The 144179-nt window shown below is 39.6% G+C and overlaps 16 protein-coding genes and 2 pseudogenes across 16 annotated transcripts in view; 17 read left to right on the forward strand and 1 right to left on the reverse strand.

Annotated features, from left to right (window-relative positions):
• The window catches only part of LOC124999472 (adhesion G-protein coupled receptor F1-like), a 10949-nt gene extending 6452 nt beyond the window's left edge, over nt 1-4497 (reverse strand). Inside the window, exons 1-3 of the mRNA XM_047574387.1 lie at nt 4484-4497; nt 3392-4047; nt 2933-3325 (exon numbers count right to left, since the gene is read on the reverse strand). Of these exons, the coding sequence (XP_047430343.1) occupies nt 2933-3325; nt 3392-4047; nt 4484-4497 (1063 nt within the window). The remainder of the gene's footprint in view (nt 1-2932; nt 3326-3391; nt 4048-4483) is intronic.
• A 10963-nt stretch (nt 4498-15460) lies between these two features.
• LOC124999473 lies at nt 15461-16647 on the forward strand (annotated as a pseudogene).
• A 2940-nt stretch (nt 16648-19587) lies between these two features.
• Nucleotides 19588-20598, forward strand: LOC124999475 (trace amine-associated receptor 1-like). Its single transcript, XM_047574388.1, has one exon. The coding sequence runs from the start codon at nt 19588-19590 to the stop codon at nt 20596-20598; it is 1011 nt and encodes a 336-aa protein (XP_047430344.1).
• Nucleotides 20599-24596: 3998 nt separating this feature from the next.
• Nucleotides 24597-25586, forward strand: LOC124999246 (trace amine-associated receptor 1-like). The gene has a single exon (XM_047574063.1). It carries the CDS (start codon nt 24597-24599, stop codon nt 25584-25586), a length of 990 nt encoding a protein of 329 aa, XP_047430019.1.
• A 10640-nt stretch (nt 25587-36226) lies between these two features.
• On the forward strand, nt 36227-37216 carry LOC124999238 (trace amine-associated receptor 1-like). Its single transcript, XM_047574054.1, has one exon. The coding sequence runs from the start codon at nt 36227-36229 to the stop codon at nt 37214-37216; it is 990 nt and encodes a 329-aa protein (XP_047430010.1).
• Nucleotides 37217-42758: 5542 nt separating this feature from the next.
• On the forward strand, nt 42759-43745 carry LOC124999257 (trace amine-associated receptor 1-like). Its single transcript, XM_047574073.1, has one exon. The coding sequence runs from the start codon at nt 42759-42761 to the stop codon at nt 43743-43745; it is 987 nt and encodes a 328-aa protein (XP_047430029.1).
• A 5107-nt stretch (nt 43746-48852) lies between these two features.
• Nucleotides 48853-49897, forward strand: LOC124999237 (trace amine-associated receptor 1-like). The gene has a single exon (XM_047574053.1). The coding sequence runs from the start codon at nt 48854-48856 to the stop codon at nt 49895-49897; it is 1044 nt and encodes a 347-aa protein (XP_047430009.1). The 5' UTR covers nt 48853.
• A 1790-nt stretch (nt 49898-51687) lies between these two features.
• Nucleotides 51688-52629, forward strand: LOC124999476 (trace amine-associated receptor 1-like). The gene is made up of 2 exons (XM_047574389.1): nt 51688-51970; nt 52043-52629. Exons 1-2 carry the CDS (start codon nt 51688-51690, stop codon nt 52627-52629), a joined length of 870 nt encoding a protein of 289 aa, XP_047430345.1.
• A 5793-nt stretch (nt 52630-58422) lies between these two features.
• Nucleotides 58423-59400, forward strand: LOC124999256 (trace amine-associated receptor 1-like). The gene has a single exon (XM_047574072.1). The coding sequence runs from the start codon at nt 58423-58425 to the stop codon at nt 59398-59400; it is 978 nt and encodes a 325-aa protein (XP_047430028.1).
• Nucleotides 59401-65306: 5906 nt separating this feature from the next.
• On the forward strand, nt 65307-66311 carry LOC124999236 (trace amine-associated receptor 1-like). The gene has a single exon (XM_047574052.1). It carries the CDS (start codon nt 65316-65318, stop codon nt 66309-66311), a length of 996 nt encoding a protein of 331 aa, XP_047430008.1. The 5' UTR covers nt 65307-65315.
• Nucleotides 66312-75269: 8958 nt separating this feature from the next.
• Nucleotides 75270-76265, forward strand: LOC124999239 (trace amine-associated receptor 1-like). The gene has a single exon (XM_047574055.1). It carries the CDS (start codon nt 75270-75272, stop codon nt 76263-76265), a length of 996 nt encoding a protein of 331 aa, XP_047430011.1.
• A 3458-nt stretch (nt 76266-79723) lies between these two features.
• LOC124999258 (trace amine-associated receptor 1-like) lies at nt 79724-80728 on the forward strand. The gene has a single exon (XM_047574074.1). The coding sequence runs from the start codon at nt 79724-79726 to the stop codon at nt 80726-80728; it is 1005 nt and encodes a 334-aa protein (XP_047430030.1).
• Nucleotides 80729-87414: 6686 nt separating this feature from the next.
• On the forward strand, nt 87415-88419 carry LOC124999477 (trace amine-associated receptor 1-like). The gene is made up of 2 exons (XM_047574390.1): nt 87415-87745; nt 87818-88419. The coding sequence occupies exons 1-2, from the start codon at nt 87415-87417 to the stop codon at nt 88417-88419; spliced, it is 933 nt and encodes a 310-aa protein (XP_047430346.1).
• A 2948-nt stretch (nt 88420-91367) lies between these two features.
• On the forward strand, nt 91368-93289 carry LOC124999229 (trace amine-associated receptor 1-like). Its single transcript, XM_047574046.1, has one exon. The coding sequence runs from the start codon at nt 91513-91515 to the stop codon at nt 92440-92442; it is 930 nt and encodes a 309-aa protein (XP_047430002.1). The 5' UTR covers nt 91368-91512; the 3' UTR covers nt 92443-93289.
• Nucleotides 93290-94914: 1625 nt separating this feature from the next.
• LOC124999478 (trace amine-associated receptor 1-like) lies at nt 94915-100493 on the forward strand. Its single transcript, XM_047574392.1, has 3 exons — nt 94915-95012; nt 99287-99313; nt 99406-100493. The coding sequence occupies exons 1-3, from the start codon at nt 94915-94917 to the stop codon at nt 100226-100228; spliced, it is 948 nt and encodes a 315-aa protein (XP_047430348.1). The 3' UTR covers nt 100229-100493.
• A 3589-nt stretch (nt 100494-104082) lies between these two features.
• LOC124999479 lies at nt 104083-105909 on the forward strand (annotated as a pseudogene).
• Nucleotides 105910-122027: 16118 nt separating this feature from the next.
• On the forward strand, nt 122028-122960 carry LOC124999480 (trace amine-associated receptor 1-like). The gene has a single exon (XM_047574393.1). The coding sequence runs from the start codon at nt 122028-122030 to the stop codon at nt 122958-122960; it is 933 nt and encodes a 310-aa protein (XP_047430349.1).
• A 6247-nt stretch (nt 122961-129207) lies between these two features.
• LOC124999481 (trace amine-associated receptor 1-like) lies at nt 129208-130140 on the forward strand. The gene has a single exon (XM_047574394.1). It carries the CDS (start codon nt 129208-129210, stop codon nt 130138-130140), a length of 933 nt encoding a protein of 310 aa, XP_047430350.1.
• Nucleotides 130141-144179: the final 14039 nt, after the last annotated feature.

Below are 144179 nucleotides of genomic sequence, written 5' to 3' on the forward strand. Positions count from 1 at the left end.
TCATTGTTACAATCACTTAATGAGAGAGCATTTTAGTTTACCAACAGTTTACTTGCTCATACTTACTCATGCTGTCATCATTTCTCTACCATGGTTAGATACTTTTGCATTGGTAAGGATTAAAAATAGATGCTGTGATAATGTTTTGTTTTAGAAGTTAAATACTGTAAGCAGGTCAACAAGAATTTTACATTTAACCAAGTCAAATATCACTATTCACCACATTCAATTTATATCTTACCACTGTCAGTCCTGAAAAATCTTGACACAGTTAATGTTGCTGATCCATTCTGTCTCAAAAATCTGTGGTCACTATCTTCAAGTATGAGATTGCCATCACGTGTCCACTCAGCAGTCCATTCTGTCCCAAAATTAATCCCCGCTGGTGGAGGGCCGCACGTTACAGTCAAACTATTTTCAAAGAATATTTCTGTTGGAGCAAACGTCAAGGACGCTGTACCTGGATGGAAAAAGAACGCCAGACAATTACCATAAAACCATCCAACACAAACACACATGAAAATAATCATGAATGTATGCCTGCCTTACTGTCAAATATCACAGAGTAATTTCCAGTCAACTCTGTAAATAATCCAGATTTAAGTGCTGCAATTTCTGGTTCTTGAAAGGATGTAGCACTGACAGCAAAGGTAGCAATGGTGCTTCCGCTTCTGTAATACACAATTGAATACCAATAAAAATCCAAAAAAGCAGTGACAATGTCAGTAAATTATGACCACATTACATCTGACCTGGAACCATGATGCTGATCTCTATTTGTTACATAAAAAAGTGTTTAGACCAGTGTTTTGGTGGTTGTGTTGGAGACTTTATTGAGTACAACTGAGTGAGAACACAATATCAAGTAAGTCAGGTTTGGGTCAAAGTACACAAAAGCCTGATACTAACAGGGGTGCCATAAAAGATTCATATGTTAAAATTCTACTACTCTGCAGATGTAATCTTAATCTTAATCTTAATCTGAAATTACGTGACACTAAACAGCAAATATCTAGAAAAAAGCAATGGTTTTACCACCAGTCATTGCTGAATTATAAACCAGGGGCCACAGTAAGACAAACAGATTTTAATCCTGAGAGGTGAATGAATGAATGAATGAATGAATGAATGAATGAATGAATGAACTATATTTAATGGGAATTTCCCCAGCAAAAATGCAAATGTCATTAAAGGAACTTTCATCAAGTCATTAAGATAAATGAACGTATGGACTAAATGTCTGTGAAGGTTTTGAGTCATGCAAGTGATCCAGGTTTTCATCCAAAATGAAAACAAGCTTAAACGGCTGCAACTAGACTAGGAGTTTCTTTAAGATGTTTTGCCACTTGTCCTAGAAGCTGTTCAAGTTCTATAGATTGGAGTGCATGGAGGTTCACACCTTTACAGTATGGTCTCAGGCCATTAGCGGGCTCATTAGAAAGGATAACAGGATCAAAACAGATTCCTCCAATTACAGATAAGTATTTGAAAAAGAAAAGAATGGCACTACTAGAATAAAGGATTCTCAAAAAAGATTTTGGGAAATTTAAAGGAACTGGAACTGGAAATTTTAAGCCAATCTACCAATAAAATCATTACAAATCCTACAAAAAAAAGAAAAGAAGTGAAAACTGTTGGTGCTATGCAAAGAAACTAAAAGATCATTAGGATTCTTCCTCTGGGAATCAAAGGTGTGTATTTAAAATGTTCTGGTTATCCAACTATTAGAGATTTTTCAGTTGGACAATCTACCAACTGATATTTCCATAATAAGAGCCTTGGCACAGGCAGCACGTCAGGTTTCTCTTTTTACTAACTGAAAAGCTCAGTGTGAGGTTGTCACCAACAGAACACTGTTACGTTTTCTCTTTCAAAGTGTGTAGGAAAAAAAATAAGGCGGTTGCCACTTCAGTGCAAAAATGCGAGGACCAACTCCCTAAGCAGATATGAAAGATTTGTAGTACGAGATGATTACCCACCAATGAAAACATAAATACAGTATATTCTAAATGTTACATCCTGGTCCCTTGAATGCACAATATCAACAATACATATTATTTATATTAATTAAAAATCATTTTTATGAGGTGCAATTCTCAAAAAAGTACGTACTGAAATGAGATTAAAGTCGCTGACTGGAAAGTTGAGATGTGCTTCTTACACTGGTTTTGAATCTATTTGAGAGATTAACATATCAAGCCAGAATTAATCACATTCATTGGACCAACACTGTGACATCACTGGGTGATATAGACAGAAAAAAAGTCTTAACACTTACTGACTTATCAATGTCTTGGAAAACTTTACTGCTTGGATTGTTGTATGAGGGTTTGAAATCCATGTTCAGGGTAAGAGTAAAGGTCCTCACTTCAGAAATCTTTGTTTGTGCTGTTTGTGCTGTAGTTGCCAATACTGTTGTCATGTGTGTTGCTGTTGTCAAGAGCGTGTTTGCAGTTGTTGTCACTGGATTACTTGTTGTGGTTGTCATTTGTGTTGCTGTGTTTGTGGTGGTCACCACTGGTATTGTTGAGTTTGTCATTTTTGTTGTTATTGGTGTTGTTATGTTTGACACTGTCACCCTAATTTTCATTGTTGTGTTTGCAGTGCTTGTCATTGGTGTTGCTGTGTTTAAGGCAGATGTCATGGGTGTTGTATTTGCCATTTTTGTAGTTGTGTTTTGCATTGTTGTGTCTGCTATGGTCACCAAAGGGGTTGTTGTGGTTGGCACTTCCGTTGCCTCTATGGTTGGTGTGTTCGCCACTGTTGTTGTTAAAGGTGTTGTTATGTCTGACATTGTAGTCACTGGTGTTGTTGTGTCTTGTGTTGTTATTGGCATTGTTGTGTTTAAGGTGGATGTCTTTGTTGTTGTTGTATTTGACATTGTAGTTGTGTTTTGCATTGCTGTGTTTGGGGTCGTCATCATTGGTGCTACTGTGGTTAGCGTTGCTGTTGCCTCTGAAGTTGCTGAATTCGGTGCTGTTGCTATCATTTGCATTGTTGTGTATGTGATGATTGTCGCTGGTGTGGTGTTTAAGGTAGACATCATCTGTGCTGTTGTATTTGACGTTGTAGTTGTGTTTTGAATTGCTGTGTTTGGGGTCGTCATCATTGGTGTTACTGTGGTTAGCATTGCTGTTGCCTCTGCAGTTGCTGAATTTGATGCTGTTGCTGTCATTTGCATCGTTGTGTATGTGGTGGTTGTAGCTGGTGTTGTGTTTAAGGTAGACATCATCTGTGTTGTTGTATTTGACGTTGTAGTTGTGTTTTGCATTGCTGTGTTTGGGGTCGTCATCATTGGTGCTACTGTGGTTAGCGTTGCTGTTGCCTCTGGAGTTGCTGAATCAGATGCTGTTGCTGTCATTTGCATTGTTGTGTATGTGGTGGTTGTCACTGGTGTGGTGTTTAAGGTAGACATCATCTGTGTTATTGTATTTGACGTTGTAGTTGTGTTTTGAATTGCTGTGTTTGGGGTCGTCATCATTGGTGTTACTGTGGTTAGCGTTGCTGTTGCCTCTGGAGTTGTTGATGCTGTTGCTGTCATTTGCATTGTTGTGTATGTGGTGATTGTCGCTGGTGTGGTGTTTAAGGTAGACAACATCTGTGTTGTTGTATTTGACGTTGTAGTTGTGTTTTGCATTGCTGTGTTTGGGGTCGTCATCATTGGTGCTACTGTGGTTAGCGTTGCTGTTGCCTCTGGAGTTGCTGAATTTGATGCTGTTGCTGTCATTTGCATTGTTGTGTATGTGGTGGTTGTCGCTGGTGTTGTGTTTAAGGTAGACATCATCTGTGTTGTTGTATTTGATGTTGTAGTTGTGTTTTGCATTGCTGTGTTTGGGGTCGTCATCATTGGTGCTACTGTGGTTAGCATTGCTGTTGCCTCTGGAGTTGCTGAATTTGATGCTGTTGCTGTCATTTGCATTGTTGTGTATGTGGTGGTTGTCGCTGGTGTTGTGTTTAAGGTAGACATCATCTGTGTTGTTGTATTTGATGTTGTAGTTGTGTTTGTCATTGCTGTCATCATTTGTGTTGTGTTTGTGTTGGTCACCGCTGCAAATCAATCAGAAACCATTAGGATCAATAGAAACTCTTCTTCATTGATAAATACTTTAGTTCAGTCTTTACAGATTATGTGTACAGAAACGTAACTCGGTGTTCTGTCGTTACCTCCTGTCATTTCAGTACAGCATCAACATTCACTACTTTGACTTTTTAACATGAATTTTGAATTTTTAACATTATAACTAACAACTCTGACGACTGACATTAGCTAACGTTAGCATCATCCTTATTAAGTGTTTGCCACACATATCAACAGTGAAGGTCCCACTTTCCATCTTTGTCCACCCATTTTATGGCCTGAAGACATACATTTATTTGTTTTTTGTTCCTCTCCCTTGAGGGGAGCAGAGAAGATCTCAGAGTTTTATCTTTTAAGTTGTTCGACGAACAATACACAACCCAGCAATATCTTCTTTGTTGTCACCCATAAGGGGCCATGGCCTTACCAGTGACGTAAGGTTATGCTCTTCCATAAACAATATTAACAATATTCACATGAAAAACAACATTTGCATTTTGCAGTCTACTTGTTTACATTCCTTGTCACTGCTGAGTGGATATTCATCATTTGTTCATTTTGGAGTGATTTTCATAAGTACAAGAAAACATGTGTTTTCCCAGAGTACTGAGGTAGCTGTTTTGGATATCAGCAGCACTACTGTTAATGAGAAGGTTACACGCAATACTTTACATTTCTTGTTTCATACCGTGTGGTGGTGCAGCTGATGTTGTCAGTATTGTCACTGTAAAAATAATAAAAATACAAATTATTTTAATAATACTGTGACGCCATCTACACAGCTGAAGGTCCAACTATCCATACAAGACTAAGTGTCTTCTAGTGAATAATGGCTTTGAGGTGGTCTCAGGATAGGAAACATGTTTCTTTGTAAGAGAAGAAAGAAACAGATAACGCCAAGTTTCACCTCTTGACATGACAGAAACTATATATGTGTGTGTGTGTGTGTGTGTGTGTGTGATTGGCAAATGCAATGGAATAAAACTAAGTAGAAATCCAGTGATCAAACATCGTCTTCAAACATGAGATGTGAAATAATAAATCAGTTCGCTAATAGTTGTAATAATCTGTAAATACTATTAAAATGTGACTCACTTGCTCTTTTTTGTCTGGCATGAATGGGGGATTCTTTTGTATCCTTTAATTCCTGGAAAAATCATCAGATTAAAAAAAGATATGAGTATGTTCAGTGTTCAAATCCTATCAGTTTCTCTTGGTATGAAACTCCAACCTCTAGTAGTAGACTAATTATTAATTCTTCCTCTCACCTCAGTGAAGACATTCAGAGAATCTCCATTTTCCTGATTCGCCTGAATGCAGCACATAGTCAGAAGAAAAACCATGTATCCTACAGCCTTTGGTAAAGCCATCCTGACTAGAGAGAAAATACAGTAAACACAATAACATTTCATTATTACATTAGAAAGCAAGTAGAAAACACACACACACATTTATATCTGTGTATGTGAACACTATAAAGGACAACACAGATGCTCCAAATGACAAGCTGTTATGTTCATACTGTGTTACCAGGAAGTCAAAAAATAAAAAATGTGTACCAGTGTGAATACATGTCGTTGTTGAGGCATGTGGCCATTCCATTTACATAGCGTGTTCATGATTATTGTTCAACACGTCAAGAGCAGTTTTAGGAATTCCCCACACGCAGCAGTGAGAGCTACTCGCATGCAAGGTCAAAAGTGACGTAACTGAGATCTGACACATAATACAAGACTGAACTATATGTAGTCTGTCTGTCTCTATCACCACACCACAAAGAGTGAATAAAAAGCAAACACATGAAGACTACATCCATTTTTGTCATCGAAACATAATATACGTTTACACTGTAAGCTATTTGGGGAGTTTACAGGTGACACATACTGTCCAGGCCTGACATCAGCAGGGCTAAGTGCAGAGTAAATGGAATAACTTCACATTTTTGGAAAAGCAGAGCAAGTTTTAAGATTTTTATCACTGCACTGCCAGGGGGGAAAGATGTGGCACAAGTTACCCGGTTGGGCCACGAAACTGGTTATTAATTAAAGAGAATGACAATACCTAGGGAAGGCAGACACAACAATGCAAAACACAACTATAAAAATGGCAAATACAACACCCATGACATCTGCCTTAAACACAGCAACACCAATGACAAGCACTGCAAACACAACAATGAAAATTAGGGTGACAGTGTCTAGGAGCCAGTAAAGTAAAGAGGAGACAGCAAGCACATGGAGCTTTTGTACACCGATGCACTTCTTGTAGTTTTAGCTGTTTACCAGAACACATTCAAGTTCAGTCATTTAATTGTCACTTGCTCGAGGGAAAACTCTCCAGTATCTGTCCTCCAATCACCATGTGTATGCCCTCAAATTGAAGCCCCATGATATTACATGACTATATTTTGAATATATTTTGGTAAATAAAATATAAGGACCTAATGTCCCTATTGCCCCAAACAGTTGAGAACCCACCATGTACACATGTGGCAAAATTAAAGAAGTCTTTTCTTTTTTTTTTATTATTTGAGCTCCAGGCACTATCTGATAAGACACTGTCCTAATTCCATCCCTGCAATGAAGGGTGGGGTTGGTAGGACCATACTAAGGGGTCTTTTCAGTGGCGGGGACAGAGAAACTAGTCACAGTTTTCTAAAGGTATGAATCCAGCCAAATACAGATATATTCTTATACAGCCATAGAGGCAACTTGAGGAGCAGCTATTCCCCTTAAGCACATCAGCACAACTATGAGCCAAAGTTCAGTACCATGTAGAACATCTGAGGAGAGACCTCACGATGGCACCTGGTGGTGCAACAACTCCCTTTCAATTTAACAGAGGGTATCTGTGAGGAAGAACAGAATAAGCTAACCTGAGATTTACTCAGGAAGACTTCAGATTTTTAAGCATTGGCTTAAGGTGTGTGAATTATTTTGCAATGACCTATGTCTAATTTTTCACTATTGTTTTCACTTTGAAAGCATTGGTCGAGAGTAACCTATGCAAAAATAACTAACTAAGGGGTCTATAAACTGAACATCTTTAAAATAATAAATAAATAAATAAATAACGTAACTAAGTGGATGTTTACTCACATTATCTTATATAAAAAGAGCAGAAGAAGTTTAACCTTATAACAAAACCAGAAAATCAATGTTTCTCTCCAGAAGGAGTGGAAATATAAAGAAGACAATGGGAGTGGAAATATAAAGAAGACAATGAAAATTATTTTTTTCTCCATAGTATGGTTAGTTAGTTAGCTCACATTCGTGGCTGGCATTAATAAGTCACTTTCCTTCTGAAGTAACTGTAGAAAGCCACATGGTGGTGCTGCCGGGACAGACTTAAGTAAACAACGTGGGAATTTGAGCTCTTACTGGATGACGCAGACTGGTGATACCAGTTTTCAATAACTATAGGCCTATATAAACAACTAGCTCTATGTAGATCTAGGTCTAGTCTAACTGCTAGGTAACAGGATGTATGTACACTACAGAATGTAAATTATACTCTTTCAATGACACATGCGTCTCTGTCTTATTATTCAATATTAAAACTGGACAGAAATTATTTAAAGCATGCAAAGGCAGAAGAACTGAACATTAAAACTGTTCATTTCCAGATTTTATCATGGGTATTTTTGTATTTAGGCCATACCTGAAAACAGGCTTAGAAAACACTGAATTGTGCAGATGTGGGTTTAAAATAAGTTCACACAGACTTCACTCCTGTACCATGACGCTTTACGCATAGTGTCAGTGACAAAAGCAACATGGGACAACATGGGACCTAGAAGACAGGTGGGGAGCCCAGTGGCTCCCAAAAATATGCAAGTCAGTCCTGAAATACAACAAAAGTATTACTACAGTGCACACTCATCTGAGCTAACGCTAGCAGGAGAATGGTCTAACTCCTCTGGACAGCAGTGAATTAAATACTTCAACAAACGCCCTGTGGTAGGACAGCAGACAGGCTGCAAATCAACAATTTGTTGATGAATTTCATTGTTATTGGATCTTTAATTGTAGAACATGGAGAAGTTCTTAGTGAGATACTGCATTTCATTTATTTATTTACTTTATCCTAGCCACACTGAATCATCTTACAACATGCTATGGAGTGCAGTTGATGGTGATGAGTTGCAGCCTCATTTTGTACAGGCTATACATATCCCCTGTGCACAGTATGTAGCGCCTGAGCTGTCTGTTCTCAGCATATGTTTTGAGGTCAAGAATAGATTTCATTGTTGCAAAGCATTACTTTCTACAATACTACTTGTGTAACCCCTACTCTACGTGGTCATGCCTGATGTTATCAGCACAACAGAAAGTGCCAGTTCTATTTACACATAGAGATGCAGGATGTTTAGTCATGCCAGTTTTGTTAACAAGCTTGGCTTGAGTTTAACTGAAGCGTCAGAGCATGCAAAATGTAAGCCACAATGAGATTGGCAAGACTGTATTTATGTTAGTCTGCATTGTACTATATATACTATATATTCTATATAAAATATTAGACTGTAAAGTTGGTTTAGAAATTAAATGAGAACTTTTTATTTAATCTGAGAACTGAGAACTTTTGTGATCTACAAAAAGGTCAAGTTTGTTCTCAGAAAGCATAGTCCCCTTTGTAATTGACTTAAAGGTAAAAGGTAAAATTGATAACAACAACTGATATAATGAAAGTGTGTAATGATAATAAAAGTAGTTTACCCCTTAATGGCTTCGGGCTCCTGAAGAGGCTCTTGTCAGGATGATGTTACCAGTTTACTGCACTTCTTAGACACGCAGGCCCAGCTTATCTATCTATCTGTGTATCTATCTATCCATCTATCTATTCAGACATACACAGAGAGACCAGTTGTCAACTTCCTGGAATACTTTGTCAGACTGATGCACTTTGTTAAACGGGTTCCATTAAATAATACTAGACATAAATATAAATAGGCTGACAGTTTGTGATTTACATTCCTTTATATGGGTCTTTGTTCAGCATCCAAAACATGCTGAACTGACGCTTGCTCTGCGCTGGGAGGATATAATATACAAAGCAAGTACATGCAAAACTCAATAGCTACTTTATCTGCATGGTGTACATGTCTACATAAATATTTCTTCAGGTTTTATATGAATGGAAACCTTTTTTAATAGTAGGTGCAAAAAATGTGTAACTGCACATTCCTTCCACCTACTGCTGTGTCAGAAGGAATCCCTAAAAAAAATGCACATTGGTGCCAACATTTTGTCTCAGAACATCATGTACTCTGACGTGAGTGGTTCCCATGGCAAAATGTAATCTGATGTTAGAGTGGAATTTTTCCAGAGAGTCAATTAGGCAAGCATAGCTTTTGCTGAGAGGTTTGCTAGAGGAGATTTACCATAATACTATAAAAGCAGGGGATATGTCTGTCAGCCACTTCAAAGTGAAGAGTATATTACCCACCACCTGAAAACATGAAGCGCCACGTTTGAAGTCTATGACACCTTCATTGTCATAGTGTCACAGCATTTTGGAATAATTTGTTTGCCACTTCCAGAACAGTCAGATGTGCTGTAGAGGAAAGGCAGTTGGCAGCATGTGGTATAATTACCGGCCCTGTTTTAGAATCCCGGAACATTAAATTAGAATTCAGAAATAATTCTAAATTCCCCCTGTGGACTGTCAGACTTTATTTCACTGCAATCTCTAAAAATGTGCCAGTTGAGGTGGTTAAGTGACTAAGAAAAACTTGAGTTTGCAGCAGCAGCTGCCTGGTTAGCTCTGCTGCTCACACACAAGCATGTGTGTTCTGTCAGGTCAGAGTATCCCAATGACTGTTCTATTTTTAAAGCATTAACATGTTAACGTGTGTGCGTGTGTGATATCTCTGCTCATCAAACCATAATTCTTTTGCATCATGTCACTTTGGTCGATGCTGTGATAGGCCTGTTCTAAAATTACACGTTTTGACATACGTAAGACATTGAAAGGGTTCATATTATTATATACGGCTCCTCCTTCTTCTTCTTTCTGTTTGTACCGACTTTGTGTTTACCATTTCCATTGTTAGAGGCAAAGATTAAAACATTGCCAAGGAAGAGGTAATAATCAACAATGTATCGTATGGTCACTATATTTCTGAATCCTGCAAATAAGGTTCATTACACCTCTTAGTCTTCTAGTAATCTAGTTAATAGGCAGATCAGTGAGTCAAGTTATGAAACACACCCACTAATTTAATTTGGGAGCGGTAATGTCCTTGTCTGGGGGCCTTCTGCAGCATCTGGGCCATGGCAACTTGCTGATGGACCCATGAATTCTAAAAGAAAATGTGAGGACATCTGTCCGTGAGTTGAATTTGAAGAGAGCCTGGGTCATGAAGCAAGGCAACAACCCCAAGGACACAAGTCACTCAACAAGAAAACAGAAGAAGCCATCAGCAGGGAGTGTGTTTAGAGGTAATCCAGACCTGAGTACCTGGGTCTACATCTGTATCACAAACTGGTTGGTTAACAAAGACTCAGTATACAAAAAAGGTCAGAGCCCTCTCTATATCCTCAGGAGACTAAAGTCGATGTAGAAGGCAGGCTGTCTGATCCTGACCTTCATCCTATAGAAATGTATGGAAGGGTCTGAAGCAAGCAGTTCATGTAAGGAAACCGACCAACATCTCAGAACTGAAACAGTTCTGGACTGAGAAATTGGCGTAAATTCCTGCTCATGTGATTCACAGTAGACACTAAAGTGCAAATGATGCACAAGTATAATTTTTGTGTTTCATTTCTATGTTTGGATTTCTCTACTTTCAGGACTTTTATGAAAATCTGCTTTACAGTCACTTTTATGCAGAAGTGTAGAAATTTCTGAAGAGCACAAAAACTCTTAACCTTCACTGTATATGGTCTCTGGTCAACTGTTCAGGAAGAAATTATGATTTAAAACAGAATTATTATATATCAAAATTACTAACTATTGAGGCCATTTTGTATCACTACGTGGGAGATCAAAAAGCAGTGACAAACGTTTTAAGTGATCAGTAATAAATAACCTGTTACAGTTAGTTAACACAAGTTTTGTCATTAGCTACTTACTCCAATAAGACTGAGTAAGGTAGATCTTATTAAAATTCATCAATTATCAAGTTGTTTTTGTTTGTTTCTTCTCATTACCTATACTTAATTATTAACTAGTGGTTTGTGTCCCTTAATGAAAAGTTTTATCCCAAATCCCCAAACGTTTTATATTCAAGTTTTGTCTTTCTGGCTTCTGAGTTGTCCTTCAACACAGCATATCTGGGAAATGTTCCCTATACATTAGGCATAGTTTATAATAACAAATATGTGTTGTTATTACATGTTGATATTATATATCAAAGCAATAAAGATGTATTCTAAATGCTATGTTGGTTGTATATTTAATAGTCTGTGGTAGAGTTAACAGATTATCTGAAAGATCACAGATTTCTGTGTGTTTACGTTCTTTGCAGTCACACAACATCATTAGTGTGGATCATTTTGCTGCTCAGAATATATTCCCACGATAGCACAGAAGGATGTTATCATGTTTCTTGTTTATTTCCTGTACACTATTAAATTGGACTCTATGGGTGTATTGTGTCATTGTTCACCTCATTAAGTGGCCATGAATTTGTTTTGTCTTATTAGCTTTGTTATTGCTAGAAAACAAGAAGGCCCCAGGTTGAATAGGTGAGATGATCTGGGCATGAAGAGTTTGTGTGTGTGTGAGTGCTGTGCGGCACGAGGGTGACATGGGTATCTCAGGGACCAGCAACCATAACATGTGTTCACACCTATAATTGAAGACGGTTGCATCACCATCATTATCCAACCTGAGACGTAATTAGAAAAAGCAAACATTTGCAACAACACACATTAAACTTTTGATTTTGAGTTGATAGTGCTTTGTATCTTATATGATACAATTTATTGAAACAAAATAATTCATGGGTGAAATTCTGTTCAGAAAAGTAAAAATGAATCTACTTTACCTCAGGTTAGTGTTCACTCTCTGGGCACAACAAATATCTGCAGAAAATGGCGTGGCAATAAATGATTGTGAAGAAACTATTGGATCCATTGACAAACCAGCACAGCAATATGTCATATGGCCGTTTGTCAAAACTATAATCTGGATAGGCTATGAAGATAAAGTGACCTTCTGCATTACTGTCACTGTCATTGAGACAATCTGACTAGAGTAACACATTGCATTTCTAGCTTTTACTTTTATGAACATGCAGTGAAGAAAGAAATACAGTATCAACCAGAAATCTATGGTTTAATATATATCTTAATATCTTAACAATTACATTGTACTCTAAATGCTGACATCGCTTACTTCTACTCAAAGGAAAGCACTGTATTTTTCGCATAACAGAAGTCCTATCATCCATCGCAGAGTTACCTTGTGGTAGCCAAGCAGGAACTCAAGCTAAATAAAATCCGAAATAATCTGTGATCTGGTGTACATTCCTCATACTGTTGCAGGTCATTCGTCATTCATCTGTGGGATGTGATCCCTACTTGGATAAGAGGCAAAATGTGCAGATCCATTTGCCTTGTTTCAGCTGAAGCACTTGGATGAGAGGCGAAATGTCTTTAAGGAACCCTACCAGTTCAGCTGAGAACTTTCACAGACATTGACATGACATGACATGACATATGTTGTACAATACTCAATGCCATAGTGTGTTGAACAACTTTATTAAATCATCAGGATCATGACTCTGGTGAAAGCCACACCTGATACATGTAGGCCTCTTAAAGTTGTTCCATACATTTCAAGTGATCTTTCTGCATGTATAGTCGTGCTAGAGAACATTTTTTTCAGCCAGCAAGAAACATTCATATTAATGATTCCAACAGAAAAAGAATTGCTTTGGATCCTTTGTGAGTCCTGAGCTTGGTGGTTACCTTCCAGTTTCTTAATTGCAGGTTGTAGGCAAAAAAAATTCAGACATAATATGATAGCAGTACTTGACTGTAGGACCTTGCAGATTTCCTGTTTGTGGTATGCTGTTGGGCAAGCAAGAAAAAACAGCCTAGTAATAGGCAACAAATGACCTCTGACCCACATACTACCCCAGCATGTGGTGCACAAAATAACCTGGGCTTTGGCAATGCTCTGAATGTGGACATGATAGTTTAATTTTTATAGCCACATTTTCTGCACCGCAGCCAGGTTACTCCAAATATTTAGTAAAAACTAATGATTACAGAAATACTATAGGAACAGGCTTGCATTGTATCCATGCTCTGTGGTTATTCCACAACTGCACATTAACTGCCGGGGCATAAGAAGAACCTAACACAACCCTCAGTTCTAGTACACCAGTGGCATCCCTGTAGAACGTTTTGTTTTTTTCACCGCAGATCCACAGAAGATGGGGTGGCCGTCTCCTACATTTGGACCAATGTACGAGGAACTGGTCTTGCAACTATCCCTATCCCTGCCAATACAGTCTGAAACATCACATGAATCACTGGCTTAATTATTAGCTGACATTATGCAAACTATCAAATTAGACAGCAGGTCATCAAACAGCCAACATGTCCATCTGCATATGCTTGAATTGTGGCACTTCTGTCCAGCCACTGTTAGTGGCAGAAAGCAACTGAACAAGAAAGCTCTGATGTAGCTGCAAAACAACTGACAATCTACCTTGGTCAGGGGACTGAAGCACAACTCAGCAGCAGACCAACTGCTTCTGGCATCCTTTCTCAGTATGTAGGATGTCAAGCTGTTACAATACAAGTTGCCATATAGGGATATGCCAATGTCATATTTTGCAGTATTTAAATAGCAAACTTGGTATTTTTTTATGACAGTTGGTGGACAAAATGCTGTGTACAATGAGAACTGAATCAGAATAAGAATCAGTTCTATTGACCAAGTATGTGTGCACATACAAGGAATTTGACTCTGGTTCCTTTGCTCTCTTGTACAAAAACATAAAACTTAAGTAATCGCAGAAAACAGCATAAAAAACAAAACTGTTAACATAAACTCTACTAACACATAAAGACACAGCAAATATATACAACATGTTTGTACAGTGAGTATGTACAATTTATGCAGTCTTACTGATCATGTGAATGGTCTCATCCTGTGGCGACAGAGCGACAGTTTAACCGAACGACTGTTTTTGTGCCAGGTGGCTTTATTTTGGCATACAGTGCTATGTAGCTCCAGCCTGAGGGGAACAGTCTGAACAGATCCAGGGTGTGAGGTGTGTGACCCTAGACAGATGCTGAATGGAAGGAAGGTCAGTGCCAATAATCTCTGCTGTTTGTGCCTGTCGTGTCTGGTGGCAGATCCACACCAGACCTTGATGGATGAGACTACTTTTTTGTAGATGATGATCAGAAGATGATCAGCAGTTCCTGGGGCAGATCGCACTCACTGAGGTGAGTGCGATCTGCCCAGAGATCAGTCGCTCAAAGGATTTCATGACCACAGAGGTCAGGCCGATTGGTCTGTAGTCATTCAATCCTGTGATGGGGGACTTCTTGGGGACAGGTGATGATGGTGAAACATTTGAGATAGAACTGGACATCACACATAGAGCCAGATCTGGATGAAGGTGGGGGCCAGCTGGTCAGAACAGACTTCAAGCAAGACGGAGACACTCCATCAGGTCCTGAAGCCTTCCCGATTCTTTGTCTCTGAAAGAGCTGGCAGATATCCTGTTAACATATCCTCAGTGCAAGCAGAGGGTCAAATAGGGGGGTGGTTTGGGGTGCAGATGGGCCTTGTGTGATGGAGAGGGTGGATTTAAGCCAAATTTAAGTCAAAGTGAATTAAAAAAAGACACATTAAACAGATAATAATAAAAAAGCTGCATCCTATTCATGTCAAATGTAGTTGGTCTAGTATTTACAGTGAATGATACTTTAGTTTCCTGACCAAAGAACTAGACCGACAGTAGTTCTTGATGGCCTGACTTCATAAGAGCATTCTAACTAAAAGTTACTTTCTGTCACCGTTAGAGGTTTGATAGAAGTTGAGCTTGTTCAACTAATAATTTTAATGAAAGTTGCGGATATCACAAGGTGTTGTTCTCCTTAAGTTTGTCCAAAGGTCTGACTGGTTGTCAATTCTTCAGTACAGGAATTATTTAACTGAGAAAGTGGAAAGGGATTATAAACTTGCATTAAATAAACTTATTTTACCATGCTGGTCAATGAGTCATTTGTATGTTGTTGTATTGCTGTTAAGTAAGTAAGTAAGGAAGTAAGTAAGTAAGTAAGTAGTTCAGTTTAGTTGAATTAGCTTAAGTTAGTTAATTTTAGTTACTTTTTAGTAGGTACTTCTTAGTTTTTAGTTGAGTTTTGTGGATAGCCATGATTACTTATGGTAATAATACTTATGGTAATACTTATGGTAATAAGGCAGGGGTTGAAAAGGATTAAAGTCCATAGCTTCTGTTTAGTGACACAGGAAAATGTTGAGGTTGTTAAGCAGACAATATTAAATGGGCTAAAAGTTACAACATTCTCATTTTTCATTGTTCAGCGATGTCTAATTTGATGTTGTGATTGGACATGTTCTTTATTTTACTTTTTCATCTGATTAATTGAGGAATTGTTTGAGGCTGGAATATGGAATCTGTCAACAGGAGTACTTTTAGCGATGTACATCCTTGCTATGAAATAGACAATTTTTCATATGTACTAGCAACCACACCTAATCTGCAGTGTGTTTTACTATACATTTTCCTTGGTTTGTTAGCTGTCATAACAATATGCGGAAACCTCCTTGTAATAACCTCTGTCATTTATTTCAAACACCTGCACACTCCGACGAACTCTCTCATCCTCTCTCTAGCTGTGACTGACCTGCTTGTTGGGATTACAGTCTTTCCTTTCAGCATGGCGTTCTCTCTCAGCTCATGTTTGTATCACGAAGATCTCTTTTGCCAAATACGAGGCAGCTTTGATATATCACTGAGCGCCTGTTCTATTCTGAATCTATGTTGCATTGCTGTTGACAGATATTACGCAGTGTGTCAGCCTCTGACTTACAGAACTAAAATAAATGGTCGTGTTGCTATGACCATGACCTCACATGCTGGGGCATTTCTGCTCTAACTGGAATTGGTATAATAAGTGTAGGATTAAACCATAAAACATGTGAAGAAAACTGCTCTATGGGTGTTATGTTATCAAGCACTTTGGGGCCTACATTTTCATTTTACCTACCAGCAATTGTAATGCTGTGTATCTACCTGAAGAAGAGAGAGACAGGCACGCAGCATCCAGAACACAACAAAGTCTGGAGCAACTGTCGGTAAGATGGAGAGGAAGGCCACCAAAACATTGGCTATTGTTATGGGAGTTTTTCTGATATGTTGGACTCCACTTTTTCTTTGCATCACGTTTGTTCCCTTTAGTCATGATCCAGTACCAGTTCCTGTGATTGAAACACTTAACTGGGTCACCCTGGCAAATTCAACGTTGAACCCATTTATTTATGCCTTCTTTTACAGCTGGTTCAGATCAGCTTTCAGAATGATAATTTTTGGTAAGATATTTCAGGGTGATTTCATGAATTCAAACCTGTCTTGATTATGTGCTTGGCTTTCGATGTTAATGATCATCACACTACAATAATAATGCATATTGTACTGATACTTGCATGCATTCGTTTTGATTTTTCCTCTTTAAAAAGTGATGGAACTCATTTAAACAAAACAGATAACTGTTTAGTATAACAGTAACTATATAAGAATGGTAACTATGAGAAACAAAATTTTAGGATTTAGATTTGTGATTTTCATGTGCAAAATTGTATTCATTCTTTAAATTGTAATTCCATTTCCTCTAGATAAACCAGTTTTAAAACAATTTCAGTAATTTCAGAAAATCATTATTAATTTCTTAACAGATACCACAGAAAGAATGCATTAACAATGTGGATAGAAAACATGTTTGTAATTGAGCATAAGATGTGCGGGAGGAGGTCTATCAACAAAGATCACTTGTGGCATGTGTGAATACAGAAGGTAATTGTTGGAAGAATTCAACACGAGTGAGTTGGCATGCTGATGAAGTTGACAAGTCATTATGATGGACATGCCTTGCTCCTCCTCCTAAACACTCTATCCAGGTGCTACCCCCCACCCAATAAAGTCTGTAGTTTTCACTTTATCAGAGCTTTGCAGTTCCCTGATGGCTGGCCTTGAGAGAGACTTGGGATTTCTAGTGCAACTTCACCTACTGCCAAGAAGCATAAAGAAGGGAAAAGGGTACAAAGTGGCTAAAACTCCAGAAAGATTTGTAGTACACAGCAAATTGAGAAGAGTTGAATTCTTGGTGTTAAACTAGACATACACTAGTAGAGTTAATTATACTCTGGGTAGAGTTAATCCATTACAATTAACTCTCAGTCAATAAATAGTTGTTGTTAAAACCAAGTGTAAAAAGGAAGTGTTACTAAATCAAACCTCTAGGTGTAAATGTTTAAATATTAACTCCGAACTTCTTACTCTAAACTCTGATCCTGTATGTAACACCTCAAGTGTTAAATACACTACTCTTCGGGCACCCAAAGTCATTTAGCAGCGGGGATCCACGGAAACTTTACTTGTCACGCTGCTACTGACCACCCGAACACCTGCTTAATGAGCTAGAGGTTAGCATGCATGCCTGGCCTCACTGTAACATAGAAAGTGAGTAATGGCAGTAAACAGTACGTTTGGCTTGACGTTTTGTCTGAGTGAGACGAGTCATGCACTTTGTAACCATAGATATAAAACGTGATAAGATGATGCACACTACATAAAAGTGTTAAAAAATTAACGCTGGTTGGTGTTAGGCAGTGTGTTAAATTTAACTACAAGAAGAGTTAAATTTACACTAACTTAGTGTAAAGGTACCAACACTCAAAAAAGTGTTAAATTAACACTCTGACGTGTGGACCCATAGAGACACTTTAAAAGTGTTAAGATCAACTCTTACAGTGTTAATTTGGGTATGCTGATTTTACTGTGTATATGAAGCAACTTTATTGTCAATCCAGTGAATTTTGGCATGTTCCCTATAGGCAATGGGCAAAGCTGATCCGTATAATTGATAGTAGTATACGCATAGCTGTAGTTTTGATCATCTCATAGCCTAGAGACTAAAAAATTACAAAAACAAATTCAAATTTTTTCAAGTGGGGCCATTTTACGGAAAAGTGTTAGGGCCGAAGAAAGACGTAGTTTTCTTTTTCATCATGCACTTTGGGAAAAGGTCGGAATTTTGTGAAAAAAGTCTAAAATAGAAAGTAGACCTTTAAACCAGCAGTACCATATGTGTATGGTACTGCTGATACTCCGCAGAAAAGTATTAGGGCTTAATAAATAATTAATACTAAGAATTTAAATTTGTATTGTGATTACTTTCCTGAGCCTTGGAGTTAACATCCCTCCCTCAGCCGACAAGGCAATAGTGTGTGTCTCTCAAATATCGTTAAAGCACTTTATGCTCTCATGGGGTGATTTTTCAGACATCGATGTGAAATTTATCGCAAAAGTGCAACAGAAACACTTTGTTTGCAATTTCCTGTTACTGCATTTGATGCATGTGGTCATGACCGGTTCATTTGAAGTGCATCGTCTTTGTAGTGAAGTCTCACGTGACAATAATTTAAGGGATATCACGAGACTTTACTAGAGTTACGGCTCATTTGCAAAGCATGGAAACACATACTAAGCACAATTATACTTTATCAATATTTCAGAAAAATCACTATTATTTTGTGAAAAACTATAATGAAAATGCAGCTAATGACATAATTAAGCCACCAGTAGATTTTAGATGAGGTGACCTAAACACAATCATAAAAGTTTGCACAGGGAGTAGGTTGAGGTGGAGAGATGGGAGAGATTTCCCTTCTCAAAAAACTTTCCAAAGTTATTTCAATCAAGATTTCAAGATTTTTCCCCAGACCTAGCCAAGTGGTTTCAACCTAAACCTCACCAAACATACAAATGTATTTACAATATATATACACTCCAGTGCAGAGTGTAGAGACGACTGTCTCTACTGTGATTTTACAGTAGTTACATGCACCACTTCATGGGACATGTAACTATCACAGAAACAGTATGCTGTGTTCAGCATAGCAGGACAGAACTAGAAAACTAGAAAATCTGATATGAAAAAATGTGTTCATGTAGCATTTATGTTCATAACTTGAACATGAAACCAGTCTTAACTAGTTTAAACTAGTCTAAAAAGTCCACACATACATGCGGTGCATCATTGGTCAGTTTTGACCATTCTTCATCAGTTCATGAAAACCGATGCAGTTTGTCATCCCTAACTGAGCAGTGCTATGTTAATTAGATAGAGTTGAATACGTATTATGGTTCTGCTCAGTGATTCATGTGAACAAGAACACCCAGTGTTCACATATGGGCAGTCCTTAGCAGGTAGATGGTGGTGTAATAAATATGAAAGAACTGAGGGTTTTATTCTAATTCTATGAGGAATGCTGTTGAACGGTACTAGATCAATAACATGGAACCAGAAGCTACTGTCAACAGGACTAACGTTGTGACTGACATACATCTCTGTTATGAGACAGATAACTACAGTTATGTAGTGACCACAAGTCCTTCCATCGTATGTATATTATTATATGTTTTTCTTGTATTGTTGTGTGTTTTTACGATATGTGGAAACCTCCTTGTTACAATCTCCATCATTTACTTCAAACAGCTTCACACTCCTACTAACTCTCTCATCCTCTCTCTAGCTGTGACTGACCTGCTCGTTGGGATTATAGTCTTTCCTTTCAGCATGGTGTTCTCTCTCAGCTCATGTCTGCATTATGAGGGGTTATTTTGCAAAGTACGGAGTGGCTTTGATATATCACTAGGCACGTGTTCTATTCTGAATCTATGTTGTATTTCTGTTGACAGATATTATGCAGTGTGTCAGCCTCTGACATATCAAACTAAAATCACTCATCATGTTGTTGTGATCATGATTGTGATGAGCTGGGGCCTTTCTGCTTTAATTGGAACTGGGATCATAATTTCTATCTTAAACAGTGAAAACCGTGAAGAAAGGTATTTTATTAATGTTCTTATGGCAAACACTGTTGGACCCACCATATTTTCATTTTACCTGCCAGTGATCATATTGCTTTGTATCTATCTGAAGATTTTCCTTGTTGCACAGAGACAGGCACGCAGCATCCAGAACACGACAAAGTCTGGAGCAACTGTCAGTAAGATGGAGAGGAAGGCCACCAAAACACTGGCTATCGTTATGGGAGTTTTTCTTTTATGCTGGAGTCCTTTCTTTTTTTTCATCACCTTTCTCCCCTTTACTAGTAATCCAGTACCAGTTCCTGTGATTGAAACACTAAACTGGCTTACACTGTCAAATTCAATGTTAAATCCCTTTATTTATGCCTTCTTCTACAGCTGGTTCAGATCAGCGTTCAGAATGATAATTTCTGGAAAAATATTTCAAAGTGATTTGGCTAATGCAAACTTGCACAGACCTACAGTTTGTGAATGAAAGTAGAAGAAATGCCTCTATTTATATAGTTTCCACAGTTCATTCGAATGTATCTATGACCTAAGATTAATATATATAGATACTGACATTTAGCCATGCTACAAACTGGCGTTTTAAAAATATACTTGTATTACATGCTGAGCGTTTACATAACTACACAGAGTAAGATAAATTTCATAAAAAGTAGCTTTACACTATCTTTATACATGGACATTTCTAAAAGTTGTGTAAAACTTTTATGGAATATTTATCAAACACTTCAACACTTGTTACCTTTGAAACTTTATCCATTGCACAGGTTCATAATCCTTACCCTTATAAGATTTGTTGTTATATACTGTAGACTGAAATTAAAAAGGTTATATATACTAAAGTAATATAGATTTGATCTACTGTATGCTGTCAAGTGAGTTGAGACCTTGGACAAACAGCTCCCTGAAGCAGAGGCACTGTGTGGGGATTGGGCTTGAGTTTAACCAAATAAAAAAACTGATTTGTGCACCACTCATCCAGGTTTTGGATAGTCCAGCAGACAACTGCTTTCCATTTAATGCTAGAAATTATTCTGACCTTTCCCCATAAAAACTCAGTCCATTTAAGTATGCTTTCTGTTAAAACTGGTCCAGATAGCCTTTTGAATGAATATTTCTGGAAAAAATATGTCAAGGTGACTAAATTGCTCTGAGACAGAAGCAACAGGAAATGTGAACAGTGTAACTGAAAGCTGAAAAAGTGAATATATTTCTGTCGTATACTTTTATGAACTGCTACTTTCTTCAGTCAATGTCCATACAAAGTTAGTGGTATTATTTTTATGTTAATATTTTAAGCACATTGTGGTAGAAATAAGATTTTAACACTAAACATTTTGGAGACTTTATCCTGCAAGCTCACCAATACAAAGCTGTATAATGTCCAACTGAAATAATGTGTGAGAAGAGAAGGTTAGTGTGTTGATGACTTTGACAAGTCCTCACTACTACACTACTGCAACCAGTATGAACAAGCCATCCTTCACCTCCTGCACACTCTCACAACAACCAAGGCATGTGCCACGTGTCTGTTGGGTAAACTTCAGGAAAACACTGGGTGGACACAAATGGAAATCAAACCGGATAAATCCTGCAGCATCTCCATTGTCAAAGGCCAGCTCACCAATAAGAGTTTTTTTTTTTTATAAATAATGAACCAATACCAGTCTCTGAAATGCCCATGAAAAGTCTCGGGTGCTGGTACACTGCAGAACTCAAGAACTCCAAACAGCTGGAGCAACTCAGGCAGGACACAATTAGTGTCACAACTAAAGCAGTCGGGCTTACCCAGGTGCTTCAGCAACATAGGACTCTATGGGAAATGAGATCTTTCCCTGCCAAAATCAAGCCTTGTGGAAGAGTTTATATGCACCAAAGCAAGGTGAGAAATAATGCTCAAAGAGTCCATAGATTGCTTGGTGAGAGACATTGAGTTAACACTCAAAAGTGGAACCCAACCTCAGTAGTTGGAGAGGCAAAGGCTGCCTTCCAACACGGAGACATCATGGGACAAGTACAACATGGCACAGGGGGCTTGGGCCTGGGATCAGTAACACCTACTTGGCTGAAGACTGCGCCAACTTAACGCTGGAAGATGTGCACTGACAGGAGGAAGCAGCCAGATGCGCCAGGGCAGTCTCCCAAGCTCAGCAAGGCAGTTGGATGAGGTGGGAATTTGTGGAACAGCAGAAAATCAAATGGAGTGACCTAAGGAATATGGAGCCAAACAGGCTAAGTTTCATTGTCAGAGCTAGCTACAACATACTGCCCTCACCAGTGAATTTACACCTCTGGCTTGGAGAGAACCAAGCCTGTCACCTCTGTGCACTCCCAGGAACCCTGAAACACATCTTTGTGGGGTACAAGACCACCTTGACGAAGGGGAGATATACCTGGGGCCACAAACGGGTACTGAGGTGCCTGGCCTCAGCGCTGGAGGACAAAAGAACCTTAGTCAATGCCATCCCCCCAAATATGCAGCCTACTTTCCCACACTTCACATCCTTTGTCCATGGAGGAGAAAAAGCAGAAATTAAGTCCCTGTACCCTCCTGCATGCCTGTTGACATTAGCCACAGACTGGGAAATGCATGTCAACCAACATCAGAGACTCACTTTTCTGCCTGAGATCACACAGAACAGCTTGCGCCATAACTTTGTCCTCTTGTCCAACTCCTGCCGCCATGTCCTCATTGTGAAGCTCACAGTCCTGTGAGGCTTTTGAAAGCTGGGATATGCTGATCTAACAGCTGAGGCAGAGGGACGAAGATGGAAGGTTAAGGTGTGTCCGGTGGAAGTGTGTTGTAGGGGATTTGTGGGAAGGGCAACCACAAGGCTTCTCAAGGAGGTTGCCATTAGAGGACAGGCTCAGTGAAAGGTTGTTAAAGATCTCACCACCACCGCTGAATCTAGCAGGGATTGTAATACCTAGTCCTTTAAATTAACCCAGGTTGTACCTTGCACATAAACCTAATAGAATATTTTCAGTTTGGGAGAGCTTTATGTGTCTTGGGATGATATGATGCAAATCAGTTGGGACGTTAGCATCTGATCAGCAGTCAGTGTATGTACGGTGTCTTTATGTCTGTTTTAAAGCTTCAGGATTAATTAATTTGAAAATAAAACTATGGAGTATGAAAAATGTGTGCTCTGTATTTGTCAGTTTTAATGGGTATCCTCCCAATCAGTACAGGTTCCATATGATTTCCCTTCCATCTTAAGAAGGTGTTGATGACAGCCAATCAGTCTTTCTAATATGGTGAGCTCTTTTTCAAATTCAGTGCAGAACCAGCATGCAGAACCAGAGGCTGGTTCTGCACTGCCAGCCCCTGGATGGCAGTATGGTTCCATAGTAGAAACTTATGATTAAAATACTAAGTCTAACTTTACTAAATTTGGAGTTACGAAAACAAACAAAACTGTAAATTGACACAAATCATGTGCTAAGTATAGATTAACATTGTAATTTTAGTTACAAGTGTACATTTCATAGTTTAGTCAGAGAGAGAGATATTGCAGTTCTGAATTATTGTGAATTAATGTGCTTAAAAGCTTGTTTTATGGCTTTGTTTTATGGTCAGAAATCTGCAAAGGAAACAACAACGGTCCTGTCCATTATGGGCTGTCCGAGTGACCCCTCCTGGTGGGTCAGGGGAGAGATAAAATGTTCTCTTACACTGTCAATGACCAGCACATCCCTATGCACTTCAAGTCCAGTAACAGAAACTTGCTCACTTCAAAGACAAAACACCCAGCCAAAACCAGAACATGTAATAATTCATGCAGTTCAGTGCAGTGAGTATTGTACAGACTTGTGGGTAAACAAAACAACCCATCCACAAACACAAGGTTCAGCACAAGAGACACAGCTCTTCAGGGCAAGAATAGGCTGTCCACCTACACCAGAAGGACATAGGACACTTCTTTGAGGACAACAATGTATACATTTACAAAAAAAAAAAAAAAAAAGACAGGTGAAAGAAGAAGAAGAAGGGAGCCAGAACAGGGCCTTACATATAATCTTCAACCACTTCTCAACACAGCACTAACATCTGCCCCCTAAAAGTTTTCAAATTTGTTCAAAATATTATGTGTGACTAACCAACAGCTGCCAGTATAAAATAAATATAAAATATATAATAAATGTAAAATTTTGCCCAATGTATGGATGGATTAAAATGTCCTTAAGGTTGCCTGAGGGCTAGAACTCATTTAAGCCAACACATACGAATCACAGGACACAAGGACAAAACCATCAAACATTACATCATAGGTCACACTTGCTTGCAATTGGGATGTGATGTCTAAGCTCTGGTTGGATAGCAATTATGTCAGTGGTTGATTAGTATAAAGGTTTTGAAGAGCAGCACATGTAACTGAAAACACTGTTCAGCATCTATATTGTTCAGACTGTTAATGGTTTGTATGTATTTTAAATGCATTTTCTTTCTACTAGGAGATCAACAAAATGGAACCAGAAGTTACTGTCAACAGGACTAATGTTGTGACTGACATACATCCCTGTTATGAGATAGATAACTACAGTTATGCACTGACCACAAGCCCTTCCATTGTGTGTGTATTGTTATATGTTTTTCTTGCATTATTGTGTGTTTTTACAATATGTGGAAACCTCCTTGTTACAATCTCCATCATTTACTTCAAACAGCTGCACACTCCTACTAACTCTCTCATCCTCTCTCTAGCTGTGGCTGACCTGCTCGTTGGGATTATAGTCTTTCCTTTAAGCATGGCATTTTCTCTCAGCTCATGTCTGTATCATGAGGGGTTATTTTGCAAAGTACGGGGCAGCTTTGATATATCACTAAGCACGTGTTCTATTCTGAATCTATGTTGTATTTCTGTTGACAGATATTATGCAGTGTGTCAGCCTCTGACATATCAAACTAAAATCACTCATCATGTTGTTGTGATCATGATTGTGATGAGCTGGGGGGTTTCTGCTCTAATTGGAACTGGGGTAATCATTTCTGGGTTAAACAGTGAAAGCTGTGAAGAAAGGTGTTTCATTAATGTTCTTATGGCAAACACTGTTGGACCCATATTATCATTTTACCTGCCAGTGATCATAATGCTGTGTATCTATCTGAAGATTTTCCTTGTTGCACAGAGACAGGCACGCAGCATCCAGACCACAACAAAGTCTGGAGCAACTGCCAGTAAGATGGAGAGGAAGGCCACCAAAACACTGGCTATCGTTATGGGAGTTTTTCTTTTATGCTGGAGTCCCTTCTTTTTTTGTATCACCTTTCTCCCCTTTACCAGCAGTCCAGTTCCAATTCCTGTGATTGAAACACTAAACTGGCTTACGCTGGCAAATTCAATGCTGAATCCATTTATTTATGCCTTCTTCTACAGCTGGTTCAGATCAGCGTTCAGAATGATAATTTCTGGAAAAATATTTCAAAGTGATTTGGCTAATGCAAACTTGCACTGACCTACAAGATGCGGGAATCCATCGATGTGACAGCATTAATTTTTCCACACAAGTCCAGAAAACCCAACTGCAAAATATGAAGGATCTTTGAGCTGGCACTAACATTTTGTGCAAAGCAAATTTAATGCAACATTTCTTTCTCGTGGAACTCATTTGCTCTTTAATTAGTGAAGTCTTAACTCCCTCCATATTGAAATGTGGCATATTTTTCTTTTACCTACTATAAAATGTCTAAAATCCAGTGGCAGGACACTCAACAAATACAAACTGGACCTTTACATATATGTTTTACCTTTAACAATTATTTATTTACTTAGCACTGAAACATGGTGATCATTAAGCTACTGAATCATCCTGAATCATGTCTTTTGCAGTGTATGACATTCTTAACTTAATTAAGTTAACTTAATTCCTTCAAAAGCCAGCTTTTCTTTTGTTTTTTAAATCTTATTTTATCACATACTGCATTGATTGACTGATCTGACAGCTCAAAATCTGTAAAAACGGCTCGATTGTTTTGTTTTTTGATGAATGGAAATAATTTTGATAAGAAATTCCAACTTAACCTGTACAGAAATGCCAAACAAAATTTAGTTCATTATAATATATCTATATAAAAACCCCACAACATCCCAAATCGTACAGTGCTCCTGCCTGTAGTGAAGTATCTAACATAATGGAAAGTTTTTCTCTCAAACTTTACAGCAACACTGAATTCATTCAACATGACAAAACCACTCATAATGGTGTCTGTTCATTAGTAATAAAAATAATATCAGTCCTTGAGGCTGTTAACTAAATAAGTAAATAATAAATTAATCTAAATAAGAATTGACAATTGAAATTATTCAATCATTACACTGTGTATGTAAATTAAAAATGTATCGGCATGTCATCAATTATTAATGCCATCATGTGGATGTATAAGGAGCTATATAAACTTCATCAACTTCGTTCATGAAGTTGCTAAACATTCTACTGCTTCCCAGATTATGTTCTGAGACTGAGATTAGTTGCCAAGTGCAGACATTTTCAGTAGCATTACCCACATCAAGTACTGCTTTCTTGAGCTTTTCAAATATATGCCTGAACAACTTGTTGTTTTGCCCCACTTGGCGCAAATAAATAATACAATGGATAATTAGATGCTGAAAATTCTGTCCCTGTTGGGTTATTTATGGTAAATGGTCTTGCATTTTCATAGCACTTTTCTACCTATTGGTACTCAAAGCACGTTTACAGTCACAGACTCAACTATCCATTTGCTCACACAAGCACACACACATTCACAAACCAGTGCCAGTTGCACTGGGGGCAACAGGGGGGTTTCAGTGTCTTGTTCAAGGACCCTTCGGTTTGTGGACAACCCGCTCTACCTACTGAGCCACAGCCGCTATCCTGAATGAGTTATGATTACAATAATTAGTGGAATTCTAGTGCGAGTCAAACTGTTATATAGTATATTATGTTTATTATGTTTATATTTTAATCACAAATTTCTGTGACAGTAGTATTCACTTGATAATGCCTTTATGTGTAAAAACATGCAAAAGCTAAAAAGCTACAGCTTACAAATGACTTTCAATGCATGCCAGCAAAATTGATGCCCGACGTTTGCCACAGTGTGATAGATGTGATGTGGAACAACAAGGAAAAATAAAATAATAATAATAAAGGTAACACTTTCTATGAAGGTTGCATTTATAATGCTTTATGAATGCACTCATAGTGTTTTATAAGGTGTCTATAAAGCATTATAATGGTCATTATTACCATCTATACATATTCACAAGTCGTCATAACCAACTTCATGATGCATTATGACAACTGGTTATGAATGATTATAATTTTAATCTGAATAGTGCATTATAAATATGTCAATATCTGCCAAGTCACTTGTAAATGTTATGATGCATCATAACTACTTTGCTTTGCTAAATGTGCAGTGATGCATAATGAGTTTTGACTTCACCTATAGTGCTTTATATCTGTAGTTATAAGTATATGTAATAAAGTTATAATAATGTATACATCTCCCTACAGCACACAGTTATAAACAGCTATGCAATATCATAAGTGCTATTTGTCAGCTCTAAGTAAAGTGACAAGAATATGTCACTATTATTAACAGATATAAGTTACTATGAGTAATTAAAAGGTGCAATGAACTAAGTCCTGAGTCTGGCATCTTTACCCCATATGCACAATGTTAATATCATAGGTGTTATTTGTCAGCTTTAGGTAAATTAGTGCAAATGAGGTGTTGTGGATATAAGACTATTATAAACAAATATGAGGCACAATGAAATGAGAGCCTGGACAGTAAAGACAAAAGGAATGCATTTAGTTGACTTTATTTTCATTTAAACCAACACACATAATCAGAATGATTATCAATGTTCTGAGCACATTACACAAACACATGAAACACATGAAACAGGCCACAAAAGTGGCACAGCGTGGTCCTAGAGATGTGGCTCTTAAAAGTGCCTTTGGGTTGGTGAGGTGATTCAGGGTCAGAGGTCAGGAGATGGTTCGACAGCAACTACAAGAAGAACAGAGGCAAATATTTAGTGCTCTAGCTGGGTTTGTTGTTATGCAGAAAGGTTTGATTGAAAACACATAAGCAGATCACGTTATTTTGTTTAAAGCAGCGTAATGAGACATTGTGTTACCGCATATCATGCAGGCAGCGCAGATTACCCATAGATGGCTTAAGCTAGCTACACGAAAGTTACCAGACACGGTTAGTTTTAATTCACAAATTAGATCGTTTTCATATTCTTGCGTTTAATGATTGACACCATTCGAAATCATTGCTTTAATATGTAAACGATGTGCTTCATGTAAGCAAAGTAAGGCATTAGCTCACAAAACACTAGCAGGACAGAGAGACAACCTACCTGTCCTGGAGAGGACTCAGCGGAGAAAGGAAAGAAAAACCGCTTTACGATTAGTACATACAGTCAATGCTTTACGACAGTGGGAGGAGCTGGGGACGGAGGTAGGTTTGTGGGGTCAGAGGTCAGGGGTCATAGACTAAAGAATGACATTTCTACAATAATAATAATATAAATAAAAACTATATTAAAATAATATCTGATGGCATTCAAAACCAGCTAGAGCACTAAAGATTTGCCTCTGTTCTTCTTGTAGTTGCTGTCAAACCATCCCCTGACCTCTGACCCTGAATCACCTCACCAACCCAAAGGCACTTTTAAGAGCCAAATCTCTAGGACCACACCGTGCCACTTTTGTGGCCTGTTTCATGTGTTTCATGTGTTTGTGTAATGTGCTCAGAGCATTGATAATCATTCTGATTATGTGTGTTGGTTTAAATGAAAATAAAGTCAACTAAATGCATTCCTTTTGTCTTTACTGTCCAGGCTCTCATTTCATTGTGCCTCATATTTGTTTATAATAGTCTTATATCCACAACACCTCATTTGCACTAATTTACCTAAAGCTGACAAATAACACCTATGATATTAACATTGTGCATATGGGGTAAAGATGCCAGACTCAGGACTTAGTTCATTGCACCTTTTAATTACTCATAGTAACTTATATCTGTTAATAATAGTGTCATATTCTTGTCACTTTACTTAGAGCTGACAAATAGCACTTATGATGTTGCATAGCTGTTTATAACTGTGTGCTGTAGGGAGATGTATACATTATTATAACTTTATTACATATACTTATAACTACTGATATAAAGCACTATAGATGAAGTCAAAACTCATTATGCATCACTATACACATTTAGCAAAGCAAAGTAGTTATGATGCATCATAAAATGAACAGGTGACTAGGCAGATATTGACATATTTATAATGCACTATTCAGATTAAAATTATAATCATTCATAACCAGTTGTCATAATGCATCATGATGTTGGTTTATGACGACTTGTGAATATGTATAGATGGTAATAATGACCATTATAATGCTTTATAGACACCTTATAAAACATTATAAGTGCATTCATAGGGCATTAGAAATACAACCTTCATAGAAAGTGTTACCATAATAAATAAATAAAATAATAATAATAATAGAAATAATAGATAAATAGATAAAAGATGTCCAGTGTTCTCACTAAGAAAAATTAAAAGAAAAGAAAAACAAATGGGGAAGAATCAAATCAATTCAGTTGGGGTCCAGAGAAGTCAGGGTATTAACATGTGATGTTGATGTATGGATGGATATCAGTGGGCAGGGTTCTAACATGATATTGAGGGCTTTGTTTAATGATTCAAACCCCCACACAGAAATTGAACAGAAACTGACTAGTTGGGGACAGGAAAAAAAACATATGAGCATAGTATGCTGGAGATAAACCACATCTATCATCACAGATATTATTTGTGTCTGGAAATATCCTGCTAAGTCAGTTTTTTGTGAAATTAATTTTATTAATTTTATGGAGAACCTTAAAATGGATTAAACTAAGACAAGCACAAGTAGAATTAACTCTAAACATTGCCTCTTTCCAACACTTATCTGCCAAGTCAAAGCCACGCTCCCCTTCCCAACTATCTTTGACCCTCCCAGGGGAGGAGATATTTGAACATGATATGAGATCAAATAATACTGAAATCTTACTACGACCCATTGCAATACAGAGCACCTCAGTGATAAAAGATGCCGTTGGAGCTTGAGGGAAAGGTACAAAGTGTGTGATTCCGTGTTTGGAAGGATTGAAACACATGAGACTGGGGTAAATTATATTTAATACAGAGATCATTAAATGTAGCAAATAAGCCCTCCGAATACAAATCTGAAAAATGAACAGACCTTTCTCTCTCCACAAAGTGAAAACTATGTCTGTTTTGTAGGGGGGCAAGAAATGATTGTTACAAATAGGACTTAGAGGGATGGGTACTGAAAGTTTTAAATGTTGCATGAATTGCTTCCAAATTTTCAAAGAGGAAAGTACAATTGGGTTTTTAATATAACTAGGATAATGAGAAGCTAGAAGGGCACAAACCAGAGCTGCCAGAGATGAAGCATTGTCCATTATCCACCAGTCCCAGCTGGGAGAATTATACCAGGCATGGATTGAAAATTCATTGTATTTGATGTGCTCTTTGGTTCTTACCAGCTCAACCACATTTTGAGATTATTTTGTCTAACATTTGTATAAATGATTTAGATAAAAAAAAAATTGGAAGACACTGAAGAAAAAAAAATCTCGGATCTCATTTTAATACAATTAATCGTGCCTATGAAAGAGATCAGTCTTAATTTTCATAACCAACTACTTAAAGTTATTATTTTATACAGTATTTTTATATAGTAAGGGGAGGGAGTTAGAGATACAGTATTAATACCTAAATAGCGAAAGCTAATCGAAATGGTAGTGCATCTGATGGGATCTGTTTAGCTGCTAAGTTTACTGGAAAACCTAAGAAAGATCCAAAAGTTGTCAAGATTTGTAAAATATTATCTACACAGCTAACTGGTAATGTGACATATAGTAACAGATCATCAGCATAGAGAAATACTTGATGTTCCAGTCCAGTTCTAAAAATACCAGTAAAACATGAAGATTTGAGAGCAAGCGGCAACCTCCAGGTCCGAGCCATCAAGCCCATGTGGAACTGCAAAAAGCTTGAGGCTGACTGCAAAAGGGAGCAAATCCCTACAGACTGCTATGTTAAAAAGCCAAGCTTTACAGCATTATTAAACATGTTCAAAAAATGGTTTTGGTTTATTGGTTTATTTCATGACCACTGTATGGGGGGTGAATTCGTTTATTTTTTCATTAAGGTTTAAAATTTTGCATTATTAAGGGTGTTCCTACTTAGAGTGACCGGCAGTAGCCTGAACTAACAGGCAGCAGAGGGTTGGGTAGGCAGGTCTCAACGTCCGCCACGAACCCCCATGTCGATATTTGGAGTATCCGCGTGTGGGTGGAGTAAAGCTCATCCAACATGCCGCCTGCGGGTTCTTCCCACTTTGGGCTTCATTTTCGAAGTTCACAATCCAATGGGTGACATCACGATGGGTTTGTCCATAGTACATACAGTCAATGTTTGAGAGCAATGGAGAGAGGCTCTATTGTTATGGCAAAGAGCAGGGGAGACATTGGGCAACCTTGATGAGTCCCTCTTGTTAGAGTAAAATATTCACTCTTAGGTCCATACGCTTTGAGTGAGATTCCAAATCTTCCACAGCAGTCTTGAGAGCATCGTATTCTTCTGTTATTGAGGTTAGCTTGGAGCGTAGCTCTACAACATCTTGCTCCAAGCTAGTGACGCTATCTGAATGGGCCGAGAGGGCTGTCTTCATCTAAGAAATTTTAGACGGGTGTCTGGCAATGATGGTGGTAATAGACTCGAGCTGAATTAATCGGGGCAAAAGGCGGTGAGCTCCACTGTGGTGCTTTTCCTAGATCTTTCCAGTTCGATGATGAGCGTTTCCAAAGTGAGGGGAAATGGCCCTGATGCCGTGTTGCTAGCTTCCAGGCCAGAGACAGGGAGAGTCTTCCTGGCTTTTCCGAGATTGTTTGCTCATTCTTCTGCAGGTTCAGTGCAAATTTAATTAAAATGAGTAGTTACGCTGAAAATAAACTTGAAAGAATGACGTAATTTCACGAACTTGTATGGAGGTATTGAGGTACATTCGTCTTCTACATCGTCAAACCATAGAAAAATCAAGTCCCAACCAGTTTATTTTTAAACAGCTGGCTTGTTAATACTATAGTTCACTAAACCCCATGAGGAGGCCAAGGACTGCTGAGCATCAAAGCCACAGTCCGTGATGAAACATCGAAAATCCGAGAGCACATCAAGAAAATGGCCCCAAATGATGAACTCCTAAGAGAGTGTCTCAGGCAGCAGAAAACCAAAGAGAGTACAGAGAAAGAGGTGCAGGCACATGTCCAGGAAACATGTCCCTACACGGCATATACGACTGCCAAACTGAAGAAGTGGCTGATATCGAGAAAACCTACCAATGACTGGAAAACTCTGGACTGAAAGACAGCACAGAGGTGCTAATCATGGCAGCACAAGAACAGGCCCTAAGTACAAGAGCCATAGAAGCCAAGATCTACCAGAGCAGACCCAAGGCTGTGCAAAGATGCCCCTGAGAGAGTCCAGTACATAGTAGCAGGGTGTAAGATGCTAGCTGGGTAAGTGTATATGGAGAGGCACAACCAAGTGGCAGGGATAATGTACAGGAACATCTCTACGCAGTATGGATTAGAAGTACCCCAGTCCAAATTGACCACACCCCAGAAAGTGGTTGAGAACAACAATGCCAAGGTCCTGTGGGACTTCAGCTTCCTGACTGACAAACCGGTCCTGACTAACCGACCTAGACATAGTGGAGGTGGACAACGAGCAGAAGAGGGTGGGGTTGAAAGATGTGGTGATACCAGCTGACGGCAACATGAAAAAGGTGAGAAGCACGAAGGGTTGAAAGAGCAGCTGATACAGATGTGGAAGGTTAAGGCCACCATGTTCCTCGTGGTAGTAAGAGCACTCGAGATAGTGACCCCCAAACTGGGAGAGTGACTCCAACAGATCCTAGGAACAACACCTGAAGCCTCAGTCTAGAAGAGCGCAGTCCTAGGAACAGGTAAGATACTGCTCTAAGATACTGCGCAGAACCCTCAACCCTCACATACACAGCTGAACACTCCTAACTATCCCATCCTCTCTCAAGCTGTGGCTGACCTGCTTGTCGGGGTGGTAGTGTTTCCTCTAACCATGGAATTCTCCATAAGCTCATGTCTCTACTACTATGATTTATTTTTTGCAAAGTATGAGGCAGCTTTGATGTGTTATTGTGCAACTCATTTTCTGAATTTGTGTTTCATAATGAAACTGCAATGTTTAGGGACAAATACAATGTTTTATCTTAGTTTAAAAGTAGAAAACAGGTCATCCATGTATGGCAGGCATGCTTGGAGTCTAACCTCCTGATTAGTTTCATCTGGTTTCATGGATAAATATAACTATAACTGGGTATCATCTGCATAGCAATGGAAATTATGCCATATTTTCTAATAACATTGCCTAAGGGAAACAGGTAAAATGTATATAGTATTAGTCCTAGCACAGAACCCTGAGGAACTCCATAGCTTACTGCTGAACATATTGAAGAATCATTGTTTACATGGGCAAACTGGAATCTGTCTGACAGATAGGATTCAAACCAGTCTAATGCAGTTCCTGTAATCTTAATAACACTTTACTGTGTCACTGTAGTAGAATACTGTGATTGGTAGTGTCAAATGCAGCACTAAGATCTAGCAGGACAAGTATAGAAACAAATCGATTTTCAAAAGCCATGAGGAGATCGTTGGGAGCTTTAACCAGAGCTGTGTAAATTGATATATAGTTGGCTAAAACATTTGGGTCTAGAGCAGTTTTTTTTTTAAGTAAACGTTTAATTACAGCAGTTCTAAAAGACTGGGGCACATATCGTGATTTAATGTGGAGGAGTTAATTAATGGAAAAACTTCAAGCAATTTAGTTGGGATGGGGTGGTGATGGTTTAGATGTTGTAATTATTAAGCTCAGGAAGATCAAATGGAAACAAGGAATCCAAGTATTGATTAGGCCCTACAGAGGTTTCTAATGCAACTGTACTTACTGTATATCATCCACAGCTGTCAGAAGGATGCATGATTTTTTTCTCTAATGCAAACAATACCATCAGTAAGAAGCTCATGAAGTCATTACTACTGACAGCAGAAGGAATAGATGGCTCAACAGAGATGGGACTCTTTGTCAGCCTGGCTACAGCACTGAATAGAAATATGGAGTTGTTCTTGTTTTCTTCTGTTAGACATACAAATTTGCCGCAATGTTCACATCAAACATATTTAAGTATAAAACAAAATAATACAAGTAAACACAAAATGTATTTTTTTAAGTGAAAGTTTTTATTAGGAAAGGTAAAATTAATCCAAAAAGCTACTTGGCCTTTGTGAAAAGTGATTGCACTCTTGTTAAAACATAACCTAACTGTGGTTTATCACACCGAGTTCAATTTCTCTACCCATACCCAGGCCTGATTACTGCCACACCTGTACTCAATCAAGAAATCACTTAAATAGGACCTGTCTGATAAAGTGAAGTAGACCAAAAGATCCTCAAAGTTAGACATGATGCTGAGATCCAAAGAAATTTAGGAACAAATGAGAAAGAAAGTAACTGAGAGCTATCAGTCTGGAAAATGTTATAAAGCCACTTTGGAACACCAGTGAACCACAATGAGAGCCATTACCCACAAATGGCGACAACGTGTAACAGTGGTGAACCTTCCCAGGAGTGGCCAGCCAACCAAAATTACCCCAAGAGCACAGCGACGGCTCCACAATAAGTAAGAGACTGGCCTAAAATGTTCAAAGACCAAAACCACTCCTGAGCAAAAACAACATAAAGGCTCACCTCAGTTTACATTTTAGAAAAATACCAACAGCAAACTCTGGTGGTGGTGGTGGTGGTGGTGTGATGGTTTAGGGCTGTTTTGCTGCTTCAAGATCCAGAAGACTTGCTGCATCTGACCCCCTAAAGTTTCCAAATTTTATGGTCAGATATTGTCAGAATGAATGTATGTTGTTGAGATATAATTATCTCTTACCACTGTAAAGACTGACATGCTGTCCATTATATACTTTGAATTTGCAAGGCACTTCAATAACAGTGTATGCGCACAGTAAATTAGTTGGTATATGATGCAGACTCTGTATGTATGTATATATATATATATATATATATATATATATATATATATATATACACACGCATATTCTTGGACAATCAACCTACATCTTGGCATTTTCCAATAAATACCTCACTGTTTCCCTAAATGTCGAGATGTCAAGCTGCTCTAGAAGAAGCATCTGGTGTCTGCCATAAGTGAATACAAAAGGAAAAAGAAATAATGTACCAAGTGTTATCTGTCACATACAGATGAGGAATTGAACAGGTGTACGACTTGAGACAGGAAAGATTTCCTGTAGCGTTCTTTGAGACGTTCTTTGACTCTGTTATCTGTCTACCATCTGGTGGAGAGGGTGGTCAGAGTTATCCATGATTGATAACAGTTTGTTTAGTGTCCTCCTCTCCAGTTCAAAAGTTTCCTGTCCGCAGCCAGTGACACTAACAGATTGAATAAAGTGATAAGGAAGGGTGATCACTTTATTTACACTGTGGTGTCATTCCCCCAGCAGACCACAGCCTCGAAAAGGGTGCTGGCCACAAAGGATTGGTAGAAGATCTCCAGTATCTTACTACACACATTGAAGGACGTCAGCTTCCACGGGAAGTAGAGTCTGCTGCAGGCCTTCTTGTACACAGCTGTACTGTGTACAAGGACAAAACCATCAAATGTATGCATCATCCAAAAAAGCAAAAAAAAACAAAAAAAAAAAATGTCCCAGCCACTCAAATAAACGCCGCATCATTGGTCACCCAATTGCTTGCAACTGGGATGTGGTGTCCAAGCTCTCATTGGATAGCAATTATGCCAGTGGTTGATTAGTATAAAGGTTCTGAGCAGTATATATAACACGGTTCAGCATCTATATTGTTCGGCTGTTAATGGTTTGTGTGTATTTTAAATGCATTTTCTTTTTACTGTTCATTGTAAGTGTTATATCGTAGGAGTTCAACAACATGGAACCAGAAGTTACTGTCAACAGGACTAAAGTTGTGACTGACATACATCCCTGTTATGAGATAGATAACTACAGTTATGTACTGGGAACAAGCCCTTCCTTTGTGTGTGTATTATTATATGTTTTTCTTGCATTATTGTGTGTTTTTACAATATGTGGAAACCTCCTTGTTACAATCTCCATCATTTACTTCAAACAGCTGCACACTCCTACTAACTCTCTCATCCTCTCTCTAGCTGTGGCTGACCTGCTCGTTGGGATTATAGTCTTTCCTTTCAGCATGGCATTTTCTCTCAGCTCATGTCTACATTATGAGGGGTTATTTTGCAAAGTACGGGGCAGCTTTGATATATCACTAAGCACGTGTTCTATTCTGAATCTATGTTGTATTTCTGTTGACAGATATTATGCAGTGTGTCAGCCTCTGACATATCAAACTAAAATCACTCATCATGTTGTTGTTATCATGATTGTGATGAGCTGGGGGGTTTCTGCTCTAATTGGAACTGGGGTAATCATTTCTGGGTTAAACAATGAAAGCTGTGAAGAAAGGTGTTTCATTAATGTTCTTATGGCAAACACTGTTGGACCCATATTATCATTTTACCTGCCAGTGATCATAATGCTGAGTATTTATCTGAAGATTTTCCTTGTTGCACAGAGACAGGCACGCAGCATCCAGAACACGACAAAGTCTGGAGCAACTGTCAGTAAGATGGAGAGGAAGGCCACCAAAACACTGGCTATCGTTATGGGAGTTTTTCTTTTGTGCTGGTGTCCTTTCTTTTTTTGTATCACCTTTCTCCCCTTTACTAGTAATCCAGTACCAGTTCCTGTGATTGAAACACTAAACTGGCTTGCACTGTCAAATTCAATGTTAAACCCTTTTATTTATGCCTTCTTCTACAACTGGTTCAGATCAGCGTTCAGAATGATCATTTCTGGAAAAATATTTCAAGCTGATTTGACGAATGCAAACTTGCACTGACCTACAGTATGAGAATTACAGTAGTAACGCCTCTTTCTATACAGCTTCCACTTTTCATTGGAATTGACCTGTGGCCGAAGATTAATTTATACAAAGGTTGACATTTAGAAATGCTATAAACTGCAGATTTACAAATATATTCATATCACATGCGGAGCATTGACATAATTACACAGATTAGGATCAATTTTATAAAAATAAAAAAGTAGCTTCACACTACCTTTACTTTACATTGTTAACATGTTAGACATTGTTAAAAGTTGTGTAAAAAGTTTGATGCAACATTTCTAACTTGTGGAACTCATTTGCTTTTAAATTAGAAAAGTCTAAACATTTTCAATATCTAATAACACGTTGATATATTGTATATTTGTTACCTTTGAAACTTTATCCATTATATACAAACCTAATAGAGTAAAGACAAAACTTCACATCTCACCCACTTGAGGTGCTTTATTCAATTTTATTTATATGGCATCAATAACAACGCAAATTGTCTTGAGACATTTTACAAAAAGCGGGCTTGTAACCTCCAGAGCAAGCCTGAAGGCAACGATGACAAGGAAAACTCCCTTTTAGCAGAAAGAAACCTCAATCTACATATATTAATTAATCTTAAAATCTTAAAAAAGTTAGGAATTTTGTGTGTGAGAGAAGAGAGTAATCCCAGCAGCCTAGGCCTATAGCAGCAAAAGTAAGGGATGGTTGAGTCCAGCCCTAACTAAATCCTTTAACAAAAAGGAAAGTCTTAAGACGGACCTTAAATGTAGAGAGGGTGTCTGCCTCACAAACCCCAACTGGGAGTTGGCTCGACAGGAGAGGAGCCTGATAGGTGAAGACTCTACCTCCCATTGTTCTTTTTGAAAATCTGGGAACCACAAGTAGTCCTGTGCTTTGAGATTGAAGTGATCTGTTGGGTATATGGTACAATGAGGTCTTTCAGATATGATGGAGCTAGGCCTTTAAGGGTCTTGTTTGTAAGGAGGACAATTTTAAATTCAACTAGGTTTTAGAGAGAGCCGATGAAGAGAAGCTAAAACTGGAGTAATATGATCTCTCTTGGTCACTTTCTTTATGTGAGAATTAAAGAACATATGCCAAATATAACACCAAGGTTTTTCACAGTAGTACTGGAGGTCAAGATAATGCCATCCAAAGAAACCAGGTGATTAGTTAATGAATCTCTGTGATGTTTTGGGCCAAATACAATGACTTCTGAGGAACTCCATAGCTTACTTTTGCAGATATAGAAGAGTCATTGTTTACATGGAGAAACTGGAAACTGGACACTTTGAAGTCTCTCTAGTAGAATACTGTGTACAGCAGGACTAGTATAGAGACAGGCCCATTGTCATAATCCATGAGGAGATTGTTGGTAAATGTAAGCAGAGTCGTTTCTGTACTTTAATTGTATTTATTGTGTTTATTGGGATCCCCATTAGCTACTGCCCATCAACAGCTAATCTTCCTGGGGTCCACACTTAAAATAAAACAGTAAAAAAAACAGTAATAAAATAAAACAATGACAACAACAAAAACACAACCTTTTGTGAAACTATTAAATTCACATTCTTTCATTCAACTAAACTCACAGTGAATGAAATAACACTACTAAATGACAATAACAATAACCAACAACAGTCATTATTAATAATCACCATCATTACAATAATTAATAATGAATTGAATACCGACACATATATCTCTTTGTATGTGTGTGTGCGTGCGAACTTATGTATATGTGTCCAATCTATACCTCAATTCCTTTGAGCTGCTGATGGTTTTTCAATTGGAAGGATTTATTTTTTTCTTCAATAATATGTTTTGACAGTGCTACCAATGCTCTATATAGCACTGTTTTTAACACTGATTTTTTTTTTTTAGCTTTAGGCAGTTGATAGCAACCTCTTGTGGCATGATCTGTTTGATATGCATGTACAACGGAGCTTAAAGTTAACTGATTATATAGACAGGTAGGATGTTTTAATAATCTAATATTTTTTAAAAAGACTAGGAGTAATACTTTCAGCCTTTCAGTGACTTTAATCCAAGAGAGCGTGTTTATGTGCTAGTCATCTATTCTAGTACCACTGTTAATTGTGTGTTTAGGATATCGCTGATTTCTTTTACTGTGGGTGCATGTACACATATTGTTGTGTCATCAGAATACATGGACACTTTGGCTTTCTCCAGCACCAGAGGAAAGTCATTTGCAAGTATAGATGGAGTATAGTAACGGACCTAGTGAACTCCCAACCTGTCTAGCTTCTGAGGAGCAACCATTGAAAAAAACTCTTTGAGTTCTATTAAAAATATAACTCTCCAACTATGCTATTGCTGTTTGGGTGAAGCCATAACACCTAAGTTTATTAATTAACAGTCCGTTGTCAAGTGCACCAAAGGCTGCACTGTAATCGAGTAGTACTGCTCCCACCATATTTTTCCTGTCTACCTCTCTCAACTAGTCTGTCATTTGTGTAAGTGCTGTAGCGGTTGAGTAGCCCTGCCTATAAGTATGTTGGTATTTACTTAGCAAGTTGTTCTCAGAGAAAAAGTCTTGTATTTGATAGAATGCAATTTTTTTCTACAATTTTATTTAGAACTGGTGTCAAGCTAATTGGTCAGCTGTTAGAACCAGTGAAGGCACTCTTGGTATTCTTTGGAAGAGGTATCACTCTAGCTTCTTTCCATCTTAGCGGACAGCTATTATCTTAAAAACTGAAAGACACCGCGCAGACGTTGTAGGCCAAAACGAATAGTGAGGGTCTGCTGGGTACGCCTGGCGGAAGAACCTGTTAAGATGGTCTTCAATTCCCACCTCTGACAGAGTTTCAACCGTGTCCCGGGGGCTGTGGGGGACATTGAGTCTGAACAGGCTGTGTTCCATTCCACCATTGTTGAGGCGGCTGTTGCGAGGCGTGGCTGCAAGGTCGCTGGTGCTGGTCATGGCGGTAATCCCTGAACACACTGGTGGACACCAGAGATGAGGGGAGTCGTCAAGCAGAAGGAGGCCTACATGGCATGGTTGGTCTGTAGGTCTCCGGAAGCTGTTGACCAATACTGGATGACTAAGTGTACTGCGGCCAGTGCAGTCGCTGAGGCAAAAACTCAGTTGTTGGAAGAGTACAGTGAGGCTATGGAAGAAGATTATCGGTCGGCTCCAAACAGGTTCCAGCAAACTGTCCGGCACCTCAGGGGCAGCAGGCGACAAGCGGTGGAGGGAATATGAGGAACTTTGCAATCCCACCAACACGTATTCCATAGTGGAAAAAGAGCCAGAGGGCCCGGGGTTGGGCTGTCCAATCATTGGGGCAGAAGTTGCCGAGGTTGTGAAACAATTCCCCGGTGGCCAAGCTCCAGGAGAGGGTGAGAATACACTCTGGGTATCTTAAGGCTCTGGATGTTGTGGGACTGTCCTGGTTGACACGCTTCTGCAAGATTGCACATCAGTTGCAGTGCCTTTGGAGTGGCAGGGTGGTGGTTCCCATCTTTATAAAGGGGACCAGAGGGTGTGTTCCAACTATAGGGGATCACACTCCTCAGCTTCCCCAGGAAAGTCTACACCAAGGTGCTGAAAAAGAGGGTTTGATCGATAGTTGAACCTCAGACCGAGGAGGAACAATACTGTTTTCGTCCTGGCCATGGAACCATGGATCAGCTCTTTACCCTCACTAGGGTGCTGGAGGGGAAATGGGAGATTGCCCAACCAGTCCACATGTGTTTAGTGGATTTGGAGAAGGATTAGGATTAGCATTAGGCCTATATACAAGTTAGCAAAAACAGTGTCCAAGGTGCTCGGCTGTTTGACCAGTTGCATAGCAACAATGGCATGGATCATGTCAAATGGCGTCTCCTTGTATTTGTACTTATGAGGGAGGGATGTAAATTCCAACGGAGCATGTCCGCACGTACAGACTGAATCGGGGCACAGATGTACTGTTGTCCTATGAACCAGATCTTCAAAGCACTTCTCATGACACAGTCCCTTTGGGTCCCATCAAGCGCACACAGTCCATCGATCCTGCTGCCAAAGACCTCACGATCCCCTTGGGGACAGACAGCACCACCAACCCGAAGCTCCTTCTCCGCTCCTCCACCACCAACTCCAGCTTGGCATCCCCAGGACTTGTTCGGAGGTTTAGCGGGAATCTCACCTGGCATCCAAAGCACTTAGGCCTCCCTCCGGGCAGCTCAGGGGACACGGACAACGTTAGCAGTTGATAGCAGGAACACAAAACCAGACACAACGGCTGCTCCGCCAAATGCCACAGCCAACGACCAACGACACAGCCAAAAAAAAAAAGTCCAGAGAAAAATAATATAAAAACAGTACAAAAAAAAACAAAAACGACCATAAACCATTTTGATTGGTTCAAGGCACAGAGAAAACAACAAGTCAGACAAAAATCAAACATTAACACACCAACAACAATCCAAAAAGGTTATTCTTCACGGAGCCACTGGCAACATGCAGTCACTCTTTCAGGCGCCTTTTTCAAAATAAATAAATAAAAATATAATAATAACATGAGTAAACACGAAATGCAGTTTTAATTGAGGGTTTTTATTATAAAAGGAAAAATAAATCCAAACTTACATGGCCTTGTATGAAAACATGGTTGCCCTCCCATCAAGAAATCAATTCAATAGGACCTGGCTGACAAAGTGAATTAGACCAAAATATCCTCAAAAGTTACACATCATGCTGAGTTCCAAAGAAATTCAGGAACAGTGGGGGCCATTATCCACAAATGGCAAAAAATTTTCACAGTGGCCTTCCCAGGAGTGACCAGCTGTCCAAATTTAGCCCAAGAGTTCAGCAACTACTCATCCAAGAGGTCACAAAAGACCCCACAACAACATTCAAAGTCCTCACTTGTCTCTACTTGTTAATATTAGTGTTCATGATTCCAGCATAAGAAAAAGACTGGGCTAGTTAAAATAGCGTTCATGGCAGAGTTGAAAGACCAAAAGCACTGCTGAGCAAAAAGAACATAAACGCTCATCTCAGTTTGGCCAGAAAACGTCTTGATGATCCCCAAGATTTTCAGAAAATACTCTGAGGACTGATGAGACGTAAATTTAACTTTTTGGAAGGTGTGTGTGCCATTACATCTGACGTGAAAGTAACACCACATTTCAGAAAAAGAGCATCATAGCAACAGTAAAATATGGTGGTGGTAGCGTCATTCCTACATATGGTGTCTCCATTGTTATGACCTCTCACAGGATGCAGAATCCCACATCTGATTGGACATGTGAGGCTTGTGTTTACCGTCATCACAAAACAGGAACTAACAAATACCAAGTCTTGTACAGGACTAGTAAGTAAGGACATCCATTAACACATCTTGGGGCATCTGAATCTTAATCTTAATCTTACACCAAAGCGTAATGAGCGCTAAGAATAAAGAAAACTAATGATTGAGTTATACCTTAATGCTGATCATAACAGAATTTTAAAGAAACACGTTGAACTGCATTTCTGACTGTTTACTTGATTCTGACTTTATGCTTTAGGGAATTGCAGGCTCACACAAGAATGGAAATTGAAGTCAGTGTCAACAGGACCAATGTTTTCACTCCGATTAATCCCTGCTACAAAGTAGATGTCTCTTATACACTGACAAAAACCCCGTCCACAATATGTGTTTTGTTTCAAATTTTTCTTGGCTCATGCTCTGCTGTAACTGTATGTGGAAACCTCCTCGTAATCACCTCCATCATTTACTTCAAACAGCTGCACACTCCTACTAACTCTCTCATTCTCTCTCTAGCTGTGTGTGACCTGCTTGTTGGCTTGTTAGTGTTTCCTCTCACCATGGAATTCTCCATAAGCTCATGTCTCTACTATGGTGATTTATTTTGCAAAGTTCGAGGCAGCTTTGAGGTGTCACTGTGCACATCGTCTATTCTGAATTTGTGTTGTATTTCTGTCGACAGATATTATGCAGTGTGTCAGCCTCTGACATACAGAACTAAAATGAATCATAACACCGTTAGTCTCATGATCCTGCTTAGTTGGTTTATCTCTGTGCTGATTGCAATTAGCTTCATAATTGTTGGAGTAAACCGGGAGAAATGTGCTGAAAAATGTTTTAATGACACTGTAATAGTAGACACAATGGCACTTGTTTTCTCATTTTACCTCCCTGTGATTGTAATGCTCTGTATCTATCTGAAGATTTTCCTTGTTGCACAGAGACAGGCACGCAGCATCCAGAACACAACAAAGTCTGGAGCAACCATCAATAAGATGGAGAGGAAGGCCACCAAAACTCTGGTTATTGTTATGGGAGTTTTTCTTTTATGCTGGCTGCCTTTCTTTCTTTGTACCACAGTTCTTTCTTTCAGTCGTGTTTACATGCCACTTCCTCTGACTGAACTACTGAACTGGCTTGCACTGTCAAATTCAATGCTGAACCCATTCATTTATGCCTTCTTTTACAGCTGGTTTCGTTCAGCTTTCAGAATGATCATTTCTGGTAAAATAATTCAGGGTGATTATACCAACTGCAAACTGTTCTGAACAGCCCTGCCCTAGACCCTCTGACCTCCCTCTCCATTTGATGACCTGTAATATTCAATATAATGATAACTACGACAGCTGTAATTTATAAAAAATTAATCAACTAAAACCTATATGTGAAGATTTATTCTATATGTTTACGTACAACACGACAAACAACACACAAAGTAGGAGTTTTGATGGTTTAGGTAAAAGTGGTTAAAGTCTCACTGCCTAGACAAAGTGTCAGGAGTCATTTTGTCAGTTTACTTTGTCTTTTATTTCTTTGCTGTTTTACAACATTACTTTTGGACTTAAACTAAATGGTTGTTTTCCTTATTTAGATTCCAATGTTCTGGATGTTATGTCTGATGTACTTTTAAAATTAGCTATATATGAACAAGCAGCTAAAAGTATATAAAAACCCTTTTTTTTAAAACTGTGTCAAAAGCCTTTTTGATTTACCTTTTCCTTATTAGACTCCTCTGATAACCATATATTGAGTTTCTATCTGGCATCTCGTCACTCTGGTCAGATGATAAAGCAGTGACAGAGTAGGCCGTTGTTAGGGTATCTCTGAAGACAACACCAGATGATTTAATGCATGAGGAATCCCAACAGCAACTGCTCCATGTTACTCTTTTGCACTTTTGCAGTTGTATGTTATTCTTCCCTCCACACAGATAAGGTACATATTGTGACAACCGTTTTGTGACTTATGCCAGCAGGTTTCCTGAGTAGACTGCAGCATTGTTTGACTATTACCAATTTGAAAACCACTCCGAATGTTTCCCTTTGTTTTAGTGGAAAAAAGTACATTATAAGAGTGTTTACATTTAACAAATTGCACTGTTACAAAACATGTAATGAACAACTGGACATTTTTAAAAAGAAGTGAAACCCAGGAATAGCAGTTACTTTTATTGGAAAAATTGCAGCTAACATCTTCAGTGTAATGCCTTTTGCAAATTCTTATCTCGTAGCGCTGACATGAGGTATATAAATCAAGGTTCAGCTGCAAATTATCAGGGGAAAAAAATGACGAGATCCAGAATGTCAAAACAAATATGAATCATAAAGATGAACATGTTAGCTATTGTCAAGGATCGGATAAGAATATAAAAATGTCTTACTGAGGATGCAATAAAAAAAAAAGAAATAAATGCTATGCAATGCTATGGTGAAAGTGTGAATGTGTTAGCATTTGCCAATAAGTAAGCATGCCAACTTTAATATTTAATTTAAAGTACAGTCTCACAGAGACTGGGGTAGAAACAATCTCAAGAAAAGAGCAGTACTCTCTGGTGGGGGCGTGCAGACAAGGATCATAAGCTTTTATAAGTTTTCCTGTTTCAAAAAAGTTGTTGCGTAGAAGTTCATAAATAATAAACCTGTCTCCAATGACATATCCATATTTGATGAACACAATTTCCTCTGTAGAAACTTTTGTGTGTGTGTTTTTTTTGGGGGGGGGACATAACCTCATGAGTTGAAATTGCTGTTTGGTTGTGGTATATAGTGTTGTCACGATACCAACATTTTGGTATCGGTACCGGTACCAACATGTTTTTCGATACTTTTTCAAATAAAAAGAGCACAAAAAATGTCATTACTGACTTTATTTTAATAGAAAGTCTTAGAACAAGAACACAATTTTTAAATAAATAATATAAAAAACAGTTCAAAACACTAGGCCTTTCTGATTGCACTCAAAACAATGTAAATCACCATGTCTACATGTATGGCAAAAAGTTTTAAAAATCACTGTGATAATATAATATAATATAATATAATATAATATAATATAATATAATATAATATAAAATAATATAATATAATATAATATAATATAATATAATATAATATAATATAATATAATATAATATAATAGGTTATTTAAACCAGAGTTTTGTGGTAATTGCAATGCAGCTCTAACTTGTTTTCTTCCAGAGTTACTTTTGTGGAGAGCGAAGGGGGGTGGTGTTACTTGCTTTTAACACTGAATGTGGCTTTTTTCCATGGGTATATTTATTACCTGTCGTTCCCTCAACTCGGTGTGCAGGTCTGGAGTGTTGGAGGTGTTTCCACCCTTAGCCAGGCACGTTTTAAAACACCGTTTGCATAGTGGTGTGTCGGTGTTAAAATACCTTGCCATGCTCATTTGTTTTCAAACTGAAGTAGTGCCATATCGCACTTCGTGCCCCTGCTGTGTCCACAAGTTGTGGCGTGGTGAGCGTTGCAGCAGCCATTCTCCTCTCCATGCTCCTGTGTGTGTGTGTGTGTGTGTGTGTGTGTGTGTGTGTGTGTGAGTGTGTGTGTGAGTGTGTGTGTGTGTCTCTCTCTCCCTCCCCACCTGTGCAATAATTTATTAATGTGCAATAATTCATGTTCACCTCATCTCTTAGGAACACTGGTTTCACTTCACTTATACTTGTTCATATTGATTGTATATATATATATATATATATATATACATATTACTGGGATCAGTAAAGTAATTCTGATTCTGACCTCTCTCTCTCGCGCGCGCTCTCTTGCTTGCTTTTTCTTTTTTTCTCCTCAAGCTCTTCTTGCTCCTATCAGCTCTAGTTACAACGCGGTGACATCTCGTGACGACGTAGCCGTTGTTGCCGGCGGCGCTGCAAGTACCAGTCCCATCCAAATGCAGTATAGTACCGTTTTAAATGTCTCAGTACCCCGGTACTAAATTAGTACCGGGGTACTGAACAACCCTAGTGGTATATTGTGTGTGGTGACTTTGTATATTAATTGCTGTGCGCCGTTCACCCCATGAGCTGTGCATTGGTTTTTATTGTCACATTATAGTTTCAATCTTGAGTATTTGATGTACTGACATTGAGCACTGCTCCAAAAGGAAGACTCCCATGTTAAAAAAAAGTTGAACTTTACAGCAGTATTAAACATGTCAATAGCTTATTTCACTATTCAAGATAACTGTACTGGGGGTGATTTTTTTTTGTCACTCATTAATTTACATTTTATTAAGGTTTAAAATTTTACATAATTAAGGGAATTCAGGCTTTGAGTGACAGGTGGTAGCCTGAGCTAACAGGCTCAGAATCCAATGGGTGACGTCACGGTGGGTTTAGGATTAGCATAGTATATACAGTCAATGGTTAACATTGACGTTTGCCCTGCGATAGGCTGGCAACTTGTCTAGGTTGTACCCCACCCTAGTGCAGGATTAAGCGGTACGGAAGATGAGATGAGGTTAACATTGACTAGTCGAGGACGTATGTTAATAAAAACACAGTTGCTTTGCAACAATAAAATCCATATTCTTGACCTTAAGACATATTGTAGCATCACACAAAGGAAGCTATGGGGCGTAGCCCACGTCAACACCATAAACTCTTAGACACTTCTAATATGCGGTTCTAGCAAAAAAACAACACTCCAAAGTAAAAATGTCAAACTTATGTACTTATGTTCAGTGTTGCGAAGTTAGTTGTCAATACTATGCGCCACAGATATGTAGAGTCTAGGTAAATCATAAGATACGATAATGTAGCAGGGATAATAATAAAAAAAAGTAGTTTATCTACAAAGCCTTATACGTGCATAATTAGACTTTAGAAAATGATATTCACCAGCAAATTGTTGATTTGCAGCCTTGTTTTCTCTGTTACATTTGGTGAAGTTGTTAACTGACCATCGTTGAAAGAATTTTCACCATTCTTCTGCTAGCATTAGCAGATGCCTTTTCAGATGAGTGTGTAATGCAGTAGTATGTTTGTTGTATTTCAGAACTGACTTACATATTTTGCATGTGTAACCCCAGTCTTATGTAGCTAATGAATACCGACTGACAAATAATGGGGTGTGTAGTTGCACTACAATAGGACAGGGCCTTCCATCTGGAAATGGCGCTATATACCTGTGCAAAGGATTATAATAAACTAACGTAGCAGTGCTTCCAATAATGTCTAAGAAGTAAACACAAAATTTGGTACTTCTCCTTTACAATAGAAGTTCACTTTAACCTTCACCTTTGTAATTATAACAAAGGTTTTAGTTGGAACAAGAATTGTTTATTACAAGGTTAGGATTTAGTTATTTGTAAATTAGTTAACTGGTTCACTGATGACCTTTAGGTATCCACTAATAACAACACTTATGGCAGTTATGACCCAACAAGGTCCCTGATGAACCCAAAATGTAAAATGTAAAATAAACCAAAATGACCAGGGCAACTCAAATGTCCATAGCCCACACCCACATTCACACAGGGCTATTAAGTGCAAATAAAATAAATACGTTGCAGCTATAGGCTAATTCATAGCGAAAAACCCACAATATGTCCTATGCAAATTAGCAATTCCTAGCTGCAGTGCAAACATTAAGCTAAAGGCTAGCATTGATGAGCAATTCAGCTTGTTTTTTACACATTTCAAACAACAGCACCAAAATACATGAATTTACCTCTGGCAGAAGTAAGGTAATTCACAGAGTTCCAGAAGCTTCCCTGCCCCACAAACAAACGTGGTCTGCCATTTGTGCCAACAAACAATATGAATTGTTTTTTTTTTCTTTTTAAAACCAACACCACCCTTTTATCTCTGACTTTAACTGTATATGGAATTACTGTATTTTAACATGTTATAATCCAACACTTTTAAACATATTTACACTTCATGAACTGTTATTTATTACCAACATAAACATTTTAACCTCTGTATAAATAAAATCAAGAGCCACAGGGCTACACATGTTACAGTAGAATGGGCTTCATCTTGAGTGAAGTATTTCCACACACTTGATGAACCGCTGCTTGTCGACTTCCTGCTTAAAGCATCACGGCCCAGCAGTGAATTCGAATCGTCTGTACGATCCCTACTATCTTTACACACAGACACACATGGTAGTTTACCGTATGTTAATTCATTTGTTCTCTAGTTTCTACACATCTGATTGGGCAACACGTTCCTAATGAAATAGAGGGGAGATAAATATCACTCGGGTACTGCAGTGGAACACTGACCACAGAAACTGTCAACAACACAGCATGGGCAACATTAAGGGTATACTAGTTATGGTAAGGAACTGCTTTGAGAGTTAAAATGAACTGAAAATCTCTTCTTCATTTTTCCCCCCCTTTTAGAATAGTAATGTTCTTTATATTGTACATTACTGCTGAACTAAATCCCTATTTTTTAACATGTCTGATCATGAATGACAACTTCATTTCAGTAAGCTATAAGAGTATGGAACAAGAACCTACTGTTTACACTGGTTACGACATGCATCCTTGCTATAAAATTCATAATGCCTCCAACATGCAGAGATCCCCTTCCACCAAATGTGTTTTATTGTATGTTTTCCTTGGCTCATTGTCTGTTGTAACAACATGTGGAAATCTTCTTGTAATAATCTCTATCATTTACTTCAAACAGCTCCACACTCCCACTAACTACCTTGTTCTCTCCCTGGCTGTGGCTGACTTGCTTGTTGGGACTTTTGTCTTTCCTTCAAGCATGGTATTCCCTTTCAGCTTGTGTCTGTATCATGAGAATTTAGTTTGCAAAGTGCGTGATTGTTTTGATGTATCACTCTGCGCATCTTCGATTCTGAACCTATGTTGCATTTCTATTGATAGATATCATGCAGTGTGTCAGCCTCTGACATACCGAGCTAAAATAAATCATCATAATGCTGTAGTCATGATTATTCTGAGCTGGACTGTTTCTATCGTGACTGGAATTGGCTTCACGTTATCAGACCAAAAGAACTGCACTCAACCATGCACAACTTCTATTGGATTTACTGTAACATTTTACCTGCCAGTGATCGTAATGCTGTGTATCTACCTGAAGATTTTCTTTGTTGCACAGAGACATGCACGCAGCATCCAGAACACAACAAAGTCTAGAGCAACTGTCAGTAAGATGGAGAGGAAGGCCACCAAAACACTGGCTATTGTTATGGGAGTTTTTTTGGGGTGTTGGTTTCCTTTCTTTTTTTGTATCACCTTTCTTTCAGTTAGTATTTCAGTGCCAGTTCCTGTGATTGAAGCTCTAAACTGGCTAGTTTTTTCAAATTCAATGCTGAATCCATTTATTTATGCCTTCTTCTTCAGCTGGTTCAGATCAGCTTTCAGGATGATCATTTCTGGAAGAATATTTCAAGGTGATTTTACTAATTCAAAATTGTGAGTTACCAAACCAGCTTGGTTCATGAAGCACTGGCTGACACAGCAACAAGGGCTCGAATCCGACTGGGACCTTCCTGTGTGTAGTTTGCCTGTCCTCCCTGTGTCTGGTTTCTCTCTGAGGTTTCTCCTGGTACTGCGGCTTCCTCCCACCAACAACATGGTCATTAGATTAATTGGTAATTCTAAATTGTCTGTCTTTCTGTGACCCTAATCCTGCCTCTCGTACAGCTGGGATAGGTTGGGACTGATTTTCCACTGTCACTGTCTTTGCATGAATATAAATTAGGAAAAGAAAATTTGGAATGATTAATAGGTAGAAGATGAATTAACAAAAAACTTACAAAAACATGAGTCATTTCCCCTCCTACATATCAAGTTATCTTATTTCCAGTGACAGCTGACACAGTTACGATCATGACAAAGTCCACATATCACGTTCTTATTTCAGATTTAATATAAACTATAAACTGAGTGAACTCGTTATTCTGTAGCATTACAATACATAAATGAGATTTATTATGCACAGTTACTTACACATTGTTAATTCATCATTTACAGTTTGGATCGGTTCATGTGAAACTTGCACTCTCACTCTCGTTGTCTTTAGTGGTAACTTTAGCAATGATATTTCACTTAATCACTGACATCTGACAGCTGTACAAATAAATAGTGATCAACCTCTGTGTTGGGATGTCAAGGAAAACATTGGTACCTTTTTTTGTAATGTAAATATTTATGAATTCAGCTCACAATTGTAGGCCACCTGTAAGGCAGAGGAGCAACGTGAACAACATGACTGTCGAGGTGTGTGTAAATTAAATCTATTTTGTGAACTGATTGCTCATTTGCCACTCTCAATGTTATGTTCTTTGTCTGTGCTGTTAGCCCAGCTGCCAGTGCTGAATTAAACAAACTGAAAGAGCAGAGTGTTCTGATTTTTTGATTCTTAACAGAAATGTTCACTACAAAAATGTCACTAAATGAATTGAATGAGGGTTGAAATTACTTGATTTATGGGGTGCAACATAAAGGCAAGACCACATATCAGAGTTTAAGAAAATAAGGGTCTTACTTCTTTAAATTGAATAATGTCCATAGTGGTGACTGACTACATGCCTCCCTGTGTCAACCATGGATGGTTAGGAAAGTTAACCCCATGTGACACTCAAAGACACAGTGGCAAAAGCCAGTGAGGGTATAGAAGGGTCTAACATTAATCTAACACAGATGAATCACATTATGGATCACAGATCTGGTTTTCCTCTCCCTTTTTCCCCTTTACTTATGTAAAACAGCCAAATAATTAAAAAATAAATAAAAAAAAAAAAAAAAAAAACAACAACAACAAATTAGACTTAGTAATTTCAGCAATTGAATAAATAACTTTAACTTTCCGCATGCTGCATCGGTGGAGCTCTTTAGATAATTCATATTAAATGAATTACATGTAAAATTAAGGTTAGAGCTTCTCACATCTGATAGGACAACCTAAGCCTGTCTTATTTATCCTAATGAGATGCAGTGGTGATAAATACTGAAAATCCACAGGTCTGGCAATGTTCGACACTCATGTATGGATCACTGCATAGTTTAAGGAAAGGCATGAAGCGGAAATCTTCCTCATCGTCTCAGGAAAGTGATTAGTATTCATGTAAAACTAAATATTTCAAAGCAATATACGTATCCTGTGAATTTATGAATGTAGTAATTGTGACAGATTATTAATGCTAAATTGATTTGCAGGATACTAAAAGGATGGAACCACAAGCTGTTGTAAACTGGACTATCACCATGCACCCCTGCTATAAAATAGCAAACCTCTCTTATGTGCTATCAAGCACTCCCTCCAGAATATGTATTTTGATATATAGTTTCTTTGTTTCATTATCTGTTATCACAATATGTGGGAACTTTCTCGTGATCATCTCCATCATTTACTTTAAACAGCTGCACACTCCTACTAACTCTCTCATCCTGTCTCTAGCTGTGGCTGACCTGCTTGTTGGGATTATAGTCGTTCCTTTCAGCATGGCATTCTCTCTCAGCTCATGTCTGTATCATGACGGGTTATTTTGTAAAGTGCGAGACGGTTTTGATGTTACACTGAGCACATCATCGATTCTGAATCTATGCTGTATTTCTATTGACAGATATTATGCAGTGTGTCATCCCCTGACATACAGGACAAAGATAAATCGTCGTGCTGCTATGATCATGATCCTGGTCAGCTGGAGTTCTTCTGTTCTTGTTGCAACTGGCCTTGTAATGGCAGCATTACAACAAGATAAATATCAAGAAGGATGTTTAGTTGAGGTTTTATTGGCAACAACTATAGGAATTGTTTTTACATACTTGCCACTGGTCATAATGCTCTGTATCTACCTGAAGATTTTATTTGTTTCACATAGACAGGCACGCAGCATCCAGAACACAACAAAGCCTGGAGCAACTGTCAGTAAGATGGAGAGGAAGGCCACCAAAACGTTAGCCCTCATTATGGGAGTTTTTCTGATCTGCTGGACTCCTTTCTTCCTTTACATTACAGTTAATTCTGCAAGCAATTATTCAGTGTCGGTTACTATTATAGAAACCCTTAACTGGCTTGCAATGTCAAATTCAATGTTGAATCCATTTATATATGCTTTCTTTTACAGCTGGTTCAGGACTGCTTTCAGGATGATAATTTCTGGCAAAATATTCAAAGGTGATTTTGTCAACTCCAAACTGCAGTGAGATAATCATTGGAATATTTTCTCAGTACTGAGGGAAATCTGTCTGTCTCTGTTATGCTGCATTTTTCTGAATACACCAGCTACTACTGTATTCGACCTGACACCAACTCTGTTTTTATAATGGAACTCTAAATTTCTATGCACACATAATAAATATATAAAATTAAAACTACATATTTTGGATTTGAGTGCATCTTGAAATACTCTCTAAAGACACCAAAAGAGATGCAATACACTGAGTAGTCATTTTATGAAATCATGGCAACTGCCTGATCTTACCTTCTGTTTACAGAAGCAACATTGTTGAAAAATGTAATACATCTGCATGCTTGGACTAGAGATTTTTATTTGAAAATGATATTTAATGATGTAGTACCAGCCTAATATATCCCACTGTATATGACAAAAGACTTAGACTTTGACTCAACTTTATTGATCCCTTTGAGATGACTACCTCAATGAATAAGAAAAATAAATAATGTACAATAAATGATAAAATCTTAACAGATTACTACTCCTTCCCCTCTGAGTGAGGAGTTGTGATGGCATGAGGAACAAAGGAGTTCCTGAGTCTGAGTCTATCAGTCTATCCAGTCCGGATGTCCTTCTTCGATGTTTCGATACTTCGATCTTTTAACAACATTTCTCTCATAACATAAATGACTGTCCTACATTATTTTAGTATGAATCTATCAGGAGCTCTTATTTCTTATGTCAGACACAGTCTCAATTTCTCCCTAAATAAGGCTGAAATAATAGCATCAGTATTTCAAAATTCTAATCACTTTGACGTAGTGTGCTTTGTACATTTGATACTCCTATATTGGGTTTTAGGGAAACAAAAGTTAATAAAAACATGCATGTTGTGACATGTTGTGCAGCGTTCCATACCCCTGTGTACTGAAGAAACGGCTAATGCCCTTTTAGTATTTTTGCGACCAGAGAACATAACAGTCTTTAGAACATTAAACCTTAATAAAAAATGAACAGATGAGTTATAACCGAGGTTGTGATGAAGGTTATCTGGCAGAGTACACAGAGACTGTCCTCTTTTATATTTGACACTGTGCTGCCAATGTTGCTGCGGAGAGGTGCATCAGGATGTTTCCTAACCAGAAACCCTGTATGTGAAGGCAGGTCCATAATCTCCACGTCTATAATCTCCCTACAGGTCAGGCACGGCTACATAAAAAGACGCCTAAAGGAGAAGAATTGAGGACCACTTCACTGACACTTCAATAGAATTTTCAATTCAATTTTATTTGTACAGGCTTAATAACAATACAAATTGTCTCAAGATGCTTTACAAAAAATGGTCTGAAACCTCCACAGCAAGCCTGATATGGAGGGACCCATCTGTCGAAGGCCAGCAGTGTAGAAACAAAGAGAAAAGAAGAGCAGGAGAAACAATAGAAACAAACTTCCGTCATAGATACATACACTGGGCTTAAGGAAACATGTAGAATTTAATAATACAAGATATAGCTGATGGTGACAGTTTGAGAATATGAAAGGAATCATGGGCAAATTGGAGAATGGTTCAACCTGATAAGAGTAGATAACTGCAGGCCATGAAGACTTGGCAGGTTGATGAGACCATGACAACAGATGTAGCTTGAACTCTTCAGGTCAGATATACAGCACTCCAGGCTTTTTAAAGAGCTATTTGTGTAGCCAGATAATAAGTTACAATAATCTAACCTAGAAGACACAAATGCATGACTTACTTTTTCAGCATCATTCTGAGGCATGATGTTCCTAATTTTGACTATATTGCACAGATGAAAGAAAGCAGTCCTGGTCACCTGTTTTATGTGAGAATTAAAGGACATACACTTGTCAAATATAACACCAAGGTTTTTCATAGTAGTACTGGAGGCCAAGGTAATCTGTTTTGACCTGTAATTTTCTACTTTAGTTTAAAAGTAAAAAATTACAGGTCATCCAAGCCTTTATGTCTTTGAGGCATGCTTGGAGTTTAGCCAGTATGTATAATGTAGCTTACTTTGGCATATACTAAAGAATCATTGCTTTGGGCTCTGTGGATCGGGCAGCAGGCGGGGGCCTTGGCAGTCTGATACTCGGTTATGGAAGCTGACTTTTGGAACATCAAACATTGCCTCTCTGGTGGGGAAGGAGCCAAAGCTTGTGGAAGAGGTTGAGCACTATTGACTTGAAAAAGAAATTGGACTCACCTCAATACATAGCGTCAGCTCTGGTACCGAAGTTCTTGAGAGGGGTTTGACCCTCTTCTTTGCTGGAGTTGCTCCAGCTGAGAGGCGGAGGGCTGGGGTGGACTTTTTGCTTGCCACAAGACTCTCTGCCTGCATGTTGGGGCTCTCGCAGATAAAAGACAGGTTGCCTCCCTGCGCCTTCAGGTTGGGGAATGGGTCCTGACTGTTGTTAGCGCTTATGCGCCAAACAGCAGTTCAGTACCCACCCTTTTTGGAGGCCCTATGATGGATGCTGGATTGTGCCCCGACTGTGGACTCCATTGTCCTGTTGGGGGACAATGCTCACATGGGCAATGATAGTGAGACCTGGAGGGGCATGACTGGGAGGAACGGCCTGCCTGATCTGAACTCGAGTGGTGTTCAGTTATGGACTTCTGTGCAAGTCACAGTTCATCCATAACTAACACCATGTTCGAACACAAGGTTGTTCATCATTCATCATTCTGGACTCTCGGGTGAAGAGAGGAGCAGAGCTGTCAACTTATCACCATCTGGTGGTGAGTTGGATCACACTGACGGGGGAAGACGCCACGCAGACCCGGTCTTCAACTCCCACCTCTGACAGAGCTTCAGCCACGTCCTGGGGGCGGTGGGGGATATTGAGTCCAAATGGACCATGTTCCACTCCATTATTGTCAAGGCAACTGCTGCAAGTTGAAGCTGCAAGGTTGCTGGTGCTGGTCATGGTGGTAAGTCCCAAACCAGAGGTGAGGGGAACAATCAGGCTGAAGAAGGAGCCCTACAGGGCATGGTTGGTGTGTAGGTCTCCAGAAGCATCTGACCAGTACCGGATGACTAAGCAGTCCGCAGCCAGGGCAGTCGCTAAGGAAAAAACTGGGGCGGGGAGTTCAGTGAGGCTATAGAAAAAGATCATCAATTGGCTCCAAAAAGGTTCTGGCAAATCGTCTGGCTCCTCAGGGGCAGCAGGCAGCAACTCGTCCACACTGTTCTTGGTGGAGATAAGGAGGTGCTGATGTCCCCTGGGGCTATCGTCTGGCGGTGGAAGGAATACTTTGGGGAGCACCTCAATCCCACCAACACATATTCCATAGGGGAAACAGAGCTAGAGAGCTGGGGTTGGACCATCCAATCTCTGTGGCAGAAGTCGCTAAGGTAGTGAAACAACTCCCTGGCGCTGGAGCTCCAGGAGAGGACAAGATCTGCCCTGGGTATCTTAAGGCTCTGGATGTGGTAGGGCTGTCAAGGCTGACCTGCCTCTGCAACATTGCGTGAACATCTAGGACAGCATTTCAGGAGTGGCAGACCAGGGTGATGGTCCCCATTTTTAAGAAAGGGGATGAGGGGGTGTGTTCCAACTATAGGGGGATCTCCCTGGCAAAGTCTACACCAGGGTGCTGGAAAAGAGGGCCCAATCAATAGTTGATCGAGGAGGAACAAGAAGGCTTATGACCGCGCCCCCAGAGGCATCATGGGTTAGGTCGCAGAATCAAGCAGACGAAATTAGTTTCTTCCGCATTGTGACTGGGCTCAGACTTACAGATCAAGTTAGGTGCTCTGACACTTGGGAGGAGCTCAGAGTAGAGCATCTGGTAAGGATGCCTCCATGGATGCCTCGGAACACCTCTGGACTTGTTCTGGGCATGTCTATTGTCTATTGTCCGAAGTCATGAGGAGATATTGGTAACTTTACCCAGAGCCATTTCTGTACTATCATGAACGCTAAAACCTGACTGAAATTTTTCAAACAAACCTTTCTCGTTTAAATGGTTATACAACTGATTGGCAACAACCTTGTCTAAGACTATAGAAATAAAAGGAGGGTATTGGTCTAAATTTGGCTAAAACATCTGGGTCAAGGACCTAAGATGATTGTGGCAGGGTATTTATCATTTAACAAACTATAAAGGAAGCATCAACACCACTGTAAATGCAGACATCTACCTGGCTGAAGTCATAAAGCCTGTAACAGACTCACTGCCCAGCTGCTAACCACCTGATGCTCACTCTACAGGAGCATATGTATTGAGGTCAGTCGACCCTAGGAAAGCTACTGGCCCAGACAGAGTTCCTAGTAAAGTGCATCAGGCCTGTGCTGACTAGCTCACAGGAGTCTTCGGATGGCCACAAAATAAACAAAATGTCAGGTTAACTGGAAACAAAGTGGGCCCACAATATAGAATATTTTTGTTTTTTCAATTTTTCCTATTTTTTGGTCATCAGTGCTTTTTCTGAGTATTAAATTTGGCCTCTGTCAACACTGTATGGGCCTCTTATAGTAATTATATTGTATTACAATGTTTGTTCTTCTTATTACTTCATGAGGCTGGCGAAGAAGTCAAAAGAGTAACTGAAGCTTAGAGCTAAATGGATTGTTGTTTTTATAGAAACACCTTGATGATGTTAAACTCAAATAATTGTTCTGAAATTGTAACAGATGTTTTTACAAAATGCTACTACACATGTGATATGATTAATTTAAATATATAAAAAAGTTAATATTACATTATTAGTAGTTTGTATGGACATGGAACAAAGTTCATGATTTGTTCAAAAATAGTACAAACGTTTTAATTTGTACAAAAGTAAAACAGGTGACTTTAATCAAAGTGCTACAAATGTGCTCCTGCACACAATGTCGTGAAGAAAGACAGATGAGTCAGAGATGTGAAACTGAATTATGTGAACAAAAATGAACAATGAAAAATGTTGCATGTTTTAATACATAGGTTCCTACCATGTAAATCATTGTGACTATTAATTGTGTGGATTCATTAACACCAATGTGAACAGACAGCCTTGTCACATACAAGTCATTATTATTATTATTATCATCATCATTATTATTTTTAAAGGTGTATTTTTCAGGAAGTTAGTATCAAAACAGGTAGCCCCTCGTATCATAGTTTAGATATTTCTGGTGGGACTTTGCAGTTTTTCATTGACTGTGATTTGATGGCTGCATGGTAAGTCGCTCACAATTTCACTAACAAATTAAGTGCAAAACCAGCTTATTAGCTGGAAAACTAGCACTACTTGTTTCATATAACAACATTTTTTACTGCTATATCGTTTTGGCATGCCCTGGTTTAATGTTTAGTTAACCATAGCACAAACTAGCCAAAAATAACTCCATAATCGTCATGGTATCTTGGTAACAACTAAAGCCAAGAGTGAACTATGATTTAACATTTAAATTAATAAATTAATAAGCTAAAATTTAGAAACCCCACTATGACGGCTGCCATGTTGGCAACATAAACAAGTCTTTTACACATGTTTGTTTCTATGGCATCTCATATGATGCAGGATGCTCATAGGTTGCAGTGTTCAAACCTGAATGGACATGGGACTTTTACATTTGTGACTTAATTAACATAAATGCTATGTCCTGGAGATCGTCAAATAGATGATCAGACAAAGGGCATCTGACAGTGGTAATGTATGGACTACCCTAGCAGTTTGGTATGCACTGTGTAGGGATTCAATTAGAGATTTTAGTTTTTAAATTTAAGAGAACTTATATTTGAATAGTTAGTTGATGCTGAGCAAAATGTTGTATTACTTTTAACTGTAACTTGAAATAAGAGGACCGTAAAAGCATGCAATTTGTAACTGGTGTGAATAAGACAGAGTTTTTTAACCTAAATCCATGCTATAAAATAGATGCCTCATATGTACTGACACAGCCTTCCACAATATGTATAATATTTCATATTTTCCTTGGATTATTATCGGTTGTTACTGTATGTGGAAATCTTCTGGTAATAACCTCCATCATTTATTTCAAACAGCTGCATACTTCCACTAATGCTCTTATCCTGTCTCTAGCTGTGGCTGACTTGCTTGTAGGGGCTGTAGTGTTTCCTCTCAGCATGGTATTCTCGATGAGCTTGTGTCTGTTTAAAGAAGAAGTGCTGTGCAAAGTACGGGCCAGCTTTGATATAACACTTAGTACTTGCTCTATTCTGAATCTATGCTGTATTTCCATTGACAGATATTATGCAGTGTGTCAGCCTCTGACATATAGAGCTAAAATGAGTGGTCGAATTGTTGTGACCATGATTCTGGTGAGCTGGGGTGTTCCTGCTGCAATTGCAACCAGCTCAGTTATAAGAGGGTCTAACCAAGGAACATGCAAGGAACAGTGTTTTTCTGATGCAGTTGGTAAAACTATGGGAGTTGTATTCACATTTTACTTGCCACTAATCTTACTGCTGTGTATCTACCTGAAGATTTTCCTTGTTGCACAGAGACAGGCACGCAGCATCCAGAACACAACAAAGTCTGGAGCAACTGTCAGTAAGATGGAGAGGAAGGCCACCAAAACTCTGGCAATTGTTATGGGAGTTTTTTTGACGTGTTGGTTGCCTTTCTTTCTCTGTGTCTCTGTTGTTTCCTTGAGTAATGCATCAGAGCCAGGACCTTTACAAGAGATACTGAATTGGCTTGCTCTTTCAAATTCAATGGTTAATCCATTTATTTATGCCTTCTTTTACAGCTGGTTCAGATCGGCTTTCAGAATGATAATTTCTGGAAAAATTATATTTGGTGATTTTAGCAACTGCAAACTGATTTGATAAACCCTCTTTGTGCTAGATGTGTCTATCGCCATGCTTGTAAAAATGAACACAGCGTTATACTTTTTTGCTAAAGATTGAGTATATTGCACTGTTCAACCTGCATATTGCTTGAAGTTGAAGTCTCCCGCTAATACCATACATAGAACTAAATGCTAAAAGTGACTAACTAAACAGTGCTGAAGAGACAGAAAAATTCTGGTGTCTTTTATACAAGGTCGTCATTTGGCTATATTCACCTGTTTCACTAAAGTCACACTTCCTGGAAACTTTTTTTGTCAGTTTTGACGCAGAGATGAAGAGAGGTATGGCCAGAGACCACACACGATATATCGGAGGCTCGTTCAAACACAAAGGAGTATTTTCCAGTGCAGGATAGAGAAGCCAACAACTGGTTTCTGTCATGTGTTTCAAACAGAGAGAGGTGTCTTTAACCATATGAAGTAAAGCTGAACACTCATCACCTAACGCTTAAGTCTGATTTCACAGTAACACAATGATGCAGTGTGATATCATTTTCTTAAGTAAGCTGGTTGTCAAAAATAATTATTCAAAGCAAACTTGAGTTACAGAATAGCTTTTTTCACTACATGTCAATGTCTGATGGTGTAACCTTCCACATACATTTATCAAACAATGGTGTACATATATATACTGTGTCATGGACTGTAACATTTACCAACCTGTCGGACAGATATTTATGGCTCTTCATATCACTCACACAATGGTGTATTTGCAAACACTATCTATTATTCAACGGATAATGTGTGTTGGATAATATTTGCTGAAGCACTGATTTTCAAAAAATGTAATATCAAGGTCACTTTCTTTCATGTTGAAGATTCAGCTCTGCTCCCATAATGAATGCTACAGAACTTCTTTTATACCTTACTCTATCCAGTTGTACAACAGCTCACCTTTTTGTAACAGCTAAGGTACTATGGACAAGTTCCCTTGTGGATCATTAAAGTCTGTCTAAGTTACCCCCTTAACTGTTCCAAAGCTATTCCAAACAAAGTTGTCATGACTGTACAAAATGATTTGCAATACATAACTGTAAACCCTGTCTAAGGCTGACACTTATATATCTAATTTTAAAAAATAATCAGTGATGGTTTGATTTGGGTCCAGCCACACTTCAGTGGCCGATCCAAAAAAGTAGTTGACCCAAACAATCATAAACACAGGAAAAGCATTATCGATTTAGATTTTTGATCACGATGTAGCTCCAGTGTGTAAAGTGTGGATATGGTATGACTTAGTGAAGTGTCGGTCACAAACGAGAGTCGGCTCTTACAGTCCTGTTCGCGACTGTACATACTATTGTCAAACCCATTGTGACATCACACATTGGATTCTGAACCTCAAATATGAAACCCAAAGTGGGTGGAGCCTGTGGTCGCCATGTTGGATGAGCTTTACTCCGCCCACACTCAGATACTCCAAATATGGATATGGGAGTTGCGTTGGGATGGAGCTAAAGTAGCCTGAATGCTGAAACCCGTCCACGCAACTCTGTGCTACCGGGTTAACTCAGGCTACCGAGCTAGGCTAAACATTATCCGAGGTGCTAGCAGTCGACTAACACAGTGGCCTCGCTCCCAGATTGATGCCATTTGTTCCGACTAAAATATAATATATGGAATACAGTTATGATTTAGAGATGAATGTGTTAATTTAAAAATATATATATTAGAGTTGTGTTACAAGTTAAGGGTTACGTTAAGGGTCGCTCAATGTGAAAGGGCTTAAGTGTTCTCTGTCCAGATGAGAAGTCCTGATAGTCCAGTTCTTCATCTCATGTAGAACATCTGGATCACCTGAATTTTACACAGAAAAACAGACATGTGAAATAATGTATGTGTTATATGTATGGAATGTGTAGGGAATATTGTTACGGATATTCACATTTTGGTTCCTCAACCTTAATTTACATTACCGTCTAACTTAAACTAACATAAAACATGTTTTTACATCTAGACTAACAATATGTCTGGATCCATACTGTCATATAACATTAATGTTTTAATATAACTGAACACAGCTCAACACATTAAACTGAACCAAGTCTGTCATTGTTACCATAACAGTGGTCGTATGGAAAAAGTAACGCGAACAAGACATTAATATTTTGTAATTTACGTGGTGGATTAATATTTCTGCTGACACACTTTATTTAAAAGTATTTATAACCTCCCGTTAGCCTAGCCAGAATAAACCAGAACCTGGCTGGAAAACTACCATAAGGCAAATTCATTAGCTGGCTAATTAGATAGACTTCAGCCAGCAGACTAGCTACATTGGGCACTGACACCCACCATAAAATGATTCTCCAGATAATAATAATAATAATTCTCCAGATTCACTTATTGGATGGTCTTGTAGGAGGTGCAGCAAAGCATTTTTATTTAAAATGATCCAGAATGGACCAAAACCTCAAACTCAACCGAAAGGTTGTCACTAACTTAGGTGAGGACTAGCAGAGAGACCAAGGCTAGCACCTAGTGGCCTCTGGTAGCACCCATATGTCACCTATCACTCAAAGTGGGAACGCCCTTAATTATGCAGAATTATAAATGTTAATAAAACAATAAATGAATGAGTAAGATAAGAATTCACCCCCCTTACAGTTGTCATGAATAGTGAAATAAACCATTGTGATGTTTAATGTGTGATGTTTAATAATGGACCCCCATGTTTTAACATGGGGGTCTATGGGGATTTACTCCTTTTTGCAACCAGCCTCAAGCGGCCACTCAATGTGTGAAGGGCTGGTGAGGCTGGACCCAGTAGCAAGGGATGGGAAGCAGCGGTACAGAGTCCAAAATCCAAAACTCTTTAATCAGAGCAAGGCAGCAGTTCATACACAACAGGGCAGGCAGAATCAAGAGAACAAAACAGGACATACACCACAGACAAAAATGGACATAATAAGATGGCTGGAAAGCAAAGACACAGAGATCAAAGACAATCTGGCAGAGAACCAACAGTGGCGTGGGCTTAAATACATAGGGGAACAAGACACAGGTGAAACACATCCCTAATCAACTAAAGCGGGAAAGGAACAAAGATGGGAGGTAAAACTGACAAACACAAGGAAGACAAATCTTTTCAAAATAAAACAGGAAGACTACAACAAAACGAAAACTCTGACTCTCTGACGTGATGAACTGTAATTTTTTGCACTTCCGCATGGGTTTCATCGCTTAGACCTGGAGGTTGCCGCTGTAGGTACCAGATCTGCTCGCCCCGAATATCCAGCGCTTCCAGATGACATCACTGTCACTGCATGTTCAGCTCCATTCGGCTCCATTCCCCTTCTAGATGACATCAACTATACAGTATGTTCTTACACAGCATTCCATAATACGTGTAATATTTCACATTTATTTCAAGCTGCTGCATACTCCACTAATGCAAAAAAATTCGACTTTCAGACTACAGTCCTTGTCCCAGTTTACATGCAGCGCAGGAAAATCCAATAACTGTTCTCCTCCTGCACACTAGGTGGCAACACGTGTCTTTTCAGCGGGATAATACCATGTTAATACGGCCCGATTTCCGGTTGACCTACTACGTGATATAATAAACAAGAGTCGTTCATGCGGCACACCGGCATTACAAACAACAACCAGATGGATAATAGTACATTTTTTAATCTCGTACGTAATGTTCGTGCTACTTCTGGTGCAGGTAAGATCCGCACTGTCCCTCAGACAGACGGCGTGACAGAAAACAAAGGGAGAGGCAGGGCTATATATACACAAGAGGGCAGAAGGATGATGAGACACTAAAATTAACGAGGGTAGAGCACACAGTCAGAAACCAGTAAGCAATCAAGGGAAGAATAAAAGGCACAAGACAAAGCAGAAAACCAAGGGACAAAATACAATGGCAAATCTCAAAATATGAGAGGAAATGACTTCACACAAAAACATGACACCATCACAGAGAAAGCCCAACAGCACCTCTACCTTCTGCTGAGAAGAGCAAATCACACCACACCTCATCCTGACCACATTTTAAAGAGGGACCACAGAAAGCATCCCAAAGCATCATTGTGGTGCAGGGAGGGGAGCCGAGAAGATCATTGGAGTCTCTCTACCGCCAATCGCAAAATATCAACACCACAAAGCCAATATCATCGTGGATGACCGCACACACTATTCCCTCCTTCCATCTGCAAAAAGGTACCAGAGGATTCAAGCCCACACTGTTGAACTTCTTGAAATTGGACTGGAACAGGAAACACAAGGCAAACCAAACAGGGCCACAGAAAAAACTTGATCTCCTTCACAGAAAAAGGGTTCTAAGGTGTGATTGAACCAAAAAAACAAAGAGCAGCAATGTCAGTTGAAAAACTCAGAAAAGGATCCAGATGCAGAAAATAATCATGGGACATTGAGTTCAGGTGGGTGGCCCAGAAGCAGAGTGAACTAGATAGAAACAGGCTACTCAGGAAGGCAGTCTGGTGGCTGAGCTGGCAGAAAAGGCTGCTCAGGAAGGTGACCAAGAGGCTGAGCAGAAAGGAGAGGCAGCTCAAGAGTGCAACCAGGAGGCTGACAAGTTATTTTTGAAATCAGGGACGAAGGCAGAGACCATGATACCTGGAACAGACACAGACACAAAGGGGAGTCTCCGACCCAAAAAATGTAAAAACAAATAAAAGGACAAAATTGGTGAAATAATTAGAAGGGAGGATACATTGGGAAAATGTTCTGCAATTACATATGCATGGAGTGACAAACGCAGTGACAAATGTCAAATGTGATACCCTCACATGGGTATCGCAGTTCACTTGAGGATTTCTTTTCGTAGGATGATTCTTCAAAGTAGCTCAAATCTTAGCAAGGACCAGAGATACTGCTCTGAAATTGGTAAGGAATTGAATATTGTAAAAAACAGCACTCTTTAGCTCTTGACATCTTCTAAAAAAATATAATAGTAATCATATAATATACATTATTATTATTATTATTATTATTATTATTATTATTATTATTATTATTATTATTATTATTGTTATTATTATTATTATTATTATTATTATTATTATTATTATTGTTGTTGTTGTTGTTGTTATTATTATATTTTTTCCCTGGCTATTTTATGAGGATATTATTATTGTTATTACTACATTGTTAGAGTTAAGGGAATCCATTAGTCAGCATGGTAGGCCACATATGATGGAACTCTCATATTCAAGATCTCAAGAAAGCAAAGCTTGTTTTCCAGAGATGATGAAGTAAATAGGTCGAGATCTTGAGAAAACAAAGCCTGTTTTGTTGAGACTTGAGATCTCAAGAAAATAGAAGAAATTAACTCATTATCACAGGAAAATTGAGGAAATAATATGACTGCTTCGGGCTTCAGTAAATATTAATAGTTAATAATAAGAAGTATTTTGCTGATCTGTGACAGTCACAAATCTTCAAACCTTGTAATTTTCAAGGTTTCCTTTTCTAAATTAAGTAATTCATTAAAACAAACCAACAACAACAAAAAAAACACTTCAGTAATTATAACAGACTCAAAGGCACAGACTCACAGTCTGTAATATTAATCAGATCACGTGCTCACAGAATGCAGTGCGCTGCATCTGACTGCACAGGAGATGTTTGTATCATGATAATTAGGTATGGTTTGATATTTAAGCGTCTAATATATCTGCATGGTGGTACAATGAATAAGAACAAAGGTCTGTGACGAACAACAGTGAAGTCTCAACTAACTCCAAGCATACGGTATAGTACTTACAGAAAACAAATTTTTTTTCTTTAATGTTTTTCACATTTGATGTCAAAGGAGGATTGATGTTGATGTGGGTATTTGCAGTGTTTTGTATTTAAACTATTAAAAATGCTTTTTCAATGTGATCTAATATTATTGAACATTCATTGCAGGAATTTACAAGCATGGAACCAGATTTAATTGTCAACAGGACTTCTAATGACATGCATCCCTGCTACGAATTGTACGATTCTATGTATATATTTACAAGCAGTCCTTCCATTATATGTGTAGTTTTATATATCTTCCTTGGTTCATTATCTCTTTTCACAGTATGTGGAAATCTTCTTGTAATTGTCTCCATCATTTATTTCAAACAGCTCCACATCCCGACAAACTATCTCATCCTCTCTCTGGCGATGGCTGACCTGCTGGTCGGAGTTTTAGTGTTTCCTTTTAGCATGGCATTCACTGTGACCTCATGTTGGTATCATGAGGGTTTATTTTGTAAAGTGCGAGGGAGTTTTGATGTGACACTAAGCACAGCTTCTATTCTAAATCTGTGTTGCATTTCCATTGACAGATATTATGCAGTATGTCAGCCTTTGACATACAAAAGTAAAATAAATGATCGTGTCACAGGGTTGATGATTCTGCTGAGCTGGGGAGTTGCCTCTCTGATTGGAATTGGAATCATAATTGCAGGTTTTAATCAAGGAAAATGTGAAAACAGTTGTTTACTTGATGCTCTCATATCAACCACACTGGCGTGTATTTTTTCCTTTTATATCCCAGTTGTAATTATGCTCAGTATCTACCTAAAGATTTACCTTGTTGCACAGAAACAAGTGAACAGCATCCAAAACACAACCTTTCAGACCACAAAGTCCAGAGCAGCTGTCAATAAGACAGAGAGAAAGGCCACCAAAACTCTGGTTATTGTTATGGGAGTTTTTCTCTTATGTTGGACTCCTTTCTTCATTTGTATGGTCTTTCAGCCTTTAACACACAGTGTAACACCTATAGCTGTGATTGAAACACTTAACTGGCTGGCATTGTCCAATTCGATGCTGAATCCCTTTATTTATGCTTTCTTTTACAGCTGGTTCAGGTCAGCTTTCAGAATCATCCTTTCAGGAAAAATATTCCTGGGTGACTTTGCAAACACAAAACTGCTTTGAATGTTATTTTGAATGCTTAAATGCTGTTTTAAATAACACTAAACTACTACACTGCTGTAGTATCACAATTTTAATATCTGTCAAGACAGTAATTAAATTTATATACTGTTCACATATTTAGGATTTGCTAAAATAAATGCTTGAAATTAAAACAGCAGCAGTGTGCATGTGATTGGTTCTGGTGCCACAGAGTAGATGATGCATCACTTCAGATGGAGACCTTGAAGATGAGATTGAGATGATTTTGGACTAGTGTGACTCTGAGATTCATATAAAACATCTATTGCAATGCTCTTACTCAAAATAATACAATATGTAAGCCATCATTTTTGAAGTGAACGCTAAGATCTAGGAAAGAAAAAGTGCACAAGTACATATCTTGACCAGTACCTCAGGACTATAACACCAGCAGAGCATCAGGAATGTCTCATCTTTTTACTGTCACTTCTCTCACTGATTGAATAACTTCTCTTTATTGTCACTGGCTTGGTAATTGTGCTATAACAATAATTACAATAAACAATAAAACAATAACCTTCAGATTTGTGTGTCTCATACTTCAAATGCAACTGAATTTAATAAAAAAGGCAGTTCTACATACACATCAACAAGTAAATAACAAGCTGTTAAATTTGATTAAATCAAGTCATGTTCTTTCTGGCCAAACAAAGGCAGACCACCCACCTCCCAGTTACCACAGTTAGAAACCAGTGCAGGAATTGCTCTCTCAATTTGCCCTGTGCCCTTGAAAAAAATATGTGCCATAAGGCCACAGTGGCCTGAAGTTTTGTAGTCTGCCTCTTGACTGTCACCACGTCTATTGAAAAAAAAAAAAATTCTTTGGATGGCTTTCTATATTCTTATTGGGCAAATCTTCAGTGGTGGATCTGATTCGAGCCTGGCATGAACCGTTTAGATGGGCTATAAAAACAGTTCTACCTATCACCAGCCAACCAGGAGACGCACCACTTGTGTCCACGTCTGTGATGTTGAATTTTCACTGAAGAGAGAGAAAACGTTGACTGAGGTAAGACAAATGTAAAGATAAGATAAATGTGATAAATTAACAAATGAATAAATCTGGCGTCAACCCGGGTCAAACAACCCAGGTCATCGTTCCAGCAATCCAACCAGGACTTTATCAGCTTGGCACAACGTGGCTTCGATGTGAACAGGAATCCTGATGTTGATGATTTTGATTTTGTCACTTGAAGACAGACTGTATCATTGTAGAAGCTTCAGCTCAAAAACAAGTTTTGGTCTACTCCCATAAAGACCGATCTCTGAAGAGCAGAGATTTTTGTGAGATTTTATTAATTTTCAATCAAACAAATCAAATGTGTTGTTACACGTCGTTAATGGAAACGCATAGATGAACGTCATATTTGGGAAATTGCACCGATCAGGGAATACATGTGCGACTGTGTTTATATACAGCTTGTATAGCATATACCACACTTTTTCAACAATCATGGCAGCACTCTGCATCCGAGTAGAAGAGGAAATTTGGCGGCAGATATCGGGCACTGTGCATGTTACAACAACACATACCAACACACACTACAAAAATAACTTCATGTTACTGCAGTTACACATACACACACACACACACACACACACACACACACACACACACACACACACACAGGAAGACTTGTAACATGCACACACACTAACTGTGCTAACTGTAAGCTAATTCTGCTAACCATATGCTAACTGTGCTAAATGTGGGCTTAGTGTGCTAACTGTGCTAACCGTGTGCTAACTGTGCTAAATGTGGGTTAACTATGCTAAATGTGGGTTAACTGTGCTAACTGTAGGCTTTTTATTTTTCTTTTTTTTTGGAAAAATGCGCCTGAAAGAGTGGCTGCATGTCACCAGTAGCTCCGCAAAGAATGTTAATGGTTGTTTTTTGTCTGACTTTTTTGTTTTTTCTGTACCTTGTACCAATCAAATGTTTTTTGGTTGTTTTTGTCTTTTTGTGCTGTTTTTGCTTTGTTTTGGCTGGACTTTTTGGCTGTGTTGTTGGTCATTCGTGGACTTCGGTGGAGTGGCCATTGTGTCCTTTGGTGTGTTCCTGGTATTGGCTGCTAGCGCTACAAGCACTGTCCCCTGAGCTGCCCGGAGAGAGGCCTGAGATTATTACTAAGTGCTTTGGATGCCAGGCTGGAGTTAGCGGTGGTGGAGTGGAAAATGAGTTTTGGGTCAGCAGTGCCATCTGTACTAACAGGGAACGTGAGGTCTTTTGCAGCGGGATCGTTGGACTGTGTGCGCTTGACTGGACCCAGAGGGAGTGTGTCGTAAGAGGTGCTTTGGAGACCTGGTTCACTGGACCACAGTATGTCTGTGGCCGGCTTCGGGACTCTACGAGTAGACACGCCCCATTTGAATTTACATCCGTCCCTCAGCTGATAAGGAAAACCCATTGACGAGAAAAACCATGACAACATGATCCATACCACTATTGCTATGCAACTGACCAAACATCCACATCACCTTGGACACTTTTTTTGCCAACTACTATTGTATATTTTCATAATGATACTTCTGTAAATTTTTATTTTTTATTTTAGTTTAATTTAATCTAACTTTATTTTATCTTATTCTATTTATCTTTCTTGTGGTTTTATGAGTGTTTACTTTTATTCGCAACAAAGCTATGGTGACAAAATAATTTCCCTCGTGGATCAGTAAAGTCTGTCTAAGTTTGGTAACCGTGTGACATGTGGGTTAACTGTGCTTACCATATACTACTTGTGCTAAATGTGGGTTGACTGTAGTAACTGTGCTAAATGTAGGCTAACTGTGCTAAATGTGGGCTAAGTGGGTTAAATGTGCTAAATGTGGGTTAACTGTGCTAACTATGCTAAATGTGGATTAAGTGTGCTAATTGTGCGACATGTGGGTTAACTGTGCTCACAGTATGCTATCTGTGTGACATGTGGGTTAACTGTGCTCACCGTATGCTATCAGTGCTAAATGTGGGTTAACTGTACTAACTGTGCTAAATGTTGGCTAACTGTGCTAACCGTAAGCTAACTGTGCTAAATGTGGGTTAACTGTGCTAACTGTAAGCTAACTGTGCTAATCGTAAGCTAAGTGTGCTAATTCCCATGTTGACAGAGACGGTACCCCCGAGAGTAGAATCCCACGTGGCCCTTATGGGTTAATCAGTAGCCTGCATTTTGTTGCACTCCAGGATCAATTTTGATTAATCAAAAATCTGTGTAATAGTACAGTATGAAGATGCTCTTGCACATTCGGTGTCAATTGAACAAAAATTATGGGAGAATATGCGTTAAATAAGTTTTACAGTTTTTGTGATGGAAGTTAGTGATGGATTGATGAGGTTAGATATGATCTTCAGACATAATAGTGTAGTGTAGGAGACTCTAATTTTCCTCAGAAGTGTCATTAGTCATAGCACTTAAAATTATTGTTTTATGGTCTTGGTGCCCTGGCCTTCGGTCATTGTGCCCTCAAAAAATTGACAACATAAAATGCCACGTGGCCTTGCCCCTAAAATGACGAAATTCCAGGCCTGGTTACAACCATTGGCAGTTAAAAAACAAAACAATAAACAAAAACAACAACACCCAAAGCATGTAGCATGCTCTCATCTATCAACATAAGAGCATCATTTGTGAAGGCTAGTTTGTGCAGCTCTGACATCCTTTGGAGTTAACAGAGTTAACAGAGTATTTTACCTCCAAAGAATCAGAACGTTGTGGAAGGGTGTGTCCCCCTGTGATCCTGGGAGCTATGTTGTCTGGGGCAGAAGGTCACAAGGTAAACTGGTCTCAGGGGACGGGCCAGACAAAGTGCTATTCAAAGACCTTGATAAGACGGCATAAATTGAGTTACAGCACCTTGCCCAGATTAGGGAAACCTGGGCCACACAACTGAAACCAGACCTGGGTGGGGAGCACACCAGTGAGCTTGTCCAGGCCCCCTGTGCTGTGGACCCACCACACACAGGAGAAGGCATTGGGGTCAGATGCATCCAGCCTTTCTAGAGGCCCTGGGGGAGTCCTGGAAGGGATTCCATGTGGGGACTTCATAGCTCTTCTGGGAAACTTCAATGCCCATGTGGGCAACGATGAAGTAACTTGGTGGGGAGTGTTAGGGAGACATGGCCTTTGTGCTGTTAACCAGAGTGGTTAGGATTGTCCATAACGAACAGCATGTTTGAGCATAAAGTGGCTCATAAGTGTATTTGGTGCCAGAGCACCTTAGGTCAAAGATAGACTTTGCGGTCATGTCATCAGATCTGCAGCCACTCAGTGGACACTCTTGGACATTCAGTTTAACAGAGGTGGAGAGCTGTTGAGAGTTGGATCATCTGGCAGGGAAGCCCACCTGGGAAACCCAAATTAGTAGTGAGAGTGAACTGAGAATGCCTGGTGGAAACCCCAGTTCATAAAATCTTCAACTCCTGCCTCCAGACCAGCTTCTCATGCAACCCAAGGGAGGTCGTGGAGCAAGACTTAGCCTGTTTTGAGTCTGGAAGGAGAACTGCTGACCCAGATGCAAAGGAGAGTCCAACCAATCGTCAAACTTCGGATTCAGGAAGAGCAATGTGGATTCTGTCTTGGTCAAGGAAAAACTGACCAGCTCTTTACACTTGCAGAGCTGCTTAGGTGGTCAGGGGAGTTTGACAATCCAGTCTACATGTGTTTTGTGGACTTGGAGAAATCCTATGACTGTATTCCCCAGGGAACTTTGTGGGCGGTACTGAGAGAGTATGGAATTTGGAGGCCTTTGTTACAAGCTATCCGGTCCCTGTATAACCAAAGTCAGAGCTGTGTCTGTATCCTCGGGATAAAGTCAAGCATGTTTCTGGTGGGTGTTAGACTCCACCAAGGCTGTCCCTTGTCCCCGGTCCTGTTCCTTGTATCAATGGACAGGATCTCAAAGCACAGCTGGGGTGAGGACGGGGTCTGAATGTTGTCTCTGCTTTTTGCAGATGTGGTTCTGTTGGCTGCATCAGACCGTGACCTCCAGCATGCACTGGAATAGTTTGCAGCTGAGTGTGAAGTGGTTGAGATGAGGATCAGCACCTCCAAGTCCAAGAACATAGTGCTCTGCCGCAAAATGGTTGATTGTTCCCCCAGGTTGAGGTTGAGTTCCCACTTCAAACAAGGGAGTTCAAATATCTTGGGGTGCTGTTCACGAGTGATAGATAGATGGGATGAATTGTTCACCGGCAAAAACTTGGATATGGATTGTTCTAATATGGCTAATAAAATACAACAAATAATTACACAATTTACACGGATAATTAAATTAAAAGCTAGAAAGAACGGCCTTCCCTGGTTAAACAGATCTATTCTTAAACTCATGAAAGAACGAGACAACTCTTTGAAGTTGTCACTCAAATTAGGGCACAACAGACACCAATTTGTTTCGTTGAGAAATAGGGTAGTGAAAGAAATAAGAAAGTCTAAAGCTGACTTTTTCATTACTGCCTTGAATAGTGCAAGGGGGAATTCTAAAATAACCTGGAATTATATTAAAAAACTATTGGGTGATCCCCAAAAAAACAAAACAAAACTAATGCAAATTAAATTAAATGGAAATGTCTTGACAGAACCTCAAGTGATGGCTGATGCTTTCAACAACTACTTCATTGAGTCTGTGTCAGAAATTTCTGATAAGTTCACAGTAAAACAAAGGAGGGAATACCCTGTATCGTCTGCAACGCAGTCTTTAACCTTTACAAATATTACTGAGACTAAAGTTATTGATTTAATTCGATCACTCAAACCATCAAAAGCAAAGGATGTTTTTGGAATGGATTCGAACATGCTCAAAGATCTAGGTTCAGCTCTTGCCACTCCGATTGCCTCAATCATCAATCTTTCAGCTTCATCGGGTCAATTTCCAAAGGCCTGGAAATCTGCCATTGTTACCCCTGTCTTTAAATCTGGTGACCCAACATCTCTGCATAACTACCGCCCAATAAGCATTCTTCCAGCCATTTCCAAAATCGCAGAAAAATGGGTGTCACAGCAGATTGTCCATCATTTAAACAGCAGCTCCCCCTCTCTCCATGCCATGCAGTTTGGTTTCAGATCCAAGCATTCCACTGAGATGGCTACTTGCTTCCTTATTGAGAAAATAAAAAAATTTCTCGATAAGGGTGGAGTTGTAGGGGCGGTGTTTTTGGACCTCAGGAAAGCCTTTGATACAGTAAATCACTCTGTTCTTCTAACCAAACTCTCAAAATTTAACTTCTCTCAAAACGCTGTGGGATGGATTGAATCATATCTGCATGATCGAACACAATCTGTATCTGTTAACAACTGCATATCTGACTCTCTTAGGCTAACCTCTGGAGTCCCCCAGGGATCAATATTAGGCCCCCTTTTATTTAGTCTTTATATTAATGATTTGCCCACTGTCTGTCCAGAAGCTGAATGCGTAATGTATGCAGATGATACGGTTTTCTTTGTTCATGGTCACACCAAAGACATTGTTGCCGCTCAACTCATCAAAGCAATGTCCTGTGTTACAAGTTGGTTGCAGGAGTGCTGTCTACAGCTAAATGTTTCTAAAACTGTAGGCATGTATTTCACTAAAACAAACAAAGTATCACTTGACCCCGACATACATGTTAATGGAGAAAAAATACAAATTGCCAACCAATATAAATATCTTGGGATAACAATCGATTCTGAGCTTTCCTTTAAAGCCCATATTGGCAAATTGTGTAAAAAAATCAAGTTAAACCTCGTTAATTTTCGTGCAATTCGAAATGAAATGTCTACTGAAGCCGCAAAAATGTACTTGCATTCGATGATTTTCAGTCATTTCAACCACTGCCTAACTAGCTGGTCCCAGGCTGGTCAGAGCTCAAAAAAACCATTGGAAATCTTGTACAAACAAGCAATTAAAGTTATGGATAAAAAACCTAGGCACTATCATCACTGTGAAATTTTAAAAAAGTATAGTATTTTAAATTGGGACAGTCTTCACACATTTGCAGACCTAAAACTGACCTACAAAGTGCTCCATAAATTGGCTCCAGATCCTCTGGCAGAGTTCATCAGCCAAAGAAACAGCCTTGAGCGTGTCACTCGAGGCTCTGTCAGAGGTGACTGTTATATTCCTTTGCGCAGGAGCACTTTCAGTAAGTCGGCCTGGTCAGTAAGGAGTGCAAGTGTGTGGAACTCAATACCTGAGGAGATTAAACTGCTCACGACATACAAGGGCTTTACAAAAAAACTGAAAACGTGGCTTATCAACACCTATAGCTGCCAACACTAAAATATGTTGTGATGCTCTGATGTTTTGATGTTATGCTAAAATGTTGTGTTGTATTTTGATTGTTTTTTTTTTTTTTTTTTTTTTTTTAATTATACAGTAAGTGTTGTTTATGTATCTGTATTATATTGTACATGTATTGTATGCTTCTTATTGCCTTTTTTACATCAAGGCCAGGGGACTACAGATGAAAACTAGCCTTCTGGCTAATTCTGGCTTTTTTAACCATGGGTAATCATGTGTTCTATGAAATTGCACTGTCCCTTTCTTAAATAAACAGTAAACAGTAAATGGAGTGAGAGATGGACAGAAGATTTGGTGCAGTGCCTGCAATAATGCAGGCATTTTATTGAACTGTGGTGGTGAAAAGGGACCAGAGCTGTAAGACAAAACCTTCGATTTACCAATCTACCTTTGTTCTAATTCACACTTATGGTCATGTATTGTGGCTAGTGACTGAAAGATCGCGGTTACAAGTGGCTGAAATGAGGATCCTCCAACGGGTGACTGGCCTCAGCCTCAGACACACAACTTGCTGGGGGGATTATATCACTCGTCTGGCCTGGGAATGCCTCAGGATTCCTGGGATGAACTGGAATATGTGAAATGTGTGTGGGAGAGGGACAATTGGAGTTCCTTACTTAGCCTGTTTGCCCCACAACCAAAGCTTGGATAAGTGGATACATTTATAAATTCATTTATATTATTTCCTCTTGTTATCTCCGAAAAACAATTTTTGTTTTCACAAGATCTCCATAAAGGTTATCATTATCTAGCAAACAATAAAACACAAAACAAACTGCTCACCTTACAGTATTATGTGAGGCTATTCTTATTGTTATTACTGCATTATTACTGTTAGAGGCAACCACCAGTCAGCATGGCAGGTCATATAAGACGGAACTCTCTTGTATTCGAGATCTCGAGAAACCAAAGCTAGTTTTCCAGAGATAACAAGATAAATTAGTCAGGATCTCGAGAAACCAAATCTACCAAAGATAGCAAGGAATACTGAGAAAAACACATTATCACGGAAAAACTCATTATCGCGGGAAAATGGAGGAAATAATATGTGAACACTTTCGTAAATATTAATGATTATAATAAGAAGTATCTTGCTGATCTGTCCCAGTTACAAATCTTCAAACTTGTAAACTTCTGGGATTTCTTGTCCAAATTTATTCATCATATGTTCAAAAAACCAAAAACAACAACAAAAAAACATTTGAATGTAATTGATTTGATTATGATTTTATTTTTATTTGTCACAACCGCCCAAACAAACAGTAATAGAGAAACAGATTACACACTGTGATACTTAAAACAGACTTAAGGGCACCCGCAGTTCATACAATTAATCAGATCACGTGCTCACAGAATGCAGTGCGCTGCATTTGACTGGACAGGAGATGTTTGTATTATGATAATTAGGTATGGTTTGATATTTAAGTCTAATATATCTGCAACAAACAAAGGTCTGTGACAAACAACAGTGAAGTGTCAACTAACTCCAAGCATACGGTATAGTACTTACAGAAAACAAATTTTTTTTCTTTAATGTTTTTCACATTTGATGTCAAAGGAGGATTGATGTTGATGTGGGTATTTGCAGTGTTTTGTATTTAAACTATTAAAAATGCTTTTTCAATGTGATCTAATATTATTGAACATTCATTGCAGGAATTTACAAGCATGGAACCAGATTTAATTGTCAACAGGACTTCTAATGACATGCATCCCTGCTACGAATTGTACGATTCTATGTATATATTTACAAGCAGTCCTTCCATTATATGTGTAGTTTTATATATCTTCCTTGGTTCATTATCTCTTTTCACAGTATGTGGAAATCTTCTTGTAATTGTCTCCATCATTTATTTCAAACAGCTCCACATCCCGACAAACTATCTCATCCTCTCTCTGGCGATGGCTGACCTGCTGGTCGGAGTTTTAGTGTTTCCTTTTAGCATGGCATTCACTGTGACCTCATGTTGGTATCATGAGGGTTTATTTTGTAAAGTGCGAGGGAGTTTTGATGTGACACTAAGCACAGCTTCTATTCTAAATCTGTGTTGCATTTCCATTGACAGATATTATGCAGTATGTCAGCCTTTGACATACAAAAGTAAAATAAATGATCGTGTCACAGGGTTGATGATTCTGCTGAGCTGGGGAGTTGCCTCTCTGATTGGAATTGGAATCATAATTGCAGGTTTTAATCAAGGAAAATGTGAAAACAGTTGTTTACTTGATGCTCTCATATCAACCACACTGGCATGTATTTTCTCCTTTTATATCCCAGTTGTAATTATGCTCAGTATCTACCTAAAGATTTACCTTGTTGCACAGAAACAAGTGAACAGCATCCAAAACACAACTTTTCAGACCACAAAGTCCAGAGCAGCTGTCAATAAGACAGAGAGAAAGGCCACCAAAACTCTGGCTATTGTTATGGGAGTTTTTCTCTTATGTTGGACTCCTTACTTCATTTGTATGGTCTTTCAGCCTTTAACACACAGTGTAACGCCTATAGCTGTGATTGAAACACTTAATTGGCTGACATTGTCCAATTCGATGCTGAATCCTTTTATTTATGCTTTCTTTTACAGCTGGTTCAGGTCAGCTTTCAGAATCATCCTTTCAGGAAAAATATTCCAGGGTGACTTTGCAAACACAAAACTGCTTTGAAATGTTATTTTGAATGCTTAAATGCTGTTTTAGTAACACTAAACTACTACACTGTTCTAGTATCACAATTTTAAAATCTGTCAAGACAATAATTAAATTTATATACTGTTCACATATTTAGGATTTGCTTAAATAAATGCCTGAAATTTGTCAGCAAAAAAACAGCATGTAAATGTGACATGGTATTTTTAGGATTCATCTATTGCTTTTTTCTAGCTACAGCAATTGTGTGTTTGGTTCTGGAGCCATACAGTAGATGAAACAACACAAATCATACTCTAAGATCCAGGAAGAAAAAAAATACACAAGTACATATCTTGACCAATAACTCAGTACTAGAACACCGGCCCTCTCTCATCTCATTGCTATGGCTTTTCTCACGTGTAGCAAGCAACACAGCCATAGAGCTAAAGGGGCGGTAAAAATTCAGTGGCACCGAAGTGAAGAACCAAAATCTGTGTTGCTTTTAGTTAGTCTGGTTACTACACTTTGCGTCAGCACCAGTGCTATTATGATTACAAACTACGAATATCTGTACTGATCCCTAGCTCTGAGTAACACCATTTGGAGTTAACAGAGACATCAAATGGGTAGCAATACTCGGTACCACAGGGGCACCAGTAGTAACCAGACTGAACAGCAACGCAGATTACATTTTTTTAAAAGCCAAGATGTTCTGTCTTTGGTAACCTGCCAGACCCCACACAAGTGTAGCGGCATTGCCAGAGAGTAGAGCAATTGATACACTGCTGTTTTTATTATGGTGATTATGACAGTTTGTTGTGAATTTTATTTTATATTGCTTAATTTATTTCTTTGTCTTAGTTGTATTTATATTATTTAAATCAATATTCTGTTCAACTTGCACGTAATGAAAAACCTTAGAAATAAAGAGGCACTGTTTTTGGACAAAGTTTGTATGGTTTCCATTCTTTAAGCACTTGTTCAGGTGCCATTTAAGCACTGACACAGTATAAAAAGTACTGGGATAGCACCCTAATCTCAGGAGAAGAGCCAGACAAAGCATGATTCAAAGATGTCCAGGCCCCCTGTGAACTCAGCACCTAAGGGGGAAGACATCAATTCAATTCAATTCAGTTTTATTTATATAGCGCCAATAACAATACAAATCGTCTCAAGACGCTTCACAAAAACCAGCCTGCAACCTCCAGAGCAAGCCTGAGGGCGACGGTGGCAAGGAAAAACTCCCTTTTAACAGGAAGAAACCTTGAGCAGAACCCAGCTCATATAGAGGGACCCATCTGCCGAAGGCCAGCCGGGTAGAAACAGAGAAGATAGAGAGAAAAGAAGAGCAGAAGAAATAAGATAAACTAACTTCTGTCATAGATACATACATCAAGCGGAAGGAAACATGTAGGGTCTAGTAATATAACACATAGCTGATGATCTGTGACAGTTTGTGAGTATAACAGGAATCATGGGCAGGTTGGTGAATTGTTCATCTAGGTAGGAGTGAATAACTGGAGGAGGCCATGATGACTGGGGCAGATGTAGTTTATGGAGCTCCACAGGTCTGATACACAGCACTCCAGACCATGAAGACTGGGCTGGTTGATGAGGCCACAGCAGCAGATGTAGCTTAGAACTCCACAGGTCAGATATTCAGCACTCAATGATGGAGGGGGAGGGGAGCGGAGGGGAGAGAGTAAGACACAGTGGTTAGTAAATTATAAGAGATAGAAAATAAAATGATAAGATATTAGAGGACAGGAGCCAGAGAAGAAAGAGGAGAGGACATGTCCTCAGTGTATCGTCCCCCTGCAGCCTAGGCCTATAGCAGCATAACTAAGGGATGGTTAAGTCCAGCCCTAGCTATAAGCTTTTTCAAAAAGGAAAGTCTTAAGCCTGACCTTAAACGTAGAGACTGTGTCTGCCTCCCGAACCCAAACTGGGAGCTGGTTCCACAGGAGAGGAGCCTGATAGCTGAAGGCTCTACCTCCCATTCTACTTTTAGAAACATTCTACATCTATCCTGCACTTAGAGATTGTAGTGATCTGTTGGGACAGTATGGTACTATGAGGTCTTTCATATATGATGGAGCTAGGCCTTTCAGGGCCTTGTATGTAAGGAGGAGGATTTTAAATTCAATTCTAGATTTTAAAGGGAGAATATGAAGAGAAGGTAATACTGGAGTAATATGATCTCTCTTGCTAATTCCTGTCAGTGCTCTTGCTGCAGCGTTTTAAATCAGTTGAAGGCTTTTTAAAGAGCTACTTGGACAGCCAGACAGTAACGAGTTACAATAATCCAGCCTAGAAAACACAAATGCATGAACTAGTTTTTCCGCATCACTCTGAGAAAGGATGTTCCTAATGACAGAGGTAACGCTGTCCAACAAAAGCAGGTGATTAGATAATGAATCTCTGACATGTTTAGAGTCAAATACGATAACTTCGGTTTTGTCTGAGTTTAAAAGTAGAAAATTACAGGTCATCCAAGCCTTTATGTCTTTAAGGCATGATTGGAGTTTAACCAGCTGATTAGTTTCATCTGGTTTCATGGATAAATATAGCTGGGTATCATCTGCGTAGCAATGGAAGTTTATGAGTCTAGGAGGAGAACTGCTGTTCCAAATTGGAGAGTGCATCCACTAGTCAAAATTCGGATTCAAAAGGAGCAATGTGGAGTCTGTCTTTGACTGTAATTGACTGTAATACACTGTATGCCACTATGCCACTCCTTAAAACCCATCACTTCTGTAACTGATGTCATCTTTTTACTGATGTTTTTTTTTCTTAATTACATCTTGTATTTAATTCTTATATAGAGCACTTTAGTGATTTTTAAAGTGCTTTAGAAATAAAGTTGGATTGGCTGGGATAGCCTGTTTCATAATGCTATGTTCCATTTTAGCCACATTGTCTCAGGACACACGAATATATCCTAGGTAACTTATGTTAACACGACGTGAGATTGCCCCTCTAAAGCCAAATTATATTTAAACTCTCTTCCAAAACTCTTTGTTATTATTTTTAACTTTTCCCCTTTGCATTAGTCATTTCTAAACCTACGTTGTTACAATTTACTTTATATGAGACTAAAATTCAAAAGAGACAAAGCACTAACTAAACACACACAAACACACATATGCACGTCACTACTTGTCATTGTGTAATTTTGTGCAAACAGGACATTGGTTGGCTACCCACATCTGATTGGATGACCAATCCTTGTGTTAATTGCATGCATAAGGTAGGGGTTTTTAAATACCAAAGTCTGATGTTCAATACATTGCTGCAGTACCTACACATCATTCCCTTTGCATGGACTGTGCAGATGTATTATAAGGTGAGTTAAAAAAGAGGAGAGTTGAATTTCTGAAAACATTTTAATCTAAAATGTACATATTTGTGTAGTTCTGATGTGCATATCATACATCCTGAACATATTGAACACTTTCTTTGCATTATAGAGTGATATTACAGGAATCGCCAGCATGGATCCAGAGCTGAATGTCAGCAGCAGGAATTACATTGTTGATGACATACATCCCTGCTATGAATCATATAATTTAACTTTCATATTTACAAGCAACCCTTCCATTGTATGCGTTTTATTATATGTTTTCCTTGGCTCATTATGTCTTGTCACAATATGTGGAAACCTTCTTGTAATGATCTCCATCATATACTTCAAACAGTTGCACACTCCTACTAACTACCTTATCCTCTCTCTAGCCGTGGCTGATCTGCTTGTAGGGGTTTTAGTTTTCCCTTTCAGCATGGCATTCACTGTGACCTCATGTCTGTATCATGAAAATCTTATCTGCAAAATACGGGACAGCTTCGATGTGTCGCTTTGCACATCTTCTATTCTGAACCTGTGCTGCATTTCCATTGACAGATACTACGCTGTGTGTCAGCCTTTGACATACAGAACTAAAATCAATACTCGCGTTACTTTAATCGTGATCCTCTTGTGCTGGGGTGTTTCCGTTCTAATCGGAATTGGGATCATAATTGCAGGTTTCAGCCAAGGTACATGTGAGGAAATGTGCTCCGTTGATGTTGTAGTGGCAAACACTATCGGACCAGTTTTTTCATTTTACCTTCCGGCGATCATAATGCTCTGTATTTACCTAAAGATTTTCCTAGTTGCACAGAAACAAGTAAAGAGTATACAGAACACAACTTGTCGGAGCACAAAGTCAGGAGCTATTGTCAGTAAGATGGAGAGAAAGGCCACCAAAACTCTGGCTATTGTTATGGGAGTTTTTCTTTTATGTTTAACTCCCTACTTTATTTGTGTTGTTTTTCAGCCTTTAGCTGATAATCCTCCATCAGTTCCTGTGATTGAAACACTAAACTGGCTTGCACTGTCAAATTCAATGTTGAATCCATTAATTTATGCCTTCTTCTACAGCTGGTTCAGATCAGCTTTCAGGATGATAATTTCTGGAAAAATATTTCATAGTAATTTAGCTGATACAAAATTGATTTGAACATTTATTGCTAAAATACTAACATGCAAATCAAGATCATCAAATCAAGTTTATAGGCTCACTATACTGACTTTACAGACACTATTTTGTAATAGTATTCATATGTTATGTGAAGAATCTGTTAAAGACAACTAATAAATTAACTTTTGTGCATGTAAGCGTTTGCTTTAATGAGACACTTTAATGAGATATCAGCAAGAATGGGGACTGAGTTATAGGCAGTGAGTAGTACTGTCAATACTCGCGTTACTGTACTGTGTTGTGTGGATTGTTGGACTCAGGGCAGCCTTGTACAAGCCTGAAGACATTTGATTGCTCCCTTTACAATTGCAACACTAAATACTAACACTGTTATGATTTGGCTCAAGGGCCACAGCATGTAGTATAGACCGAACATTACTTACAAAAATAAAGGGTTCAGTTCGCTTCCCTTCCCACTTTTCTTTGTTTATTTAAGTGTAATCATTTCATGTTTGGTTTTGTACGCTCTCAGAAGAGTGAGCCTGTGGGTCAGCTAGACTTTTGGTGTTATCTATATATGGATATTTCTGTTTAATGTTCTTCCTTTTTAAGATAATTTCTAAACCAAACAGCCTAATACAGCAACCTGCGTGGTTAGACTGGGCCCACTTCACCTACAGACAGTTTCTAACCTCCACGTGGATGGGGGATTTCCTCCTCTGTGTTTAAGTATTTGAGCAGTAAAAATACTCTTCTATGGCCTTATTTCTACACAAAGTCTTGACAGGTAGTGGATTTGTGCTAATGGGTGATTATTTGACCTATAGGCCCAAGGTCCAATTTTTGTATATAGAGCCAGAGTAGATTACTGTAAGAAATTAAAATGTTTCAAGTGCTGGTCAAATGAAGCCTGTGCTGCTGCTATAAAGCCCGGAAATCAAGTGAAGAAACATATTTAATCCAACCAGGACACTGTATTTTTAAAAGACATCTGGAGAGGCAGCACTGACAGAAGGTCCATATCAGGTCCCACTGACCACACTAACAACCCTGCAAGTGAATGAAGGGACAACTTGGATTCACACGTTACATTGTAAAATTGCATCAGTAACTTCAAATGAGAAAGTATGACAGGCTTGCAATGGCTTGGTGATGTGAGCGTGGTGGTTACCATCTGTGGTTTCCTGACATTGTGGGTGAGCAATACATTAATCTTTCCTATATTATATTTCCGTCATCATCCATTTGCTTGTAAATCTTGAGATTTATGGGATATTACAGGCAGTATGTGAGAGGATGCTCCACCCTAGCTGATCCCTTGTACCACCTCACTGCTGGTGACACCTGTGCTGCCCTCACAAACTAAGTCCCTGGGAAATAACAAGACTGGTGAGGGAGGCCACCAAGACACCTATGACCACTCTGAAGCAGTTAAACTTCAGGTGAGAGAGACTATACATACAGCTGTTGCCCGGGTTCTTCAAGACCTGAACAACTGTAATGCACTGTATGTGGGGCTTAGTTGAGCCTCCATTTCCCATCTCCAGATGGTACAGAATGCCATTGCTGTTAGGGAGGCGAATGCCAAGAGCCGGACCCAGAGTGCAGACACAGACACACAGGACAGTTTAATGTGTTTATTGAGAAAAATAAGACAAAGGAAAAACTTAGTCTGGGGCTGATGGCAGCTGGAGCACACGGCACTAGTAGAAGTTAGCGAAACTCAAAAAATTTTATAATTCCTTCCGGGTGTTGGGAACAGGCCACTCCTCCACCTGTGCAGTCGAGGAGGATATCATCTAAATAAACAAATACAAAGCTGTTTAGACTGTTAATATGAATGTATCATTCACACCTCTCTATCTTGGGAATATGCCAGATGGATTGAATAGAGCTGATGTGTACCTACTTACGGTCTTGCTGGCTGCAAACAAAAAGGCCATCACAAAATGCTGGCTCCAGAAAAATGCCCCCACTACATATTCTTTTGTTAATATTGTAAAACAACCAAATGTATTAGAGCAAATGACTTACTCAGTCAGACTCCAAAAGATCTAGGGGAAAAACAATGGCAGAAATGGCAAGCCTATTTGGATAATGAGCAAGACTGTATGCATGTACTGGGAATGATACTTTGTCTTTTGGATTTACTGATCACCCTCGGACCTTGGATATGGGTAATTGTTCAATGTTCATCTTCCTGTACCAAAGGATGAAAATGATCTATAAATAAAGGGTTTAAAAAAAAAAAAAAAAAAAGCTGTTTAGACAGCAAGCAAATAGCATGACAGTATGTACTCCAGCCCAAGATTTTACCGACTGTCCAGTCTAGGTTTTGAAGTTGTGAAGGTGTGCGTGGTGAAGAAATCATGCTCAAGCTAGGTTTCACAATGGTTGCCAGAATAATCATGGTCAGAGGTGGTGTCTTGTGTGTTACCTGTGCCAGCAAGGTGTAGGCTAGTATTAGTTTTTCAAGCTGCGCCAGCAGGATTCCTGCTTGCATCGCCACCCTATAGTCCAGCAAATTGGTCTCAGCCCTCGAGTCCATGAGCTAGAAGGGGGAGTATAACCCCTCCCAACACACTAATGCCGACACCCGAAAACAAGTCTTGGAGGAAGGCTTAGATTATGCCTTTTGGCTCACCAGTGCCCCCAATCTCACTGATGAGCCCTGTCTTTTGGCTGTGCAGAACAGAGGGAGACAAAATGACCAGCTTTGCCACAGTAGAGTTACTCATTCCCCCAGATCCTGCTGTCCAGCTGCATGCTCTTCCCCTCCGCAGGACGGGCATGTTGTGCAGGCTGGCTAGGAAGGGTGAATCCAGGAGGTGTGATTCCTGGCGGCGCAACATGATTGGATGTGGGTTTAGCGTGCCGGGAGCGTTCCTGCCGTCGCTCTCGGAACCGGTGATCCATGCAAATGATAAGGTAACCAGGGACTGGAGATCCGAGGGTGGGTTAAGTTAGGGAGCAGAGCCCCCTCACTCCAACCTGCGTCCAAAACTCTACAGAATAGTCCATCTCTGACCAAGGCCCATTCCGCAGTCCAAGTAAATGGCTGGAGGCGGAGCCAGCAAAACTGGGGTGATCAAACAGACTTAAAATTTTCCACAAAGTCTTTAAATGGGAGTGAACTCAAGGAGCGACTGGAGTTTATTGCCTCACCCCATGCTAGCACCTACCCCAGAGAATTCCTATCACATAACTGATCTTAGCAACATCATGAGCGAAGGTCTGGGCTCTTTGCTGAAAAACCAAATCACACTGAAGCAAAAAACCACAGCATTTGTCCAGCTCACCGTGAAAAGTAAGGCTCGGACGGGCTGAGATTAGGAACGGCCATTCAGCCAGCTGCTGAGACGACTCCGTACAACACTGATTATTTGATCATGTTGGTTGAGGCCAGTGCGCAGCTCACTGGGTCTGCTTAGTTCATGTTGGCCTCCCACCTAAGACTGACAGGGGAAAAGGAAAAAACACAAATGCAAACTGTACATCCTCACAGCTGCGCCTTTTTTTAACTGGCAGACGTAAATACGAACACTATCCCTGATTTTGCCTCAGTCCACCATCTGCCTGTATGTTTTAGGATCCATTTTAAAATTCTTTTATTTGCTTTTAAATCTCGCTCCGCCCTAACCTGCTGAACTGTAACACCTTCATACACCCACCCGTTCTCCCATGTCAGCTGATCAGCTGCTTCTGAATGAACCAAAGACCAAACAGAAGCTTTGAGTGGACCATGCCTTTGCAATTGTGACCACACAACTGTGGAATGATCCACTTCTGTCTGTTTTTATGCCACTTCTTAAAGCCCTGTGGCTTATCTTTTTAGTGATGTTTTATGTTGTTTTTTATATATATATCTTCTATTTATTTCTTCTGTACAGCACTGTACAGTGCTTTAGAAATAAAGTTGGATTGGACTGGATAGCCTGTTTCATAATGCTAGATTCCATTTCAGCCACATTGTCTCAGAACACACAAATGTATCCTAGGTAACTTATGTTAACATGATGTTAGATTGCCACTTTAAAGCCAAATTATATTCAAACACCCTTCCAGAACTCTTTATTATCATTTTTAACCTTTCCACTTTGCCTCTCCTCCTCCTTGAACCGTCACATTATCCTGGTGTAAGAGTTTCAGTGCCCTAATGACCCTAGAGGCTATGCTGTCCGGGGCATTTTGCCCCTGATAGGGTCTCCCAAGGCAGATTAGTCCTAGGCGAAGGGTCAGAGAAAGAAAGGTTCAGAAGACCCTGAATGATAAGAAGAAACAGGAGACAGTGTACTTGGCTCGGGGGGCCACTGAGCCCCACTTTGGAGCCAGGCCTGGGTGGTCAGGATTGTTCTTTGCACTTATGTGTCAAACAGCTGTTCAGAGTACCCACCCTGTTTTGGAGTCCCTAGGATCTGAACCCGAGTGGTGTTCAGTTATTGGACTTCTGTGCGAGTCCATAATACCATGGTTGAACATAAGGTTATTCATTGCTGCTCTTGGCACCATGACAGCCTAGGTTGCAGGTCGATGATCATCATCTGACCTGCGATTGTATGTACTGGACACTTGGGTGATAATCACCCGGTGGTGAGTTAGATCCGATGGCAGGGGAAGACACCACACAGACGTGGTAGGCCCAAACCAAAAGTGAGGGTCTGCTAGGAACGCCCAGCGGAAGAACCTGTCAAGATGGTCTTTAACTCCCACCTCTGACAGAACTTCAACCACGCCCCGGGGGTGGTGGGGAATCTGAATGTGCCATGTTCCGCTCTGCCATTGTAAAGGTGGCTGCTGTGAGTTGTGGTTGCAACGTCGCTAGTAATGGTCGCGGTAGCCATTACAATGAAGAAGGAGGCCTACAAGGCATGGTTGGTGTGTGGGTCTCTGGAAGCAGCTGACCGGTACCGGATGGCTAAGTGGTCTACGGCGAGGACAGTCACTGAGGCAAAAACTCGGGCGAGGGAGGAGTTCAGTGAAGCAAGCAGCAACACTCGGGGCTATTGTCCACCAGTGGAAGGAATACTTTGAGGAGCTCCTCAATCCCACCAACATGTATTCCTTAGAAGAAGCAGAGCCACAGGGCCTGGGGTTGGGCTGTCCAATCTCTGGGCAGAAGTCGCTAAGGTAGCTAACAACTCTGCCCTGGGTATCTTAAGGCTCTGGGTGTTGTAGGGCTGTCCTGGTTGACATGCTTCTGCAACACTGCATTGCATGGTTCCCATCTTTAAGAAATGGGACCAGAGGGTGTGTTCCAACTATAGGGGGATCACACCCCTCAGCCTCCCTAGGAAACTCTATGCCAAGGTGCTGGGTGGAACCATGGACCAGCTCTTTGCTGGAGGGGAAATGGGAGTTTGCCCAACCGGTCCACATGTTTTGTGGATTTGAAGAAGGCCTATGACCATGTCCCCAGGGGCATCCTGTGGGGAATGCTCTGGGAGTATGGGGTGGATGGCCCCTTGCTAAGGCCATTCAGTCCCTGTACCAAAGGAGTGCAAGTTCGGTCCATGTAGCCAGCTGTAAGTCAGACACTGCGGTGAGGGTTGGATTCCGCCAGGGCTGCCCTTTGTCTCCAGTTCTGTTCATAACTTTTATGGACAGAATTTCTAGGTGCAGCCGGGTGGTGGAGGGTGTCGAGTTTGGTGATCGAAGGATCTCCCCCCTGCTTTTGGGGATGATGATGTCGTCCTAGCTTCATCGAATTACAACCTACGGCTCTTGCTGGGGCGGTTCATAGCTGAGTGAGAAGGAGCCGGGATGAAGATCTCCAGATCTGAAGCCATGGTCCTCAGTCAGAAAAGGGTGGATTGCCCACAACAACGAGACGGATCAGAGCTTAATTGGTCTGTCATGGTAAAGAGAGAGCTAAAATGTGAGGTGAAGCTGATCTGTGTTCCAACACTCACCTATGGTCATGAACTTTGGTTAATGACCGAAAGAACAAGATTGTGGATACAATCGGCTGAAATAGTTTCCTCTGCAGGTTGGCCAGGCTCAGCGTTAGAGACAGGGTTAGGAGCTGGGTTAGGAGCTAGGAGCTCAGAGAAGGAGCTCAGAACCGCTGCTCCTCCACTTCAAGAGGAGTCAGTTGAGGTGGTTGGGGCATCTGGTGAGGATGCCTCCCGGACGCCTCTGTTTAGAGGTGTTCTGGGGCATGTCCCACCGGCAGGAGGCCTCGGGGGTCACCCCGGGACATGTTTGAGGGATTTTGCCGGGTAAGCAGAAGAAGACGAGACCTTTCTCCTTTGCATTAGTCGTGTATAAACCTACTCTTTGTTACAGTGTTCTTTATATGACACTAGAATTCAAAACTCAAAACACACAGAACTCACAGTACAGTAACTGTAAGAAAAAACACAAACACACATGAATGTCATTACTCATCATTTTGTAATTTTGTATGTGATGCAAACAGGACATTGGTTGGGTACCCACATCTGATTGGATGACCAATCCTTGTGTTAATTGCATGCATAAGGTAGGGGTTTTTAAATACCAAAGTCTGATGTTCAATACATTGCTGCAGTACCTACACATCATTCCCCTTGCATGGACTGTGCAGATGTATTATAAGGTGAGTTAGAAAAGAGGAGAGATGAATGTCTGAAAACATTTTAATCTAAAATGTACATATCTGTGTAGTTCTGATGTGCATATTGTACATGCTGCACATATTGAAAACTTTCTTTGCATTATAGAGTGATATTACAGGAATCGCCAGCATGGATCCAGAGCTGAATGTTAGCAGCAGGAATTACATTGCTGATGACATACATCCCTGCTATGAATCATATAATTTAACTTTCATATTTACAAGCAACCCTTCCATTGTATGTGTATTATTATATGTTTTCCTTGGCTCATTATCTCTTGTCACAATATGTGGAAACCTTCTTGTAATGATCTCCATCATATACTTCAAACAGTTGCACACTCCTACTAACTACCTTATCCTCTCTCTAGCCATGGCTGATCTGCTTGTAGGGGTTTTAGTTTTCCCTTTCAGCATGGCATTCACTGTGACCTCATGTATCTATCATGAAAATCTGTTTTGCAAAATACGGGACAGCTTCGATGTGTCGCTTTGCACATCTTCCATTCTGAACCTGTGCTGCATTTCCATTGACAGATACTACGCTGTGTGTCAGCCTTTGACATACAGAACTAAAATCAATACTCGCGTTACTTTAATCGTGATCCTATTGTGCTGGGGTGTTTCCGTTCTAATTGGAATTGGGATCATAATTGCAGGTTTCAGCCAAGGTACATGTGAGGAAATGTGCTCCGTTGATGTTGTAGTGGCAAACACTATCGGACCAGTTTTTTCATTTTACCTTCCGGCGATCATAATGCTCTGTATTTACCTAAAGATTTTCCTAGTTGCACAGAAACAAGTAAAGAGTATACAGAACACAACTTGTCGGAGCACAAAGTCAGGAGCTATTGTCAGTAAGATGGAGAAAAAGGCCACCAAAACTCTGGCTATTGTTATGGGAGTTTTTCTTTTATGTTTAACTCCCTACTTTATTTGTGTTGTTTTTCAGCCTTTAGCTGATAATCCTCCATCAGTTCCTGTGATTGAAACACTAAACTGGCTCACTCTGTCAAATTCAATGTTGAATCCATTAATTTATGCCTTCTTCTACAGCTGGTTCAGATCAGCTTTCAGGATGATAATTTCTGGAAAAATATTTCATAGTAATTTAGCTGATACAAAATTGATTTGAAGATTAATTGCTGAAATACTAACATACAAATAAAGATATACTATTCTACACCCAAAATAAAGTTTATAGGCTCATTATACTGACTGTACAGGCAATATTTTGTAAAAGTATTCATGTATTATTTGAAGAATCTGTTAAAAACAACTAATAAATGAACTTTTGTGTGTGTAAGTGTTTCTTTTAATGAGATATCCCATGTCTTGTTTGTAGAATTTTGCAGCCTGGGGGTATGATGTTCTTCTTTTCACCAGAATTCATATTTACATGTAGTTCATCGCAGAGTTATCTTTTTGTGAATGAGAGCTTTTGGGGTATCTCTGGCATTATGGCAGGAGAGGTTTATGTGATTCAGTGACTGCTGACTTTTTGCATGAATCGGCAGTACTTTACCAGCACATAAAAGGTACAGAGGAGTTTGCTAAAAAATGTGGAACACTGTATTGTGTGTGTAGATTGTTGCATTAGTTGTGTGTATATACATATACATACATTTTCACCAGTTTCACCTCCCCTCTTTGCTTCCCACTTTTTCTATACAGCACCGTTTTTCAAAAGTGTGAGGTGCGCCACCCCTGGGGGGTGTCAGAGGACGTCAGGTGAGGCACTGAGAAAAAATTAACCTGAAAAAAAAAAAGTGTAAACATCTGGTGAGGAGAAAATGGAGGAAGTATGACCCTGATTATTTAAAGTTTAGCTTTTCAGTTATTGGTCCTGACGATGCATGCACAGCTTTATCGAGGTATGCTCAAAATTCTACTTTCTGAATGCGGTCCACTTTACATGCAACGAAAATCAAATGTCCTTCTATATGTGTATTTTGAGCGGGTTAATAAGGTCCCTTTCCGGATGTTTTTGTTCTGGGGTCATATGTGCAGCGGTTGTGGAGTATGCACACATGCATTGTCTAGTTTAACTCCGATTAAGGTGTGTACAAGCCAGCGTAAATCGATTTCCAATACATTATCTGTCTTAGTTGGATATGAACAACTCCGATTGAAGTTGGAGTAATGCTTTTATGTGCACTTACATTTTCCAGTTAGAGTTGGATTAAGGCAATGATTCGTTTTTTTCACATGCATGTAAACGTGTTATTTGCAAAGAAGTGCTAGTTCATGACAGCATCCAACCATGTAAAGTTTAAAGATCAAGCGTGTGTGGCACATAGAAAGCATCAACAGTAATAATAGTAATAATAATGGGGTGGGTTTGAATTGTCACACACAGAAAGCATCAACAGTAATGACAGTAATAATAATGGGGGGGGGATTTGAATTCTCTTAGGGGAAAACCTGTTAAACACATCATGTCTATACAAACATACAAAGTCTCGACAGGTATTGAATTTGTGCTCATGGGTGAATATTTGACCAAAAGGCATAAGATCCAATCTTTCTATATGAAGCCTGAGTAGACTACTGTAAGAAATTAAAATGTTTTAAGTGCTATCAAGGCAACCAAGACCTACGATCACTCTGAAGTACTTATAAGCTTCAGATGAGAGAGACTACACATACAACAACTGGTGGCCGGGTTCTTTATTAGTCTAAACACAGGAGCGGAGGGATAGAAAGACCACTAATAAAATGAGTAACATGGACATCACTAGAGCCACGGAAGATCACAGCTCCCAGAGCAAACGGACCCTGGTAAGGAAACACCAGAGGTGGGGTAAAAGATTAAAAACAAAAATAAAATAAAATAAAGTATTTGCAGTGGTTCTAAAAATATATAGGCTGGATAGACCAATAAATACACAAATAAGCAAATAAATACTGTGTTAATCCAGCAAATCAAGCTAAAATTTAAGACTGACTAAAAGCTAAGCTAAAAAGGTGGATCTTGATTCTCTTTTTAAAAATATCAATGCTCTGTGCAGCCATCAGGTCCTCTGGCAGGTTGTTCTCACCATGCTTCACCATGCTTCTTTGTCCTAACTCTAGGAACCACTAAAAGGCTGGTACAAGGGGACCTCAGGGCTGCAAGGGTCTGACCAAGACCATTAAGACATTTAAATATCAATAAAAGAGCCTTAAAATCAATCCTGAAACACACGTGGAGCCAATGCAGCGATCTTAAAACTGGTGTAATATGCTCTCTCTTTCTGGTCTCTTGACACAAGATGCTGAATTTTTAAGTAATTGTAAAGAATTGATAGTCACTGTTGAAAAAAAAAAAGCTAATATGAAAATTCACCTGGATAAGGCATATGGGAGACTCTAAGGTCAACTGGAAGAAGGTTCTTTGGTCTGATGAGACAAAAATGCTCTGGGGATGTGATGTGATTGCAGAAAAATATCGTCAGAACCTGGATGATAATCTACCTCAGTCTACGAGAGAACTATAATTTGAGAGGAGATGTGTTTTACAGCTAGACAACGACCCCAAGTATTCAGCAAAGGTCACGTTAACCTCGCTTTGTTTCCTTGGCCAAATACAAAGCATGTTCACGGGGTATTTTTTAAATAAGAATAATAAAAAAAGTCTTATTGTTAATATACGTTTGAAGTGTTAAATATCCCCTAACCCTCCTTTATTACTCAGTTAGCTACTGGAAAGCATTAGTGTCTCCAGATAGTAACGTCAGCCCTGCTAAGATGTAGACACTAGAAATATTTATGTGTGTACATAAATAAACCTTAGAAGGTCTAAATACTGGAAACGAGAGCCCCACAAGTGACATTAAAACTGTTCAATATTCCTGTTTAGTTTCATACATGGTCCCTTACAAAAAATAATAATTATACACAAATAATTAGATATAATTAGATATATTATTAATAATATTAATAAGAAAAAAATAATTAATTACACATTGTAATGAGCTGAAAACCTATAAAAGTGACAGTCAAGTCCAGGCAATGTGCTCAGTGTGACTGAGACCGAGCACACTCATCAACACGGGGACCTCCAACACAGGGACCTGATGAGTAAGACCTGAAATTCTTTGCATGTGTGTCTTACGTGTGTCATTTACAATGCAGACATGGGTTTTTTCTCACAGAAAGAAATGTTACGTTCAGTACACTTATTAGTTCATTGTTGTCTGTTTATGGAAAACTGAACTGTTTGTTGAGATTTCAGGTGGGTGGCCTCATGGAGTCTTTTAACATGACAGACTTAAACTGGAACTTCTGTCCAGCCAAAAATAACATATTATGTGCGTTACTCTATATTTCTATTTCCTTTTTGACTGCAGTGACAGTATGTGGAAATCTTCTTGTGATAATCTCTATCATTTATTTTAAACAGCTCCACACTCCTACTAACTACCTTATCCTCTCCCTAGCAGTGGCTGACCTGCTAATAGGAGCTTTAATCTTTCCTTTTAATATGGCATTTTCTGTAAAAACGTGTATGTATCAGAGCACTTTAAAATGCTTAATACAAAAGGCCTTTGACTTTATAGTCAGTTCGTCTTCCATTCTAAACTTGTGCTGTATTTCGATTGATAGATATTATGCAGTGTGCCATCCTTTAATATATAAAACTAAATTAACTGATCATGTTTCCACGATGATGGGCCTGGGGAGCTGGGCTGTTTCAGTTTTATTTGGAATATGTATATTTTTAATGGATTATTATTACGATTTATGTAGAATAGGGTGTTTTTTCATGAGTGGTATTGTATCCATTTTAGCATTTTATGTCCCAGCAATAATACTGCTCTGTGTCTACTCTAAAATTCTACTTGTTGCACTGAAACAAGTATCCAGCCTCCAGAATGCAACCTCTCAGTCTGGACCGGTTGGCAGTAAGAAGGAGAGAAAGGCAACGAAAACAATGGCTATAGTCATGGGATTATTTTTGATATGCTGGCTGCCTATTTTTATCTCTTACCCCTTTTATACTTTGAGTAACATTGTTATTGATTTAATTGAACCCTTTAACTGGTTTGCACTTTCAAATTCAATGTTAAATCCGTTTATTTATGCTTTCTTCTACCACTGGTTTAGGTCAGCTTTCAGGATGATGATTTCTAGAAAAATATTTCGAGGCGATTATGTTAACACAAAGCTGCACTGACTGTTCATGTCCATAAATATTACTATAACTATTAACAAAATTAACAAAGATGTTCCATTCTATCTTCTGTATAGTATTTGTTTCACAGATGGACTATTATTTGTTTCATTATTATTTATCTCATGGACTGTTTGTGTGTCTAATCAGTTATAGCCGAGTGTCCACAATATCGTAAAAAATCTATTCTCTAAAACAAGTTTACAAGTTTTATTTCTGACATGCTGGCTGCCTCATTTTATCTGCCATCGTTTTTGTTCTTTGAGTAACATTGTTTGTAATTTAACTGTTTAACTGGTTTGAACTTTCAAATTCAATGTTAAATCCATTTATTGATGCTTTCTTCTACTGCTCGTTTAGATTAGCTTTCATGATTTCTTGAAATACATTTTTAAGTGATTTTGATAACATAATTCTGCATCTTATGTTCATGTACCTAATGTAACTGTTATGAATAAAATAATAATAATATTATAATTATATCATATGCCATGCCACATTTACAATATTATGGTCTACATATTCTTCACATCATGTAACTCTTGTACATACACAGAAGGTTTAGGTATTTACAACTGTGCTTTTGTGTTGTCACATACAGTAACTGTCACTGTCACCTACAAGAAGAATGAGTTAAAATAATCAGTCAAAACACTTACAGACCTTCATGAGTTATCAATAAATTATTGTTACTGTTCTCTGGGTAAATTGTTACTGTTCTCTCAGTAAATATGTTTTAACTGGCTATTTTGTATAAACCCCTTACAAAGACATTGTTGCAATGTGAGATCACAGTATCAGTGGGACCTTTGTGTGTTAATGAGATTATAGGTTACACTGTCACCATTAATCAGACCACAGCCCATACACTACATCCAAGAACATAGCAATAAACATTAAACACTGAAACTGATTGAACAGCCTGCACTTGTGTGAGCCTGTGTGTGGTGTGCGTGAATGTACTCCATTAAGTCTAGAAGATGTATTCATGTAGGGAAAGAAAGATAGGTAGACAGCAATGGCGTCTTTGCATTAGGTGCCGGCCCCACCAGAGGGCACTGCTGTGGAGAGGAGCTTTTATAAGTTTTCCTGTGTCAAACATGTTGTTGTGCATAACTTAATAAGTAGAATACACTTTGTCGCCAATGAAATGTCCGCAGTCAGTGCCGTAGACACTTTTTGTCTTGTAGTTGTGTCAGGATACTTTATTGTGCCTGATCTAAATAATCTAAATGGAATTGATAATGTAGTTTATATGTTGTGTTTTTATTGTTGCAATGTTACAGTTTCGATCTTGTGTTTTTGATACAGTGAGATCTTGAACACTGCTGTGGTGGTGCTATTGATATGATTACATGTGTCGTCAAATTGGCATTTATTTTGTCGTCAGGTGCAATTTTGTCGTCACCTGTTTGTTTTCCGGTGCGGTCAATCCCTCTCTCACTTGCTACTGTTATTTTGTTTTTGTTTGTTTTTTTGTGAAGGCATTGATTATGATATTTCTGGATTGCATTCTAAGATTTTCTTCCAGAATTTCCAAGCCAAAATAGCCACTGATTACTCGTTTCTTATTGAAAGTACTTGTATATAATAGTGGTAAGAACTGTATTGCCCACAATAATATGTACAGGTGTAGCAATATGATAGCGGCCAATATTACAATAATGTACTATATACTATTAAGTTTCAGCAGGTATCTGTTGGCAGGTGTGGCGTGAACAATGTACAATATACACATTTATGTCACCTGAGTTTGTGAAAATTCTCAATCGAATATATTTATTTATTTATGTTAACATGATTATTTATGATAAGATGATTAGTTAAGCTGCTCCAGACTTGCACAGGAGTTATGTGTTTAAGGATGTAATATATTTTCCTCCTTCAGCGTTCGTCTAAAGGTGTTAGGTTAAAGGTTATTGACCATTCGTTGGGTGTTAAAGTACCAGTTGTTAAATTATCAGCTGGTAGGTGTCAAAGTCTTTTTGTCTATACAAGGAGAATGCTGGAGCTGAACAGAAAGGAATTCTGCAGTTGGCTTCTAAAGTTCCCTCAGATTCTGCAAGATTTTTTTTGACACTGTTCTTACTTTTAATAAACCTTTTTAAATGCAAAAGAAGACTTGTCAGTAGTGGTCGCTTCTTTCTTCAGTGCATCAGTACACAACAAAGACCCTAACCCTATGCACAGTCTTAGGTTGAGAACTCAAAAACCTAGGACAAGGACACAAACACAGGACTCAGGAGTTCAGGGTAAAAACAAAACTGGACCAGAACAGTGCAATGCTCACCTAATCAAACAACAGGTCCACAACTGGAAAGCAAGAGTTTAAATGTTAAACTTGAGAGGGGCCAAAACAGGCTGTAGAAGCTGGTTGATAAACACTAGAACGTGGGCTACTGCGGAGTGGGAGAGTTGGAGGTACCCGTCACGGGATTAAATGACTACAGTCCAGTCACCCTGACGTCTGTGGTCATGAAATCCTTTGAGCAACTGGTGTTGGCCCACCTGAAGAACATCACTGGACCCCTGCTAGACCCCCTGCAGTTTGCCAATAAAGCTTCAGGCGTCACGTGACTTTTTGTTGAAGCCGCCATTTTGGCAGGAAATCTCTGATGAAAATCCAAAAGGCGTTGAATAAAGGCAACTGGAGTAGTAGAATTTCTTGAAGATGTTTCACCACTCATTCGAGTAGCTTCTTCAGTTCTAAGAGACTAATGAGAAGTTGAGGTTTAGGAAGTTGATGAAAATGAATGGCGCCAGCACTGATTTCAGGCTGTCAGAGTTTACTACACTTTAAACAGGTACAAAATGACCAGTACAAGGCAACAGATTACATATCACAGACTCTTGTCATGTCCCAGGTGTCCTTTTTTGAGCAGTAAAACAGTCAGCGGGGACAATAGTCCTGACCTGGAGTATCCAGATATATAGAACTACCTAATTAACATTCTTTCATCCTACTCCGGAGTCACTGAAAGCATAACGGGGACTAGAATAAGAAGTCCAGTGGTCACCTAGTAACTAACCTAGTCAGTAGCAGTAGGTAATAGAGATGATGGGAATGCGACTACACTCGAACCAGACATCTCTACCTTCTGCCTATGTCACAAATGAGATACAATTAGCCTAGCCTAACATTCCTCCCCTCTACCAAGATCAGAAGTTACACACAAGAAAACGCCAGACAAACAAGCCTAACTAGCAACAATAGGCAGTGTGCAGCACATCATTGGGGTTTTCTCATGGGCACCACCCTTCACTGATGTTTCGTTAAGTTAGGCTCACGACACCTCAAGAAGGCTTAACAGTGAGCTCCAGCGTATCAGAGTCACCCCCCTCAATGCAGCCACCACGCCACTGTGTGCCTTCAACCGACAGATTAGATTAATCTTACTACAACTGCTACCTATTGACAGTACATAGCTAGCCTTACCTTTAGCATGCTCCCCAGTTAGTGTTCTTCCTCCATAGCCACAACCACTGACTCTCTCGCTCTGCTGCCAGGGACATATTCTTTACAGCAACCCTCTTTTCTCCAGCCTTGTTACTTCCGATGCCAACTCTGGGTATCCATCTCTCTTGCGCTCATTCGCCTCTTCAACTCTGTCTTCCCATGGGACAGTTAATTCCACAGAAATACACTATCCTTTCCTTCTCAGACCATAACAGCAAGTCCGGTCTTTTGAGGGTCACGGCTATCTGTTGTGGAATGCTCAAACCGCCATCTAAATCGGTCCTCAGCTCCCAGGCTCTGGCCACACTTAGCTGCCCCACACTATGCCTGAATCTCGCTGGTCTGGCCTTATCTCCTTCCTGAACAAACGTAATATGCTTATTCTCCTTTCTAACAGATGAGAAATTTGCTTCAATCCGTTTTTCCTCAGTTGCAGCTGCTAAGCATTTCAGAACCTGGTTGTGACGCCAGGTATCTCCCTTGGGAGAGGCCAACCCTGCAACCTGTCAAAATGTGGCTAAGCATACGTACACAATAACAAAGTAGGCAGGCAGCATCCTCCCCTAACCACTGGTTTATGTTTTGGGGAGATGGCAGCACATCATAAATTGCCCCTATCATAAATCTAATCCTACTAACCTCCATGCTCCACAGCTCTCTCCACGACATCTTCCTTTTCTCTACACTCTCCCAGTTCACCTACTGTCCTTGCTTAGCCTGTGACACTGCCTTAGTGCATCTCATTGCTTCCTATGCCTATGAATTTCCTCCACTACCATCTTCCTCTTTTCCGCTGCGGATGCCTTCCTCCAGAGAGGTTTCCCTGCACACAGTCCCAGGCCTCCACACCCTTGCTACACATGCCCCATAATATCCTTAAGCCTGAGGGCAGCCTGTGCCTCCTGAACCGCGTCTCTCGGGTTCCACTTCCTCCCTGTTTTAACTGTGGGGGCTGTACGCCTGACTACTGGATCTTTCAACTGAGTAAAAGTCATCTCCAGTCTAGCCTTTGCACACTTAAACTCCTCTGTTAGACTAGTTACTGGGAGCTCCAGTATACCTTTCCCATACAAGGCTGCACTGCTTAAGCAGTGTGGGACACCAAGCCATCTCCTAATTGATGAGTTAATCATCCTTTCAAGCTTCTCAACCTTTGTCAGAGGGACCTCATACACTGTTAGTGGCCACATTAGTCGGGGTAATAACCCAAATTGCATGCACCATAATCTCAGCTTTCCTGGGAGCCCTGACCGGTCTATGCTTGAAATGCCTTGAATAATTTCTTGTCTCAGTCCTTCAAACTATGCTACATCACTGAGACTGACATCATACCACCTTCCCAGACTCTTCACTGGCTTCTCTAGCACTGTGGGAATCACCTCCTCATTTATGACAAATTTCTTATCTACTACCTTTCCTTTAACAACTGAGATACTCCTAGACTTACTCTGCTTCACATTCATCCTAGCCCACTGCAAGCTGCTGTTTAACTTATCCAGCAGTCTGCTAATACATGGAGCAGTTGACGTCACAGTCATCATGTAATGCCATATAGGCCCTAATTGGAGGGAGATGAAGCCCTCCATGCAGCTTTTCTCCATTTACCACCCATTTCGAGGCCCTAATAATCACCTCCATTGCCATTGTAAAGGCTAGTGGAGAGATTGTACACCCTGCCATGATGCCTACCTCAAGCTGCTGCCATGCTGTAGTATACTCTGCTGTGGTAAAGCAAAGCTGTATATCTGCAAAATATGCTTTCACTAGGCCTTTGATACTGCCTGGAACTCTAAAAAAATCAAAAGCTTCCTGTAGCAAATTGTGAGGAACTGAACCAAATGCATTAGCCAGGTCTAGAAATACAGCATGCAGGTCTCTCTTTTCTCGCTTTGCTAACTGAATTTGGTGCCAAATCATCCTGGTGTGCTCTAAGCATCCAGAAAAGCCGGGGATTCCACCCTTTTGCACAAATGTATCAGTCAAGCCATTTTCCTCCAAGTACCTGGACAGCCTCTGTGCCACAACACTGAAGAAGACCTTCCCCTCAACATTAAGCAAACTGATTGGTCTAAACTGACTTATCTCTACTGAGCCCTTCTCTTTTGGAATGAAAATCCCCCCTGCTCTATGCTAGCCTTGGGAATGACCTGTTTCTTCCAAACTACCTTCATCAGTTTCCAAAAAAATCTCAATACATCTGGTGCACTTTTATACAGCCAATACGGGACTCCATTAGGCCCCTTGGCTGAAGAGGCTCTTGTGCGTAGATTCATGAACAGACTGGAAAAATTTCATTGTTTTGTGTGATTTCAAAAGAGCCTTCCCTTCCCTGCTCATGGGAAAGCAGAACACTGTTCTATTCTACTGTTGCCAACATAGAGACAGAGACTAAAGCAAGAAAAAAATGGCTTCCAGGATCATCTACAAGTGGAACAAAAATGCTGACAAGGCGTTACAGGACTGCTTTGAGACAACGACTGGCAGACATTCAAAGACACTGCTGATTGTAACACCAACGGCTACATGGACTCTGTCATAGGCTATGCTATAAAAATCAATGCTCTCCTTATTTTAAACCCAAATGTTTAATAATGTAATTCCATTACAAATCACAATGGTCACATTTGCTTTCAGTGTGACTGCATAGACTTTACATTTTTAAAAGTCACATTTTAAAATGTGACACTATGATTCGGATTTATCTATATCTTTTATGTTTTGTTTTTTAAACCACAAAAACCTCTTGATTACCATGTGTGTTCATATGTTTTATACTCTACTCTATATGAGCTCAAATTTGTGACATTGTGTAGCATTTTAAATGGTTTGCTTCTACATCATATCCTTGCTTTCATCTGTCTAGAATTTGTGACATGGTGTGTGTGTGTGTGTGTGTTTGAGTACTACTGTAATACTGTGCCTTATTTGTTTTTTCCTAATCTGTTTTAGTACTGCTGTACATACATCAAATAAAATGAGTTTCAGTATTATTATATTATATATCAACATCCCTTACAATTGAATTCATCATCAAATTCATCATCAAATCTTTTTGTGGCAATGTCATATAAGCATTACATATAGTTTGTCAAAGCTTATTGGTAAGTAAATATTTAATTATATATTGTAGTGAGCTGGGACCCTATAAAAGTGTTAAAGTCAAGAGACCCTGCTCAGTGTGACTGAGATCAAGCACACTCATCAGTGGACTTCAAGTACAGGGACCTGATAAGTAAGAGGTGAGAATGACCTGGAATTCTTTGTATGTATGACTTATCTGTGTTATTTACAGACTTGACATTTGTCTGTACTCACGGAAAGAAATGTTATTTTGAATGCAGTTATTTCTTCATTATTGTCTCTAGAGCGAACTGTTTGTTGAGATTTCAGGTGGGTGGTCTCATGGAGTCTTTTAATATGACAGATTTAAACTGGAATTTCTGTCAAGTAAACAATGACATATTGTGCGTGTTTATTTATATTTTTCTTTCCTCAATCACTTCTGTGACAATATGTGGCAATCTTCTTGTGATAATCTCTATCATTTATTTTAAACAGCTCCACACTCCTACTAACTATCTTATCCTCTCCCTAGCAGTGGCTGACCTGCTAATAGGCGCTTTAATGTTTCCTTTTAATATGGCATTATCTCTAACAACATGCTTGTATCGGAACACTTTAAAATGCTTAATACAAAAGACCTTTGACTTTACAATCAGTTCCTCTTCCATTCTAAACTTGTGCTGCATTTCGATTGATAGATATTATGCAGTGTGCCATCCTTTAATATATAAAACTAAATTAACCGATCATGTTTCCATGATGATGGGCCTGGGGAGCTGGGCTGTTTCAGTTTTATTTGGAATTTTGTACTTTGTAATTGAATCTTCTTATGATTTTTGTAACATAGAGTGTTTTGCCCTTATTGGTATTCTAGGTTTTTTAACATTTTATGTCCCAACAATAATATTGTTTTGTGTCTATTCTAAAATTCTACTTGTTGCACTGAAACAAGTATCCAGCCTCCAGAATGCAAGCTCTCAGTCTGGACCAGTTGCCAGTAAGAAGGAGAGAAAGGCAACCAAAACAATGGCTATAGTCATGGGATTATTTATGATATGCTGGCTGCCTATTTTTATCGCTTACCCCTTTCGGCCTTTGAGTAACATTGTTGTTGATTTATTTGTGCCTTTTAACTGGTTTGCACTTTCAAATTCAATGTTCAATCCATTTATTTATGCTTTCTTCTACCGCTGGTTTAGATCAGCTTTCAGGATGATAATTTCTGGAAAAATATTTCAAGTTGATTTTGCTAACACAAATCTGCACTGACTGTTCACATGCATTACAATGAATATTAACAAAGATGTTCCATTCTGTCTTCTGTACAGTATTTGTTTCATTTTTAGTTGTATTTTAGTATTTTTAGTTTCTTAGTTAAGTGTCCACAATATCGTAGAACATCTATTCTCTAAATAAAGTTTCTAGCATCCAGTCCCAGTCAGGATCAGTTGCCAGTAAGAAGGAGACAAAAGCCACAAAAAAGAATGGCGATAGTCATGGGATTATTTCTGACATGCTGGCTGCCTCTTTTTATCTGCCATCCTTTTTATTCTTTGAGTAACATTGTTTGTGATTTAATTGAACTGTTTAACTGGTTTGAACTTTCAAATTCAATGTTAAATCAATTTGTTGATCCTTTCTAATCTGCATTGACTGTTTATGTACCTCATGTAACTGTTATGAAATAATAAAAACATGACTCAAATAACTGATTTAATTATTCTATTATAATATTCAATTACTATATCATACATACTACCACAGTTTCATTGTTATGGTCTACATATGCTGCACATATGTCATTACATAATTGTCACTGTCACCTAGAAAAAGCAATGCATTAAAATAATACGTCAAAACACACATATATACATTTATAAATCACCATTTTTCTCTGTGCATTAAGATGTGGTTTTAACTAGATATTATGTATAAGCCCCCTACAAAGAGATTGTTGCAGTTTGTGATCTCAGTATCACCAGGACATTTATGTGTTTATCCAGACTATAGCTTACACTGTTACCATCAATAGACCACAACCCATAACCATTTATTCCTAATGGAAAACATTCATGTACAGTCCTGACAAAACAAGCACAACAAAATCCCTGACTACGTCTACAAAACATACAGGGCAATTACATTTAAGAACAGACCACTTTTGCAGAATTGCAATTGTTGTGTCTTGTGTCTTGCTGTGTACCTCACCTCACATCCAATGACTCCTGACGCCTATGCCCCGGGGTCTCCTCCTGATTTGCGGTTCCCATAAGCCTCCAAAGGGTAAGATAAGATAACACAAGATAGGTGCACAGTTATATATAGTACAATGCATGGAGAAATGTATTTTAGTACCTGTGGCTAGTGGTAAAAAAAAAAAAAAAAAAGCAATACATTAAAAACAGTAATAATTACACATAGCACACAGTATAAGAATATAAGTATAGATGCATAATTGAGAAAAGTCAAATACAATAAAATATAAATTGTAGGCTTAAAATGTAAACTTAAAGGGGGCTAGCAGTTAAGGCTCAGAGTTGAGCAGATGAATGGCATGGGGATACAAACTCTTTTTTCAGCCTCTCAGTATTTTTCCTCATACAGCGGAAATACTGGCCTGATGGCAGTAGGGAGAGTGTCCTGGGTGTCTGGGTTGTGCCAGGATCTTAACCTGCAGCATTTTGTATAAATGTCCTACACGTTTGGGAGGGGGGTTCTGATGATCTGCTCCACTGAATGGAACACCCATTTGAGGGCCAGAAAGTCCTGCCTGGTGTAGTTTCCCATCTAGATGTTGATGCTCCCACACAAGATGCTCTTAATCGTGCAGGTGTAAAAGTTCCTGAGCACCTTGAGAGGGAGCTTAAAGTCTTTAAGGCATCCAGACACTGTCTGGCCTTCTTCACAGCGGTTTTCAGGTTTTGAGTCAATGACATGTCCTATGAGATGGTCACTCCCAGGTAGCTGAAAGTGTCCACGGTTTCCACCTCAGAGCCACTGATAATGTGTGGATGTGTTCTGGTGTTTCCTGCTGAAGTCCACTATAAGCTCCTTTGTTTTATAGACGTTCTGCAGGAGGTGGTTCTCCAGGCACCAGTCCACCAGATGGGAGACTCCCCTCTTGTAGGCTGTCTCGTCATTGTCTCAACTATTGTGGTCTTCTTAAAGTAGTGTGGGATGCCATCTGATCCAGCCACTTTCCTGGTGTTTACATTTTTAAACACCCTCCTCATGTTACCATCACAGTGAGCATCTGCTACCGTCAGGCAGGGAGTGCAGTGGGCAGTTGGTTTCCCGACTCAAAGTGTGGAAAGAAAGTTCAATTAGTCAGCCTGAGAAGCATCAGCACTCAATGGAGGTTTAAGTCCATGATAGTGCGTAGTCCCTGCCATTGTCCAATCTTTGGTCATAGCCTCTTTCACTCTGTGGACACTGTAAGTGGCCGACTTATGGCCGGAAGGCAGAGCATCTTATCCGATTTATTCAACCATGGCTTCAGGTTTGAAAAAGTCCTGATGGTCCCCCTTGGTGCGGTATCATCCACTACTTTTCCAATAAATCCCACAACCACTTCCGTAAACTCCTCAAGTCTCCATCTGCACTGCTGTGAAACATGTCCCAGTGGACTAAATCCAGTGCACCTTGCAGAGTGGCCTCTGATTAATTGGTCCACCGCGTCACTTCTCTCACTTCAAGGAGTTCCAGCTTCAGCCTTTGTTTGTATTGAGCATGAGAAAAATAGCAGTATGATCTGACTTTCCAAAGTGGGGAAATGGACTTTGCTTTGTAGCCTACTTTAAAAGGAGAGTAGCAGTGGTCTAGAGTCCTTTCTCCTCTGGTGGGGCAGTTGGTGTGTTGAGTAAATTCTGGTCTCACCTTTTTCAAATTGGCACTGTTAAAGTCCCTGGTTATAATGAGGGCCGCTTTACGCTGGCTAGCTCAAAGGGTGAATATTGCCTTATGGAGCTCAGATAGTAGATACTGGGGTGGAATATAAACAGCGCTGATGATGACCAGCGTAAACTTGCAGGGCAAGTAGTGGGGGCATTATAAGGTTAGAAGGTTAGGTAAGCAGTGGTTCTATTGTAAGCTTTCTCTGAACCTCATTCAAGCTGTGTGTAACTGTGATGCTGTCTTTTTGGGTAACGACTCTTACACCCATAGGTGAGGACTGGAATGAAGCTAGACTGGTAATTCAAAAATATTGCCTTACAGCTCAGCTCACTTTTCATGACATTCCCATAAAGTGCCCTCATTACTGCAGCAGCTGCACCACACTGTCTGTCCATATCTTGCTCCATTTTATCATCACTTGCAAACAGCACCCCGAGATACTTTAACGCCTTCACTTGAGGCAGGAACACACCCCCAACTTTTCCGGCAGAGCACAGTACCCTTACACATGGAGGTGCTGACCCTCATTCCAACAAGCAATAACTTTGTAAGGGCAAAGAGCTGATCTATTATTCCACGACCAGGATGGAATCTGCATTGCTCCTCCTGATTTTGAAGTTAGACTACAGTTCAGTTACTCCTTTCCAGCATCCAGGAATAAACTTTCCCTTTGAGGCTGAGTAGTGTGATAGTCCCATAGCTGAAGCACACCCTCTGGTCCCAGTGTTTTAAAGATGGGCACCACCACCCTCTGCCACTCCAAAGCACTATCCTAGACTTCCATGACACACAGAATAGGCAAGTCAACCAAGACAGCCCAAAAATAACCAGAGCCTTCAGCATCTCAGGGTAAATCTGGTCTGCCCCAGGTGCCTTGTCATTGATGAGCTTGCCTGAGTCCTCAGACAATGCCTCATTCTTAAAGATTGGTGGCAGTGTACCAACCTCTTCTGCAGTAAACAATGATTTGAACATGGCTCACGTCCCCAGCATCCCACAAAATACATGAGAAACTCTTCCAGGTAGGAACTGAAGATCTTACGAACAGAGGCCTCTGCAAGTTGTTCCAAGTTCACCCCCATTATGAGTTTGGGTTTACCAGGTCTGACTGGTGGCTTTCCCCACCACCTAAAACAATTCACCACCAGGTGGTCATCAGTTGACAGCTCTGCACCTCTCTTCAACCAAACATCCAGGACGTATGGCTGCAGATCTGTGACGTGACCACAATGTTCATCATTGCGTCCAAGAAGGTCGGATACTCTGAACTTCTATCACAGACTACCCCCAGCAATTTGTAATCACATAAAGGCGACCCCCTTGTTCATCAAGGAGAACTCCTGCACAGAAGCACCCAGCCAGGTGTGTGGATACTTGTGAGTATCCCCTCTCCCGCCCAGCACATCTCAACCTGGGAAGCTATGAATCACACTGGAGCCTCACACTTGTCAGGAGCCTCACCTGAGACCAATTTGCCTTGGGAGACCCTATCAGAGGCTTCCGTTGGGGTCAACACCCGGATCACAAAGTGCATCCCTGTGCCTACTTATGCTTCCCAGACCTAAACCTTATAGAACACTTCTGGGATAATATGGTTCAGTCTATCTGACACCACCAGGTTGCACCTGGAACTGTCCAGGACCTCAGTGACACCCTGGTCCAGATCTGGGGGAAGATACCCAGGATATCATCCGTTGTATGTGTAAATCTAAAGATTCACACATTCTGCTGTACGCACTACATTGACAGTATTTTTGTATTGCATAGTATTAGTTTGTAAAAGTTAGCATGTGTTATGTGTTTCTATGACTTACAAGGCATAATTATCAAGGTATATTAGATGGCAGGGTGGACATAAAATAAAAAAAGAAAATAGATGTTGAATGCACAACGACATCACGTATGGTCTCACATATAGTAATTGTCTCAGCAAATTATTAATTAATTAATTATTAAATTAGCTGGGAAATTTTAAGAGTTACAGTCAAGTCCAAAGCCTCTGCTGAGAATGAGTGAGACACAGAGCTGCCAGCAAGACTTCATGTAGTGAGAAAATGCATCTCGTTAACAAAATTGTCTTGTCTTGGCGTATTCTCACTAGAAGAAATGTTTCTTTGAATCCTGTTAGATTTCTCCAGCATTATGCAGTTTTCCAATACAACAGGTAATGACTTGAACTGGTATTTCTGTCAGTCAGAAAATTACTTATGTGTATATTTTTCTTTCCTTGTTGACTGCAGTGACAATATGTGTCAATCTTCTTGTGCTTATCTCTATCATTTATTTTAAACAGCTCCATACTCCTACTAACTACCTTATCCTCTCCCCAGCAGTGAGCTAGAGCTTTAATCTTTCCTTTTAATATGGCATTTTCTCTAACAACGTGTATGTATCAGAACAATACACCATGCAAAATAAGAAATGCCTTTGACTTTATAATCAGTTCATCTTCTGTTATACACTTGTGCTGAATTTCTATTGATAGATATTATGCAGTGTGCCATCCTCTGATGTATAACAGTAAATTGACTGATCATTTTTCCATGATGATGGGCCTGGGGAGCTGGGCTATTGCAGTTTTATATGGAATTTGTTTCTTTGTAATGGAGTATTATTATGATTTAGGTAGAATAGAAGATTTTTTTATGAGTGGTGTTGTATCCATTTTAGCATTTTATGTCCCAACAATAATACTGCTCTGTGTCTACGCTAAAATTCTACTTGTTGCACTGAAACAAGTATCCAGCCTCCAGAATGCAACCTCTCAGTCTGGGCCGGTTGCCAGTAAGAAGGAGAGAAAGGCAACCAAAACAATGGGTATAGTCATGGGATTATTTTTGATATGCTGGCTGCCTATTTTTATCTCTTACCCCTTTTACACTTTGAGTAACATTGTTGTTGCATTAGTTGAACCCTTTAACTGGTTTGCTCTTTCAAATTCACTGTTCAATCCATTTATTTATGCGTTCTTCTACCACTGGTTTAGATCAGCTTTCAGGATGGTGATTTCTGGAAAAATATTTCAAGGTGATTTTACTAACACAAATCTGCACTGACTCTTAATGTGCATAATTACAATAAATATTAACAAAGACGTTCCATTCAGTCTTTATTTTATTTATTTCATAAATGTGTTAGGCTTAAGGGTTGTCTCAAACTTCCTTTTTTGTATGTGTGGGTAGCTGCAACTGTACTGTACACATCTGTTGGCTGTCTGCCAACATTTCACACCATCTTCTTGATGAACTTTTTTCCCCTCCGAGAATTGTGCTCTGTGTCTTCCGTTTGTAAGATTTTAGAAGCTGCCTTCTTTGGGTTTGATGCTGTCCTATCCATTGTGGCCCTGTATGCAGTATACAATCCTTGAAGGGATATGAATATTATTAGTATTCTGTCATGGAATTCAGGGGGCCTCAATTCCCTCCAGAAGCGTACCAGCTCTTTAAGGCTTCTATACAGAACTTTGAATAATTATTTTGCATTTATACAGGAGTTGCACTTTCTGGGAGTTAATGTGCATAGATTTCAATATAGAGACTATCAGATGATTGCTTCTTCCTGCCATACCAAAAGGAGTGTTGTATATTGATGTGCTGAAGAAAGAAGTGATCACCGCTGACAAGTCTTATCTTGCATTTAAAAAGGTTTATTTACAAGAAAGAACAATGTCAAACTCTTGCCGAATCTGAGAGAGCTTCTGGCCAATCATCGAATCCCCTCTCTCGTTCAGCTCCCACAGTCACCTTATATAGGATGGTCATCCCCGAGAACCCCCTTACACAAACAAAACTTTAGGTCTTATGTCCTGGTTAGTTTTACGAACTAGCATTTGGTAAATGACCCTTTGACCTTTGAACTTTATACACACTTCACAAACCCCCAAACACAGGAAAGGGACAGAAGAGAAAAACAAGAAGATAATATACTACATATTTCCCCCCTTCAAGGCTCCTAGAGTCTCGACCACCAAAAAACACATACACACATTCAAACACAAAAACATATTCATTGTTATAACAGAAAGATATGTCCTTCTTACAGTGCCAGTTACAGCACAACCCTTAACAATACAACAAATTCATGGAGTGTGAGAGCGAAAACCTATCAGACAGTCATCTTTCTTAAAATGTCCACCTTTCAATCTAGACAGGAAATTCTCTCACGGCCCCTCTGTCTAAGGCGACCACACAGTAGTACTCCAAGCCTACTAAAAAAGAAGGATTTCTAAACTTTATAGGGAAATATCTTAAGCAGAGTATATATATGGATACCTCAGAAAATAAATCAAAACCATATCCAACATCAGGCTGGTCGACCCATCGGACCCTCCATTGGACCTTTCCCTTCCTAGCATTACTTTCCTTAAACACCCCGAAAACAAAAAGAAAACAACTGAGGTTCCAATACATCCACTTTCTTAACAAACACATAACTCAATTACATTCATTACAACATTGACAAAACAAAAGTGTGTTGCACTGTGATTCTTTTCCACTTTGCTCCATTCGTTTCCCACTGGCACTGCAAAGCTTCATCACAGTGTCCTAGTTCAGGGTCCTTCAGTCCCCGAGCATCCAGCTTCTCACATTGATCCTCCTTCAATATCCTTCTAAGTGGAGAAAAGACAGCACACCAGTATCTTTGCAAACATTAAAACAAATAGACACAATATATTTAAAAACAAACATCAACACACACACATTTCTCCCTTGACTCTGTGGATGATAAACTGCCCCAAGACCCCGTTTAATCCCCAATTTTTATAAGATCAGTTTCACAGTTTTATCCACAAACTCCTTCCCGTTATCCGAAGATATTCGATCAGGAAGTCCCCACCTGCTTATGACCTCCCTGCACAGAAACTTTGCAACTGACTGAGCATCCTTTCGCTTAGTTGGACAAGCTTTAGGCCATCGTGAAAATCTATCCACGACGACCAACATGTACCTCTTACCTCCAACTGGTTTTATCATATCGACAAAATCCACCACCAACTCACGCATTGGATCCCTTGGCGTTGGAATATGACCTGGAGGAACCATCACACCCCTCCTGATTTCTCCAAAGACCAGTAGAATCCTGTGTTGCCCCTCGATCTACCCACAACTGTTTATCCACCTCAGAGACAGCTTCCTGCATTAAGACCACATCTTTCACTGTAATCTTATCCTCCAAATCTACTTCATGTGTGACCAAGAAAACTTTACCCAACTTCTCAGCTCCTGTCACTGCTTTTGCAGCCTCATCAGCCGCTCTATTACCCTGAGTGACTCTTGACACATCCTTCTTATGAGCTGCACATTTAGCTATTGCTATTTCTTTAGGTTTCATCATAGCATGGAGAAGTTTCATTATCTGAGTGTGATGCTGTATTGGGAACCATCTGTTTTCTTAAACCCTCGATTTTTCCATACCAATCCAAACAAATGACACACATTATGAGCATATGCAGAATCTGTATAGACCGTCACACGCTTGCCTTCCGCTAAAAGACATGCTTCAGTTAACCCCACCAATTCAGCAAGCTGCGCTGATGCAGGCTGCGGTACCACTTCCGCTTTCTCAACAACAAATCCTGTTCCCTGGGCTTTTACCACCGCATAACCAGCACTCAAATTATCTCCCTCACGATAACAGGACCCATCAGTCCAATACTCTAAATCTGCCTCACGCAGTGGGAGAGCTTTCAAATCTGACCTTAATCTTGAGTATTTCTCTGCTTCTTGAACACAATCATGTGGTTCACCATCTTCTGGAGTTGGCAAATTCTCAGCTGGATTTATCGTAACACATCTGACTAATGTGACATCCTCCTGTTCTAAAAGCCTATTATAGTCTCTAAGTCTAGGCATGGTCAATGTATACCTGCCATAGTTCAAAAGATTTCTGAGACTATGATGAGTAAGAATTGTCACTGGATATCCCCTCGTGACCGAAGATGCTTTGTCATACATTAAATAGACTCCCACCATTGCTCTATAACACAGTGGTAGTCCAAGTTCAATATCTGAGTAAGCAGTAGAATAATATGAAATAGGTTGAGGACTGGTCCCTGTACCTGTTGGCTGACAAAGAACTGCACATGCATATTTTCCTCCAGCTGAGGTAGATACGTACAACAGAAAATTCTTAGAATAGTCTGGAAGTGCTAATGCTGGAGCTTCTTGTAACCTCTGTTTAATCGTTTCAAAGGCTAATAAACCATCCTGTGTCCAGAGAAGATTACAATGAAGTTGAGTACTCCCAGTATCTTTAATCATAGCCCTTAAAGGTCCTGTCAAACTTGCATAATCTTCAATCCATGCCGAAGAGTAACCAGTGATACTGAGGAATGTCAGTACTCTGCCAAGGTTTATACTCCAAATTCTGACCTCTTATGACAACTGGACACATCTTACCAGGCTTCTTCTCTTTCCTTGAACGCAGTTCATATTCCTTGTCCAATTTTTGGGAACCTGTTTTCTGCCCTTTTTTCTTCTGAATCTGCAGTTCTTGTAATTGGTCTTCTAATGCCTTCCTTCCTTTTGGTGTAGTGCATTTGTCCAGACATCTACAGCATCAATCTATATTCTCTTCAACTTCTCTTAAAGTCTGTCGTCTTTCTTCTTCTCTATAAGCAGTTTTTATCTTAGCAGACTTCAAAAGAGTAGGACTCTCACTTTCCAAATCTTCATCACTGTCATCATTTTCACTTTCATTTCCACTTCCACTTTCAACTTCACTTTCATCTCTCAGTTCCATTCTTCTTCCTGTTTTACCTCCTCTTCTTTCCGCTCTGGCCAGTAGTCGTCTGACTGCTGGATCATATCCTCCCATGGCTTCTTCTTCATCACTCCGATCCTCCACTTCTCCAAAATCCATCCTTTTAATTCTCAATCGTCCTCCGGTCTCCAAACGTGTCGTTTTCTTTTTACTTTTTGTACTTGGATACATCCTAATAGTTGTCTCTGCTTTCCCCACTTCTATAACCTGCTCAGCCTCATTCTTAATGTGGTAATTGCCCTCTTGACTAATTACCGGAAGCTGAGGATAAACTTCCCTGAGCTCCATCTCCTTCTTATACGGCAGAGGTCTCTGTACTGGAACTACATGTGAAAAGGGTGCATCAATCTCTGCCATTAACTTCTCTGTTTTCTTCACATTCTTTTTCATTTCATCTACCGTCTTCTCTTCACAGTCTTTCTTCATCTCCATCCATTTCTGTCCCTCCTTCTCAAACAACTGGAGAATGCCAAGCTCCGTTTGTCTCTTCTGTTTACGTCTTTCACCTTTTCTTCCTTTCTTTTCGTCTGCCTTATATGTGGTCACAAGCACCTGTATTGTTTTTATTACTTCTGGATTAAAGGTTCCTATCACTGGCCATGGTTGCTCAATTTCAGGCCAACGCTTACACCATTTCTGTGACATCTTTGCAATACCTTTAATTAAAGAATTATTCTTCTGAACTACCTCAACAGGAGTAGTTACTTTTGAGTTATCCATTTTTGATATAATAGTAACACCCCCTTTTTATCTGTAATCAAATTCAACCTAATTAAAAATTACCTTAACTCTATTATCCTATTATTATGTTTATTTTAATTGATACACTATTATTATTACTATCTATATTCCCCCTTTTTATCACAATCAACAAACAAATGAATAAATTTGCCAACTTCAGAGGATGCAAAAACAACCCTACAGATGTAAGAGCAAACAACGCCAGGTCCACACACAATATCAACCATATACAAACAACCGATCAAATTGCAAGGTACAGCTTCCCCAACTCAGCCGAAATTAAACTCTGTTATTTGAATGGTCAGTCATTGCCAAGCCTCAAACTGCAACATACATGTTATGTGCAAACAAATGAATATACTGTTGTTGTCCCAAATCTGATTACCAATCAAACAATATATGTATCATCAATATCAACCATTAGCAAATGCATAGAGGTCAAAAAGCAGGTAGATTAGAAAGAGTCTGTGGATAAAATCACACTGGCCTTATTGCTGGGTTCAGATGCGTGTGCTGTCGTCTGCAAGCCTCAGGTTTCATGTGAGGTAGACCAGCTGTTCTCTCCTCTGCCTCCAGACACCCCCCTTGTCCTTTTGCTTCCTTCTTGAACTCTCACCCCATAAAAAGAGACAACAGGCAAACACTTTAACATTGTAGAAAACCACTAAGTACAATACACTCTTCAATGTGATCAACACATTCCTGCCAACACTTTCCTTTATTATTTCTTTAAATATAAAGTCCTTTTTCTGGGGCTCATATATTTTAACAGTTTCCAAAGTCCTCCAAGCAGAGGCTCATAGTATTTTAACCAAAAAGTCCCCACAAAAGGCTCATACTATATTTATCAAACGTCCTTTACAGGCTCATATGTTTATCAAATGTCCTTAAAAAGGCTCATAATATTTTAGCAAATACTGAATATGTAAGTATATTATTATTTTTATCGCCTTAATCTCCTATTTCCTAATTTTATTCGTTTTATTCAACATAAAATCTAACATATTACTTCATAAAACCGGTTGACACACAAACAACAAGGATCCACAGACAACACATACAGAACACACAAATTTAAAGTGATCACACATTTCTCTTACAAATAACTAGGCCTCTAACTTCTCTCTAACTTCTAACTAACTTCTTTTCACTAACTACTATTTTCCCTTTCTCTATTAACTATTACTATTTTCTTCTCTTTTCTTTTTTAGGCGATTCTTTCTAGTGGTCCTAGACCTGCCCTAGTAGCCTCAAGTTATAGAACCCCTTTTTCTCTATTCCTATTTAACTCTTATATCCTCTTTTCCTATTTTCCTCTAAATTTACCTCTTTTTTGAAAAATTCAAATGTTCCTAATTTCCCCTGGGCCCAGGAGTTCTCTCTCTCTCTTTGATCCTATTTTTACTTCAAGCCAATTCCTTTAAAGCCAATAAAGCCAATTTTCACACTGCTACCAAAGACCATGTGTCTTACTAGTTACAGCGGTAAAGGGCCCCTCCACTTAACTTTGCACGATGTGAGTTCAGCGCCTCATGTTACTAATTAGGCTTTTCTACTCTTATTTCTTCTATTCCTTTTCTATTCTCTTCTTCACTTTTTCTCTATTCGTAGGCCTACTCTTATTTCCTTTTATTCCTTAATCCTAACTTCTCTTTTTCTTATCTTCTTATTTCCTTTAAATCTATATCGTCCTGTCCCCCCTTTTGCGTTGCCAGCAACGCAAAGAAAACCTCAAATTTAGAAATTTAGAACGACGAATAACTTCCAACAGCAGCACAGCAACCACCCCACAAAGAGTCTTCAACGGTGTGTCCCCACAGCAACACTGCACAGTCCCCACGAGCAAACCAGCGCACAATATTTTGAAAAACTCACCCTGTATATAAGTCGACTGATGCGGGAGTCAGCTCCTTAGGACTGAAAGCAGATGCTGAGAGGCCACAAACACGTCCAAGTTCGTGACGCCAAAATTGTTGTATATTGATGTGCTGAAGAAAGAAATGATCACCGCTGACAAGTCTTATCTTGCATTTAAAAAGGTTTATTGACAAGAAAGAACAATGTCAAACTCTTGCCGAATCTGAGAGAGCTTCTGGCCAATCGTCGAATCCCCTCTCTCGTTCAGCTCCCACAGTCACCTTATATAGGATGGTCATCCCCGAGAACCCCCTTACACAAACAAAACTTTAGGTCTTATGTCCTGGTTAGTTTTACGAACTAGCATTTGGTAAATGACCCTTTGACCTTTGAACTTTATACACACTTCACAAACCCCCAAACACAGGAAAGGGACAGAAGAGAAAAACAAGAAGATAATATACTACAGGAGCAAAGGGATTCTACACTAATTTGGGCACAGGAGGATCTGACGATAGTCGAATCACTTTGTTTCAGTGATACTCTGGCCGCAGTTTTATTATATCTATACCTAGATTATCAGCTTCTTCTTTTTTTTAATGCTGCATGGCTCCATAATGTCGATAGAACTGGGGCAAACAAAAATAGAGCATCAGTGGTTTTACAAAAGCTGGTTAAAGATTTTACTTTAGTTGCTACATGGCGTTGGTAGAATTTAATGGCATTAACATTAGTATTAATTTATTGTTCATCACATCAGACAGAATCACTATATGAATAGCTAGACCCAGTTGTTTACTTGCTATGAAATTAAGAACAAATGACAATTTAGAGACCATCTCAGCAATTAGGACTAAAGAGGGGGACATGATATCAGATCCAATGAAAATAAATAATATCTTTCAGTTATTTTATCAAAATCTGTATAACTTTTAACCTTCTAAGAGGTTTTATTTGACAAAAAAATAAACTCCAAGGCACAGGAGCGTGTCCCTATCTGTTCTGCTCTTACTGTTCGACCAGTACACAGCTACGCGGACAGATAAACTCGTGGACAAATGACAGGTGTATTGTCTTCTTTATTGAGACGTTTCCCTTCAAATGACAGCAGAGTGGAACTGTAAGAAAATAATAAAACACAATTTTTAGATGTTTAGTTGTGGTATGAATACACACATATTTAAATGTATCCCAAGCATGCAAAAAAATAGAACATTAGCTCCATATGACACATAAACCCAGAGTACTTGAATAGGTGCTGTGTAATCAACTCTTTAAACGTATTAGAGAAATTCACAAGCAAAATATACCTGCATAAAAGGCAAATAAAGATGTAAACAATGAAATTACATGCCATTTTTATGTAATCGTGTCAGTAATATAAATGTACTCAACTGTGATACACTTTAACATTTATAAACTAAAAATAGCAATAATACTGCTTGAATATTATGATAAACATAGTCAATACTCACAGACAATGCTTTCCGTAAAACAACAAAGATGGATGGATGCAGATTCAAGCACACTTCAGTTACATCTCCTTCTATTCAGCACAACTGAGCATCTGAGCTCGACTTCCTGTTTCCTGTCTCACCTTCACAATTCTTAATTGGCTATTTCAACACACATAAAAATGAACAGAAAACATCAGCACCTCCTGCTGTCGGGAGTTAACATCTGCCAGCACACTATCGGCCCACACAGTCCCGAAGCAGGGCAGAGATGCGTTGTGTAGCCGGCGGCACCATCTGAACTGGGGAACGTGAGGTCACTCAAAGCGGGAACGACCTTAATTATGCAGAATTTTAAATGTTAATAAAAAATAAAGGAGTGAGTTAGAAAAAAAACACATCCCGTACAGTTGTCATGAATAGTGAAATAACCCATTGAGACCAAAACCGTTTTTTGAACCAGGTTGTAAACATGTTTAATAATGCTTTAAATTTGGGATTTTTAATATAGGGGTCTATGGGGATTTGTTCCCTTTAGCAACCAGCCTCAAGCGGCCACTCGATGGACTGCAATTTTTTGCACTTCCGAATGGGCTTCAACACTCAGCCAGAGGTCTTGACTTTGATCTCTTGGACTAACACAGCTACCGGCTCTGGCGATCAGGTGGCTGGCACGATATGAAGCTTCCAGTGCTTTGGCTATGGGTGTACCATAGGACAGAATGGTGGAGTTGGACTGCTTCAGTTCATCATGTTTTCGTAAAAAAAAAAAAAAAAAAAATCCATTGGTTTGCCCTTTAGTTCTGTGTTTGGTTGTAAGGTGCTGTTTGAGATGCAATGGTTTCATGGACTCATTGCTCAGAACTTCGCCACATACAGCACACGGCGGCCTGGGCAGCTCCTCGGTTCCGCTCCAAATGAATCTCAGTTTTATGTATTTTTCATCACACTTCCTCCTCACTGGTTTCTGCCGTTTGCTAGCAGTTCTGGGGCTGGTTTTGCATAACCGGTAACGCTACGTATGCCTACCCAGAAGCACTTGCAAACTTTTTAAGATTATTGACTTAATTTTTATCTCCTTTCATTTTCTTGTCATTGGTTGATAAGATATTTTCATCCGTTCCGATATTTTGGATATTATTTCACGTTTTATTTTTATTTTTTAAATTTTGTTTAGATTTAATTAAGTGATTCTTTGGTGTACCACTAGATGGAGCCCGCATACCACTAGTGTTACGCGTAGTACCACAGAGAATCACTGTTCTGGGGAGATCAGTATGGGTGCGACTTCCGGTTTGGTAGCGGAAGTAGCAGTTACCGAGATGCTAATATAACGCTATGGCTACTATAACGGTTTTTAACAAGTTTTAACTTTCAGCAACGTTGCTCAAAATGTCCCTTTGGAGCCCTTGCACCTGTTGTGTTGTTCATGGCTGTACTAATAACCAGAGGAAGCTAAATTTGTGGCTTGATGAATAGTGTTTTGAACATGCACCCAGAACAAAAAGGGATTGCTCCTGTGTTCAGTGGTAGCTTCCATCGCCTACCTACAGACGAGGAAGCCAGAAGAATGTGGCTGAAGAACTTGAATTTGAAGAGACCCCCAAAAACACTGTTTGTCTGTTCATTTCATTTTATCGTCGAAAAGCCGATGGAGGAGAACCTGATTCCTACTTTGTGGCTACGCTACGACAGAGCACCAGAGATGAGACGCCGACAGGTCCTCAAAAGGACTGACAGCAGTGCCAGGAGTCATTTTATGTGCATCACCTTTTTCAGCTCTAAATTCTTCCTAGTATCTGCGTTCCACTTCCTCAGTACTTCATTACAGGATATCCCTGTCTTCCCCTGCCTGACTGCATTCTCAACCTACATGAAAATACTGCCCATTACAAAATGCACTCAGCAGTTCAGTCAATTAAAATCTATTTGTAAGTCACAAAGCGTCATTACAAAGCACATTACAATGATAATAATAATAATAACAATAATAATAATTATCATTATAATTATTATTATATCATCATCATCATGGCAATCAATATTTTTACCTTCCACAATATTGCAGCAGCGTGGCTGCAAAATCTCCCTGCTCCTGCAACACATGAGCAGTCAGCTGTTTGTATTTCACCTGCCGCTGAAACTAAAACCCAGCCCTGTGATGTGGGACTTTAAGACTCTGACTCGGCTCTATGTTTGCTTTCAGATACATGAGGTCGTGTCCCACCTCCTTTAACAAAATGCGACCGACTTTGTTGCTGCGGAGGTACTGATATGCCTCAGAGCTTTTAAGATTGTTAATAGCTTCACCGTCTGTGCCAGTGGAGTTGATAAAGTAGCAAAATATGCTTGTGTAAGTGATCTGTGGCCACTTCTTCAGATTGTCCTCCCATCCCTCGAGAGTAGAAGGCAGTGGTCTGACAATGTCATCCCGTTTGAGGTGTAAAAGGTGATGTTCCCACATATTTTGTTTATAGACTGCTTCAAAAAAATATGATTAGCATCAGCCGTTACTATGGTAAATGCCGACTTCTGGCTCGCATTCGAAGTCGCACCCATAATTCACGCAAAGGATCATGGGGGCTAGGAATAAGGTGGATAACACAACTAAACCGGGCGGCAACCTGAGCGATGAAGCCCATGCGGAAGTGCAAAAAACTGCTGTTCATAGAGTGGCGGCTTAAGGCTGGTTGCAAAAGGGAGCAAATCCCCATAGACCCCCATGTTAAAAAGCCCAACTTTGTAAACCCAACATGTTTACAGCCTGGTTCAAAAAACGGTTTTAGTCTCAATGGTTTATTTCACTATTCGTGACAACTGTACGGGGGTGATATTTTATCTAACTCATTCGTTTATTTTTTTATTAAGGTTTAAAATTCTGCATAATTAAGGGCATTCCCGCTTTGAGTGACAGGCGCTGCCAGAGGCCGCTAGTTGCTAGCGTTGGTCTCTCTGCTAGTCCTCACCTGAGCCAATGCCAACCTTTTGGCTGAGTTGAGGTTTTGGTCCATTTGGATCATTTTAAATAAAAAATAATAGTTGTCTGCTTTGCTGCACCTCCCACAAGACCATCTGTTAAGTGAATTTAGAGAATTATTCTTATGGTGGGTGTCAGTGCCCAATATAGCCAGTCCGGTAGCTGAAGTTAACTATCTAATGAATTAGCCTTAGGCTAGCCTTCCAGCTAGGTTTGTTAGCCAGGCTAACAGGAGGCTATCTATCAAACCGCCACTGAAGTCAGAACGTAAATAATAATTAATAATACTTTTAAGTGAAGTATGTCATTTGGGCAATATTAATCCACCACGTGAAGTATGAAACAGTAATGTCTCATTCACGTTCTATGCAACCAATGTTACGGTAAAATGGCATAAATGGGTTCACGCATAACATAACTCTATTGAAATTAGGTTATAAGCAGGAGCCTCTGCGTCGTCCATTAATTTCTGATAATGGACACCTCGTCGGGCATCATCCCTTACCTAGTTTAAGTTAGACGGTAATATAAATTAAGATTGAGGAAACAAAATGTGAATATGCGTAATAATATTCCGTACACATACACATATGTATGTACATATAACATACATTATTTTACATGTCTGTTTGTCTGTGTAAAATTCAGGTGATCCAGATGTTCTACATGAGATGAAGAAGTGGACTATCAGGATTTGGGCAGAGAACACTTTGAAAGTCATCACTCCATCGCCGATTTTTATTATAGCCCAGATGTGAAATGTGCCTCATAACTTATAACAGAACTTCTTAGTGTCTTTTGATTAAAGAAATTAATCTCTAAATCTTAACTGTATTTAATGTATTATAAATTATATTTTAGGCGGGTTAAATGGCATCAAACCGGAAGCGAGGCCATTGTGTTAGCTGGCTGCGAGCACCTCGGATAGCGATTAGCCTAGCTCGGTAGCCTGAGCTAACCCGGTAGCGCCGTGTTGGGTGGGCGGGTTTTAACGTTCAGGCCGCTTTAGCTCCGCCCAAACCTAACCCCCATATCCATATTCGGAGTATCCAAGTGTGGGTGGAGTAAAGCTCATCCAACATTGCGATCGCAGGCTCCCCCCACTTTGGGCTTCATTTTCGAGATTCAGAATCCAACGGGTGATGTCACCATGGGTTTGTCCATAGTGCATACAGTGTATATACAGTATGAACTAAACCAATACTAACAGCAAATGAAAATAGTTGATGTAAAAGCATGGGACCAAGAGAGTACATTGAGTGTGCCATCTATGGGGGAAACGCAGGCATTGCAATGAAAAAAAGTGCGCATGCACGATCGCTCTTGCCCATTTCTAACTATTTCTTATTATTATCTATCTTTTAAAATTAATTTGACCGTACTTATTGTTTGATCCTTTATTTAAGCATTCCCTCTGCAAATATGCGTGTGTAGAGCTTTTTGATCACTTTGTTAGCCGTTCTGGTTGATACTTATTTCACTTTCACTCTGCCGGGCACAACAAACGCAGGGCCGCTTTGTTTACACGAGGGATCGGCTGATCTGCTGATATACCTGAGGAGCCTGGAGAAGAACTCACCGAGGATGCTGGGGGAAAAAAAATCAGTGGAGGAGAGAAACTAAGAAAAGGCAACAGAGACTAATGGATAAGAGGCGGTATAAACCGAGTCTCTCCACGGTCACAATGGGAAACGTGAGATCGATAGCCAATAAAATGGATGAGTTAACAGCATTAGCCAGGAGTCACACAGAGTATCGGGAGTGTAGTTTAATGTGCTTTACTGAGACATGGCTGCACCAGGACATTCCTGATGACAATGTTTCCATCAACGGCTTCCAGACTGTTCGGGCCAACAGGGACCGGGAGCGGTAAGCGGAAAGGAGGAGGGCTTGCCGTTAGTGAACAACAAGTGGTGCAATCCCAGTCATATTACCATCAAAGAGAGCATCTGCAGCCCGGACATTGAACTGTTTGCTGTTGGTCTCCGTCCATATTATCCACCACGGGAGTTTTTCTCATGTTGTGATGGTGACTGTGTACATTCCTCCCTCTGCAAACCCAGCGTCAGCATGTGATGTCATCCACTCTGCCATAGCCCGATTACAGACCCAGCACCCGAGGGCATTCATTGCTATCTTGGGTGACTTCAACCATGTCACCATGGCAAAAACACTACCCAACTTTACTCAGTATGTGAACTGTTTCACCAGAGAGGAGAGGACACTGGACCTGATGTATGCCAATGTTAAGGATGCATATAGCTCCTCTCCCCTCCCCCTCACTGGGCAGGTCAGATCACAACCTGGTACACCTCAGCTCCGCTTATGTACCTCTGGTAAACAGCCAGCCTGTGACTACAAGGACAGTGAGGAGATGGTCGGAGAAGGCTTGGGAGGCACTGCTGGGATGTTTTGAGGTCACAGACTGGCAGGCACTCTGTGAGCCGAACAGAGATGACATTGACGGGCTCACAGAGTGCATCACGGACTATATCAACTTCTGTGTTAACACCACTGTTCCAGCAGAGACGGTCCACTGTTACCCAAACAATAAGCCGTGGGTAACAAAGGACAGCAAAGACATCCTGAACGAGAAGAAGAGAGCTTTCAGGACTGGCAACAAGGAGGAGGTGAGAGATATACAGAGACACTTGAAGATTAAGATCAGAGAGGCTAAGGAGGAATATAAGAAGAAGCTGGAATGGAAACTCCAGCACAACAACAACAGAGAGGTTTGGAGTGGGATGAAGAAGATCACTGATCTCAGGCCAGCGGGCAATAGAGGAATGGAAGGCAGTGTGGAATGGGCCAACGAACTCAATCTGTTCTTTAACAGATTTGACACTACTGCCCTTCCACCCCCTATGAACACCACCATCATCGGACAGTCTCTCACCTCCACCCTTACATCTCCTACCCCACCTCCACCCCCATCTACTGTGATCATCACTGCCGACGATGTTAGAAGACAGCTGGGGAAACTTCACTCTGGCAAGGCTGCGGGCCCTGATGGGGTCAGCCCCAGGGTGCTCAAAACCTGTCCCACCCAGCTTTGTGGAGTTCTTCAGCATGTCTTCAACATGAGCCTGAGTCTGCAGAGGGTCCCTGTAATGTGGAAGACGTCCTGCCTAGTTCCTGTGCCAAAGACGCCGCGACCCGTTGGCTCGAAGGACTATGGACCAGTGGCACTGACCTCCCACATTACGAAGACCCTGGAGAGACTCATCTTGGAGCAACTCCGGCCTGTGGTCAAGCCACATTTGGACCCCCTCCAGTTTGCCTACCAGCCCCAACTCGGAGTTGAGGACGCCATTATCTTCCTACTCAACTGTGTCTACACCCACACCATCCGTCCAGCTCTTCTGGGTGAGAAGATGATGGCGATGTAGGTGGATTCCCCCCTGGTGTCGTGGATCGTTGACTACCTGACTGGCAGACCACAGTATGTGTGCCTGCAACGCTGTGTGTCAGACAGGCTGGTTAGCAACACTGGGGCCCCACAGGGGACTGTCCTCTCTCCCTTTCTCTTCACCCTCTACACCACGGACTTCAACCACTGCACAGAGACCTGTCATCTCCAGAAATTTTCTGAAGACTCTGCAGGGGTTGGATGCATCAGCAAGGGTGACGAGGTGAAGTACAGGGCTGTTGTGGACAACTTTGTCACATGGTGTGAGGAGAACCATCTACAGGTCAATGTGACAAAGACGAAGGAACTGGTGGTGGGCCTGAGGAGGTACAAGGTGCTGGTGTCCCCTGTTACCATCCAGGGGGTCAATGTGGACATAGTGGAGGATTATAAGTATCTGGGGGTTCACATTGATAATAGACTGGACTGGGGAAAGAACACAGGCGCTATATCTATAGAGAAAGGGCCAGACTTGCCTCTATTTTCTGAGGTGGTTGAGATCTTTTAACATCTGCAGGACTATGCTCAGGATGTTCTATGAGTCTGTGGTGGCCAGTGCCATCTTCTATGCTGTTGTGTGCTGGGGCAGCAGGCTGAGGGTAGCAGACGGCAACAGGTTGAACATACTGATACGCAAGGCCAGTGACATTTTGTGGGAGTGAAGCTGGACCCTCTGACGGTGGTGTCAGGCAGGAGAATGCTTCACAAGGTGAAAGTCATCCTGGACAATGAGTTGAACCCACTCCATGACGTGCTGGCCAGACACAGGAGTTCTTTCAGCACCAGACTTATCACACAACGATGCGCCACAGAGCGTCACAGGAAATCATTCCTGCCAGTGGCCATTAACCTGTATAACTCCTCACTCTGAGGGTGTAGAACCCATATTATTTATATATAAAATGGTACATTTTGGGTTTTAAGCTGCTGTAACGAAAAGTAATTTCCCCCTGGGATCAATAAAGTAATTCTGATTCTGATTCTGATTCTAAAAATGCTAAATGAATGAGGTTTATTAATATTACACTCACTTATTTAATTTAATAATATAATTTAGACATGTTTGGCAGGCTGGATTAAAAAGCCCAACAGCCCAAATATGGCCAGCGGGCCGTAGTTTGCCCATGCCTGGGCTATCCCCAGCAATTTGTAATCACATAAAGGAGACCTTCTTGTTCATCAAGGAGAACTACTGCGTGGAGGCACCGAGCCTGGTGTGTGGATACTTGTGAGTATCCCCACTCCTGCCCAGCGGGTCTCAACCTGGGAAGCTATGAATCACACTGGAGCCTCACGTAGGCTTCTGTTTGGGTCAACACCAGTATCACAAACTGCATCCCTGTGCCTAGTTATTCTTCCCAGACCTAAACCTTATAGAACACTTCTGAGATAATATGGTTCAGTCTATCTGACACCGCCAGGTTGCACCTCAAACTGTCCAGGACCTCAGTGACGCCCTGGTCCAGATCTGGGAGAAGATACCCAGGATACCATCCATTTTATACGTAAATTTAAAGATTCACACATTCTACTGTACATACTACATTGACAGTATTTTTGTATTACGTAGTATTAGTTCGTAACAGCTAACAGTGACAGTGTTATGTGTTTCTATGACTTCCGAGGCATAATTATCAAGGGTTATTAGATGGCAGGGTGGACATAAAATAAAAAAAGAAAATAGATGTCGTAATACACAAAGACATCACATATGGTCTCACATATGGTAATTGTCTCAGCAAATGATTCATTAATTATTAAAATTAGCTGGGAAATTTTAAGAGTTACAGTCAAGTCCAAAGCCTCTGCTGAGTATGAGTGAGACACACAGAGCTGCCAGCAAGCATGTAGTGTAAGTAGTGAGAAAATAATGTCTGTGTATATGTATGCATCTCGTTAACAAAATTGTCTTTACTTGACGTATTCTCACTAGAAGAAATGTTTTTTTGAATCCTGTTAGATTTCTCCAGCATTATGCAGTTTTCCAATACAACAGGTAATGACTTGAAGTGGAATTTCTGTCAGTCAGAAAATTACTTATGTGTGTTGTTATATATTTTTCTTTCCTTGTTGACTGCAGTGACAATATGTGGCAATCTTCTTGTGATAATCTCTATCATTTATTTTAAACAGCTCCATACTCCTACTAACTACCTTATCCTCTCCCTAGCAGTGGCTGACCTGCTAATAGGAGCTTTAATGTTTCCTTTTAATATGGCTTTTTCTGTAACAACCTGTTTGTATCAGAACACTACAACATGCAAAATAAGAAATGCACTTGATGTCACAATCAGTTCATCTTCTGTTTTAAACTTGTGCTGTATTTCTATTGATAGATATTATGCAGTGTGCCATCCTCTGATGTATAACACTAAATTAACTGATCATGTTTCCATGATGATGGGCCTGGGGAGCTGGGCTGTTTCAGTTTTATATGGAATTTGTTTCTTCGTAATGAAGTATTATTACAATTTATGTAGAATAGAGTGTTTTTTCTTGAGTGGTGTTATATCCATTTTAGCATTTTATGTCCCAACAATAATACTGCTCTGTGTCTACTCTAAAATTCTACTTGTTGCACTGAAACAAGTATCCAGCCTCCGGAATGCAACCTCTCAGTCTGGGCCGGTTGCCAGTAAGAAGGAGAGAAAGGCAACCAAAACAATGGCTATCGTCATGGGATTATATTTGATATGCTGGCTGCCTATTTTTATCTCTTACCCCTTTTATACTTTGAGTAACATTGTCGCTGCATTAGTTGAACCCTTTAACTGGTTTGCACTCTCAAATTCAATGTTCAATCCATTTATTTATGCGTTCTTCTACCAATGGTTTAGATCAGCTTTCAGGATGGTGATTTCTGGAAAAATATTTCAAGGTAATTTTACTAACACAAATCTGCACTGACTCTTAATGTGCATAATTACAATAAATATTAACAAAGACGTTCCATTCTGTCTTTTGTATTTGTATTTGCTTCGCATGAATGTAAAGTGAACAATTTGTCCTTTTGATGTGTTAGAAACAGGGACATTTTATTGTAGCCCTCATCTGACTTATATCTTTCACCAATGGAGCCAAGAATATGTCAACTGCAATTTAATTTGAGCCAGCACCCCTTCAGGACAGATTGGAGTTTGGTTTCATACGTCACAGTCTGCTTTTACTTCAGCGTCAGTGTATGGAGGCATCTAGTAAGAGTACTAGAAAATTGTCTTTATTTTTCCTCAAGCAAAAGTAAACTTGTCAGCAAATGTTCAAAAGGAATGAAATTGTCATTCCGAGAAAAAAAAGAGTGTTATGCCCCCTCTAGGGGTGACTAGGACACAACATGATTAGGCCCCATCTTCCCCAAGTCCCAAATATCCACAAGACACAAATATAAGGACAAGTAACTGATTTACGAAAATTAAGATTTTATAAGCTGCCTTCGTTGTGTTAGATGCTGTCCTATCCATTGTGGCTCTTTATGCAGTATACAGTCCTTGAAGGGATATGATTATTATTAATATTTTGTCATAAAATTCACTGGTCAGGATGGATAAACTGTGTGTGCTTGTTGGGACCCAAAGGGAGTGCGCCATGAGCAGTGTTTGTGTACATGCTGCAACTTCCCACTTATTTTTTTTATCCAATTGAAATCAAACCATCTAATGCAACTGTACAGTCACAGATACATTTGCATTATACAGCTGGTTGTGAAAAATGACTTATGATGTATGGATCACTTCCCTGCTTTATTCAGTATCAAAACCCTGTTGCTAAACGGTGTTGCAATTATTATTTAAGATTCTATGACATGGCAGTAGCTATCCCTAGTCTGTCTATTGTGTCCTTGGGCAAGACACTTAACTTGCTCCCCGGTGTATGATTGCGTGTGAGTGATGTTGGTGGTGGTTGGAGAGGCCTTAGGCGCACATTAGCAGCCATGTTTCCGTCAGCCTGCCCCAGGGCTGTGACTGCTGAGGTGTTTTACCACCACCAGGGTGTGAGCAAATGAATAATGCATACAATTGTAAGCGCTTTGAGCATCTAACAATGGAAAAGCGCAATATAAAACCAATGCATTATTATTATTACCAAACCATGACACCACTGTAACTTAAACGTTGGTGTAAATGCATAAAGTTTCACAGAGTGTAGTAGGAATGCACTGGCAAAGGTGTATGGGCTATCTGGTACATTGGAAGTGCTACAGTCCTGTGATAATGAAGCACGGGTTTGATTCCCGTAGAAAATTGTTATTTATGTTATATATATATATACATATACACATTATTTGTAAAAGCTTTAGACCACATAGTCATTTAGTGCAGTCGAACAGGATTGTGCATGGAAAATCAAGTTCCATATAAGTATGAACTAATAAAAGATACATTGCATTCCATATTTTCGTTCATCATGACTGTGTCTTTGAAGCCTCAAGTAATAAACCGTTTTTTGAATCAAATATCAAAGCTTCATTAAGGTTCTGACACCTGCATGACATCTCATGCAGCTATATTGAAGCAGTGTTCCTGTGTTTCTGTCACATGACCTGTGATGTTTGAAGCAGTTCAAGTGCTTCAAGCCACTCAAGTGGTTCAGTTAATTCACATGTAACACCTGAGGCTCAAACACCTGCCCAGTAGCTCATGAAGCATTCACCACCAGGTGATTTGTATGAATCAACTGAACCAGTGGAGTGAGTTTAAAGCAGCAGAACTGTTTCAAACGTCTCCAGTCATGTGACCGATTCACCCTTCGACACACTGCTTCAATACAATTACCAGGCCCTTTGTCAGGTGTCAGAGGACCATCACTAATGACTGCTTATTTAGTGGTGTTAATGTGAATGTTTCATTGCACAGTATTGGGCAAGTGAAGAGTATAGGTTTCAATCTGACATGACAAATAAGAAACAACACATTCGACAACTATTACTACTGAAACCACACATTAATCTAGTGTTAATTACACTTACATTTGCTGTACAGTCCTATTTAGACTCCCCTTTAGTGCTTTGTTTTGAACGAATCACATGTTTTATGAAGTATGAACCACTGCTTCATTCAGTATCGGCTCTTCGGGAGAAGACTGAGTTGAGAGATTTGGTTTGACAGTGTTGAATTCAGTACAAATATTCTATAACACAACTAAACCAATACTAAGAGCAAATGAAAATAGTTGATGTAAGTGCATAAATTTGCAAAGGATAATGAGTGTAGCATGTGTGGGGGTTGTGGTCCATTGTAAAAGTGAAGGTCTTGCGTTAATGGAGCAAGGGTTTGATTCCTGCTGATGGCTGTTATTTATTTTTGATTTAATTATTAAACGTATATGATTTACTTATAATAATTAAACCACACGCTGATGTCGTGTGGACAACATGTTCTGTCAAATCAAATCCCACAGAAAAATTAAGCAATAAAAGACATGTCTTGAATGTACTATTTCACTGTCCAATAGAGCAGATTGTGTCACTGAAGCTTCAAGTAATTAATCTTTTTTTCGAATCAACCTTTTTTCTTCAACAAAGCCTCGATTGGCCATCACTGTTGGGTATCTCACACACTATGGTTTCATGGGACTCATCTTGGAACATACACACAATGAAGAGGTGCAGACACAAAGCTCATTCCAATACCACTGACTACAGTGCTGACATCACAGGGCAACTATGAACCTAAAGGCAGGACACAGCCAGAAGGAATGACTGTGAACCAGCAGTGGAGATAAAAAGTTTGAAACACTCATCTAGTTCTAACAGTAAATTTGTCTTAATTGTCCTAACTAACCCACACCCTTAGTTGGCTATTCAGTTGCCGCCTACTGTTTCTGTTTCAGGTCAGTCAGTTACGAGGTTACCTGTCTTATGGCAGTAAAAACAGGGTCTATCTGCCTTTGTGCCAGCAGCTGTCACCTTACCAGCAGTGGAAGATCAGGATTCACAGACAAAAGCTCGGTGAAAACCGTTTTGTGTAAAACTAAGTTTTAAAGGCGTCGCTTTTTATGAGCATTCACAATTGGTGGAATAATATGGGGACAAAAAACCCCTCAAGTGAGAAGTAACCTCCTTTTAAGCTTTTGCAATAATTTTCAAGTCAATTGAGGTGCTATGAATACAAGCCAAAAAAAGAAGTGCCCTCCATCTTAAAGGGAGCAGGTCAGCACTAGCAGTCCCAATACAGAAACATGTGTGGTAAGCAACTAGTATTACAACATTCATAATATTCGTTGTGATACACATGTATACATAAACACATACGCATATATGTACACAAACGTATTTGACAGGCCAACAGTGAGAGGAATATACACTTTCCTCTGAGCATATACACCAAACCACAGAGGCTGTGCTTAATGACATTTTCTTGCCCCCTCTCCTCCTGGGTCTTACATATCAGGTAACCTGAACAAATAGTCAGCTGCAGTGAGTGTTGAGGGAGGAGGCAGGAGATTGAAATGTGTCTGATCGGCTTTACTGTCCATTAAGACAACACAACACTACATCAACCGGAAATATATACAATTAACCCGGAACCGCTTTCCCCCTCTCCTTCACAATAAAGTCCCCTGGTGAATGTCTCTTCCAGTCTATGTGGATCACCCCACAGCCCCCCCAGCATTCACTAAACAAATCAAGATAAGCAACCACCCCAAAAACAAACAGTCAGTGAAAAAGTCAGTGCATGGAGAGACAAATCAAACGGCCATAACAGCTGCACTTAACTAAAAGGTGTTCCTATGGCAAAAGCGGACCAGGGTCGGGGAAAGGACTAGTTGTCACCTCCAGTCAGCAGACACAATGGGCCGTGGTCGGCAGCCGCTGACCTTTTTCAGCGTCAGCTCTCCACATGTACAAGTGGCCGGTAAGGACAGCCGTGGCAGATCATCTCTGTGACCTTCCCTTTCTCCACCTGTGGTTTTGTCTGCCCCTTCCAAATAAGTATCCTACATACCTCACCTCCTCTTGAGCACGTCCTGTCATTGATGGTCAGGCAAACATTTTTGATTTTCTTGATTTTGTTTTCCTCAAAGCAGTGCTCACATTTATCCATCCATGCAGCAGGTAGGCTCTTTCCAGATGGTTTGTGGGACTTGATGCCAGGGAATTCAGCAACCAAGTGATGTAAAGGGGCAGCCAGCTTGGCAAACCCCTCAGTAAAGCAATGGTAGTAGCTTGCAAATCCTAGGAGGGGGCACAACCCAGGAACATTGTTAAGCTGCTGCCATTTTGAAACCACTTTGATTTTGCCAGGGTCTGTGGACACAACATTGCTAGATATGATGTGGCCCAAATAGCTCACCTCTGGTCTACAAGTGACCCAGCACAGCTTCCAAACATCCCATATGCTTTCTTACAGTGGAAGAGAAAACAACAACATCATCCAAGCATAGTAACAATCATTGGCAGTGCTTATCTCCAAATATTCTCTCCATGACCCTCTAGAAAATACTTGGGGCATTGCATAGTCCAAATGGTATCTGGTTCCACTCGAAAAGTTCAAAAGGCGTGCAGAATGCAGTTTTCATCTTGTCCTTTTCTGTGACTGATACTTGGTTGTTTCTATCCATCCATTCCTACATAATCCAAAATGAACTGGATTTGGTCTTTAAGGTAACAACATTAACTCTTTAAGACCTAAATAGCTCCCTGAGGATAAAAAAAAAAGCTTGCAGTATCTGAATTATCATAACTGATCAATGGACAAAATTCAAAGGGAGGCTGAAAAAGAAAAACCATTACGGTCATGCTGAAATGCTGCTGCTGTACGATACAGGCACAGGCAGGGGTTGAATGACCTCTGATTTTTTAAAGTGGACTAATATGGGGTGAAAGTCGAGTCGACCACTCGATGGACACATAGACACACAATATAAAGTAATGCTTTGCAAAAACAAAAGCTGTTCCTGACCTGAATATTGTAACATAAACACATGATCTTGTCAATACTGTGCGCTGCAGATATGTATAATATATTAATCGACACTGTCAATAGCACTTAATACTACTTCACTGCATATAGTAAAGACAGGACAATGCAGCAGCATAGGAGAATGTACATATTGTCTATGCAGGGTGCTGCTTACTTAACCCTTGTATGGTCCTCACTTTTAGGACCCTCTGGTATCCCTCAGGTCAAATTGACCCGGGACACATTTGGGGTGTTAAAAACAATTCTAATTCTAAATGTCACAGGTAATGTTGTGGCCACTGAGGCCTTGTGACATAACTACCTGTATAAATTTGCAGGTTCCATGCATAAGATGAAACAGCATCACAGGCAGCCCAGATTTTGATGCTATACCTTGGTGGTTTTGAGGGCATATACTGCCTGAAAGGGCAGCGGCCTCTAAACCCCACAGGCTGTTCATCCACAGTTACATTGGGCCCAGGGTTATAAAGACAGGGAAGCCGGTCCACCCACTGGTCCCACACAGTGCCGATTGCTGCCAACTTGTCCCCCCACCGTGTAACAGGTTTTGATTCCCGTTTGTCAAATCTGAATACATGGAAGCTCTTCAGAGACATTGCGGCTCTAAAAATTGCTGTGTGTGTGTGTGTGTGTGTGTGTGTGTGTGTGTGTGTGTGTGTCTGTGTTTGTCTGTGTGGGCATGTTTCTGTGTGTCTCTGTGTATGCCGGTCAAAATGGCCCAAAGACCATATGAAGGATGTAAATGTGTGGGGTATAGTAGCATATGTGCTATTTTGTTTTTGTTTCTTTATATATGTTTATCACAGAAAATAAGCTAAGGCCATTGAGTTTCAGGTAGAAAAAATGTATACTTGTATCATTTTTCTTCTTGTAAAAATTTGACCCGAATACCATACAAGGGTTAATAGAGGGCCACTGGTGGACATAAAAAACTGATTAGAAAATAGATGTTGTAATGCACAAAGACAGTACGTATGGTCTCACGCATGGTAATTGTCTCAGCAAATTATTAATTAATTATTGAAATTAGCTGGGAAATTTCAGGAGTTACAGTCAAGTCCAAAGCCTCTGCTGAGCATTGGTGAGACACACAGAGCTGCCAGCAAGACTTTGTCGTGTAAGTAATGAGAAAATAACATTGATGTATATGTATGTATCTTGTTAACAATATTGTCTTGTACTAATTCTCATTTAAAGAAATGTTTCTTTGAATCCGGTTAGATTTCTCCAGCATTATGCAGTTGTCAAATACAACAGATAATGACTTGAACTGGAATTTCTGTCAGTCAGAAAATTACTTATGTATGTTGTTATATATTTTTCTTTCCTCACTGACCGCAGTGACAATATGTGGCAATCTTCTTGTGATAATCTCTATCATTTATTTTAAACAGCTCCACACTCCTGCTAACTACCTTATCCTCTCCCTAGCAGTGGCTGACCTGCTAATAGGAGCTTTAATGTTTCCTTTTAATATGGCTTTTTCTCTAACAACGTGTTTGTATCAGAACACTACAACATGCAAAATAAGAAGGGCCTTTGATGTTACAATTAGTTCATCTTCTGTTCTAAACTTGTGCTGTATTTCTATTGATAGATATTATGCAGTGTGCCATCCTCTGATGTATAACAGTAAATTAAATGACCATGTTTCCAGAATGATGGGCCTGGGGAGCTGGGCTGTTTCAGTTTTATATGGAATTTGTGACTTTGTAATGGAGTATTATTACGATTTATGTAGAATAGAGTGTTTTTTCTTGAGTGGTGTTGTATCCATTTTAGCATTTTATGTCCCAACAATAATATTGTTTTGTGTCTACTCTAAAATTCTACTTGTTGCACTGAAACAAGTATCCAGCCTCCAGAATGAAACCTCTCAGTCTGGGCCGGTTGCCAGTAAGAAGGAGAGAAAGGCAACCAAAACAATGGCTATAGTCATGGGATTATATTTGATATGCTGGCTGCCTATTTTTATCTCTTACCCCTTTCATACTTTGAGTAACAGTGTTGCTGCATTAGTTGAACCCTTTAACTGCTTTGCTCTTTCAAATTCAATGTTCAATCCATTTATATATGCTTTCTTCTACCGCTGGTTTAGATCAGCTTTCAGGATGATGATTTCCGGAAAAATATTTCAAGGTGATTTTACTAACACAAATCTCCACTGACTCTCAATGTGCACAATGATTACCATAAATATTGATAAAGAAGTTCTTTTCTGTCTTTTGTATAGTACTTGCTTCACAAATTGACTGTTATTTATGTCATGGCCCATCTGTGTGCACTGAACCAGTTATAGTTCCATGTTCACAATATGACAATATCACAAAACAACATTATGTTCTCTACTAGACTGAAGTATCGTTTGTATTCATTTAGATTTATGTTTTTGATCATTGGGTTGCTGAAAGATGAAAGTTGTTGATATGGTTATGTTTCAAATCTCAATCTCACAGACCCACAAATACAAATCCCCCTACAGTGCACAGAAACTCTAATGCACACCAATTAGCCATAACTTTCTGACTGGTGTAGGAGAACATCTTATTTCTCCCCTGACCCACCAGGAGGGGTCACATCGCCAGACAGTCCATAACGGACAGCACTGTTTTTGTTTCCTTTGCAGACTTTTGAGACCATAAAACAAAGCCACGAAACAAGCTTTTAAGCACATTCCCGTGCCAACGAACAAGGATTAAAGACTTTTCTCCCATTTATGTGCAATCCACATTCAGGCACCAAAGATAAGAATGACCAGGCTAACAGACTAACTGTGGCAGATAAAGATCATAAACAAATCAAGAACTGCAAGATCTCTCTCTGATTAGAACTACAAACTATGAAATGTACACTTGTAACCAAAATTACAATGTTTAATCTATACTCAGCTCGTGATATGTGTCAAAAACCAGTGTTGTTAGTTTTTCTAGCTCAAAATTTGAAGAAGTTAGATTTGAGTATTTTAATCATAAGTTTCCACCATGGAGCCATACTGCCATCCAAAACTAGTTAAGGAAATGTCTTTGGAATGTAATTTTAACAAGTAATACTGTTATAGCGTTTTAATACACCTATATTCTACAAAGCAAGACTGGTTAACATAACCCGAATATAATCTACCTTTCCTTCTTCTTGATATTAGTTAGCGTTGCTTACTATCATTATTTAATTTTATGAATTAGGATATTGAGGAAAGTCGTAGAAATGAATGAATGTTTCTGATAATGTGTTTCCAAGTAAACATGATTTTTCATTGATTGAGTGTTCCATTTCATGTCTCTCTCGCATCTATGTTTCATTAAGCCTCCTCTAGTGGCAGTTGCCAGGCCCAACTGCACCACATGGCTGCTGCTGCAGAAACGAATTTAAATTGCGGAATTTGGTATTCGCTGGGGCTGCCTGCTTGGCATGTACACCTTGTGTCTGGCCTTTACACTCCTCAGCCCTAAGAGTAAATCATATTTGTTAATGTAATGTACCTACCTTTGTTAGTGTATCTAATTTGTATTTTGTGTAGTCGATGGTGTCACACATTAAAACACAGCAGAATTGAATGCTCTGCAAAAAAATCTGAAATCTGTTCTTGAACTGAATGCATATTGTAACACCTCACGCAGAAGAAGCTAGGGAGGCTTTTTCTGTAAGGTAACTGAGGCTTGAACAGGAGCTAGCATATAATAGTACTTCACAGCACAGAGTAAGATTACACAACTTTAAACAGTGAAATTCACCAGCAAATTGATGAAAACTGGGGTTTATAGGTTACTTCTTTCTATTATCGCAGGTGAAGTTGTAAACTGAGAGGATTTTCTCCGTTCCTCTGATAACATAAGGAGATGCTTTTTCAGACGAGTGCATGTCATGGTAGAATGACCTTCATCTTGAGTAAAGTATTTCCACACACACTTGATAAATAAATAAATAAGTCCAAATCCAAAAAAATGGCAATGGCATTATGTAAAGCAGTAGAAAGTTGAGTAATTGCCAGTTCTGTTGACATTTTTTTCCGATATTCATATCAGTGACAGTATAATGCTATTTTCCTCCAAATGTTTCTTTTACTTGAGTAAAGTAGTTTTTCCAAGTTTTCCAGGTAGAATATAGGATGACAAGTGGAGAGACCAGTGTCATCTGATTTAAAAAGCAGTATAACTTTTAAAGCGAGTTTAAAGTCACTTGGAAGAACTCCTGTCCTGAGAGATAACGTTAAAATGTGGCTGAAGAATGGAAGAAACTATTTTCTTTACTTGACTAGATCGTATTTCATCATGTCCTGCAGAGGAATCTTTCAATTCAAGAACCATGAGTACCTCCTTTGGAGCAGGCAGGTTGAACATGGTAATATTGGGATATTGGATTTGTTTTAGCTAATGAAGGAACGATATTGCCAAAGAAATCATTAAAACTATTTACACTATCTAAGGGATTAGAGAATTTCTACTCTCCATCAGATAAAACAGATAGATGTGGAGGCCTTTTTTCTTGTTAAACAATTCTTTGCTAAGTTTCCAAGTTGCTTTGAGGTCATCATGTGATTGGTCAAATTGACCTGAGAAGTAGTTTTTTTTTTTTTTTTTAGCTATGTGCATAGAATTTCTGAAATTATTTTTGTATTTTTGTAGAATTCAATGTTAAATGGGGTTGGGTTAACAATATAGTTTATTTTTTACGATGGAAGACTTTTTTTTAGAGCCAGAGTAATCGAGGGTTTGCATATTTTAGAATTGAATTTCTGTTGATTTGAGTAGAAAGCATTTATCAAAATGAAGGTACTATAAGCCAGTTGTGCAATGTCTTGATTCAACACTTCTTTCCTATTGAAGCTTTAAACATCTCATGTAATCTTATCTAATCTCATCTTCTAGTACTGCTTTATCCTCACTAGGATTGCGGGGGTTGCTGGAGCCTATCCCAGCTAGCATTGGGTGAGGGGACAGGTACACCCTGGACAGATCGCCAGTCTATTGCACTCACACTCACACCTAGGGTCCATTTAGGGTCACCAGTTAGCCTAATGAGCATGCAAACTCCATTGGTATATGAGTAGAGGAATGTGAGAATAATTGGAAGCGGTACTGAGAGCAACATTGGAGTGCTAAGAACAAAACTTGTGTATGTGTTTGCCACTGGGTTTTCTCCCACTCTAGAAGCAGGCACGCCACATGACTATTTATCTAAGAAACTAGAGATACAGTGATGTGTCAAACGATTGAGTCGTTCTGCAGCAGGTACAGCTCATTTCACATCACTGCTGAATGTAACAGTGTTGCTGATATGTATGATCCAAATCTCCGTCCCACTGGGACTTATGTTTGCTGATATTATAAGGTGTCATGCAAAGTGCTGGAAACAGTTCTACTGTGTAGACCAGAGAGATACATCCTACTGAAACGAAATGAAAGCATGACACTGATTTATGTATTTTTGCACTAAAGGACATTTTAGATAAATACAACAGGCAAAACTCTACAATGCTCATGGCTTCATTGATGCTTCCAAAGCATTCAATTGTAATCATTTTTAAAATTGTCTAAAAGTGGGGTCCCTGGTTTCTTAATTAGAATATTGGTTTATTGGTACTTGTATTAGACAATGAGAGTGAGATGGATTATTTTGAGTAAGATGGCGCAACTGCAGAGTGAAGCTTGCACACTAAGACATGCAGTGAAACTTCAGGCAGATCTCGGTGAGGATTTACGCATGGTGATTGAGACCATAGACAGGAAAGTTCTGTGAGCTGAATAGCGATGGAGGGCTGTTGGTGCTGAGCGACACTGTACCACCCTGTGGCAGCTCTGTGCCCAATGGCCCAGATGGAGAGGATGGAACAATGTCGGCAAAAGAGGCATGCGCCACCGGCCCTGTTGCAGCAGGTGACTGCACCAGTGTATATACACCATATGATTCACTAGAGAATGAGGATGAATATGTCTTGCTTTTATAAATGCATTCATTTCTGAGAATCAGTCCACAAGTGTTTATGTAGTGGGTGATGAACGCTCATCTCATCTCATCTCTCTCATCTCTCACCTCCAGTAACAAAATTGATTGGTCTATCATGGAGTTACTGATGTCCTCTTGAGTAACGTTTCTTTACCCTCAGACGCTGTCTTGTGTCCCAGTCAACTCAGGTTTTTTGTCCAATGACCCAGCAATCAACCTGGGACTACATTGGCTCGGCTTCAACGTGAACAGGAATGCTGTGCTGACCAGCTAGTTATACAATGGCATTGGTGTACTGCGGTGTCACATTATAATTCTGTCACTGGACGGCCTGACAGACTTTATCATTGCAGAAACTCCAGGGCTGCGAGCAGCTCAAAAGCAGAGCAAAGTTTTGGTCTACTCGCATAAGAGATCAATCTCTGAAGGGGATGTGAATTAGCCCTATGTCATGTTCATTTAATCGCACCGGGGAATCTTGATGTGAAGTGTGCATGCATGACTGTGTTTATAAACAGCTTGTATAGCGTTATGGCACACTTTTTTATCGATCATGGCAGTGCACTGGCAAGACCGTGAGATCAGAGAGCTGCTCTGCATCTGTGGAGAAGAGTAGATTTGGTGCATTTAATGTGTAATGATGACATTGTCAAGGTGATGATGTATGAGAGGGAGGAATAAATAGGCACAGAGGTCTCACAGTGGGAGACTGGTCTGACCAGGTCTGTGAAATCCTGTGCCATCCCGGTATTATGAGTATTACAGTGCTTTTAGGGCTTGGATTCAGGAAGCCCAAGAGAAGGGCCAGATCTTGATCTCAAAAAATTCACTGCTGCTAAATAGAAATATGCAGTTTGATATATTAACAAACTTGAGCAGGAAATGAGAGCAAATTTCATGGCTGTAAAGCTCCTTGACATTGACATTACTGGTTTTTGGAAAAAGGTGAAAGTTGGGTGAAACAGGGACAACACCTAATTACCTTGCACCATTGAAGGGGTCTCTGATGGTGACAATATAGCTGAACTATGGAGGCAACACTATTCCAATCTTTTTAATTGTCTCAAGAGTGATCACTAGTGTCTCAGACAAATTTTCAGCAGAACATCTTAAATATGCCAGCCTAAAAGCATCAATTTTTTTTTTTTTTTACTGTTTTACTGGTTTTATGTCATCAGATTCAATGTTGTCTGCCACTCTGGTGCCTGTCATTGTCTTTAATGGTCATTAAAGACAAAGCAGGTGAGGTGGGCAGCTTTTGTATTCAGCTCTGACAACCAGTTTGGCTTTAAGGCTAAACATGGCAATGATATGTGTATCTATGCTTTAAGGAAATTGTTAAATGATACAGAAGACTTGCATTTTAATTGGTTTTATAGATGCATCCAATGCATGTAAAAGCAGAAAGTTGCAATTTAATTTCATCCCTCAAGGGCAGATTGGGGTTTGTTTTTAAACATCACAGTCTGATTTTTCAGTCATTTAGTTTTTTGCCATGCATTTTGTGTTCTGAATGAGCTGCGAGTGTCCTGATATCGGGGGCGAGCTGGGGATGAAATTCACCCCAGGAGCTCGGGTTGGAGTGGCCTTATAACTGATCGCACAATGGGTGCGAGTGGAAACATAATTAGACCACAAATGCTTTATTTGCAGTATAAAACAGTCGGTAACACTTTCTATGAAGGTTGTATTTATAATGCCCTATGAATGCACTCATAATGTTTTATAAGGTGTCTATAAAGCATTATAATGGTCATTATTACATCTATACATATTCACAAGTCGTCATAACCAACTTCATGATGCATTATGACAACTGGTTATGAATGAATATAATTTTAATCTGAATAGTGCATTATAAATATGTCAATATCTGCCTAGTCACTTGTTCATTTTATGATGCATCATAACTACTTTGCTTTGCTAAATGTGCAGTGATGCATAATGAGTTTTGACTTCTACTATAGTGCTTTATATCTGTAGTTATAAGTATATGTAATAAAGTTATAATAATGTATATATCTCCCTACAGCACACAGTTATAAACAGCTATGCAATATCATAAGTGCTATTTGTCAGCGCTAAGTAAAGTGACAAGAATATGACACTATTATTAACAGATATAAGTTACTATGAGTAATTAAAAGGTGCAATGAACTAAGTCCTGAGTCTGGAAACTTTACCCCATATGCACAATGTTAATATCATAGGTGTTATTTTTCAGCTTTAGGTAAGTTAGTGCAAATGAGGTGTTGTGGATATAAGACTATTATAAACAAATATGAGGCACAATGAAATGAGAGCCTGGACAGTAAAGACAAAAGGAATGCATTTAGTTGACTTTATTTTCATTTAAACCAACACACATAATCAGAATGATTATCAATGTTCTGAGCACATTACACAAACACATGAAACACGTGAAACAGGTCACAAAAGTGGCACGGCGTGGTCCTAGAGATGTGTCTCTTAAAAGTGCCTTTGGGTTGGTGAGGTGATACAATATATAATAATATAAATAAAAACGATATTAAAATAATATCTGACGGCATTCAATAAAGGCGGATATTTTTAGCGATCCTGTATAAGAGACCGATATAACAAATAACCATTAATTTTTTTTCGAATCTCAAAGTGCCGAATCCTGCAGCAAAATTAACGTTACATTGAAAACCGAAATAAGACCATTATAAATCTAGTCTAAATGAAATAAAATCAAACCTCTTCACTGCACAGTGTCACATTGACAGTCGTCCTCATAGTACGAAATAACTTCCAATTGAAATACATCAGTTTGAAATTCGTTTCGAGCGGCATGAAAATTTGAGAAAAATCGGCAGACACCAAACAATAGATTAATTTTCGTGACAGTTTCACATCCACCGTGACACCGCTTCTTTATACAGGATCGCTAGAAATGTCCGCATTTATTGAATGCCGTCAGATGTTATTTTAATATCGTTTATATTTATATTATTATTATTGTAGAAATGTCATTCTTTAGTCCACGACCCCTGACCTCTGACCCCACCCACCTCCCTCCTCAGCTCCTCCCACTGTCGTAAAGCATTGACTGCGGGTTTTCTGCTCTTTCTCCGCTGAGTCCTCTCCAGGACAGGTAGGTTGTCTCTCGGTCCTGCTAGTGTTTTGTTAGCTAATACTTTACTTTGCCTTACTTTGAAGCACATCGTTTACATATTAAAGCAATGATTTCGAATGGTTTCAATCATTAAACGCAAGAATATGAAAACGATCTAATTTGTGAATTAAAACTAGCCGTGTCTGGTAACTTTCGTGTAGCTAGCTTAAGCCACCTACGGGTAATATGCGCTGCCTGCACGATATGCGGAAACATAATGGCTTATTAGGCTGCTTTAAACAAAAAAACGTGATCTGCTTATGTGTTTTCAATCAAACCCTTCTGCATAAAAACAAACCCAGCTAGAGCACTAAAGATTTGCCTCTGTTCTTCTTGTAGCTGCTGTCAAACCATCCCCTGACCTCTGACCCTGAATCACCTCACCAACCCAAAGGCCCTTTTAAGAGACACATCTCTAGGAGCACGCCGTGCCACTTTTGTGGCCTGTTTCACGTGTTTCATGTGTTTGTGTAATGTGCTCAGAACATTGATAATCATTCTGATTATGTGTGTTGGTTTAAATGAAAATAAAGTCAACTAAATGCATTCCTTTTGTCTTTACTGTCCAGGCTCTCATTTCATTGTGCCTCATATTTGTTTATAATAGTCTTATATCCACAACACCTCATTTGCACTAATTTACCTAAAGCTGACAAATAACACCTTTGATATTAACATTGTGCATATGGGGTAAAGATGCCAGACTCAGGATTTAGTTCATTGCACCTTTTAATTACTCATAGTAACTTATATCTGTTAATAATAGTGTCACATTCTTGTCACTTTACTTAGCGCTGACAAATAGCACTTATGATATTGCATAGCTGTTTATAACAGTGTGCTGTAGGGAGATATATACATTATTATAACTTTATTACATATACTTATAACTACAGATATAAAGCACTATAGGCGAAGTCAAAACTCATTATGCATCACTATGCACATTTAGCAAAGTAAAGTAGTTATGATGCATCATAAAACTAACAAGTGACTAGGTAGATATTGACATATTTATAATGCACTATTCAGATTAAAATTATAATCATTCATAACCAGTTGTCATAATGCATCATGAAGTTGGTTATGACGACTTGTGAATATGTATAGATGGTAATAATGACCATTATAATGCTTTATAGACACCTTATAAAATATTATGAGTGCATTCATAGGGCATTATAAATACAACCTTCATAGAAAGTGTTACCAAACAGTCTAATGAAAAACACATTATGTGCACAATCTAGGAATTTGCGTGTGGGTTTTGCACATTTTTATACACACACACCTTTAGTAGATCTGGCGCTGTGTGTGTGTTTAATGATATACAATAAAAGAACAAGCAGCTTATCAAAATCAAAGCAAATATTTATTAACAGAAACCTACCTCCAAAGTTGTACAGACCTATAATGTCTCACAAGTCCACCAAGAAAAGGAAACTGTCCTACCTCACATCATCAACAAGCGCTTGAGTAGAACACTGGTCGCTGCATCTGTCTCTTCTTCCTCCTCACTCCTATAACTGGCTTTATCCTGTCCCTCTGCATCAGCTCGATGACCAACACTGGCCTTGTCAGCAAATTTTGACCTCATAGTACCATACTGTCCCAACAGATCACTACGATCTCTAAGTGCAGGTCTACTTGTGGTTCCTAGAGTTTCTAAAAGTAGAATGGGATGTAGAGCCTTCATCTATCAGGCTCCTCTCCTATGGAACCAGCTCCCAGTTTGGGTTCGGGAGGCGGACACAGTCTCTACGTTTAAGGTCAGGCTTAAGACTTTCCTTTTTGAGAAAGCTTATAGCTAGGGCTGGACTTAACCATCCCTTAGTTATGCTGCTATAGGCCGAGGCTGCAGGGGGACGATGCACTGAGGACATGTCCTCTCCTCTTTCTTCTCTGGCTCCTGTCCTCTAATATCTTATCATTTTATTTTCTATCTCTTATAATTTACTAACCACTGTGTCTTACTCTCTCCCCTCCGCTCCCGTCCCCCTCAATCATCTTGTGAGGGTCTCTGGTCTGGAGTGCTGAATATCTGACCTGTGGAGTTCTAAGCTACATCTGCTGCCGTGGCCTCATCAACCAGCCCAGTCTTCATGGTCTGGAGTGCTGTGTATCAGACCTGTGGAGCTCCATAAACTGCATCTGCCCCAGTCATCATGGCCTCCTCCAGTTATTCACTCCTACCTAGATGAACAATTCACCAACCTGCCCATGATTCCTGTTATACTCACAAACTGTCACAGATCATCAGCTATGTGTTATATTACTAGACCCTACATGTTTCCTTCCGCTTGATGTATGTATCTATGACAGAAGTTAGTTTATCTTATTTCTTCTGCTCTTCTTTTCTCTCTATCTTCTCTGTTTCTACCCGGCTGGCCTTCGGCAGATGGGTCCCTCTATATGAGCTGGGTTCTGCTCAAGGTTTCTTCCTGTTAAAAGGGAGTTTTTCCTTGCCACCGTCGCCCTCAGGCTTGCTCTGGAGGTTCTGGAGGTTGTTGGTTTTACACAACCAAATTTACTGTGCATTTTAAGATTAGACAACAGTTGCAATGTTAACACAATCATTACAAATGTCATACTCACCTTGACTTTAATATTAATTTATGTTAACAGAATAGTATAGAATGCATTAATCATATGATCCTTCTTTTATCTCCTGGATCACAGATTAGGGCACAGTTTGTCAGGTTATTAATTCAATTCAATTCAATTCAGTTTTATTTATATCGCGCCAATAACAATACAAATCGTCTCAAGACGCTTCACAAAAACCAGCCTGCAACCTCCAGAGCAAGCCTGAGGGCGACGGTGGCAAGGAAAAACTCCCTTTTAACAGGAAGAAACCTTGAGCAGAACCCAGCTCATATGGAGGGACCCATCTGCTGAAGGCCAGCCGGTTAGAAACTAGAGAAGATAGAGAGAAAAGAAGAGCAGGAGAAACAAGATAAACAAACTTCTGTCATAGATACATACATCAAGCGGAAGGAAACATGTAGGGTCTAGTAATATAACACATAGCTGATGATCTGTGACAGTTTGTGAGTATAACAGGAATTATGGGCAGGTTGGTGAATTGTTCATCTAGGTAGGAGTGGGCAACTGGAGGAGGCCATGAAGACTGGGGCAGATGCAGTTTATGGAGCTCCACAGGTCTGATACACAGCACTCCAGACCATGAAGACTGGGCTGGTTGATGAGGCCACGGCAGCAGATGTAGCTTAGAACTCCACAGGTCAGATATTCAGTACTCCAGACCAGAGACCCTCACGAGATGATGGAGGGGAGCGGAGGGGAGAGAGTAAGACACAGTGGTTAGTAAATTATAAGAGATAGAAAATAAAATGATAAGATATTAGAGGACAGGAGCCAGAGAAGAAAGAGGAGAGGACATGTCCTCAGTGCATCGTCCCCCTGCAGCCTAGGCCTATAGCAGCATAACTAAGGGATGGTTAAGTCCAGCCCTAGCTATAAGCTTTTTCAAAAAGGAAAGTCTTAAGCCTGACCTTAAACGTAGAGACTGTGTCTACCTCCCGAACCCAAACTGGGAGCTGGTTCCATAGGAGAGGAACCTGATAACTGAAGGCTCTACCTCCCATTCTACTTTTAGAAACTCTAGGAACCACAAGTAGACCTGCACTTAGAGATCGTAGTGATCTGTTGGGACAGTATGGTACTATGAGGTCTTTCAAATATGATGGAGCTAGGCCTTTCAGAGCCTTGTATGTAAGGAGGAGGATTTTTAATTCAATTCTAGATTTTAAAGGGAGCAAATGAAGAGAAGCTAATACTGGAGTAATATGATCTCTCTTGCTAATTCCTGTCAGTGCTCTTGCTGCAGCGTTTTGAATCAATTGGAGGCTTTTTAAAGAGCTCACTTAATATAACTTACAGTTTTCTATTAAGGCAACTCAATTATTATCAGTTGCTATGACGTAAAGTTTCAAGTTTTCAAACCACAGGAATAAGTTCACAGAACTTAGAAAAAGTAAGTATACAACAACATAATTTTTATGTTAACAAAACTCATTGTTTATTAATCTGAGTTGTGTCATTCGTCAAATATGTTGAGTTGGTATAATTAAAACCATCTGACTAAAAACTTTTTTTGAGGCAATTGATTGCCTCATTTACAATGAGTACAGCTAAAAGTCAAACATCTGCTATTGAACAGTATTTCTTGCCTGCTCCCCTTTAGCACTATGCAAGGTTGAAATAGATACCATTTATAAATTAAAATAAATACAACAAAATATTTAGTCAGGAAAATAACCAGAGTAATCAAAAATAATGATAATAATGATGAAATTACACAATCACAGCTTCACTGGACTTGTGTCATGGTCACTTCAACACCATCAAGCTCTGGCTCATCAGACTAGTCCTGAATGAATGAAAAAGAGATACTTATCACAGTGTAACCCATGGAATAGAACAGACGACATAAGTTAGCTTTATTTTACAAAGTCCCGTTGAGACTTTTACAAGGGAGACCTGAGTCTCACTGTAAGAGGTGAAACACAGAAGATCCGTGTTCTGCGGACATAAATCAGCCAATTTACCAGAGAATCTAAGTAGTGTGAGATAGACTGAAACTAAGCTAAAGGACGTATACAGGAAAATGTTTCGCTGAACATGTTATCACTTTGAACAAACTGCCAATTCAGTTCCTTTACAAATAGTGAGGAGAAAGAAAACAGATCATACATGGAAAATGTATGGGTAGACTAAACAAAGGTAAGTCATAAAACTATTTACATAATACACAGCAGTATATGTTAGTTACTGAAGGAGACTCACTGTGTAGGTTCTGAAAAATCCAGAGAGGTTGATGTGCAGATAGAAAGGAAGGGCATGGAGAGCAGTAGTACGCATGGTGCGGATGCAATGGAGTTCCTATTTACAGATAAAACAGCACTGTAGGAGAACAGTCAAATCAGAACATATGCCCACAAAAAATCTGTTCACATCTTTAATGCAATCAGACAAATATCAACCTAAGAAATGTGTAATAATCTATTTACCTGTTCATCGTGGATTTTTAAAATTTCAGCCTGGTCATGAAGCAAGACCTGCAACAGCTTGAAAATTTTCTGCTCTTGACACAGAGGTGTCAGTGGAAACCACGTTCTAATCCAGTAAAAATTGATAAAGCAAGAAGATTTGACAACAGTGTCATGGCTGCATTTGTTTGTTGCATAGATGCTCATGCAGGCTCTAAGTAAAACTTTCAATGTTGAACAAAGAGAGTAGGCATGGTGCTAGCCATCTTCCATGTTCCAACTATGAAAAAGCATTTATTGGCCACATCGAGACATATAGATACATAGATACAAAGCATACTGATACATACACACTCACAAAGTGAGGCACAGACATGACCAACCAACCTCTACTTACTCTCCATAAAAATTGATTCATTTTGTAAGTTTTTTGCGAAGTACCTTTTTTTTCTCTGATTCCCGTCTTGCTATATGATTTAAACGAACTTTGCAGTACCATGCAGAAACCATCTTCACCAGAACATGTACCTGGTTAGCCTCATCACACATGTCAAACATGTGGCTGTGCAACTGTGGGAAAAGATTCTTCTCAGAATAATCAGAAAGAACCTGGGTGACGATGGCTGCAGTTGTTCCTCTTCCCTGTGGAGCCTTTCCCTCATTAGCTTTTAGGAGCAAACTTCTGTAATTCCAGGTGATGGTTTCTGATGGTAGTCCTCAGCTAAAGGAAGGCTTTACACAGACTAACATGGTAAATAACATTTGTATAAGGTGACGTCTTTTACGGACTCCACTACAACAAACAATATCACTTAAATTACTTCAGGGTTTTACAGGTCATGTTAAAACATATTAAAGGAAACGGGTGTGGACACCCCAGTCATCGTATTCTATCAACTACATTATCTATTAAATAATGAGTTTAGGCACAATAAACAACCTGCTTTAAAAGTTAGACTAACGTTGTGTTTGGTACTATTGCGGCAGTGTGTAATAATTTTTAGTTATACAAATAACATTGTACTTGCACATAGGTCGCCACCTATTAATGATTTTAAGCTATTCTAGCATTAAGGGTCTGTTCCCTGTAAACATTACATTGCCAAAGGCAAGTTCAAGATTAACACTGCATACATGTTAGCCAACTTATGACGTGAACTTTTTTCCAAACCTCATTGAGACACATTAGTTTTATTTTAAAAACTATTATCATCGTTAGTTAAACACTAATATATTAAGGACTGATTTCGATATATAAGTCAGTTTAGTAACTGTGTAACCACCAACAATGTGTTCCCTCGTTAACATCGTGAGCCTAATTCATTGGCTTGCTAATTAGTGCAAACATATATAAGAAAAGTATGTATAAGTAAAATATGTAAAAGTATTTCACTCACCGTTAGAAATGGTCACCTGTCACTCAAAGCAGGAACGCCCTTAATTATGCAGAATTTTAAACATTAATAAAAAAGTAAATACCGAATCTTGCTATTTCAATTTGGGTCACACTGAGCAGCTACAGATACATTGCAAATTAGGGGCAATGCAGAACATGCCTCCTGTTTCCCTGTCATTTTCAAAGTAATTAAAACCGTCTCACACGAGGTGGAGTGAGGCAGAAAGTAGCAGACAAAGGGGTTTGTTTATCCCGTGCGAATGCGCCACATGATACACAGGCAGTAATGTCTGAATCTCAGACAAGGATTTCATTGTTATTCTTTTATTTTTTTTGAGCTATGGCCTTAAACTTTTGACTATTTGACCAGCCACCATGAAATGTTGTGATCCTCTCCTCGCTGCTGTCTCAACTAGGGCTGTCAACCGTCTTCTTCAAAAACCGCTGCGCTGGCATGTGCAAGAACAAAAACATCCAAGACAGGTGGTCGCAGAAGAAGAAAAAGGTCAATGTAGTCAATGTAGTCAATGTAGGCCAAGTATCTGGCACTTCTGGATGACATCACGACATAAGGATGTTGATGCCGCGTCTTATAACTGCTTGGACAACAGGAAGAAGAGGTGAGAAGTTAGCGGTTGTTATCGAGGCATAGCAACTTATCGGTTTTGTTTTGTCCTTTTATTCGGTGGATACATTGATTAAAGCTGTATTTTGATA

This window comes from Mugil cephalus, chromosome 21 (assembly GCF_022458985.1).
Source record: "Mugil cephalus isolate CIBA_MC_2020 chromosome 21, CIBA_Mcephalus_1.1, whole genome shotgun sequence".
In the NCBI taxonomy this organism is placed as follows: Eukaryota; Metazoa; Chordata; class Actinopteri; order Mugiliformes; family Mugilidae; genus Mugil; species Mugil cephalus.

Coding starts and splice junctions, on each gene's coding strand:
- LOC124999475 (XM_047574388.1), top strand. CDS start 19,588: ATGGAACCAGAAGCTACTGTCAACAGGACTAACGTTGTGACTGACATA.
- LOC124999246 (XM_047574063.1), top strand. CDS start 24,597: ATGGAACCAGAAGTTACTGTCAACAGGACTAATGTTGTGACTGACATA.
- LOC124999238 (XM_047574054.1), top strand. CDS start 36,227: ATGGAACCAGAAGTTACTGTCAACAGGACTAAAGTTGTGACTGACATA.
- LOC124999257 (XM_047574073.1), top strand. CDS start 42,759: ATGGAAATTGAAGTCAGTGTCAACAGGACCAATGTTTTCACTCCGATT.
- LOC124999237 (XM_047574053.1), top strand. CDS start 48,854: ATGTTCTTTATATTGTACATTACTGCTGAACTAAATCCCTATTTTTTA.
- LOC124999476 (XM_047574389.1), top strand. CDS start 51,688: ATGCACCCCTGCTATAAAATAGCAAACCTCTCTTATGTGCTATCAAGC. Junction 51,971..52,042: donor GTATCATGACGGGTTATTTT/GTAAAGTGCGAG, acceptor GTATTTCTATTG/ACAGATATTATGCAGTGTGT.
- LOC124999256 (XM_047574072.1), top strand. CDS start 58,423: ATGCAATTTGTAACTGGTGTGAATAAGACAGAGTTTTTTAACCTAAAT.
- LOC124999236 (XM_047574052.1), top strand. CDS start 65,316: ATGGAACCAGATTTAATTGTCAACAGGACTTCTAATGACATGCATCCC.
- LOC124999239 (XM_047574055.1), top strand. CDS start 75,270: ATGGAACCAGATTTAATTGTCAACAGGACTTCTAATGACATGCATCCC.
- LOC124999258 (XM_047574074.1), top strand. CDS start 79,724: ATGGATCCAGAGCTGAATGTCAGCAGCAGGAATTACATTGTTGATGAC.
- LOC124999477 (XM_047574390.1), top strand. CDS start 87,415: ATGGATCCAGAGCTGAATGTTAGCAGCAGGAATTACATTGCTGATGAC. Junction 87,746..87,817: donor CTATCATGAAAATCTGTTTT/GCAAAATACGGG, acceptor GCATTTCCATTG/ACAGATACTACGCTGTGTGT.
- LOC124999229 (XM_047574046.1), top strand. CDS start 91,513: ATGGAGTCTTTTAACATGACAGACTTAAACTGGAACTTCTGTCCAGCC.
- LOC124999478 (XM_047574392.1), top strand. CDS start 94,915: ATGAAATCCTTTGAGCAACTGGTGTTGGCCCACCTGAAGAACATCACT. Junction 95,013..99,286: donor AATAAAGCTTCAGGCGTCAC/GTGACTTTTTGT, acceptor TTGAGATTTCAG/GTGGGTGGTCTCATGGAGTC. Junction 99,314..99,405: donor GTCTCATGGAGTCTTTTAAT/ATGACAGATTTA, acceptor CACTTCTGTGAC/AATATGTGGCAATCTTCTTG.
- LOC124999480 (XM_047574393.1), top strand. CDS start 122,028: ATGCAGTTTTCCAATACAACAGGTAATGACTTGAAGTGGAATTTCTGT.
- LOC124999481 (XM_047574394.1), top strand. CDS start 129,208: ATGCAGTTGTCAAATACAACAGATAATGACTTGAACTGGAATTTCTGT.